General features: G+C 43.9%; 1 protein-coding gene across 2 annotated transcripts; it reads left to right on the top strand.

Moving 5' to 3' along the window:
- The first annotated feature begins 19,272 nt into the window (after positions 1 to 19,272).
- CAMSAP2 (calmodulin regulated spectrin associated protein family member 2) lies at positions 19,273 to 97,039 on the top strand. 2 transcript variants are annotated; one of them, XM_069967491.1, is made up of 18 exons: positions 19,273 to 19,669; positions 20,525 to 20,800; positions 34,522 to 34,781; positions 57,049 to 57,210; positions 58,532 to 58,615; positions 64,206 to 64,347; positions 67,137 to 67,276; positions 68,921 to 69,011; positions 69,643 to 69,712; positions 70,874 to 70,908; positions 71,238 to 71,307; positions 76,307 to 78,452; positions 86,829 to 86,965; positions 89,406 to 89,629; positions 92,196 to 92,268; positions 93,979 to 94,103; positions 95,133 to 95,251; positions 96,575 to 97,039. In XM_069967491.1, exons 2-18 carry the CDS (start codon positions 20,659 to 20,661, stop codon positions 96,878 to 96,880), a joined length of 4,326 nt encoding a protein of 1,441 aa, XP_069823592.1. In that variant the 5' UTR covers positions 19,273 to 19,669; positions 20,525 to 20,658; the 3' UTR covers positions 96,881 to 97,039. The 2 variants fall into 2 exon arrangements, with proteins under 2 accessions (XP_069823592.1, XP_069823591.1); XM_069967490.1 differs by having other exon boundaries at positions 20,521 to 20,800.
- The last annotated feature ends 6,156 nt before the right edge of the window (positions 97,040 to 103,195 follow it).

The following is a 103,195-nucleotide window of genomic DNA, read 5'->3' as shown; positions in this document are numbered from 1 at the left end:
ATGGTGATGTCACTTCCTGGATAACATGGTGATGTCACTTCCTGGATAACATGGTGATGTCACTTCCTGGATAACATGGTGATGTCACTTCCTGGATAACATAGTGATGTCACTTCCTGGATAACATGGTGATGTCACTTCCTGGATAGCATGGTGATGTCACTTCCTGGATAACATGGTGATGTCACTTCCTAGATAAAATGGTGATGTTACTTCCTGGATAAAATGGTGATGTCACGACCCGACTCCCAGAGCTGTGTGGGCTGTGGCTGCTGGAGAGGATGATGGCAGGGGGACACTAAGGGACACAGGGCACTGGAGGGACGCTGAGCATCCCTCTGCCATCATCCTCTCCAGCAGCCACAGCCCACACAGCTCTGGGAGTCGGGTCGTGACATCACCATTTTATCCAGGAAGTGACATCACCATGTTATCCAGGAAGTGACATCACCATTTTATCTAGGAAGTGACATCACCATTTTATCCAGGAAGTGACATCACCATGTTATCCAGGAAGTGACATCACCATGTTATCCAGGAAGTGACATCACCGTGTTATCCAGGAAGTGACATCACCCTGTTATCCAGGAAGTGACATCACCATGTTATCCAGGAAGTGAAGCCATGATGCACTAGTAAGTGCAGAGAAAAAAGCACTTTATAAGCATTTCCCGAAATAAGTGTATATTGGTGATTTGTATAACTTTTGGGGGGCAATACAATACTTTAATAGAAATTTTCGCCTGACTTTTCCTTTAAGTTCAATTCACTTCAATGGAACTGAATTGCAAAACCCCACCCAAACTGGAGATTAGAGTAATGCTGTCTCTGGAGCAAACTGGCCATGTTTTTGTAGCGCTGGATAACCCCTTTAATTTCTAGTCCGTACTACCCTTCAAAAGTTCTTGGAAAAACATGTCTACCTTGAACTGTCCTCCAACTTCTCATTCAACTTTCTTTTAGAGCACCTACATTCTGGTTTCTGCCCCCACCAAGTGGCCAGCGATCTGCTGCTCGCCTTCTAGAGTCTCTTTCATCCCTTAGTGTCACAAACCTGGCCCTCCACTGGATCCCACACCACCTCCTCACTGTTGGCATCCATCAAGGCTCCATCCTAGCACTGCCTTGGTGACAGGTTCCCTTTAAGGTGTGAAACAGAGATTTTCTTCATTTCTGGCCTGTGCTCTATGCTGAATATGTGATGTCTCTCTATATTTCTAGACTGTTCTTTACAGGGATCAGTGGCAGATTATATCCACCATAGGTCCTGGCTGTTTTAGGGTCCCCACCAGCACCTTTCTAGCCTGTGCCTATAGTGAGGATTACCTTTCTGTGCTATCACTGACAATGAAGTGCTACCGTTCCTCTAGTAAAACCATTGCTGACAGTATCCGTCTGTGCCGGTATTCTATCCTCTGACAAAGCCTTGGTCACACACAGTTGTTACTTCTTGACTACACTGAGACCTTTGTGAAAGTATTTACTAAGCCAGACATGTCAGGAGAGGCGACAAATCCTCTATAAATCCAATGACTCACAGGTGTCATCCTCCCTCATTGTAGATGGCCTCTTTTCTTCTCTTCTCCATCCGTCCCAGACTTTCATCATGACTTATTAAAACTTCAGAGTCGGCTGCTCAGGTATCGCTGACCATTTGTTTTTGCAGCCACCCATAGCTTGTATAGCAGACCAAAGAAATAGCGACCCCAGACCAAACCTCAGAATAGATACAGACAGACCCAATAATAAACCCCCATAAACAAATAGAGACCACCCATAAATAAACCTCCTAAACAAATACAGACCCTCAGAAATAACCTCCTAAACATATACAGCCCCCAGAAATAACCTCCTTCATAAATACAGCCCCCCAGAAATAACCTCCTAAATAAATACAGACCCCCCAGAAATAACCTCCTAAATACAGACCCCCAGAAATACCCTCCTAAATAAATACAGACCCCAGAAATAACCTCCTAAACATATACAGCCCCCAGAAATAAGCTCCTAAATACAGACCCCCAGAAATAAGCTCCTAAATACAGACCCCCAGAAATAAGCTCCTAAATACAGACCCCCAGAAATAAGCTCCTAAATACAGCCCCCCAGAAATAACCACCTAAATAAATACAGACCCCCAGAAATAACCTCCTAAATAAATACAGACCCCCAGAAATAACCTCCTAAATAAATACAGACCCCCAGAAATAACCTCCTAAATATATACAGCCCCCAGAAATAACCTCCTAAATACAGACCCCCAGAAATAACCTCCTAAATATATACAGCCCCCAGAAATAACCTCCTAAATACAGACCCCCAGAAATAACCTCCTAAATAAATACAGACCCCCAGAAATAACCTCCTAAATAAATACAGACCCCCAGAAATAACCTCCTAAATAAATACAGACCCCCAGAAATAACCTCCTAAATATATACAGCCCCCAGAAATAACCTCCTAAATACAGACCCCCAGAAATAACCTCCTAAATAAATACAGACCCCAGAAATAACCTCCTAAACAATTACAGACCCCCAGATATAACCTCCTAAATACAGACCCCCCCCCCTGGAATAACATCCTAAACAAATATGCCCAAAAACTTCCTAGACACACAGACCCATAACTACAGCTCCACACTTGATTTCCTAAATAAATATGAACCCCTGAGCAGATCCCCTACAAAAATGAGTCCCTTAGACCACAGGTGTTAAACCTTCGGCCCTCCAGCTGTTGCAAAACTACAAATCCCATCATGCCTGGACAGCCAAAGTGTAGTGGGAATTGTTGTGCTGCAACAGCTGAAGGGTCACAGGTGTTACATAATAATCTTCCACCGACATCCGCTATCTTCTTCTAAAGGATGTCGCCTGGTGTTATAAGTGCTCAGGCTGAGCTAAAAAAAAATAAAAAATCTTACTCATTTACCTTGATGCCGCACCACTGGTGGCCGGCTTCACTCCTCACCACTTCGTGGTGACATCTCCATTAACCCTTTGAGGACCAGGCCCAAAATGACCCAGTGGACCGAACAAATTTTGATCTTTGCGCTTTCGTTTTTCCCTCCTCCCCTTCTAAGAGCTCTAGCACTTTCAGTTTTCTATCTACAAGGCCATGTAAGTGCTTATTTGTTACAGGAATAGTTGTACTGTGTAATGGCGTCTTTCATTTTACCATAACATGTATGATGGAATCCCAAAAATATTATTTATGAAGATATAAATAGGTGAAAAGCGACATGATACTATTACTCTATAGGTCAGTCCGAACACAACCATATGCAGATTACACAGATTCTCTAATGTTATATATCCTTTTTTTAATGAAATCCTTTTTTTGGCAATTAATTATTAATAAAATGGGCCTATTGTGACACTTATAACAGTTTTATTTTTCCACCTATGAGGCTGTATGGGGTGTCATTTTTTCCGCCATGATCTCTAGTTTTTATTAATACCATATTTGTGAAGATCGAACGTTTTGATCACTTTTTATTATTTTTTTTTTATATATAATGTAACATAAAATCGATAATCCGCTTACTTTTTCCCCTCTTTTTGTCTACGCCGTTCACCGTTCACAATGACACTTGTTATATTTTAATAGATCGGACAATTACGCACGCTACGGTATATAATATGTTTATTTATTTATTTTTATATGTTTTATTTATATAATGGGATGGGGGGTGATTTAAACTTTTATTGGGGGAGGGGTTTTGGGGTAGTGTGTTAGTGATTTTAACTTTTTTTTTATACATTGTAAGTCCCTTTGGGGGACTTGTACATACATGAGATTCATTTTATACACTGATCATTGCTATAGCATTGATCAGTGTTATTGGCGCTCTGCTCATTGAGCCTGTCTGTGCAGGCTTAGTGAGCAGAGCGCCGATCAGACCGCACGGAGGCAGGTGAGAGACCTCCAGCGGTCCGTTTTAACGATCGGGACACCCGCAGTCACACTGCGGGGGTCCCGATCGGTAAGTGACAGGGGACTCCCCCTGTCACTTACACTTAAACACGCTGCAGCGTGTCATTAACGGTGAGGTGCCGGCTGCTGATTGCAGCCGGCCCCCACCTGCTATGAAGCGCGCTCCAAATAACTTTTTTTAAAATTGCAGAAAACCCCTTTAAGAGACCTTACCAATTATAAAAAAAAACAAAAAACGACCTTATTAGAAATGTGCTGGTGGCAGATTTACTTGCCATTTTTTCCATAGGGAACAATTGTTTTGTTAGGATTCGGGCCTTTCAGTGGTTTTACTCTGCTTCAGAGACATATTTAGGGAGATTTATCAAACATGGTGTAAAGTGAAACTGGCTCAGTCGCCCCTAGCAACCAATCAGATTCCAGTTTTCATCTTTCACAGACTCTTTGGAAAATGAAAGGTGGAATCTGATTGGTTGCTAGGGGCAACTGGGCCAGTAGTTTCACTTTACACCATGTTTGATAAATCTCCCCTATTGTCTACCACCACAGCCTCACGTTGTATTGTAGCATGCCAGCTGCAGTCTATATAACTGTATTGTGTAGAATGGACATGCAAATTTAATGAGATTTTCATACAACTGTCATGCAACACAATATCATGGGAATAGAAAGACGAAAAGCCGCTCACGTATCATATGAAAGCGGCATGCAAGAATTATTGGAGCTAAAGCGTAATAACTGCACAACTGGAAACGTCTGGCATAGCCGCAGCCCGTCTTCTCTTTTCATCTTCTATATGTAATAAACATGTGAATAAACATTGTACAATGACATAAAAAACCTCCATATGAAACTAATATATGAGGTCTTAAAGGGGTTATCTAAGCTTAGAAAAACATGGCCTCTTCTTTTCTAGAAACAGCACTACTCTTGTCCTCAGTTTGGATGTAATTAAAGTAAATGGAGCTGAGTTGTAACACCACACACTACCTGAAGACATGGGTGGTGCTGTTTTTGAAAGAAAGTAGCCATGCTTTTTTCTAATCTTGGATAACCCCTTGAAGGTTGCTTTTAATAGCTGCTAGCCAAACACTTACCTTTCTGACAGATATGCATGCACACTGGGCTCGGATGAGCGTGCATGTGTTTTCAGTGGACAGTAAGCTGCTGACAAACACCTCTGGCAATTGTTTGTATCTAGCGCGATCATGCATTAAAACTCATCAAGCCACATCCATCTTTCCCCTAATTATCTATCAGGGGAGAGAGGAGAGGCCTCTATTCACATTAGTCAGTCTGCTAGCCTTACTGAAATAATGTAATAATCAGGTTCAGGTGCTTTTTTTTCTAATGTAAATGAAGGCTTATTCCAAATCATTAGTGATGAGCGAATAGTGAAATATTATGCTGCGTTTACATGTAACGATTATCGTGCGAATTTGCGCGATAACGATTGAATTCGAACGATAATCGTACGTGTAAACGCAGCGAACGATCAAACGACGTTCGCCCAAAAATTCGCCAATCGTTCCGTGTAAACAGTCGGCGCGCGATAGTCTGGCCGCCCACAGCCCCACCCGCCGCCCGGCCCCCCGTTCGCAGCCTGGCCCCCCGCTCATCCGCAGCCCCCTGCGCCGGCTCGATTGCCACCCCTGCCGCCGCTCTGATTGCCACCCCGCCGCTCCGATAACCCCCCCGCCGCCGCCGCTCTGATCGCCCCAGCCGCCGCTCCAATTGCCCCTGCCGCGACCATACGTTACCTGCTCCGCGTAGCAGGTCTTCGACATCCCCGGCTCCCCTCTTCACTGCACTGATTGGCTGAAGAGGTGAGCCAGGAATTTCAAACGGCTCCTCTTCAGCCAATCAGTGCTCCTCTTCAGCCGTTTGAAATTCCCGGCTCCCTTCTTCAGCCAATCAATGCAAGGCAGCACTGATTGGCTGAAGAGGAGCCGTTTGAAATTCCCGGCTCCCCTCTTTAGCCAATCAGTGCTGCCTTTCATTGATTGGCTGAAGAAGGGAGCCGGGAATTTCAAACGGCTCCTCTTCAGCCAATCAGTGCTGAAGAGGAGCACTGATTGGCTGAAGAGGAGCCGGGGGGTTGTCGATCAGAGCGGCGGGGGGGGGTGTCGATCAGAGCGGCGGCGGGGGGGGGGGGTGGCGATCGGGGGGGTGGCGATCAGAGCTGCGGCAGTGGTGGGGTGGCGATCGGAGCAGCGGGGGGGTGGCGATCGGAGCGGGGTGGCGGCGGCGGGGGCTGCGGATGAGCGGGGGGCCGGGCTGCGGGCGCGCGATCGCAAAACCATTTTTCCGTACGGTATATCATACCGTCTAAACACTGATCGTTATGAAAAAAAAAACGTCACTCCGACATCGTTAATCGTACGATCGGGCCAATTAGAATATTCAATATTCGTACGAATATCTCCCTGATATTCGACTATTCGATCTAATATTCGATCCCATTAAAGTCTATGGGAACAAGTATTTGATTATTGAAAAACATCTATTCGACCACTTGGAGGTTCACCAAGTCCACAATGACACCTCAGGGAAAGGGAAAGAGAATTTGAACGCCTATCGAATATTTATTGAATATTCGGCATACTATTCGATAATATTCGATACTATCGAATACCTTACTATTTGATCGAACAGTATTCGCTCATCACTACAAATCATATCAACTGGTGTCAAAAAGTTATACAGATTTGTAAATTATTATTATTATTTTTTTTTTTTATGTAAGTCTTCTTGTACTTATCAGCTGCTGTATGTCCTAGAGGAAATGGTGTATTCTCTGCAGTCTGACACAGTGCTCTCTGCTGCCACCTGTGTCCATGTCAGGAACTGTCCAGATCAGGAGCAAATCTCCATAGAAAACCTCTCCTGCTCTGGACAGTTCCTGACATGGACAGAGGTGGCAGCAGAGAGCACTGTGTCAGACTGGAGAGAGTACACCACTTCCTGCAGGACATACAGCAGCTGATCAGTACTGGAAGACCTGAGATTCTTTTTAAAGAAGTAAATTACAAATCTCTGGCGCCATCTGATTTTACAGAAAAAGATTTTTGGATTCTGAACAACACATTGCATCCAGTGTCACATGGCGACATTGTAGGGCAAAGTGCATGTGAACATGCTGTAAAAAAATATATAAATACAGTGGTACCTTGGTTTAAGAGTAACTTGGTTTAAGAGTAACTTGGTTTAAGAGCTCACAGTTTTTCAAAATTGTGACTTGGTTTAGGAGCATTGCTTTGGTTTAAGAGCTTCCTGTACTCGGTGGGAGGGGGAATGGGGGAGGGGAATGGCCTGCATAGCGGGGTCTACAGCCCTGTACTCTGACCCAGGAAGTCTCGCTCACCTTCCAAATCATCGCAGATCCACTTCAGGCTGGGGCTTACATCAGGGGACAGGACTGTGGAGGTAATCTCTCCATAGCTGTAACCCCTCTCTCCCCGGACAGAGAGCGCTCCTATACTGTGCCCACATCTGTCCTGCTCATTCCTTCATGCTCCCTGCAGTCTCTGTCAGCCCTTGTGCTTCCCATCCATTAATGTACAGTAACTTATAATATCACATATTCAGCTGTTTCTAAATGTTTCATCTGTTTTACATGTTATTCAGAATAATAAATCATTATTTTGGGGGTATGGAACCAATTGTCTGCATTTCTATGATTTCTTATGGGAAAACTTGCTTTGGTTTAAGAGTGGATTTGGATTACAAGCGCGGTCCCGGATCAAATTATGCTCATAATCCAAGGCACTACTGTGTGTATATAAATATATATATATATCAATCACAAGTACACGCAGTATACTATCAATGCATCAGTAAAGTGCATAGCACCCGTAATTTCATACTCCATAAAGTTCATATACCAAAGTGCACAATGCTAATTATATGAATATAGAGTGTACATGTAGATTATAAAAGCATCCGGAGGCAACAAATAAGCGTTTACTGAAAGAGGGTACAGGGAACAACCTTCCTGCAGGACATACAGCAGCTGAAAAGTACTACTAGACTGGAGATTTCTTTTATTAGAAGCCGTTTACAAATCTATGACTTTCTGGCACCACTTGATTTAAGAAAAAAAAAAGTGTTGTTTAGGGTACCCCTTTAAAACAAAAAAACAGCTGTTTTCTTCTAAAGTCAACACCACCCCTGTCCTCAGGTTGTATGTGGTATTGCAGCTCTACTTCTATCACTCCAATAACACTGAGCTGCAATACCACACACAAGCTGAGGACAAGAGTGGTGCTGTTTGTGGAAGAAAGCAGCTATGTTTCTCTAATCCTGGATAACCCTTCTAAGCTGGGGTACACACATGCAAAGGAAATTGAAGCCCATGGGAATATCTGGACTACATGGGGTCGCACATACATGCAGGTTGTACTAGATTTTCCTGAGATTGTTGTGTGACCGATATAACCCCTTCTCTGCCTCTGTATTGTGCTGCCCCTGGCAGGTGTCTGCTTTCAGCATTGTCTATAAGACCCCGGACACAAAGCACTGTATGAGCAGCTGGACTTTTACCTTTCACCTGCAATAAATAAAGTGCAATCTATTGTCTTCCCCCCATTGTCACGGCGGTGATCCTCAAATACTGTACTGATAATGTAGAAGCATCCGAGTGTTTACCTGTTTACAGCTACTATTGTATTCTCTATACTAATTCTAGTATTTGTCAATATTTATTATACACGACTAGAAAATGTGATTGTGCCCAGTGAGGCTATGTTCACACTATGTAAGTACTGTAGTAATCACGCCCATTGTTGCCGATTTGCAACAACGGCCGTGATTACTACGGTACCTACGTAGTGCTGCACCTGAGGGAATCCCGGCCGGAGTGTATACAACTAGGAGGGGATTTATCAAACATGGAGTATAGCGAAACTGGCTCAGTTTCCCCTAGCAACCAATCAGATTCCACTTTTGATTCCTCACAGACTCTGTGGAAAATGTAAGATGTTATCTGATTGGTTGCTAGGGGCAACTGAGCCGGTTTCACTTTACACCATGTTTGATAAATCTCCCCCTAGTATACACTTCGGCCGGGATCCATAGCGACACCGTAGAAAACTGACATGTCAGGTTTCTGCGGCAACTATTCAGTGAATAGCGGCCGCAGAGAACCTGTCAGTTCACACAATGGAGCGTGCGGCTCCGGCCGCACACTTAATTGTGCGCAGTGGGGAATAAGGATGCAGGCGCACACCGGTGCGCCCGCATCCCAATTCAGCAGCATGGAGTCATGGAGCGGCCTGATGACCTTACTATGTGGGAACATGGCCTGATGGTGTAAAGAGACAAAGCACGGAGTACTCCAGGGAGGACTGTGCTTCTGGATGTATGCAGCCACTGACCTCACAGTCTACAGAGTCGTCCCATATGGAGGTCACATCATAAAGGGATTGTATCACTTTTTTTTTTTTTTTATTAATTAGAATCAGACAATAAAACTTTTACTGTATTCTGTTTATATTTTTTAACTGTCATTTTTTAAAATTATTTTACTCTCTGTACATTGTTATGGGGGCTGCTATCTTGCCTGGGCTGTTTTTAACAGCATTTGGTGACATGCTTTTATAGCAAGACTCATAGACATAGACGCCAACAGACAGACTCTGTCTCCTTGAAACGAATGTGAAACATTAGCGTGCGTTCACACTGCAGAATCTACTCTGAGACTTAATGGGGCCTCTGCTTCAAATTCTGCCACTTCCATAGACTCAATGATATTTGCCGTCGTATTCCACCGACCGCCGATGAAATTGGCATGTCAACCCATTAATTCTCCATGGCTGCAGAAGAGACACCCCAGTGAATCCTGGAAAACACTTAGGTGTTTCATATCAGCTGTATCTATCCTATACAACCATGAACTTTACATTTTACCCATTCACTGAGAACACTCTCATAGAAATACATTGAAGTCACTGAGTACCGGCCTCTGTAGATGCAGGACAGCCAGAGAAGAGGTCACATAGGCGTCAGGGCAACAGAATAAACAGAAAGAAAGCGATAATTTCTGGTGGGTATATAAACAAGCTAGGGAGCAGTGGCGTAGCTACCATAGAGGCAGGGTAGGCAGTTGCTATGGGGCCCGTGCAGGAGGGGGGCCCGGGGGAGAAGGTAAGAGCATGTGTCCTTCTGCTTAACCCCTTATGTACTGCAGTGTGTAAGTGACCCAATGTTTACTTACATGCTGCAACACAAAAAAAGGGTTAGCAAGCTGAAGACAGAGATCTCTGCTTTACTGCACTGGTAACCTCTGACCTTTGTTCTTCAGCTGGCAATCAAGTAGGAAAGGAAAATGTGCAGAGCTCCGTGCAGAGGTCAGGGGTTTTCAGTGCCCCAGCAGTAAAGCAGATATATATATACATATGTACAGTGCTTTGTGTTTTGCGTAGGGGAGGGGGGCCCCGTGAATCCTAGCTACGCCCCTGCTGGGGAGCTAATAAAAAAGAGGGAGTGCTTCTTTAAAGAGACACTTATGAAAACATTATTTTTTTTTTTTTTTAAGAAATCAAGATGGGTTGTTACCACAAGCAATTATGCAATATATATATATATTTTTTACATTCTTTAACATTATACATTATGGCCACTAGGTGTCTCTCTTCACTGTGCATGTGTACAAGTAGGAGAGAATTCTGGGGGTGCTCGCATTGTATGGTCGGCTCTCCTGTCACACAACACCAAAACCTTTATAGCCACACAGTGACGCTATACTGACTAAATTGTATAACAAAGGGCATTGTCTCCTGGTAAGCTGCAGAGCTGATAATATATTTAGAAAATTAATAATATAATTAGCCCTCAGTTGATATACAACCTGCCTGATGAACAAGTGTCTTTCCTTGAGTAAGTGCACAGAGGACTGGGACTTCCTGTGTTTGGTCTCTTTTTTAGAACAGAGAAAAGACCAAATATCAGGACGGAACATGAAGCACAGTTTGGCCATATGTAGAATATGTCATAAGAAAATGACTTGTTTAAATAGTTTTTTATGTTAACCATATTTTTTAAGAATTTTTTGTGACATTTTTTTCATTTTTCTATCTATATTATAAAATAATCCTGAGATCTTGCAGTTTTCATTCTCACCACTGGGACTAAAACTAATCTGAGACTTCCTGGTGTGTCTGTGGTGATAAGAGGAGGCTGCTGTAAAGTGATCTGTTCAACATTACAGCATCATGTGACACCAGTGGGTAGATAGTATCTATACAAGACAATAGCAGATCCCTGTGGAATGACCTTTTCAAAGGTCACAGAGTGCGCTCAATGATGTTTTACATTCATCTCAAGGGGACAGAGTCCGTCTATTGTCGTCGATGTCCATGAGTCTTGCTGTAAAGCATGTCACTAAATGCTGTTAAAAACAGTCCATACGATATGGCCGCCCCCATAACAATGTACAAATAGTGAAATAAATAAAAAAAAAAGTAAAAAAAAAATAGAAACAAATTATAATCAAAGAACCAGTTTTTGTATCTGACTCTAATCAGTAAAAGAAAATTTAGGTGAAACATTTCCTTTAAATATAGAAAACCTAATCAAAATAAAGCAAGTATATTGCAAATTGATTGCCACCACAACCCTTAGTAATTTCTTATTTTAAAAACAAAAATCGCAACAAGAATTCTGACGTATCAGAGAGATATCAGAGGGTTGTTGTTAATGGTGTATATTCTGAGCAGAGACTGGTTACAAGTGGTGTGCCACAAGGGTCTGTTCTGGGTCCTATTCTTTTTAATATGTTTGTAAGTGACATAGGAGAAGGGTTGATAGGTAAAGTTTGTCTGTTTGCTGACGACACAAAAGTGTGCAATAGGGTGGATATTCCTGGAGGTGTCAGTAATATGGAAAATGATTTAGCTTTGCTAGATAAGTGGTCCAAACAGTGGAAATTGAAGTTCAACGTTTCCAAATGTAAAATAATGCACTTGGGGAGGAGGAATCCTCTATCCGAGTATCACATCGGCAGTACTGTGTTGGAAAAGACTTCAGAAGAGAAGGATTTAGGGGTAATGATTTCTGAAAGCCTTAAAATGAGTCACCAGTGCAACCAGGCGGTGGGGAAAGCAAATCGTATGCTGGGGTGTATAGCTAGAGGTATAACCAGTAGGAAGAGGGAGATTGTGATCCCGCTGTATAGAGCTCTGGTGAGGCCACATCTGGAATACTGTGTCCAGTTCTGGAGACCTCACCTAAAAAAGGACATTGATAAAATAGAACGGGTCCAAAGACGAGCTACAAAAATGGTGGAGGGTGTGAGGCATAAACCATATCAGGAAAGACTTAAGGATTTGAATCTGTATAGTCTGGAGGAAAGACGGGAAAGGGGGGACATGATTGAAACCTTTAAGTATGTTAAGGGACTAAATAAGGTTCAAGAGGGGAGTGTTTTTAGTAAAAAACTGAGCTCAAGAACAAGAGGACACAGTGAGAGGTTAGTTGGGGGAAAGATCAGAAGCAATGTAAGAAAATATTATTTTACTGAAAGAGTGGTAGATACCTGGAACAAACTTCCAGCAGAGGTGGTTGGTAAATCTACAATAACAGAATTTAAACACGCCTGGGATAGACATATATCTATCCTAAGATAATAAGGAAGAAAATACTAAAAGGGCGGACTAGATGGACCCAGTGGTCTTTTTCTGCCGACAATCTTCTATGTTTCTATGTTTCTATGTATCAAACAAGTAATGATAACCATATACAGTATCAAATTTTTTATTAAAATAAATAGACAGATAATAGATAGATAGATAGATAGATAGATAGATAGATAGATAGATAGATAGATAGATAATATAAAGATAGATAGATAGATACAGTGGTACCTTGGTTTAAAAGTAACTTGGATTGAGAGCGTTTTGCAAGCAGAGCTCACAGTTTTCCAAAATTGTAACTTGGTTTAAGAGCATTGCTTTGATTTAAGAATTTCCTGTACTGAGGGGGAGTGGGGAAGTGACTACATAGCGGGGTCTACAGCCCTGTACTCTGACCCAGGAAGTCTCCCTCACCTTCCAAATCATAGCAGATCCACTTCAGGCTGGGGCTTGCATCAGGGGACAGGACTGTGGAGGTAATCTCTCCATAACCCTGTTAACCCCTCTCTCCCCAGAAAGAGAGTGCTGCTATACTGTGCCCACATCTGCCCTGCTCATTCCTTCATGCTCCCTGCAGTCTCTGTCAGTCCTTGTGTTTCCCATCCTCTCCATTCCTGCTATAATGTGCCTATTCTTACACTCAGCTATACACACTGCTTCTTTAATGTGCCTGCACTCACACCCAACTATACACATTGCTGCTATAATGTGCCTGCACTCACACCCAGCTATACACACTGCTGCTATAATGTGCCTGCACTCACACTCCTGTATAGAGAAGTTTCTGTCACTGTCCTCCTGCACAGCTCTGTGATTCTCACTTCCTGATTGGTCCATGCTGAACACACACCCCCTTTCCCATTGCTGTCATATGACCACACAGATCTCTGACAGCAGCCCTGCTTCTCTCTTTTAGCCTGTTGTACTACGCTGCTGCATTATGGGGATCTGCAGCTCCATCCTGTATCTACAAACTGCTGCTGTGTTATCAGGGTTATGCACTTACTATACATTATACACCACATGCTGATTGCTATACTGTACAGTAACTTATAATATCACATATTCAGCTGTTTATAAATGTTTGTTTAATCTGTTCTACATGTTATTCAGAATAATAAATCATTATTTTTGGGGTGTGGAACCAATTGTCTGCATTTCTATGATTTCTTATGGGAAAATTTGCTCTGGTTTAAGAGTGGATTTGGATTACAAGCACAGTCCCAGAACGAATTATGCTCGTAATTTAAGGCACCACTGTATATATATGTGTATATATATATATATATATATATATATATATATATATATACTCTATTCCACCATGTTTTTGTTATTTTTACCAGAATTGTACTACTTGTCTCAACCCGGAGAACATGAACAAAGAGTGGTCTGGTGATCTGTAGGCTGCTTCACCCTAACCCCGGCATAACCTGGAGAAAGAGGATATGAGCACAGGAAAAGGCTCAGAGATACAATCCTTATCCCAGAGCTCATTAGCCGTCTGTTCTGACCAAAAAAGTACAATCCTCCTCCGTAGTCCGTAGATATACTGCAGGCGGTGGCTCTACCAGAGGATACAGGGATATCTATGTACAGGCATGTGAGTGAGCTGTAATAACCTCCTCCTGGATTATTAGCGCTGCTGTAATTATTATACAGTCATTTATGGTCTCATTAAACTTGGAACATAACATTACATCTTCATTAGGTTTTACCCGTCCGTCATCAGATATCATTACAGGGAGTATACAGCAAACATTTTCTGTACGTCAGAAACTACCACACAAGGATGGGGCTTCAACCCTACGTGGTCTACAGCCCTGTACTCTGACCCAGGAAGTCTCCCTCACCTTTAAAATTATAGCAGATCCACTTCAGGCTGGGGCTTACATCAGGGGACAGGACTGTGGAGGTAATCTCTCCATAGCTGTAACCCCTCTCTCCCCAGACATAGAGTGCTGCATGTATGTGCCCACATATGTCCTGCTCATTCTTTACTATCCCCTGCAGTCTCTGTCAGCCCTTGTGTTTCCCATCCTTTCCATTCCTGCTATAATGTGCCTGCACTTACACTCAGCTATACACACTGCTGCTATAATGTGCCTGCACTCACACTCAGCTATACACACTGCTGCTATAATGTGCCTGCACTTTCACTCAGCTATACACACTGCTGCTATAATGTGCCTGCACTTACACTCAGCTATACACACTGCGGTTATACTGTGCCTGCACTCACTCTCAGCTATACATTTTGCTGCTACAATGTGCCTACACTTACATTCAGCCACTTACACTCACACATACAGGGAGTATATAGCAAACATTTTCTGTACGGCAGAAACTACCACACAAGGATAAGGCTTTAACCATTTTGTATTACAGCAACCTTACCAGAAAAAAGATGGCGACTGGAGCAGGGGCTCAAAGGGGTATTCCACTCACTTTTGTGAAGACACAAAAATCTCTGTGTGAGCTTCTCTCTATGTCTTCCCCTCCCTTTCTGAGACAGCTGATGTAAACAAGTCCCAGGCAGGCTGTATCTGCAACATTGTAGCTTCTTTGTAATGCTGGAAGGATTAATCACAGTGAGTTCATCAGCAAGTTGACCTCATATTAATCCTCCCAGCATTACAAAGAAGCTACAATGTTGCAGATAAAGCCTGCCAGGGATTTGTTTACATCAACCATCTCAGAAGAGAGGGGGGAGGAGGGGGAGACAGAGAGAAAGGCTCACATGCAGATTTTTGTGTCTTCAGCAGAAAGCAGAAAGAGAACTGGGGGAAGGAGACTGAATAGATAATAACAAGTATGGAAGGAATTGTTAGTGTCTCCATGGGCAGCGCCCTGCAGTATGACAAGCAGCTGTATGTAATATCCCGTTACAGTGGCTGATAGCAGAAGACTGCAAAAAATACATGTCACAAATATTTAGTCTTGTTATCCCCTTTTCTTTGAAATCAACTTCTTTTGGAAATTTATATAAATTTGTAATTTACTTGTATTTAAAAATCTCTAATCTTCCAGTACTTATCAGCTGTTGTATGTCCTGCAGGAAGTGGTGTATTTTCTCCAGTCTGACACAGTGCTCTCTGCTGCCACCTCTGTCCATGTCAGGAACTGTCCAGAGCAGCAGCAAATCCCCATAGAAAACCTCTCCTGCTCTGGACAGTTCCTGACATGGACAGAGGTGGCAGCAAAGAGCACTGTGTCAGATTGGAGAAAATACACCACTTCCTGCATGACATACAGAAGCTGATAAGTACTGGGAGACTGGAGATTTTTTAAAATAGAAATCTACATAACTTTCTGACACCTGTCGATTTGAAAGATTCTTTTTTTTTTTTCGATAGATACCCCTTTAACTTGTAATGGACATTGGATGGGGGGAAGAAGATGTCTGATCTGTGAGGACCAAACAGGAGTCCCAAAACCTTTCCTTTCTTCTCTGTATGTGACTGGTGAGATCAATGGAGTGTCAGTCAGATATGCCCTGTGCCACTTATGGGACTGCTGGAGACAGACGAGTACTATATATATATAGCACTGCTATTTCCATCTCTCTACAGACTTTAAACAGAATGGATGGTTTTTGCCTTTAAAGGGGTACTCCGGGCGGGGGTTATTTTTAGGGTATGGACGGGGAAGGAGTGGAAATAGAGCCTGACCGTCACTTACCTCCCCGGTTCCAGCGTCGGGTCCCGGATCACGCCGCCCCGTTCTTCCGTCCCGTCGTCGCTTCCTGGTCTGAGCTGCGGCTTGAGATGTGACTTCTCAAGGCAGCTCAGCTATTCAGCGGCCGAGGCGGGACCCCGCTCCAACCACCGAATGGCTGAGCTGCCTTGAGACCAGGAAGCGACGGCCGGATGGGAGAACGGGACAGGACCCGGTGATGGAACCGGGGAGGTAAGTGACCGGCTGTCTCTATTTCTACCCCTTCCTCAGCCATACCCTTAAAATAACCGCCGCCCGGAGTACCCCTTTAAATAGAATTCTTATTCCGGGCACAGCGTTATATTCCGGGCACAGTGTCTTGGCCTTGCCCGCAGCTGCCCCACCTCTGATGTCTTTATTACCTGGCACTGTGGCTTCCTCCTGGGGATCTCGGCCAGGGCCGTCTTGCTCATTCATTGGAATCGGTGCAGGAAACAGGACCAGGAACATTTTCATTGCGCTGAGTCTATGAAAAACACCAATGTTGTGGCCTCTCTGACATATGGAGGCTGTTTTTGCATATGGTTTCAGTACAGCGGATTTCCCTGTAAACTTAAAGGGGTATTCCTCTCAAACATAACTTTTGATATGTTGCTGCCCATGGTGAGACTAACAATTCCTTCCATACTTGTTATTATCTATTCAGTCTCCTTCCCCCAGTTCTGAGCTGTTGCTTTCTGCTGAAGACACAGAAATCTGTGTGTAAGCTTTTCTCTCCGTCTCCCCCTCCTCCCTCCCCTCCCTTCTGAGACAGCTGATGTAAAAAGTCCCTGGCAGGCTTTATCTGCAACATTATAGTTTATTTGTAAACCTGGGAAGGTTAATCACAGCGAGTTCATCAGCAACTTGATCTCAGATTAACCCTCCAGCATTACAAAGAAGTTACAATGTTGCAGATACAGCCTGCCGGGGACTTGTTTACATCAGCTGTCTCAGAGGGGGAGATGAAGAGAAAAACACACACAGATTTTTGTGTCTTCAGCAGAAAGCAGCAGCTCAGAGCTTTGGGAAGAGACTGAATAGATAATAACAAGTATGGAAGGAATTGTTAGTCTGACAATGAGCAGCAACATATCAAAACTTATGTGTAAGTGGAATACCCCTTTAATGCCAAAACTATTTTGAGCTCTGATAAATGCATCCAACAGGGAATGCTGTGATCTACAACCATATAATAGCTATCTATCTATCTATCTATCTATCTATCTATCTATCTATCTATCTATCTCCTATCTATCTATCTATCTATCTCCTATCTATCTATCTCCTATCTATCTATCTATCTATCTATCTATCTATCTATCTCCTATCTATCTATCTATCTATCTATCTCCTATCTATCTCCTATCTATCTCCTATCTAACTATCTATCTATCTATCTATCATCTATCTATCTATCTATCTATCTATCTATCTATCTATCTATCTATCTATCTATCTATCTATCTCCTATCTATCTATTATCTATCTATCTCCTATCTATCTATCTATCTATCTATCTATCTCCTATCTATCTATCTATCTATCTATCTCCTATCTATCTATCTATCTATCTATCTATCTATCTATCTATCTCCTATCTATCTATCTATCTATCTATCTATCTATCTATCTATCTATCTATCTATCTCCTATCTATCTCCTATCTATCTTCTATCTATCTATCTCTCTCTCTCTCTCTCTCTCTCTCTCTATATATACAGTAGAGTGGAGACAGATAGACTAATAGATATATGATGCATATGAGATCGCTATGACAGACAGAGATAGATAGTAGATACGAGAGAGAGAACGACAGATAGTCATCCACAAACAAAACATCTCCTTTTCAGAAGAATATTGGGGTGGGTGATAGCAGATAATGGACCCCCCATAGATATGTACAGATCCCATATCCATAGAAAGACCACAAGACATTGCTCTAAGATTAGTTCACAAGGGGTAGTTCACAAGAAATAAAAATGTAAATTTATAATTTACAAAAATTTATAATTTATAATTAAAATTTATAAATGTATTAAAATTTATTAAAATTTATAAAATGTAAATTTATAATTTACTTCTATTTAAATATCTCCAGTCTTCCAGTACTTATCAGCTGCTGTATGTTCTGCAGGAAGTGGTGTATTCTTTCCAGTCTGACACAGTGCTCTCTGCTGCCACCTCTGTCCATGTCAGGAACTGTCCAGAGCAGGAGAGGTTTTCTATGGGGATTTGCTACTGATTTGCACAGTTCCTGACACGGACAGAGGTGTCAGAAGTGCACAAAGTAAACTATCAGTGCATCAGTAAGGGTATGTTCACACTACGGAATACACAAGGAAATTCAGACTCTGCTTGAAGTTCCACCTGTCCCATTGACTCAATTGATTTCTCAAAATAAATCTGCCATCCGCCCAAAGAATTGACGTGTCGGCGGATTGGGCTTGAGAAACTCATTGAGTCAAGAGGACAAGCGAAACGTCAAGCGGAGTCTGAAATTTCCTTGCGTATTCCGTAGTGTGAACATACCCTAAAGTGCATACCACTCATAATTTCATACTCCATAAAGTTCATATACAAAAAGTGCACAATCCTAATAAAGTACATATAGAGTGTAGGTGTAGATTAAAAAAAAAACTTAAACATAAAAGAGTTTACTGAAAGAGTAGTTGGTACAGGGAACAACCATCCGGCAGATGTGGTAGGTGAATTCACAGTGAGTGAATGCAAACCATAACCCTATATCTATCCGTACATCTACCAGCCCTGTGAGTCTATAAATCACATCACATCTGCCTGTCACACAGCACCGGCTACTAGAACGCTCCGCGCATGCGTCCTATCGGCCAACTCGCCTCTGTGGCTGCGCCTGCGTACATCCCGCCTCCCTCAAGCCGCCGCGCATGCGCTCTCCCGACAACTCTGTCTCCCATCCAGTGCGGCAGGAAAACCCGCATCGGCGGCGGGCGGGGAGCAGAGGAAACGGGGGAGGGAGACAGGGATAGGGTGGAGGGGGCGAGACACGGCGACTGCCTTACCCGGACAGGAGGGGAGGGCTGGGAAAATACCGTAAAGCACTATTTATTTTTTTTATATTTTTTTTACCGCTGGCCGGGCCTGGATCTATCCCGTTATAGGAGCCGCAGCGGCGGCGGGGGAATAACGGAGCCGGTTATCATGGCAGCTGTCACTGATTGCAACGTATGAATCAGAGGGTGCACCTGGACGATCGCGGGGATCTACTGGATCACATGACCTGAGGATCTGACTACGGGATCGGGCGGATCGGCAATGAGCTGTGACATCTCTTACTGATGGTGACAACCTGGGAGAAGTGACCCACTAGATCCATCTCCGATCCCACCTCCGGGAATACAGTAGATCACTAGGGAGCCAGCCTGCAGGTAGTCTGAACGGGAACTAAACGGTTAATACATTGTATCAGACTATAGTGTATTCATATTACAGGGTTGCCCATAGAGATACATTGTATCAGACTATAGTGTATTCATATTACAGGGCTGCCCATAGAGATACATTGTATCAGACTATAGTGTATTCATATTACAGGGCTGCCCATAGAGATACATTGTATCAGACTATAGTGTATTCATATTACAGGGCTGCCCATAGAGATACATTGTATCAGACTATAGTGTATTCATATTACAGGGCTGCCCATAGAGATACATTGTATCCATATTACAGGGCTGCCCATAGAGATACATTGTATCCATATTACAGGGCTGCCCATAGATATACATTGTATCCATATTACAGGGCTGCCCATAGAGATACATTGTATCCATATATATCCCAGGACTGCCCATAGAGATACATTGTATCAGATTGGGTACACCACAGGGCTGGGCTGCCCATAGAGATACATTGTGTTAGATTGTAGAGACTATAGGGATGATACATAGTATCCCCATCCCAGTACTGTGCTGCCCATAGAGATCTATAGTATCAGTATTTTCCCCCACAGAGATCCATAGTATCAGTATTTCCCCCCACAGAGATCCATAGTATCAGAATTTCCCCCATAGAGATCCATAGTATCAGTATTTCCCCCATAGACATCCATAGTATCAGTATTTCCCCCATAGACATCCATAGTATCAGTATTTCCCCCATAGACATCCATAGTATCAGTATTTCCCCCATAGACATCCATAGTATCAGTATTTCCCCCATAGACATCCATAGTATCAGTTTCTCATTTGCTGACATAAAATAATCCAATTTATTGGAGGAAGAAGAAGGAGATCAGGTCTCTACCTAGTGATGGTGCCGGATTTATCACACTCGAATCCTTGCGGCGTGCCATACCTTCATCCGACCGGATTTACACTTCGAACCATGTAAGAGGTGGAATTATCAGACGTCAACCATGGTGGATATAGCGGAAAGTGGATCGGAGGGGAAGAAGACGTTCATTGTGCCGGCCATCAAACCCTTTGATCATTATGACTTTAACAGGGCCAAGGTGGCCAGTAACCTGGCCTGGTTGGTGGCCAAAGCCTTTGGTGCAGGTAAGCGGTGTGCAGATGGGTTATGGGTAAAGATGAGGGAATCTATAGCATTATTGCCACAAACCTGGATTTAAAGGGGTTGTCCAGTGAAAATCTTTTTCTTTCAAATCAACTGATATCAGAAAGTTATATAGATTTGTAATTTACTTCTATTAAAAAATCTCAAGTCTTCCCATACTTACAGCTGCTGTATGTCCTGCAGGAAATGTTGTTTTATTTTCAGTCTGACACAGTGCTCTCTGCTGACATCTCTGGCCAAGACAGGAACTCTGTCTTGGTTTTCTATGAATCCCCATAAAAAAACCTCTCCTGCTCTGAACAGTTCCTTTCTCATCAAGAGGTGGCAGCAGAGAACACTGTGTCAGACTGAAAATAAAACAACATTTCCTGCAGAACATACAGCAGCTGATAAGTATGGGAACACTTGAGATTTTTTCAATAGAAGTAAATTACAAATCTATATAACTTTCTGATATCAGTTGATTTGAAAGAAAAAGATTTTCGCTGACAACCCCTTTAAGACGTAATACGGATACATTTCTGCATCTATATGGCTAAATTCACACTGTGTTGTACGTTCCGTTCAGAAATCTATATATTATTAACATTTAAAGAAATTCACTGGTAATAGTGCTGCAGCAAAGCTGCACCAGTATAGCAACACGTGATCTGGGGTTCCTTTGCAGAGTTTGGATGGAACCGATATTTCTCGTCTTTGTGCGTTTACCTTAAAGGGGATTACCAGGTTTAGAAAAAAACAGGTGCTTTTTTTTTTTTTCTTCTAAAAACAGGACCACCCCTGTCCTCAGGTTGTGTGTGGTATTACAATTTGGCTCAATTCGCATCAATGAAACTGAGCTTCAAAACCACAGTCAACCTGAGGACAGAAGAAAGCTGGGTTTGTGGAAGAAGAAATTTTTTTTTTTTTTCTAGTCCTGGATAATCCCTTTAAGAGTATGTTCACACAACAGGGCTAAATGCTCCAGATTTTGACTTCCCTATTAAATTGCAATGGAAAAGAACGAATCTGATGGATTTATGTAAACCTACCCTAAGGGTACTATTACACAGAACGATAATCGTCCGTATCTGCCCGATGCAGCCGATTATCACTCCGTGTAATAAATACAACGATCAGCTGATGACCAAGATCAACAACTGAACGTTGATAGAGGTTTGAACCTATAATAGTCGGGCGCCGACCACGCATCACTACGTGCAATAGCGGTGCGTGGCTGGCGGCTGATGATTTACATTACCTATCCATGCTACAGGGCTCCTCTTGCGGTCTTCTTCTCACCGGGTCCCGTGCGCTCCAGCTTCAGAGCGGCCTGTCTCAGCTGACAGGCCAATCAGCCAATCACTGGCCGGGACTGCTGTGGCCAGTGATTGGCTGAGCGGCCTGTCAGCTGAGACAGGCCACTCTGAAGCTGGAGCGCGCCGGACTCGGTGAGAAGCAGAGCGCAGGAGGAGCCCTGTAGCATGGATAGGTAATGTATAAAGTAAAAGTAAGGGCTACAAGGACATCGGTAACGATGTCCCTGCAGCCCTTGTTAAATGATAATCGAGCCGTGTAATAGGCCCAATAAACAAGCGACGATCTAGCAGATAGGCGCTCGTTTGTGGTTATTATCGGGCCTTCATTGGCCAGTGTAATACTGCCCTAAGGGTCCATTTACACAGCAAGATTATCTGCCAAAGATTTTAAGTCAAAGCCAGAAACAGACTATTAACAGAGATAAAGGAAAGACTGAGATGTCTCCTCTTTTCAGATCCATTCCTGGCTTTGGCTTCAAATCTTTGGCAGATAATCGTTCTGTGTAAATGGATCCTTAGGGGGGCATCCACATGTGGCCTGATTTACTGCAGCTTTTACCTGTGCAGCTGTGGACAGGACTGCGGAGACCCCATGCATGTGCTGCGATTCATCCGCATAGTGATCATTCAGTTTTGCAGCGGATTTCACTACATTCAGTGTTGCAGGGGTTAAATCGACCACAAATCCTTAGCGAAATCTCCATGTAACACCTAATAGGGGCCCAATAAGTGCATGGGTACAGGGACCCATAGGATTGATGATCTCTGTACAATGCTTTGGTATATGTTGGTGCTATATAAATTTTCAATAGAGCTTTGAAGGTTAAATCCCAATATATGACTGGGGTTCTGACCAATCAGACAGGTGCATGGGGTCAGGGCATAGATGGAGGCATTTATACTCCTGCTTCCCAGCCATGTCTGGGCACTTGGTGAACCCATAGCTTCTGTGATGTTTCTATGATGTCAGATGGGAGTTGACCCTATAGATCTTATTCCCTGTACATACCATACTGCACGTGTTGAGGTGTCTTGCTTGTCTTCAGCTCGGATGGTTTCGCGCGCCTCCGTAACGCTGTAAACTATCACAGGAATGCTGGTGTAATCCAACCCTGCTCAGCCCGGGGTGATGTATATAGAGGATGACGGGCTACACCCGGACCTTACAAGATGTGACGGATAGAGGATGGCAGTCCTGCCGCTCTTCTTCTTTGTGACCCGGGACTGATCGGCCTTCGCTCTTCAAGAACTTTTTGTTTTTACATAGAGCCACAAGTTGCATTTACAAGAATTAATAGGATTATAGATTCCCAGCTCATAAATCCGGTCTGGGTGTCTGCGGAGGATGCAGGGTAATGTCTGGGAATAAATCTCATTCTAAGAATTCTGATTCCTATGAATGTTGAGGCTCAATGCTAAAATATAGATGGTTAACCCCTTAGTGACAATCTGTTTTGGGCCTTAAAGCGTTAATCCTAAAATACGAAGCTGTCGGCTGTCAGTTAATTTAGTCTTGTTCTGATGAGAATCTTATGCTACGTTTACACGGAACGATAATTCGCCCGATCGTACGATTAACGATGTCTGAGTAATGGTGTTTTTTTCACGTAATGATTTATCGATCGAATTCGAACGATAATCGTACGTGTAAACGCAGCGAACGATCAAGCAACGAGCGAGAAATCATTCATTTTGATCTTTCAACATGTTCTCAAATCGTCGTTGATCGTTCGCAAAAAAATCGCAGATCGTTCCGTGTAAACAGTCTTTCAACGATTTCACCTATGTGTGAGATAGGCTTAAGCGATCGCATAACGATTTTTCCGTACAATGTGTCGCTCCGTCTAAACGCTGATCGTTATAAAAAACACATTGTTCATTCAAAATCGTTAATCGTGCGATCGGGCGAATTATCACTTCGTGTAAAACCACCATATTGTTTTTTTGTTCATAACGATCAGCGTTTAGACGGTACAATATATCGTACGGAAATTCGTTATGTGATCGTTTTAAGCCTATCTCACACATTGGTTAAATCGGCAAACGACTGTTCACACAGAACGATCTGCAAATTTTTTGCGAACGATCAACAACGATTTGAGAAGTTGTTGAAAGATCAAAATGAACGATCTCTCGCTCGTCGTTTGATCGTTCGCTGCGTTTACACGCACTATTATCGTTCAAATTCGATCGTTATCGTGCGAATTTGCGCGATAATTGTTCCGATCAACGCAGCATTATTGAAGACTAAACAAATTCATGGCAGATTCATTAGTTTTGGGTTCAGCGCGACAGTGGGCTACAACCTGTGGCTTTCCAACTGTTGCAAAACTACAACTGTCAGAATGCCGGGCATGGTGGGGGTTGTAGTTTTGCAACAGCTGGAGAGTCACTGGTTGGAGAGTCACTGGTTGGAGAGTCACTGGTTGGAGAGTCACTGGTTGGAGACAACTTCTGTACAGTATAGAGTAATGCTGCGTTTATCGTTCGAATTTGCACGATAACGATCACATTTGAGAGATAATCGTTCCGTGGAAATGTAGCGAATAGAGATGAGCGAACCTGGAGCATGCTCGAGTCCATCCGAACCCGAACTTTCGGCATTTGATTAGCCGTGGCTGCTGAAGTTGGATAAAGCCCTAAGGCTATGTGGAAAACATGGATATAGTCATTGGCTGTATCCATGTTTTCCAGACAACCTTATGTTTGAACATTCTCAAATCGTTGTTGGTCGTTCGCCAAAAATTCGCAGATCGTTTCGTGTAAACAGTCTTTCACCGATTTAACCTGTGTGAGACAGGCTTAAGCGATCGCAAAACGATGGCAATACGATTTTTCCATACAATATATTGTTCTGTCTAAACGATGATCGTTATCAAAAACAAATCGTTATTTCGAAATCGTTAATCGTACGATCGGGCGAATTATCGCTCCGTGTAAACGCAGCATAACTCATCTCCAGATATGGGTCAGAAACTTATGTGCCATTTCGGTGACAGTATCATCCACGTGGATTAGGTCAGGATAGGCTAGAAGGATCTGATCCACTCCTTAGGCCTCCACCGATCATGAGAACAGGGGTCAAAGTGATGTGCGCTTCTTTAGTGACTTATTTTAGGCCTTAATGGTGCGTTCACACCTACAGGATCTGCAGCAGATTTGATGCTGTGTTCAGTTATTTAAATGAAATCTGCTGCAGATCCTGTTGGTGTGAACGCACCATAAAGGTGAAAGCCTAAAATTAAAACTCATCAGCTACCTTCTGGATAGGTGATTGAACCTATCATCACAATAATGGGGGTCTCTTGTCACCTTAAATGAATGGGGAGCAGCTGTGTGCATGCTTGCTCACCAGTCCATTCGGTTACTATGGGACCACTGAAAATAGCAGAGCACTGCCAATGATTGGAGTAGTGGTCCATCATTTGCAAGACACGAGCCGCCTGTTATTGTCATAAGTGGGGTCTCGATGACTGGACCCCTATTGACCATATGCTTATCACTTATTCTGCAGATAGGTGACAGGTTATAAAGGTTGTAGAGGTTATAACCATCCTGAGCCACCAGCCGCCAATAGCCACGTGTTGTTGTCAATAATCGCGGCAACACTTTGTGGCTATTGGTGAAGAAATGGAGGCGTGATTTTGGCTGCATGTGGGAACGTGGCCTGAGTATAAGGGTCCTAAAGCTGTTGTCAATTCGAGTCATTGGATCTATGGTCGGCCCGGAATTTGCATCCATGTAATGGACTGAAAAATGCATCCATATTATGCTAGAGTATAAACGGCGTAAGGCCAGGTTCACCGTGCGTTTGTTTGCATTCTTATTGTGTCATAAATGTTAAACTCATTACAGGAATAAATAAAAACTGTCTGTCACCCATAGCAACCCATCATAGCGCAGCTTTCATTTCCTATAGACCATTGAAAGTTGACCTGTGATTAGTTGCTATGGGGGAGCGAGGCGATACTTATTCCTCACGTCGCGTTTTTACCACAGATTCTCAGTTTTAGGATAAAAACACACACACCGTATACGCAGCGTATTTACTGCTGCGATACGCAGCAAATACGCAGCAGATTAGATCTAAATAATTGAACACAGCATCAAATCTGCACCATCAAATCTGCTGCGTATCTGCTGCATATACGGTGTGTGTGTTCGTACCCTTAAAGGTAAAAAAGGTGAATCCTTTCAACGTTGTTTCACCCATTTATTTTCTTTTTATTTCGGGTGGAGAGGCCTGTTTTTACTTAAACTTTATTGAACCTTATTTTAATTTTTGATTATTTTTGGTCCCTCAGGGGACTGGCAGCGGCGTTCCTTTGATGCTCGGTGTTACACTGACAGGCAATCTATGAGGCTGCCCCTCTGGCAGAAGCACATGGCAGACCCAGGGGCCATTGTATGTACCCAGCTACCATGGCAACCCATTTGGCCCCCGCAGTCGTGTTATGGACAATTTAGAGTTTGACGTGTTTATAAAGATGCTTGGTAAATGGGATAGAGGTAATGTGGGGGGCACTTACTTATGGGTAGGGGTTTTGGCTAAAAATACTGAATAAATACTCGGTGGGCACAGTGTGCAGCTAAACCTAGGAACAGTAAATAGTAATGGGAGGTATCCTTAGGGTGGGTGCACGTGTGGTGGTCTGCTGAGGAATATAAAAAAAAATAAAAAAAAAAATAAAAAAAAATGGGTGCTGTAAAATTTTATATATATATTCTCTCCATGTCGCGCATATATATATGTACATACACACTTCCCTCGCCGCTGGATGTCAGTACCAGTAATAACCCACACTGTTACAGCGGTAGCGACACAGGAGGTATATATGTTTTTCGTTTTTGTTTTACAGGACCCAATTCCTGCATCTTTTATAATATATATATATATATTCCTTCAGAATACCACTTTAATATGGTCTTACTAATTAGATTAATGTTACTGAAATGGCCGACCATCTGATGTATGTGGGGTCCTTCTGACAACCCCCCCCCCCCCCCCTTCATTGACCTCACCTTACCTTATGGAGAATGTATGCACATTTGGCTGCTTCATGCATACAGAGGGGTCGGAGTTGTCGGCAGAATGAGTTGTTGGTGTATGACCAGTCGTGGTTTTCATTGTAAGGGGAAAAGAGAGAAGAATTCTTAGGCTGTTGGGTGGTAGTGTGCCACGTGGTCATCAACAGCTCGGCATAACCGCTTGCAGGTTAGGGTATGTTCACACTGCGGAATACGGATGGAAACGCCAAGTGGATTCCGTCATGCAAATATCATTGAGTCTATGGGATGGGCGGAACTTCAAGCAGGAATCCGCTTAGAATCTCTGCGTGTATTCCGCAGTGTAAATGTACCCAAAATGTGAGTTTCTGCATTTGCGGGTACCTGCCATAGTGCATCATACTACTACCCGCAGACTCATTTTAATATTGCAATGGAAAAATTAGGAAAACTTTTCTATGGGAAATCCTGAAGACGTGACCCCCAATCCTAAAGCCATATCCACACGGATGGACGATGTACTCGCAGAGCGCCCAGCTGTAGTATGGAGGAGAAACGTTTACATGCAGATTACATTCTACATGGCTCCTACCAGCTGGAACCATTGTGCGGAATCACTATAGGGATAATATAATGGGAAATTAGAGATGAAAGAATCTATTCATTCCGTACTGAGGCTCTGGGAAACAATGTCGTAGCACAGCAATGGCGGTAATGTTGAGTTATTTACTTGCGTCAGTCAGCCATAACATTACAACCACTGACAGGGGAGGCAGATGACTTGGATTAGATGTGACAGTGGCGCCTCTTAGTGGTGGGGTAGATCTGGAAGCAAGTGACCGGATGTTGGAAGTAGGAAAGGATCAGAACGACTGTGACAAAGGTCAAATAGTGATGGACAAATGATAGATCATCTCCAGAATGGCCAGTTTTGGGGTGTTTATTGTATATAGTGGTTAGTACTGACCAAATGGGCTCTAATTAAGCCCATGGAAAGAGGCATCACTTACCTGGGGAAGAGATGGCACCAGGACGCACTATGGGAAAAAGACAAGATGGCGGGGGCAGTGTGATGGGCAATGTTCTGCTGGAGACCTTGTGTCCTGGCATCATGTGGATGTTACTGGGATACCGACCACCTACCTAACCATTGTACACACCAGGGCCCCCCCCCTTCATGGCAGCGGGACCCCCTAATGTATGTAATGGATAATGCCCTGGGGGCCGCACTGCTGACATTGTGCAGGACAAAGAGATCAAGGTGGTGACTCGTCCTCCAGATTCCCTAGATCCCAATCCAATCCATCATCTTTGGGATGAGCTGGAGGAACAAGTCCCATCCATGCAGGCCGCACCTCATACTGCAAAGGTGTATGGAGTGCTTCAGGGTATCTATGGGACTTCAGTGGTCAGAGCTGTTTTGGTGGTAATAAATAGTGGATCTTCATGATTTAAATGGTTGGCATCTGGTATCCTGCGTCCTATATAATGTTAGGAGCGGGGGATCAATGAGTCTTAGTATTTGGGAATTTTGGAGGTTTATGAGGAATTTCATGGACTGGAGTCCCATTAGATGGACAGAGACGTTTCGATAGAAGTCTCAGTTAGCAGAATCCTCGGTGACATTGCCCGAGTATGTAGCGGATTTCTCCTTAGGTTTTGCTGGTGGGGTCTATGAGAAAACCACCCAGAGACTCAGCGGAATGGAATTGATGAGTCGCCATTTCTCCGCCTCACTCATTGCCCTTCAGAAATGTTCTGTTTGTATAGTCATTTAGTGAAGAGATGGAAAGAACATATTACAGTCCAGCCGTTGCTGTCTCGTGATTTACATGGTCAGCAGCTGGAGCTGGAAGCTATTCTGGCTTACAATCTATACGCTTTATATGTATGGTTGATGTATGTCATCATCTGTCGCTTCTTCATTCTTATTTACAGCTTTCTGTTCAGATAACCAAAGATGATATCAGTGGGAAAATAAAAAATCACAATGAAATGTATCGTTCCAGATTTTTAAACCATTGAGTGTTTCCTTTTTTATAATCTGCAGGAAAATCTGCATCACATGTTTTGGTGCATTATTATTATTTTTTTATTTTTTTTGCAGATTGTGGATTTCCTGCAAAAAGTTTCTGCAACAAATCCATAAGAATTGTTGGCGGAAACAGCATCTATCCGGCCCCCATACATGCATGCATGCTCAGCTTGTTTAAGTGTGCATGCATTCTCAGTAGGGAGTGGAGAAATAAAGAACTGAATAGTTTAAGTTCCATAGGAATGAATAGAGCCGCGGGTCACGTGCCGTACCAGCGTCTCTATTCATAAAAAAGAAGCCGGAGGTCCAATATGGAGATCGGCGGGGAGTACAGAGGTTGGGCTTTCCCTGTAATTTTACTTTTCCACTGTCCTGTAGATAGGGGAAAAGTTTTTTATTTATTTATTTATTTTTTTTTTATTTCTTCTCGAATACCCCTTCACATCGGTGGGGGTCCCACCAGTTGGACCTTCACCAATCAGGTAGTTATCCTGCTGATTCAGCAGAACATATAATCAGAATGATGAGAATAAGTTGCTACCTTACTGCTATCAGCCACTTATCCTCGCTGAGAAAAAAAGAATTATTTCCATCTTTTCTCCCTTTTCCCCTCAAGATTTATGATCAGGGGAAAGTCAGGGAACCCCCATACACATAGATGGTCGGCCATTGTCCCATCTGAGATCTCACCTCCAAAAAACATATTGATATGTTTATCATATTTCTAACTAAATATGAGCGAATCGCTCATCTATACAAAGCGAGGCGCTTCCGTTTGATCAGCGCTCCACTCATTGAGCTGACTGCCTTTCAGCGATTTTTTTTTTTTTTTTCCGCTCCCCACTGCCCTACCCCGGGTCCCTGGAAAAAGCTGGATCCAATCCTTGGAAACTGGAAGAAGCATGTTTCAGATGTAATAGATTCTAAGTGGTCACTGTTGCTTCACCCAACTTCCCGCCATGTAAAAGTCAACATGATTCGGGATATATATGTAAATCACTTTATTTACCAAAAAATTTTTCTGAGCCAAATAAAAAATCCATAAAATCTTGGCCACAAGGACTGCAAATTGTTAGGAAAAATTCAACCTTTGGCAGCAGAGAGACCAGGACAGCACACAGGGATTAGGGGGTGGGGCTTAGCTAGTGCTATGTGCAAGATAGAGAGAAAGAGTCTGCAATCTGTGAGCCTGTGTGCCTCCTCCAAAGGGTCCACACTATAACTAAAAGGTAAATCAAGGCTTTTGTCTAATCTCTAACCACCCATGTGGCAAGTTCTTGGTGGCAGGGCAGCACTGATACACATTTTTTTTGCTTTTTTTTTTTTATTTTTATTTTTTATTTTTGAGAGGGTTCCAGATCTGAGGGACAGGATCGATTTGAGACGTTAATTGATTAAGGGTGCGTTCGCACGTACAGGATCTGCAGCAGATTTAATGGCGCAGATTTGAATCTGCAGCAGATCCGCACCAGATTTGATGGCCCAGAGTTACTTTGCATTGAATCTGCAACTTCAAATCTGCGCCATCAAATCTGCTGCAGATCCTGTACGTGTGAACGCACCCTAAGGGTGCGTTGACACGTACAGGATCTGCAGCAGATTTGATGGCGCAGGGTTGAAGCTGCAGATTCAAAGCAAATCAATTCTATGCCATCAAATCTGCTGCAGATCCTGTACGTGTAAACGCCCCCTAATGGTGCGTTCACACCAACAGGATCTTCAGCTGATTTTCTGCAGCAGATTTCATTTAAATAACTGAACACAGCATCAAATCTGCACCATCAAATCTGCTGCTGATCCTGTAGGTGTTAACGCACCCTTAGGCTGGGTTCACACTATGTATATTACAGGCAGTATTTGGTCCTCTTGTCAGGTCCTCATAGCAACCAAAACCAGGAGTGGATTGAAAACACAGAAAGGATCTGTCCACACAATGTTGAAATTGAGTGGATGGCCGCCATATAACGGTAAATAACTGCCATTATTTCAATATAACAGCCGTTGTTTTAAAATAACAGCAAATATTTGCCATTAAATGACGGCCATCCACTCAATTACAACATTATGTAAACAGAGCCTTTCTGTGTTTTCAATCCACTCCTGGTTTTGGTTGCTATACAGCCTCAAACATACAGCCTCAAATATACGTAGTGTGAACCCAGCCTTAGGGTGCGTTCACACGTACAGGATCTGCAGCATATTTGATGGCGCAGAGTTGAAGCTGTAGATTCAAAGCAAATCAATTCTGGGCCATCAAATTTGCTGCAGATCTGGTGCGGATCTGCTGCAGATTCAAATCTGTGCCATCAAATCTGCTGCAGATCTGGTGCGGATCTGCTGCAGTTTCAACTCTGCTGCAGATCCTGTACGTGTGAACGCATCCTAAAGCTGGGTTCACACTACGTATATTTGAGGCTGTATGTTTGAGGCTGTATAGCAACCAAAACAAGGAGTGGATTGAAAACACAGAAAGGCTATGTTCACATAATGTTGTAATTGAGTGGATGGCCGTCATTTAATGGCAAATATTTGCTGTTATTTTAAAACAACGGCTGTTATATTGAAATAATGGAAGTTATTTACCGTTATATGGCGGCCATCCACTCAATTTCAACATTGTGTGAACAGATCCTTTCTGGGTTTTCAATCCACTCCTGGTTTTGGTTGCTATGAGGACCTGACATGAGGACCAAATACAGCCTGAAATATACATAGTGTGAACCCAGCCTAAGGGTGCGTTCACACATACAGAATCTGCAGCAGATTTGATGGCGAAGAGTTGAAGCTGCAGATTCAAAGCAAATCAATTCTAGGCCATCAAATCTGCTGCAGATTTAAATCTGCGCCATCAAATTTGCTGCAGATCCTGTACGTGTGAACACACCCTTAGAGTCAATTATTCTTTATCTCTCAGCTCAGCTCCTGTTTGGTTGTTGGAATTTTAATGTTGTTTTTGCACCTAAAATGTGAGTCCCGAAGCGCAGGTAAGGAGCTCGTGTATGGACGTGTCCTCAGTCACTTTAGCTCATGAACCGGGAAGATGAAGCGGAGAGGGAAATATGTGCTGAATTCTTCTGCAGTGAATGAGTCAGAGGAGTCGGAGGAGCCGCTAATCCGCACTGACAGATACGTGTAATTACCGTGAAAGCCTTGGTGCAAATCACACTTATTCTTCCTCCAGGATTTCATTACATTATCCAGAAAACACAGTTCTTATAGATCCATTTCGTTACCACTTATCAGTTTATGACCGGTCACAGAGATTAGGCATGAAGGGTAAGAGGACATGGGATGGGTGTGTCACTTCTCTACCATGATCGGTCCTACCTGTCTTAAGTAATGGCTACTAGTACAATGACATGAGGCTCATTGTTTACCCGTAGTACACGCACATGGCTCCCTTTCCCTTACTCCTCTGGCCAATCACAACACAGGACATGCACCTTACTGCAATGCCATGACGTAAGTGCTGGTGAAAATGCACCAAACAGGCTGCACTGTCGGAGGGGATGCATTATATAGCACTGAACAGGATTGCATTGTTTTAGGGAATGATTCACACAGTACAGTGGTATGGTGGGGGTAGAAGGGGTTACAAATACACTGGCTTTGCAAGGTGTTGTGTGAGCAGAAAGGAAAAAAGCAGCATTACCTCAGGGAAAAAGGGGGCTTACACTAGGTACTGCTGCTGATGGCCAGATGAGAGGGAAGCCTTGATTTACCTTAAAGTGTCACTGTCAAGGCGATTTTAAGAAACTTTGTAATTGGGTTTATTAGGCAAATATGCCATTATCTGCATTCAAAAGACTTTTCCCAGGCCCCCCCCTCCCTCCTCTCTCTCATCCACTGCTCATTATCAGGAAATCTTGACTGGTTTACATCAGTCGGGCTCTGTCTGTTCTATGGAGGAGGGAGATTAGTCAGCAGCAGAGAGTAGAGAACAAAGGATAAAACTGTGTGAAAGCAGATATTCAGAGGTCAGTGCTGACCTCAGAGGAGAGAGCCTGCTGATATAGCTGTAAATTAACTCTTTGTTGCCCTGTTTTGGTGCCTCATCTCCCTCCACCCCTCCCCTCTCCACAAAGAACAATGAAAACAGGGGGGAGAGCTTCAAACTGCTTTTTCAGGATAAAAAATGCATTTTACGGCTAATAAACCCCAACTACAAAGTTTCTTAAAATTGCCTGTACTATTGATTTCTGCAAAAAAAAAAAATTAAACGACAAAAAAAAAACACATGGCTGCTTTCTTCCAGAAACAGAACCTCTTCTGTCCCCAGAAGTGGTACATGCACTTCTGTCTTTGGCCAGCGGGAAGCTGGGTGACAACCCTACCATGAGCTGGCAGTCTTATTGGTTGGCATTCAGTGTTCCCTGAAGCAGATATGACCAATATAGAGCTTAAAGAGTACCCATGGTTTCTGGTGACTTTTAAGGATAAGCCTTCTGTGTGTATATGAGGAGCATCACTATATCAGGCTATTATTATAGTATATTGTATTCTTCAGCAGATTTACCTGTCTCTTTCTTCACCTCTCCTCACATCTTTCTCCCCCTCCATAGACTTATAACTAGCTCAGGGATCAGATTACAAGTCGTATCCATCTAACAATACTAAGCCGAATTTTCAGAGTGAGTGGATGACAGTTTAGCAGCATGGAGGTAGAGAGATAGAAGATGCTTTTTTTTTTGTCTGATAAGATACATTACAACATTTATTCTGTTGAACTATTGATATATGCAGTGTTTTCTGAATCAGGGCCTATGGGATAGAATGTAAGTTTGGTTAAAGATCTTAAAGCAATAATCTATATTTCATAATATATGGGGTCCTGGAGACCCTCCTTGGCTTGGTTGTTCCTTCCCAGTATAAGATCTGGCCAGTTGACTGATGTTGAGAAACGTGTGATGGCGTCTCCGACCGCAGCATTTTTGTATATTTGTCTTCCCAGGAGCAATGTTGCTAGATACACTAACATTGAGAAACACGTGATGGTGTCTCTGCAGTGTTTTGGTTGATCTACCTGAGGTCAACCATCGTTCTTTTGAATCCTTTGTCAATGGCAGGTACTATCCAGAGCAGCAGCAAATCCCCAAAGAAAACCTTTCCTGCTCTGGACAGTTCCTGACATGGACAGAGAGGGCAGCAGAGAGCACTGTGCCAGAATGGAAAGAATACACTACTTCCTGCTGGACATACAGCAGATGATAAGTAATGGAAGACTGGAGAATTTAAATAGAAGTAATTTACAAATCTGTATAACTTTCTGACACCAGCTGATTTGCAGGAGTACCCCTTTAAGTCTGACATTGTTTTCCTGAGGCTAAACCTCTTCACTTTTTCTTTTTTTGGTCTCTTTCAGAAAATATCCCCGAGGAGCTGCAGGAGCCTTTCTATACGGATCAGTATGACCAGGAGCATATGAAGCCGCCCGTGGTGAACCTTCTCCTCTCCGCAGACTTGTACTGTCGGGCAGGGAGTCTTATTCTTAAGAGCGATACAGCCAAACCCCTCCTGGGGCACGATGCCGTCATCCAAGCCTTGGCACAGCGCGGACTCTATGTAACGGACCATGAAAAGCTGGTGACCGAGAGAGACCTGAGGAAGAAGCCTATTCAGATGGTAAGGGGCTCGGGGGGGTTCTATTATCTGTGCTTTATCCTAACACTCACATACTTTGTATTGTACTTTGTTGCACTTTTTTTTATGCTCAATCCTCTCTTTATGGACTCAGATCTGATGATAAAAATTTATTAGTAACGTAAATGGGTATCTGCATCTCTCTATTATCCTACCCTGATAACGTCCATTGTGTTCCTGAGGACCAGGCAGTATATAATGGCCGGTTTATTAGCCTATTGTCTGGTATATACTTCTCCTATTCTGGACTCCTATAAAGGAGCTGATTATTTAGAGCCGCTAGTGTAGACGCTGCAAGAATCGCATCTTTGTCTTCTGCCGGTTGAATCATTGTCGTCTTTATGATGTGTTATGAGAAGACGCTGTCGTTTTTATATGAGTTTATATGTAAAGCTCTGTCTACATCTTAGCTGGGTTTCCATCAAAAGAAGAATAGTGAAACTGTTATAGCTCAGCATTTGAATACCGGTGGCTGAAGAAGTTGGATGCGACCCTAGGAAGTCTGGTAAGCATTGATACAGCCTATGGCCTATGAATGTATCAATATTTTCCTGGACTCCCTAGGGCTGCATCCGACTTCTTCAGCCACTGGTATTCAAATGACGAACAGTCGTATTTGGGCGTGCTGAACTCGCACCGATCTCTAATACAGTGATATACTCGCTAGAAAGTCGGTAAACCAAGTGATATAACTGCTCGGCCCATACAAGACCTTTTCTGAGCCTTGACTGTGCCCCCTCCATCACCGTAAGTAGCAGATAGAATAGACATCTGCCCATCACATATAAATTTAGTGCCTGTATCTCACCAGGCCCAGGGAGCTGTAATGCTATCTGTTGAGTTGAGCAATGGGCCATTGACAGCTTCAGGATTCATGGAGATCTTGGCGATGTTGTGGTTTTGTAGCTGCTTCACTGTGGGGTCTCGTCTTCATATGAAGTGGTGTGATGGCTGACTGCATCCCACTCTCTCACCCTCGCCAGTGTATTGGCTCTGCAAAGGCTCAGTATTCTGCATTGTGGTCAGGGGTGATTCTAGCCTCTCTGCTGCCCGAGGCGAACTATAGAATGACGCCCCCCCCCCCCCCCCCCCCCCCGTCAATCCGCCCACATTATAATCCACTACTGCCCCCCCCCCCCCACTGCTGTCCCCAATAAACATAATGTTTGGTCCCTTTCTGCACAGAGGATGTCAGGAGAGGAGGGGGCTAATCCTATAGGAGAGGTCCCAGCAGCACAGAGGATGTCAGGAGAGGAGGGGGCTAATCCTATAGGAGAGGTCCCAGCAGCACAGAGGATGTCAGGAGATGAGGGTGCTAATCCTATAGGAGAGGTCCCAGCAGCACAGAGGATGTCAGGAGAGGAGGGTGCTAATCCTATAGGAGAAGTCCCAGCAGCACAGAGGATGTCAGGAGAGGAGGGTGCTGATCTTTTAGGAGATGGTCCCCCTCCTCCCCCCTTATAGATGGTCCCCCTCTTCCCCCCCTTATAGATGGTCCCCCCCCCCTTATAGATGGTCCCCCTCTCCCCCCCCTTATAGATAGTCCCCCTCTCCCCCCTCCCTTATAGATGGTCCCCCTCTCCCCCCTCCCTTATAGATGGTCCCCCTCTCCCCCCTCCCTTATAAATGGTCCCCCTCTTTCCCCTCCCTTATAGATGGTCCCCCTCCCCCCTCTTTCCCCCTTATAGATGGTCCCCCTCTCCCCTCTTTCCCCCTTATAGATGGTCCCCCTCTTTCCCCTCCCTTATAGATGGTCCCCCTCTTCCCCCCCCCCCTTATAGATGGTCCCCCTCTTCCCTCTCTCCCCCCCCTTATAGATGGTCCCCCTCTCCCCCCCCTTATAGATGGTCCCCCTCTTCCCTCTCTCCCCCCCTTATAGATGGTCCCCCTCTCCCCCCCCCCTTATAGATGGTCCCCCTCTTCCCCCCCCTTATAGATGGTCCCCTCTCCCTTATAGATGGTCCCCCTCTCCCCCTCCCTTATAGATGGTCCCCTCTCCCTTAAAGATGGTCCCCCTCCCCCCCTTATAGATGGTCCCCCTCTCCCCCCTCCCTTATAGATGCCCCCTTATAGATGGTCCCCCTCTTCCCCCCCCCTTATAGATGGTCCCCCTCTTCCCCCCCCCTTATAGACAGTCCCCCTCCCGCCCCTCCCTTATAGATGGTCCCCCCCTTATAGATGGTCCCCCTCTTTCCCCCCTCCCTTATAGATGGCCCCCCCTTATAGATGGTCCCCCTCTTTCCCCCCTCCCTTATAGATGGTCCCCTTCCCCCCCCCTATAGATGGTCCCCCTCTCCCCCCCCCCCTTATAGACAGTCCCCCTCCCGCCCCTCCCTTATAGATGGCCCCCCTCTTTCCCCCCCCTTATAGATGGTCCCCCCCTTATAGATGGTCCCCCTCTTTCCCCCCTCCCTTATAGATGGTCCCCTTCCCCCCCCTATAGATGGTCCCCCTCTTCCCTCTCCCCCTCCCTTATAGATGGTCCCCCCTTATAGATCGTCCCCCTCTTCCCCCCCTACCTTATAGATGGTCCCCCTCTTTCCCCCCTACCTTATAGATGGTCCCCCTCTTTCCCCCCTCCCTTATAGATGGTCCCCCTCTTCCCCCCCTACCTTATAGATGGTCCCCCTCTTCCCCCCCTACCTTATATATGGTCCCCCTCTCCCCCCCCCCCCCCCCCCCCTGCACAGCAGATAAAACAAAAAACAGCACACAACTCACCTGCCCTCCGTTCCCCCGTCGAGCCTCTCTGGTCTGGTCCCGGCTGATGTGCGGCTGCCCGGGGTGTCCCGTCCTGTCCCCGGCAGCGCGCGCATCAGAGAGCTCTCCGTGTGCCTGTGGCTGTGACTTCCGGCGCACGGGGATCTCTCTGATGCGTGCGCTGCCGGGGACAGGATGGGACACCTCCGGCAGCCGCACATCAGCCGGGGGACTAAGGCTGCATTCCCACGTTCCGTGATCCTGACGGATCACGGACGTGGAATGCATTTACCGGAGTCCCCCCGCGCCCGGACAGCATCGGAGACTGTATTCATAAGCGCCGCGCTGTAGTAACAGCGCGGCGCTTATGAATACAGTCTCCCCCGCTCACAGCATCTCATTACAGATGCTGTCCGGGCGCAGGGGGACTCCGGTACATGGTACAATCAGTGGCGGATTATAATGTGGGCGGCCGCCCGAACCGCTCATATTATAGTCTGCCACTGAATGCTGCAGGGCCGTTTTAATACATTGGTGGGCCCAGTGCACAGCCCTCAAGAGTGGGCCCCCCCTTCCCTTTCGGCACATTGTATAATGTACTGAATTTGCCCCCACACTGTATCAAGAGCCCCAATACATACAGTAGTTACCTCATAACACTATTTCCACCATACAGTGATTATATATTACATAAAAACTGCACTAAACAAAACAGAAAGATATCACCAATGATACCATTACATAATACCGCCAATAACACTACAACCCTATAACAGAGTGCAGTTACATCCAGTGACTCACCGGAGGCGTCTTCTCCGATCAGAGTCTGTCACCTTTTCTTTTTCTCTCCATCCAGCCTGGGCCACCTTGAAGTCTTCTCCTGGCTGTGAATCTTCTCTCCAGAATCTGCCAGACAAATATTTTAGGCTCCAACACATACAGTAGTTAGGTCCCTTGTACCTCTATACAGTAGTTACACCCCTCTGTACTCCTACATAGTTACACCCCTCTGTGCCTCCATAGTTTTAAGGTGTCCCTGTAGTATATAGCCCCTCATGTGCTCCTCCAGTTATATACAGCCCTCCTGTGCGCTCCCCCATTAGTATATAGCCCCCCTGTGCACTCTCCCCAGTAGTATATAGCCCCCCCTGTGCTCTCCCACAATAGTATATAGCTCCCCTGTGCTCCCCCATAGTATATAGCCCCCTGTGCTCCCCCATAGTATATAGCCCCCTGTGCTCCCCCATAGTATATAGCCCCCTGTGCTCCCCCATAGTATATAGCCCCCTGTGCTCCCCCATAGTATATAGCTCCCCTGTGCTCCCCAGTAGTATATAGCCCCCTGTGCTCCCCAGTAGTATATAGCTCCCCTGTGCTCCCCAGTAATATATAGCTCCCCTGTGCTCCCCCATAGTATATAGCTTCCCTGTGTTCCCCATAGTATATAGACCCCTGTGCTCCCCAGTAGTATATAGTCCCCTGTGCTCCCCCATAGTATATAGCTCCCCTGTGCTCCCCCATAGTATATAGCCCCCTGTGCTCCCCCATAGTATATAGCCCCCTGTGCTCCCCAGTAGTATATAGCCCCCTGTGCTCCCCAGTAGTATATAGCTCCCCTGTGCTCCCCAGTAATATATAGCTCCCCTGTGCTCCCCCATAGTATATAGCTTCCCTGTGTTCCCCATAGTATATAGACCCCTGTGCTCCCCAGTAGTATATAGTCCCCTGTGCTCCCCCATAGTATATAGCTCCCCTGTGCTCCCCCATAGTATATAGCCCCCTGTGCTCCCCCATAGTATATAGCCCCCTGTGCTCCCCAGTAGTATATAGCCCCCTGTGCTCCCCAGTAGTATATAGCTCCCCTGTGCTCCCCAGTAGTATATAGCTCCCCTGTGCTCCCCCATAGTATATAGCTTCCCTGTGCTCCCCATAGTATATAGACCCCTGTGCTCCCCAGTAGTATATAGTCCCCTGTGCTCCCAAGTAGTATATAGCTCCCCTGTGCTCCCCCATAGTATATAGCTCCCCTGTGCTCCCCATAGTATATAGACCCCCTGTGCTCCCCATAGTATATAGACCCCTGTGCTCCCCAGTAGTATATAGTCCCCTGTGCTCCCCCATAGTATATAGCTCCCCTGTGCTCCCCAATAGTATATAGCCCCCTGTCCTCCCCCATAGTATATAGCCCCCTGTGCTCCCCCATAGTATATAGCTCCCCTGTGCTCCCCCATAGTATATAGCCCCCTGTCCTCCCCCATAGTATATAGCCCCCTGTGCTCCCCCATAGTATATAGCTCCCCTGTGCTCCCCCATAGTATATAGCCCCCTGTCCTCCCCCATAGTATATAGCCCCCTGTCCTCCCCCATAGTATATAGCTCCCTGTGCTCCCCCATAGTATATAGCCCCCTGTTCTCCCCCATAGTATATAGCCCCCTGTGCTCCCCCATAGTATATAGCTTCCCTGTGCTCCCCATAGTATATAGACCCCTGTGCTCCCCAGTAGTATATAGCCCCCTGTGCTCCCCAGTAGTATATAGCTCCCCTGTGCTCCCCAGTAGTATATAGCTCCCCTGTGCTCCCCCATAGTATATAGCTTCCCTGTGCTCCCCAGTAGTATATAGCCCCCTGTGCTCCCCAGTACTATATAGCCCCCTGTGCTCCCCCATAGTATATAGCTTCCCTGTGCTCCCCATAGTATATAGACCCCTGTGCTCCCCAGTAGTATATAGTCCCCTATGCTCCCCCATAGTATATAGCCCCCTGTGCTCCCCAATAGTATATAGCCCCCGTTCTCCCCCATAGTATATAGCCCCCGTTCTCCCCCATAGTATATAGCCCCCTCTGCCCCCCATAGTATATAGCCCCCTGTGCTCCCCAATAGTATATAGCCCCCGTTCTCCCCCATAGTATATAGCCCCCGTTCTCCCCCATAGTATATAGCCCCCTCTGCCCCCCATAGTATATAGCCCCCTGTGCTCCCCAATAGTATATAGCTCCTCCTCCCATATAACATTGAAAAAAACAAACACTGTTACTCACCTAGGTCCACGCGTTCCTCTTCTCTTCCCTCTTGTGGCCGCACTTCCTGCGGTCACAAGAGGCTGCACTCCCCTCACCCTCGCGCCGACGCTCTAGTGACGTCGGCCGCTAGAGGGAGAGTGTGGCCTCTTGTGACCGCAGGAAGTGCGGCCACAAGAGTGACTGACAGGGAGGGAGCCAATGGCTCTCTCTCTGTCAGTGTCGCTGCTGCTGCAGCGCTGACGCGCCGCAGCAGCAGCGGGCGGGCGGGGGCAGCGGCGGACGGGGGGGCCCTGCAGGGGGCGCCATGGAGGGGTAAGTAGATTACCCATCCATGGCGCTCCCCCCTGACAGGCTGGTGGCCGGAGCCCTGTGCGACCGCATTGGTCGCACATAGCAACGGCCGGCCTGCTCGGGGGGGCCCCTTTAACCAGTGGGCCCGGTGCACGTGCACCATGTGCCCTCTGGTTAAAGCGGCCCTGGAATGCCGCCCCCATGAAGACAGCTGGTGGCGCCGCCTGAGGCAGACGACTCAGGTCGCCTCATGATTGCGGCGCCCCTGATTGTGGTCCATGCACAGTATCAGGCCTGCTCCCAAGTATGTTGCGGCCCCTCCGACTTATATCCGTCCCTTCTCAGAATGCACGTGGGCAGCTCTTTATAGCGGGTTGGAGCACACCTGACTTGGGGATATGGTGGTCACTGGATGGGCAGGACAGCAGAGTATCCTCTCAAAGCTCAACCAGGGACGTAGCAAACTGTCCTAGTGCTGTCCTCCAGACATCAGGTGCTACCTTGCATTATAGGGAGAGTACATATGAATGACAGCAGGGAGACCCTAGACTATGCGGCCCCATCACAACTGCAACCTCTGTGAACCCCTATAGCTGCATCTTTGAAAGAACCTCCATTATAATTCATAGCCAGAAATCATAAAACAAATGTGGAAAGCCCATGAGTGGGGCCATTGGAAAAATTTCATCAGGGGCAAGGGAAAACTTAATTAACAATAATTACTTACCTCTCCCTGTGCCCGTGTGAACAGGTTCACAGGCTGCAGGACCCCGCCAGAAGGCATTTTTACAAGTTCTGAGGGGGAAAATACCTGTCCCGGCTGATGGATTGTGCGCTCAGCCAATCGGTGACTGCAGTGGTGTCCCGCCCTAGTCACTGACTGACTGAGCGGGCAGTCCACCAACCAGGTCGTGATGTCGGCTGTGCAGGAGATCCTGTTGCCCGGCGTGGGTTCCTGAAGTGGCGATCCTGTACAGCTGCGGCACGGAGAGAGGTGAGAAAAAAAAACAACATAAAAATCAGCTTGTGAATCTATCCATAATGATCTGATTTCATGTCGCAGGTTTAATTCCTCATATACATGATGTTATAGTGTGGCCTGCTGATGTCTGTGGGTCCTGGGGTATTGGTTTCTGTATAAGAGACATATGTTCCATCCACGTGTGCAGCGGAATAATACAATATTACATGTGATAGGTTAGCTCAGTGTGTAGGAGGCGCGCTCTATGCAGAGTGTGAATATTGTCAGATTACGGATTCGGTCACTTTACATCTTGAAGCTATTATCAGTATTTGCGCTTACAAGTGTCTGGTTACCATGGAAACTCTTGTACGGACTGAGTGAGCCGATCTCCTGCTTCTCCGGGCATCCTGACATTTCTTGTCTGTTACGTATTGGATGTAAACCCAGGGCTGTAGTCATGTCTTATACAGGGGTGTACAACCTGCAACAAAACTACTACTCCCATCAGGCCCAAACACCCTTTTAGCTATCCAGGCATGATGGGATTTGTAGTTTTGCCACAGCTGGAGGGCGGCAGATTGGGGTTTATACCATTCACTGGTAATGGGGCAGCGATCCTAAATTCTCAATATGTGCAAAAAGACCCAGAACAGCCCGAGATTACAAGGAGAATGCTGCTGGGCCCCATAGAGACAGAGGCAGGACATGGCATACATGCATTGGGGGTGGGCTGAAAAGGCTGCAGGTTTTTCCATTGCAAATCTGAGCAAACTTGTTTCTCTGGAAACACAGCGAATGTCCCTTGTGCTACATGAATGGGTTAAATACAGGGGTCAATTTCCGTGCACTGCGGATTTCACCTGTTTGCAGTATTTCCAGCACATGTGAATTAGCGCTGCAGTTTTTTTTTTTTTTTTCTCCGTGTAGATTTTTCAGTCTGCATCATATCCTCTTCTTGCAGATGTGAAGTGAATATTCTAGCGACTAAGTTTAATGGGGGGTATAAATCTGCAGTATAATGTATTTATGCAAAAAAGGGTCAGTGGAGCCTCAGTTGGGAGTCTCAAAACACGGCAATAGTCAGATATCACTAGCCTATGGCCACGGGGTGCCTGGGGAGAGCACCACACCACCCCGATACGTAACCCCTTGCGAGTATTGGAACATAAAAAGGGAAACACCATGGTGGCCCCTTTTGTGTCAAAGTCTAACTCTGTTGCGAGTATTGCGACATGACAAAGGTTTACCAAGGCAGGCATCCATCCATAGACAGCTGTTTTGGGGTATTTGCCCCTCGTCAGTGTGGAGCAGGATTCTGGCTAACAGGGGCAATGAAAAATCAACCAACAAATCACATGTTCCAATACTCACTACCGAGTGGGCCTCAGGGGGCTATGTATGAGGGTGGTTTGGTGCCCTCCCGATCTGGAGGCACCCCTTGGCAACAGGCTAGGGATATCTGGCTATTTCTGTGTTTTGAAACTCGCCACCGAGGCTCCACAAACTCCTTTTTTGCATATTTAAATTTGCAGGGGGCATCAATGGAGACATTTGAGTCAGTACTTTATAGAATTTTTTCACTGATCTCCCTGAGCTCAGTGATTGCTGTGACTTGTCAGTATAATGTATTGCTGCAGATGACCCACCGATCATCGGGGGTAGCAAACCTTGGCTCTCCAACTGTTGAAAAACTACAACTCCCATCATGCTTTAGCTTTGTCTGTCCAGGCATGATGGGAGTTGAAGTTTTGCAACAGCTGGAGAGCCAAGGTTCCCTATCCCCATCCTGTCAGATGGATATAGAGATCAGTGCAGACATCAATGTGGTCTCTGCCTTCAGCGGTTTTTGTTGTTATCCCCATAGGCCGTACGCTGCATTATACATTACCTAGTCCAGCCCTCCTCCATCTTTCTTGTATTGTTTTCATCATTTACAGCAATGTTTTCCAATCTGTAGCTCTCCATCTGTTGCAAAACTACAACTCCCAGCATGCCTAAGGTTGTCTGGGCATCCTGGGTGTTGTAGTTTAGCAACAGCTGGAAAGCCACAGGTTCTAAAAAAAACACACTGATTTTACAGCATACAGTAAAGGAATCCTAAATCCCTTTATATGCTAAATGTTTGGTCCAGATGCGGATTATCCGTCCATAGAACTTTTTCTTTTTTCAGCATTATGATGAATAGACTTTATGGATCCTCGGCGTGAAGCTGCTTAGCGTCTCCGTCGTGACCCCGTGCGGACTCATTTTATGCAATCCTCTTCCTTCCAGATTAGAGATGTAATGCTTTGCCCCCCCCCCCCCTGTTATCCATGGTTGCCATAGTAACCGTGTGTGAAGTTATGGTCCTCTGGGTGACAGCACTGAAGCCATCTGGAGTCATGGCGGTGTGCACACAGCTTGTCCCTGCCGCCCACTGCGGCACCATACAATGACGGCGAGCGCCCCTGAGCTCCTGCCCCCCCCCCCCAGTCCTCTGCATTCTACTTCTATATATCAAGTGAATGGTGGTCAGCGTGCACCGCAGTCACAGGTTATGTGCATGCTAGACCCTGAGCTCTCCCTATAGGGACAGATATATATATATCACTGCTATGTATCATATATACATATAGGTATGGGTAAGTGAATGTCATGAACTGCACAGACCAGGGTGCGATGTCCAAGGGATCCTGGGGTTCATCCTTAACCATTGCAAGGAGGTGCAGGCTTTGCTGCAAGAGGGTAGTGGTGGTGGTGATAGTAGTAGTGTAGCCAGGGATCAACACCAGGATAGCAGTCAGGATGTGACAGGGCCAGGAACATAACCAGGGGCCAGACGACACAATAGGATTGTTGCAGTGTAGCTGACGGATCTGGTTATGACACAAGGCGTGAGAAAACTTTGGTCCTCCAGCTGTTGCAAAACTACAATTCCCATCATGCATACACAGCTAAAGCTTTTTTCATGACGGGAATTGTAGTTTTGAAGCCATAGGTCAGCCTTATGCACTTTTGGTCATCCACTATTCCCCCCCAAATTTAAATAGGTCCATGCATGATCAGCTCAACTGAGCATGCATGTCTCCTGAATGAATGAAAGGATCAAACCCACTACCAGAAACCTCTGGTGTCACCTTTTTATCCCTGAGAACAAAAGGATAAGGCATGGTATATTGGCAACACCCTGTCCTTGTCTTCCACACACCCCCATACACATTAGAGGTCTGTCTGGTCTTGTGCTCTGACATCAGTGGGTTTGTAAACCAGCTGCTTGGTTAAGAAGAGGCGTCTTGTCCTCCCATCACTATATGGCCACATAGATGCAAGGGTTTTGGCTTTTCCTTCCTTTCTTTGTTCATCTGGTGAAGGTGTCAGAAGAAGCTTTCTCCCCTCCTTACACTGCTGTCAGCATACAGAGGATATCCTGTGATATGGCGTCATAAGAACAGGGACATCCAAAGCCAGAAGCTCTGTACTAACCTAGAAGTGACAGTGGGGCAGTGTCTACTGTAATCAATGGTATAACATATAGCAAAGCTGTGACTGGGGCCCCACGCCATATATATATAGTCACAGTACAGGGAGAATACACAGTGATGTCACAGTACAGGGAGAATACACACAGTGATGTCACAGTACGGGGATAATACACACAGCGATGTCACAGCACAGGGATAATACACACAGTGATGTCACAGTACTTGAATGATGCGCATGCCTGACTGCTGTGTGTAAATGGGCCCCTTAGATGTTGGGCCCTATACCAGCCGCTACCTTGGTAGTTACATGTATAACTATTAAGGTGAATATTTTAAGGTTACATGGACACTATAGCTTCACACATCTTCACATTTGTTTTATGTGTTTGGCCTCACCTCACCCCATCCCATGTATGTCCTGACTAGAGGCCCCCTTTATGTATTCATCAGCGGTATAAAGCAGTTTGCCTTATGACTTTAATGGATTTTGTTTAAACATGACTTTTAATAGTTTTATAGATTTTAATGACCCCTCCGTCCACCGTTACAAATGACAAGCTGGTGACTGATCTGTATACTGCTAGGCCTTCATGTAAATGGAGGGACTTGCCCTTTAATTCTGACCAGAAGTCCATTCACTGTGTGGCTGGAAAATGTGAGCCGGGCCGCAGATACAAAGGCAGCTTTGAGGGTTGTGAGTAAGAGCTGGCACCCCGCCCTGTAACTCTTTACTAGGAATCCTCGGACTATGGCCGCCGCTGGCACGGTGATGGCAGGCTTCTGGGAAGTGAATGGCGTCTTGTCTTCTCCCTGTCTTACATAGCCGCACATGGATACAGGTGGACGCACACGTTCCTGTTATGTAATATGGAGGATATGTGCATTCCCTATATACGTTCTTACACCCAGTATCACCATTTATATGTACGTATCATCGTGTCCGTCACGCCAGCCGATCTCAGGATTCCCTTGTCTACTCTGTTTCCATGGAAACCGGACTCTTGGTTCTGCTTTTTAGTCCCCCCCCCCCCCCCCCGATGTGGAGGGGGTGGATTGTGGGGGAGTCACTGTGACTCACTGGAGACTTTCTGCAAGTTTCGTCTTTTTTTTTTTTTTGTGTTCCTTGTTTTAGATTTGTCCGGAGATCAGATGGCAGAATCCATCATGACCAGGGTATTGACAAGGCCATTCCGCCCTATCAATACCCTTACTGCCCTGCCCCCTCCCCGTACCTATGGTCGCTTTCCCAATGAACACAGACAACCTTTGTTGGAAACTAATGGCCACAGCAGCCGTTTATTATACAACAGTATAAAATTATATAAAACACCAACATATCAAATTGCCGTCACACCATATATAACATATAACACATCCAGGTATACTTGATGGGGCGGTCCTCGGAGCCCAAAACCCCCCAGGCGGCTTTTATGTCCTTATGCCACCCGCACACAGGATTTGCCTCTAGCCGATGGGCAACATGACCCAGAGGCACCAGACTAAGCACCTGCATGCATACCACTGGACCTCCTTTATGGCGGTTGTACCCCCACCCTAGTCAGTGGCTAACTACTGCTGCCTGGCCCAAATAGTGTCTATATTTCAAGGGAGTCCGGAACCACTCCGAGGTCCCCTCCCACCACATCCAAGTCCACTCCAGTCAACTCCAACCCTGAGGACCCCCACCGCCCACACAGCTGCCATGACAAGCGAACAACGAACGAACCAAACCCCAACAGCTGCTGGACACCCCCAAAGACACCATACCATCCCTAGTAGGCAAGGGAAGTGACAAACTAAAAAAACAATGGGAGGGTTAGTGGAAGATTGCTAAAGAACTGGATTGATAAAGAACTGGAAGAACTGCTAAACCTAAAATGGCTGTTGTGATTCCCAACCTGAGGTTCTCTATCATGATGCTGGGAGTTGTAGTTTAGCATCAACTAAAGAGGAACCGGTTGGGGAAGCCCTGCCTTAAAGGGGTAGTTCACAAAAAAAAAAATTCCTTCACATCACCTGGTCCAAGAAAGTGCCAGAAATGTGTAATTTACTTCTATTAGAAATAAATCTCAATTCTTCCCATACTTATCAGCTGCTGTATGTCCTGCGGGAAGTGGTGTATTCTTTTCACTATGACAGTGCTCTCTGCTGCCACCTCTGTCCATGTCACGAACTGTCCAGGGCAAAAGAGTTTTTTTTATGGGGATTTGTTACTGCTCTGGACAGTTCCTGACAAGGACAGAGATGGCAGCAGGGAGCACTGTGTCATACTGGGAAGCATACATCACTTCCTGCAGGACATACAGCAGCGGATAAGTACTGGAAGGCTTGAGATTTTTTAATAGATGTAATTTACAAATCTGAATAACTTTCTGATGCCAGTTGATTTTAAATATAGATGGATAGATATATATCTATGTGTGTGTGTGTGTATATATATATATATATATATATATATATATATATATATATATATATATATATATAATTTAGAGAGAGAGAGATGTGTGATATATATATATATATATATATATATATATATATATATTACAGTGGTACCTTGGTTTAAGAGTAACTTGGTTTAAGAGCTCACAGTTTTAAAAAATTATGACTTGGTTTAAGAGCATTGCTTTGGTTTAAGAACTCTCTATACTGGGTGGGAGGGCGAGTGGAGGAGGGGCTTGGTCTGCATGGTGGGGTCTTCAGCCCTGTACTCTGACCCAGGAAGTCTCCCTCACCTTCCAAATCATAGCAGATCCACCTCAGGCTGGGGCTTCCTTTAGGGGACAGGACTGTGGAGATAATCTCTCCATAGCTGTAACCCTTCTCTCCCCGGACAGAGAGTGCTGCATGTATGTGCCCACATATGTCCTGTTCATTCCTTTATGCTCCCTGCAGTCTCTGTCCGCCTTTGTGTTTCCTATCTTCTTCATTCCTGCTATAATACTCCTGCACTTACACTCAGCTATACACACTGCTGCTGTGTTATCAGGGTTAGGCACTTACTATACATTATACACCACATGCTGATTGCTATACTGTACAGTAACTTATAATATCACATTTCTGCTGTTTCTGAATGTTTGTTTCATCAGTTTTACATGTTATTCAGAATAATAAATCATTATATTTGGTGTGTGGAACCAATTGTCTGCATTTCTATGATTTCTTATGGGAAACTTTGCTTTGGTTTAAGAGTGAATTTGGTTTACATGTGCGGTCCCGGAACAAATTATGCTTGTAATCCAAAGCACCAATGTATATATAATTTTAATTAATTTTATTTTTTTTTGCCAGAGGACCGATTTTAAGTCCCTGTTGTTTTTGACACAGACGCCAGTACCCACACCATCTCCAACAACAATCCATCATCCACGAACAGCGTTTTTACAGACCTCTATTCATGCAGTGGAAAAATCCAGCATGGAAACCAAATTGCACGTCACTTATTTTGGGTTGAAAAACCTCCAAGCGTTAACCCCCTGAATGCCAGTGCAGCAGAAATAAATGTACTTTATGAATAATTAAAGAACTGTACAATGCAGTGTGAGCCTGATTGTGATTACCCCCCTCCCCCCATTCGTCAGTCCTGGCAGTCACTTTCCCCTCTGTGGCGACGAGTTATTTTTATTCCGCTGTGTGTGGAAATTGGTTCCATCGGTCTGAGTACTTATTGGAACGTCTCTAAAGCTTTTTCGCTGACTGCGTCATTGTGAAGCGTCGAAGCAATTAGAACAATTCAGACTTTATGTTCTAATTTTTTTTATTTTTTTTTTTATTTTTGGAAAATTTGATTTGTACCAAAATATTTTTGCTTAAAAAAAAAAAAAAAAAAATTTCTTTTCCTGATTTGTATCTCTAAGCTGTCATCTATCTGTGTTGATTCCTATAGCCCGTTACACTGCAGGATTGTGGCTGTGCGGATGATCTGGCCCCGGCCGTGGATTTCCTGCCTGATGTGTAGACGGCCGAACATACTGGGATGGAAATGCTGAGCTGTCACATAGAGGGAATGTGAGATAACAGCTTGTGTGTATGTGCCCCCGGGGAGCGCAGACTGCAGCAAGCGTATACAGGATCCCAGGACATGAAGGCACAGGACCGCCGCATAGGATTTCATTGATATCTATACAGAAGAAATATGTTTTCTATCCTGTAACACTCCAGCTGCTGCAAAACTACAACTCCCAGCATGCCCTGACAGCCGAAGGCTGTCAGGGCATGCTGGGAGTTGTAGTTTTGCAACAGCTGGAGAGCCACAGGTTGGAGAACATTGATTTAGAGAGTGAATTTGTTGCATCACTACGAGGGATACGCAAGTACGTTTCCTGAGTCAGGAGCTTCTTAAAGCGAATGCGGAACAGGGGGGCCTTGAAGGGGTTAATGGAGGAGCAGCCAGAGGGGCTCGAGCAGGCGCAGTGGTATGTTTGGAATGGTCGGTGACACCCATCTCTCTGGTGGTTTACATGGATGGGAACAAGACGCTTCTGTTTGTGCTCCTCGAATACAAGACCTCGATTAACCCTTCCTGAGTCTTATTTTTCATGTTTGTTATTTTTCACGTCATGGTAACTTTATAGCGTCGGTCTGGACGTGGTTGTGTAAGGGATGACTACTTGAAGTTAGGTCCAGCCCCGGCCCAGCATCACCATCTATCACCGGGCATTTAAGGACGGCTGCAGAGTCTACACATTTAGCTTTTCAGGAGATCCACTTTATACGGTTGTTATGATGAATGCGCCAAATTGTAGACGTATTGATCACAGGCTGGTATTGGGGAACTCATTCTTATACAGCGGGAAGAGTAATACATCCCTATGATACTGTCAGCTTGGGCAGTGATATGGGCGCAAACATTTGGTCATAATACACTTGTATGTAGGCCTGATATATAATAGACTGCTGGTCCTGGATTATGTATGTGCTAGCCCTGGACTATGTTTGTCAGTGCTGGTGGTCCTGGAATTATGTACATGAGCTCTGGTGGTCCTGGATAATGTATGTGTTGCTGGTCATGGATTATGTATGTGATCGCTGGTGGGCCTGGATTATGTATATGAGCGCTGCTGGTCCTGGATTATGTATATGAGTGCTGCTGGCCCTGGATTATGTATATGAGTGCTGCTGGCCCTGGATTATGTATATGAGCGCTGCTGGTCCTGGATTAGGTATATGAGCGCTGCTGGTCCTGGATTAGGTATATGAGTGTTGCTGGTTTTGGATTAGGTATATGAGTGCTGCTGGTCCTGGATTAGGTATATGAGCGCTGCTGGTCCTGGATTATGTATATGAGCGCTGCTGGCCCTGGATTATGTATGTGAGTGATCAGTGTTCCTGCCCCGTATGTCACTGTACAGATTTATACAGTGTCTACAGCAATTGTATTCTCCCCTAGGAGTAATGCTTTAGGAGAAATAACTCCATAATATAACATGTGATGGGACACGCCATCACTTTTCTGTATGTATCAGTGTGAAACCTTTGTGTGCCTTGAGGCAAGGTGGGAGCCATACACCGGTGGGTAGTGTGAGCCCATAGGATTCCTTGGGTGCCATATTTAGGATGATACAGATTCCTTCTACTCATGTCCTGGAGGCCTCACTTATCCACTGAAACGACATCTCATCTGTAAATAATCCAGAGCCTCATTGACGGGGCCTGCAGCAGTTTGTATTCCCGTGTATTTTGTTAGTGTGGCACTGTATGGCAGGCTATAAGTGCCATGTTACTGACAGCATGCCTGATCACTTGGCTGTCCCGTGCATAGTGCTGTGTGTCCTGGATATGTGTGAATGCGACCGGTGTGTCCAAAATTGTTATCCCATAGGAAGCAGTGCAGTTTTATAGCTGTCTGTTAGTTGAATCATGTCTGTAATGGGATGGTGTAGGGAAGGCAGTAAGTAGTAGGGACAGCTGTCTATAATGTATTATGCAGACGGACTGGACTATCTCCATACACAGGCTATTCCGTCATTGGGTCTGTGTATGATTCACTGCTTCAGGGTCATATTCAATGGACGCGGAAAACATGTAGCTGATTGCATTATCTCATATACAGTATATAGTGCTGCCTTCCCTCACAATAACGCTATATACACATGGTCATATAACTACTCTTTTTGTACAGGTTCTGATCCACATTTGAAAGGGTTTATATAGACAACAGAGACCTGGACACCAAAGCTGGGATTATCCGCAACACAAGGGGGTGTTGTTTTAGACGTCTTTGCTTATGCATATGGTGACTGAGCCTAACAAAAGTGATCAACCTAACAATCATGTTCCTGCAGTCATTCATTGCATAAAAGGATCCCATTAATATGTTCCAAACAACTTGTACATAATAGATCGCTGCTGGTATTGTCATCTGCCCCATATGTGGACAATTCCTCTTAAGGGGCATGTTCAGACTATGGAATTCTCGCGGATAAATTCTGCCGAATTCCGTTGCCCGTACACGCTCATGGCCGCACGCCTCTCCGCCCGTGCCATAGACACCATTCTATGCACGGGTGGATTCCGCATTCCGCCAAAAGAATTGACATGTCAATTCTTTCGGCGGATAGCGGAATCAGCCGGGCCATAGAATAGTGTCTATGGAGCCGGCAGAAAGGCGTACGGCCGTGAGCGCCTTCTAGCGATGGAATTCGGCGGAATTTATCAGCGAGAATTCTGTAGTCTGAACCCGCCCTTATTCTGCATTTTTTTTGCAGCAGACAGGGAGGTTGTTAGAGATGCACACAGTAGGGTGGAGATCGGAGTTCCACTTTGCAGACACGCAGGTCAGTTTCAGAACATACATTTTTTCATACAGAAAGAAAACACTTAGACGGCAGTCAGATAACATTGGAATTCATCACATCTAAGGGTCCTATTAGACAAAATGATTTTTAACTGTAAACAATCACAAACGAGAGTTTATCGTTAACCTGAAATCGTTCACTATATTACACAGAACGATGGTCGTTAGTTACTATGATCGTTTACTCCATCTGATCCAAGTTAATAAAGGAACGATATGGAATTACACTGAACGATTAGCGAACAAATGCGGAAATACAGCAAACGATTAACAACGATTTTGGTGTCAGCACCAAATGAACAATTTCTCATTGGTCGCTATCATTGCCTGCATTTACACAAAATGATTATTGTTAGAATACCAACAATGTAACGATAATTCACATGATAATTGGTCCGTGTAATAGAGCCCTAAGGGTCCGGCCGTCCGTGGATTCCACCAGCAAAATCAGTTTGCAAGTGGTGTCAGAAGTGGGCTGCTTTCTTAAAAGGGATTGTGTCATCATTTAGCCCCTTTGTAAAGGACCTGTTGCCTCTCCTGTCCTGTCTGTTTCAGTAAATACTTGTATTATTTATGATTAGAGGTGAGCAGGAATGGAGCATGCTGGAGTCGCATCACTTGGCAATAATTACCGGTGGCTGGCAAGCTTGAATGCAGCCCTAGAGAGTCCTGGAAAACATTAATATATCCTAAGGCTGTATTCATGTATTCCAGGACTCCCTAGGGCTGCATCCAACTTCTTTAGCCACCAGTAATCAAAGTTCATCTCTGCTTATCTAGAGAACATTTTCTCCTAGTTGTGCATTGCTCCATGCATCTCCTATTCTTAGGGATTTTAGGGATAAATTGACAACTGGGTGATACCAGTTTGGGGGGGGGGGGGGGGGGCTGTACAGTCTGATACTGTCCAATTAGTGCAAGGCAATGGGAAATGGTAACACCCAGTTGATAATTCATTCAGAATATTTTATAAGGAGTAACAGGTGAATGGCACAATACACAACTAGGAGAAAATGCTACAGAAGAAGCCAATGAAGTTCAGATGCTCATGAGAGGACGAAGTACCATGGTGGCCAAGGGCCTCGGAGTGGCATCATGTACAAAAAACAAACCTCTGGTTTCCAATTCCTCATATTGGATATGGCCACCTAGTCAGTGACTAACTTAGGTGGATCACTACTATGGCCAATGAATAGCACCAGAATGTGGAGATGAACGATGGATCCTAATTTCCTTTTAATAGATGTACCCATTACTTAAGAAAACTTGTGCATTTGCCAAAACCTATTATTTCGTGGTAAAAATAATTTGGATGAGGCGAGACACAGATGAAAGTTCTGCCTGTGGTTATTTTCTCTAGCTGGGGGTAATCTCACCTCGCTCGTAATTCCCTCGCTGTCTATCCGAAACCATTAGCAGTTCAGACAGCGCACATATAATTATAGTTATTACCGCTACTAAGAGACCCGCTGCCCGAATATTATCATCTCCACAGTCAGGAAACAAGGATATTATCATGTCTGGGGGAGGCGTGTAGTATTATAAATGACTTTGTCTGGTCCTCAGAGCCATTTCTCCGATATTCGGGGGTGCATGGGAAGAAACACGCACCGATCAGCCATAACATTACAACACCGGTCACAGTGACAGCAAGTGACACAGGGGGACGTGTATCACCAGGGGAAAAGATGGCACCAGGATGCAATGTGGGAAGAAGACAAGATGGCGGGGGCAGGGTGATGGGCAATGTTTTGCTGGAGACCTTGTCTCCTGGCATCATGTAGATGTTACTGTGACACCGACCACCTACCTAACCATTGCACACATTAAGTCCCCCCTTCATGGCAGTGGGACCCCCTAATGTATGTAATGGATAATGCACTGGAGGCCGCACTGCAGATATTATACAGGACAAAGATATCAAGGTGGTGACTCGTCCTCCAGATAACCCAGATCTCATCCCATCCATCATCTGTGGGATGTGCTGGAGGAACAAGTCCCATTAATGGAGGCGGGGCATGCTGGGAGTTGTAGTTTCCCAACAGCTATAGAGGTGTGCAGTGAAGGAGAGGGGTAGGGGGGTAGGTTGTCCTATCTTATCTGTATGGAATGCAAAGTAACTCCAGCTGCCAGGAATGCCCGCCGCTGCCAGCTCACATTAGCCGGACTATGTGCAATGGAAGAAAGCAGCACATCTGTCTCTCCTCGAATTATTTTCTACCATTCTGGAGGAATCCAGACCCTCACTATCTATCTATCTATCTATCTATCTATCTATCTATCTATCTATCTATCTATCTGGGTGAGCACTTAATACCTCTATCACAGGGGTAAGAAACTTTGCCTCTCCAGCTGTTGCAAAACTACAACTCTCATCATGTCTGTCCAGGCATGATGGGAGTTGTAGTTTTGCAACAGCTGGCGAGCCATGGTTCCCTACCCCTGATCTATAAGGTGAGAAGTCTGATGCTAAACTTAAAATTAGCTACTTCTGGAAATCATGGAGACTGTGGATACTGAACCAGGGGACAGATCCATTACTTCTGTTTAAATCTATATTGCTATCTTCCCAGTACTGTGGTCAGTTATGTGTCGAGGTGGTTGTAGCACTGAGAGCATATTCATGAATCAGGAAGATCAGGATGTAAATTCCTCGAAAATCCATCTGCTTGTTATACTAGTGGCGTCCTATGGCAGCCACTCAGCTGGCACAGGGGCCACAGCAGCTGGTATGGCCGCTCTGTACTAAGCTGATGGCACATCTGCCCTGGTTACTAACATATAAGGGAAGAAGATAAATCTTATATTATTCTTTATTTAAATGTAGAGACAATTGTGCTGATAGAAAAGCACAATCTGTGGCTGCTGCAGGATATATATATATATATATAAACACCTATATATATATATATATATATATATATCACACACACACACCTATATATAGTGTAAGATTGCAGCAGGGCCCGGACACTGCGGAAAGGAGATTACATCAAGGTGACAGGCAGATCGCTGCTCTTGCTGCATATGACACCTAAATAAACCCTAACAACAGTGTTAGATAGATTAGATTATAATCTCCTTGTCTGTTATGTGAGCAGCCATCCCCTACAGCAAGGCCCAGCGCTTGCCACACACCGGGATCATGCCTTTAAGGGGATGTTTTGACACTGTTAAATACGGTGGTGCGTTGGATTAAGAGCATAATTTGTTCCGGGACTGCGCTTGTAATCTAAATTCTCTTACACCAAAGCAAATTTTTCCATAAGAAATCATAGAAATGCTGACAATTGGTTCCACATCCCAAAAAATAATGATTTTTTTTTTATTCTGAATAACATGTAGAACAGATGAAACAAACAATGATAAGCAGCTGAATATGTGATATTATAAGTTACTGTACAGTATAGCAATCAGCATGTGGTGTATAATGTATACTAAGTGCATAAACCTGAAAAAAACTGCAGCAGTTTGTAGATACAGGATGGAAATGCAGATCCCCATAATGCAGGAGCGTAGTACAACAGGCTAGAATAGAGAAGCAGGGCTGCTGTCAGAGGTCCGTGTGGTCACATGACAGCAATGGGGGAAGGGGGTGTGTTCAGCATGGACCAATCAGGCAGTGAGAATCACACAGCTGTGCAGGAGGACAGAGTCAGAAACTTTATATATAGCAGTTTGAATGACTTGAGTGTCAGTGCAGGCACATTATAGCAGTGGTGTGTATATCTGAGTGTGAGTGCAGGCACATTATAGCAGCAGTGTTTATAGCTGAGTGTAAGTGTAGGCACATTATAGCAGGAATGGAGAGGATGGGAAACACAAGGGCTGACAGATCTGCCTTTAGTTGGAAGGTGAGGGAGACCTCCTGGGTCAAAGTACAGTGCTGTAGACCACCTCATGTAGGCCATGCCCCCTCCCACCCAGTACAGGGAGCTCTTAGACTAAAGCAATGCTCTTAAACAAAGTTACAATTTTGAAAAACTGTGAGCTCTTCTTGCAAAACGCTCTTAATCCAAGTTACTCTTAAACCAAGGTACCACTGTATACTATAAAGAATTATTTTTTTCTAATTTTGCAATCTGTATTTTAAAATCTCAAAACACTGCAGTTTCCATTGTCGCCACTAGGCCTAAAAGTAAGCTGAGACTTCCTGTTTTGTATAGATCATTTCCCAACATTGTCCAGACAGGATTATGGTGACCAGTGACACCAGTGTGTGTGTATGTGTGTGTATATATATATATATATATATATATATTTATTTATTTATAGAGAGAGAGATAACAGACAGGAGTACAGTGATAGGTGACACCAGTATATAGATAAAACATAAAGGAGTACAGTGATAGGAGACACCAGTATATACACCGACTGGAGTACAGATATGTGACACTAGTATATAGATAACGCAGAGAGGAATACAGTGATTTGAGACACCAGTATACAGATAACACAGACAGTAAATGTTATTGGATATTTCAGCTTTTACACTACTCGCTAATAAATATCAACAAATTGCTTCTGATTTTGTTTTTGATTTTTGTTTTTGCCTTTCTAAGAAAGGGATTTCTAAGGCTTTGTTCACATTATGTGTCATAACCTGACACACCACGGTCTTCCATGAACATCAGTGTGCTTTAGGGCCAGTTCACACAGAGTAAAACTGGCGGAATTCCACGGCAGAGAATCCCACCGGCCTCTATGTCATACAGGCAATTTATCGGAGGACTTGCGTGCCTCCTCTCTCCACGTTTCTCCGCTCCGAACAATTAACAATTCTTCCGAGCAGAGAGGAGGCGCACGAGCCCTCCCATAGACTGCCTGTATGACACACAGGCCGGTGGGATTCTTTGCCACGGAATTCCGCCAGTTTTACTCCGTGTGAACTGGCCCTTACTATATATATGCTTAGGTTGTCTATGCATTATATCATTAATATTCACATATATTTATACTCCTGTTTATTCTTCGTATATGTGCTTATAATGATCTGTGTTGTGATGCAGAGCGCTCATCTTGCCATGATTGACACGCTGATGATGGCGTACACAGTGGAGATGGTCAGCATAGAAAAAGTCATTGCCTGCGTCCACAAGTACTCGCCATTCTTCCAGACTGCCGACCTTCCTTATGACATCGAAGATGCCGTCATGTACTGGATAAATAAGGTAAGGGAGCGCTAGAGCACCTGGTCTAACACAATCCCTACTCTCCCATACTCTTAGTTCTATCAGATTCCCATGTTAAGTCTTTCCTGATCACAAGACAGGATCTGATCTTTCTTATATGGCTCCTCTTTCTTATCACACGCCTTTGTGCAAAGAACCTGATGTAGATGTGCGAGCTGTATCTCTTTCGCACTCTGCAGTTAATTTGCAAAAAAGTCAGTGGAGGCTCAGTTACGAGACTCAAAACACGGGAGTAGTCAGATATCCCTCCGGGAAGGGCCCGGCCAAGGAATGGCTCCTGTATGGAGACCATTAAAACCACCATATTAAGTGGCCTCAGCCAATATCAGCCAATATCCAGATTAATTATAAGTCTGATAATATGACCAGGGAAGTTCCAAGGCCAGGTATGCATCCACAGACAGCTGTTTCGGGGTGTTGCCCCTCATCAGTGTGAAGCAGGATTCTGGCTAACTCTGCAGTTAAAGGGGTAGTGCAGCGCTCAGCAATTATTCACAGAATAACACACATTACAAAGTTATACAACTTTGTAATGTATGTTATGTCTGTGAATTGCCCCCTTCCCGTGTCCCCCCACCCCCACACATGCACCTGGAAGTGTGGTGCGCTATACATACCTGATCCGTGTCGACCGACCCCGTCTGCCATCTTCTTCAAAGACATCATCTTTAGGAGGCCGGCCGACCCGCTCCTGCCGGCCCCCCTCTGCTGCGTCATAACAGTTATGCTCAGCCAATCGCGGCTGAGCAGCTGATGACGCTGCAGGGGGGGGACGGCTGCAGCTAGTTGGCCGGCCTCTCGAAGATTGCATCGACACTTGTACACTTCCGGGTACACGTGCGGGGGTGGGGGGACACGGGAAGGGTGCGATTCACAGACATAACATACATTACAAAGTTGTATAACTTTGCAATGTGTGTTATTCTGTGAATAATTGCTGAGCGCCGCACTACCCCTTAAAGTAGATCATATAAAAGTTGTTCTTCTGTTCTACTGGTTGCAGGATCTGAGCATATCAGGCTTCTTCCCCCTCTGATTTATCAAAGGCTGCCTGATTAATCAGGCTTTGTAAACGACCGCCGATCACAGGGATCTGGAGAACCATCCTGTATCTTGTCCGTCACAGAATACAGGGCCCTTATACATATACTGGTATCTTCTATAGTAACTTCTTGACAAGACTTTGCACAGAGAAGCTTGGTTAAGGCAGATAGTCTTATCTTATGTGCATGTCGGTATTGTGTGTCTGTATTTCTGTTCAGTACTTTCTTGTTCTTTACCGTATGTCTAAATATTTCAGGTAAATGGACACTTGAAGGGAATTCTTGAACAAGAGCAACGAGTGAAGGAACAGCAGACCATGGACCCCAACACTACACAGAAGGTACGTTGTACTGGTGAACTTCTCACATGGATAAACTCACTAATACACTTATGACAGCTGCGCCCTCCCCCAACTTTGTACTTATAACTAATCTGATTAACGGATACTTCTAATCAGTTACTTCTAAGAATTCTATTGATCTGACAGTACTACTTTGTATATTAAGTGTGTTACCTAATGGGGGTGCTGTCGTTCAATCACTCATGTCTTCTTGCTGGAGCCCTAACAGGGATTGGTGCTAAGGGTCCTTTTACACAGCCCGATAAGGGGCCGTGCAAGGCCGCAAGCAAGTGATGATCAGCGAGATCGGCGCTCGTTTTTACTGCGTTTAGATGGCACAAGTAATTGCGTGCCCTGGTCGCATGAATGAACACTGTATCGTTCGTGCGGCCGTTTAAATGTATTGCTATTGCCCAAGCACCCCGATTCACCATTTTTTTTTTTCTTTTAAATCAACTGTTGCCAGAGATATGAAATTTTATTCTATAAAAAAAAAATCGCAAGTCTTCCATTACTTATCAGCTGCTGTATGTTTTGCAGGAAGTGGTGTATTCTCTCCAGTCTGACACGGTGCTCTCTGCTGCCACCTCTGTCCATGTCAGGAACTGTCCAGAGCAGTAGCAAATCCCCATAGAAAACCTCTCCTGCTCTACTGACTGCAAAGAATACACCACTTCCTGCAGGACATACAGCAGCTGCTAAGTACTGGAAGACTTGAGATTTTTTAATAGAAGTAAGTTACAAATGGCTGGCACTTTCTGGCACCAGTGGATTTGAAAGAATTTTCTTTTTTGTGAACAACCCCTCTAGCCATACCCTTACCAATATCAATAATTATTCCACCATTATGACAATGTATCTGCTCTCTTCTGATTTGTTTGTGCTCACCAATGACGCTACACCGCCTTTGTAAAAATAAATAAGAGCTCTATAGCTGTACAATTTGAAGGGACTATCTGAAAGAATCAGCAGACAGCTGTGTCAGGGTTTTTGTCCATTGTCAGCACAGTGCGGGTTATGGCCGCCAGGATGAGATGCCGCTTAGGCAGCTCTGGGTTACTGGTTCTTGAGAAGATCAAGCAAAAAGCATAATGTCTTGCAAGCAGTGCATCATGGGAAAAAATATGCAAATTGCCATCCAGAAAGCAGAAAATTCTCTCTAGAGCCACCTATAGGTAACTGGAGGTTTTATAATGTTAGTAATATGATTATTAGGCTGGAGCTACAGTAGCTGATGGAGGCCAGATCAATAATGTAAACGAGCGCCGATCTGCTAGACCAGCGCTCGTTTACTGGGCCTATTCCATAGCCCGATAATCGTTTAGCGAGGGCTGCAGGGACATCAATACCGATGTCCTTGCAGCCCTTGTTTAAACACTATACATTACCTCCACATGTTGCAGGGCTTCTCCTGCGCTCCTTCTTCCTCCCAGTCCCGCGCACAGCAGCAACTTTGGAGTGGCTTGTCTGAGCTGACAGACGGCTCAGCCAATCTCTGGCCGCGGCGGTCCTGGCCAGTGATTGGCTGAGTGGTCTGTCAGCTAAGACCGGCCGCACCGAAGCTGCTGCTGTGCACAGGACCGGGAGGAGGAAGGAGCGCAGGAGAAGCCCTGCAACATGTGGAGGTAATGTATGGTGCTTTTAAAATCATCGGGCACTGACCGTGCATGGCTATTCCACGCAGCGATGCGCGGTCTGTGCCCCAAAGATTTTAGGTTTGAACCTAATTAAACGATCAGCCGATTCCACGATCCGATTGTCTCTATTCCACGGAGCGATAATCGGCGGAATAGGGCCGATTCGGCTGATTATCGCTCCGTGGAATAGTCCCCTGAGGGTGGGTTCACACTACGGATTCCGCATGGATAAGTTCTGGCAGATTTAGTCACTCGTACCCGCTGACACCATTCTTTGGGCGGGCAAAGTCCGCTGTCCGCCAAAAGAATTAACATGTCAGTTCTTTCGGCAGGAGGCGGAATCCGGAGTGTGAACCTACCCTAACAATCTCCATCTTCATTGATAGAACCCCAGCCTTACAATTTTTCTCGTTCCTACTCATACCTTAGTTGGAGGTAGCAGCATTAAGGACTGCTCAGATCTCTCATACCTGTTAGTAAATGAGACATGCCGCCATTCGGTTTTCATTTGCCGCTGTCGCTGAGCCTTCAGTATCGTTTACTTTGCTGCTCATGAAGCTGAATATAATTCATTCTCTCTGTTTGCTTCCTTCCTTCCCTTTGCTTTCTCTGTATTTCCCGTTGTTTCCTATGAAGTCTTCTTCCAAATGGTTTTGGAAACTGGTCCCTGTAAGTTCTGCTCAGCTTGTGATCTGTGCTGTGTTCGTCCATAGTGGCCTGTGCTCCATGTCACGCTCTCTTCTCGCCTCCTCTCCATGTATAACCCCGGACGCCACATTCATCCTATTGTGTAACACTATAAACCTTCACTTAGCACCGCCACATATCACGCTTCACCCGTGGGCCCAGAATAAGAGACTAGCTTTATACGGATAATCAGGAGGCAGGGCACAAGCCAAGGTTTGGTCAGGTTGTTTTACTTACAAATAGATTTTTTAGTTTATCGCTTGTAAAAGAAAAATATAATTTTTTTTTGTTTTTTTTCTCAATTCGACTTAAGGCCCTATTACACCAAGCGATTATTAGCCGTATTTGGCAGATTACCGCCTATTATGACCGATAATCGCTTGGTGTAATAGGTAGTGTTAAAAGGCAACAATCAGCTGACATGCACGATGTCTGTTGTGACAATCTGCGTGTAATTAGAGAGGTGGCAGCAGACCGCCGCTATCTTCTATGGGACACCCTGACGATCTAAAGATCCTCCCCGCTCGCTGTCTGTACGTGTAATAGCGCCGGCAGCGAGCGGGGAACGAGAAGCAAGTGATCGCTGACCTGACAAGCCCATAGTCTGTAGCGGCGGTCTGCTGCCACTGCTCCAATTACACGGAGTGATGGCCGGCAGATCATTGCTATACTAATCGTTTGTTTTTCAGCCTGTTGAAAGACTCTGATTAGCCGATCAGCTTGCTTTCTCTCTCCCCCTCTCTAGCTTTCTCTCTCTCTCTCCCCCTCTCTAGCTTGCTTTCTCTCTCCCCCTCTCTAGCTTGCTTTCTCTCTCCCCCTCTCTAGCTTGCTTTCTCTCTCTGTCCCTCTCTGGCTTGCTTTCTCTCTCTCTTCCTCTCTAGCTTGTTTTCTCTCTCCCTCTCTAGCTTGCTTTTTCTCTCTCTCCCTCTCTAGCTTGCTTTCTCTCTCCCTCTCTCTAGCTTGCTTTTTCTCTCTCTCCCTCTCTGTAGCTTGCTCTCTCTCTCTCTCTGTAGCTTGCTCTCTCTCTCTCTCTCTCTCTAGCTTGCTTTCTCTCCCTCTCTAGCTTGCTTTCTCTCTCTCTCTCTCTCCCTCTCTCTAGCTTGCTTTCTCTCTCTCTCTCTCCCTCTCTCTAGCTTGCTTTCTCTCTCCCTCTCTCTAGCTTGCTTTCTCTCTCTCTCTCTCCCTCTCTTTAGCTTTCTCTCTCTCCCTCACTTTAGCTTGCTTCCTCTCTCTCCCTCTCTCTTTCTCTCCCTCTCTCTCTCGCTTGCTTTCTCTCTCTATCTCTCGCTTGCTTTCTCTCTCTATCTCTCGCTTGCTTTCTCTCTCTATCTCTCGCTTGCTTTCTCTCTCTCTCGCTTTCTCTCTCTCTCGCTTTCTCTCTCTCTCTCTCGCTTTCTCTCTCTCTCTCTCGCTTTCTCTCTCTCTCTCTCGCTTTCTCTCTCTCTCTCTCGCTTTCTCTCTCTCTCTCTCGCTTTCTCTCTCTCTCTCTCGCTTTCTCTCTCTCTCTCTCGCTTTCTCTCTCTCTCTCTCGCTTTCTCTCTCTCTCTCTCGCTTTCTCTCTCTCTCTCTCGCTTTCTCTCTCTCTCTCTCGCTTTCTCTCTCCCTCTCCCTCTCGCTTGCTTGCTTTCTCTCTCGCTTGCTTGCTTTCTCTCTCGCTTGCTTGCTTTCTCTCGCTTGCTTGCTTGCTTTCTCTCTCTCGCTTGCTTTCTCTCTCTCTTGCTTGCTTTCTCTCTCTCTCTCTCTCTCTCTCTTCCTCTTTCTCTCTCTTGCTTGCTTTCTCTCTCCCTTTCAAGCTTTCTCTCTCTTCCTCTCTCTCTCTTGCTTGCTTTCTCTCCCCCTCTCTCTAGCTTGCTTTCTCTCTCCCTTTCAAGCTTTCTCTCTCTCTCTATCTCTTCCTCTTTCTCTCTCTTGCTTGCTTTCTCTCTCCCTTTCAAGCTTCCTCTCTCTCTTGCTTGCTTTCTCTCCCCCTCTCTCTTGCTTGCTTTCTCTCCCCCTCTCTTGCTTGCTTTCTCTCTCCCTTTCAAGCTTTCTCTCTCTCTCTCTCTCTCTCTCTCTCTTCCTCTTTCTCTCTCTTGCTTGCTTTCTCTCTCCCTTTCAAGCTTTCTCTCTCTCTCTTCCTCTCTCTCTCTCTCTCTCTTGCTTGCTTTCTCTCTCCCTTTCAAGCTTTCTCTCTCTCTCTCTTCCTCTTTCTCTCTTGCTTGCTTTCTCTCTCCCTTTCAAGCTTTCTCTCTCTCTCTCTCTCTTCCTCTCTCTCTCTCTCTTGCTTGCTTTCTCTCCCCCTCTCTCTAGCTTGCTTTCTCTTTCTACCTTGTCCTCTTTATAGTTTGTTCTCTCTCTCTGTTTTGCTCCGTTCTTGCTGATAATTGTTAGGTGTAATAGCTCGTGCTAAAAGGCAGCGATCAGCCAAGGTGCATGATGTCAGCTGATCATTGTTTTATAGCAGGTTTATAAAAAAAACAAAAATGAAAAAAAAAAAAAAAAAAAAAAACACTATCATTTCTATGGGCTCCAGGATGATGTCAAGATTGTCTGGGCAGCCCCTCCCGCTGCTCCTCCTCCTGCTCACTGTCGCTATGTGTAATAGCCCAAACAGCAGGCGAGGAACGAGGAGCAAGTGAGCAATGACCTGACAGGTCGGCGCTCACTTGCTCCTAAATACCGGCCCTGTAATACTGCTATAAGTACCCTCTCTAGCTTGCTCTCTTTTTAGTTCGTTCTCTCTCTAGCATTCTCCCTTTCAAGTTCATTCTCTCTAGCTTGCTCTCTATCTTGCTCTTTTGAGTTCAGCCATGTTTTTTTGTATGCTAAAAAAGGATGCATTTTGATCCTTTTTTTTTTTTTTTTATAATGGATGTCAATGGAAAACAAATACTTCCTTTTTTTTGTTATCTGTTCTTTCCATTAAACTGATCCGTTAAATGGACAGCAGAAATGCGGTGCGAACCTAGCCTGAGAAACATACGTTCAGAAGAAGGCTAGTTTTATTAGTAGTTCTAATATTTAAGTTGTCCCCATGTTGGTTATATATGGTACACGGTATGGTGCAGACAGTGATATTCAGCAGTAGCTTGTTATATAGGTTTTTCCCCCCGCTGTGGTGTTGTGTAACTGTCTCATTCACATCTTTGAGTTTCTGGCACTGTGGTTCATATGTAGCCATCACATGTAGCTAGAACATATAGTATAGATGTCATTCACATCCACTCTGTCTCTGGGGGACACTGACACAGGCCTTGCTGACTGTCTCCGCTTCCATCCCTATACAGGCCAGATACAGGAAGGAACAGAATCTGTACAAGCAGCTGCCATGTATACCCCTAATGGAGAATATCCTGAAAGATGGCACCGATGGGTGTGCCCTGGCTGCCCTCATCCACTTCTACTGCCCAGATGTGGTCAGATTGGAAGGTAAGTTTATACGGTGATCTATAGAGTTAAGAGAGTTGAATATAAAATTGTTCTCCTTTCCAGGCATGATGGGAATTGTAGTTTTGCAACAGCTGGAGGGGGAAGATCCTTATCCCTGACTTAGAGGAGATCCCTAACTGCAGCCTTCTTGAGGGAATTACTATAGGGCAGTGACGGGGAACCTTCAACCCTCCAGCTGTTGCAAAACTACAATTCCCATCATGCCTGGACAGCCAAAGCAAAGCTTTGGCTGTCCAGGCATGATGGGAATTGTAGTTTTGCAACAGCTGGAGGGTTGAAGGTTCCCTATCCCTGCTATAGGGAATAGACACAGTTGTAGTATAGAGGTCTGATGTATGAAGATCATGACAGTATGTCTATGGACAGCAATGAAGATAAAGTATATACTGTATCATCCACCATTAGAGTTCTGTCTCATACCAGGTATTCGGCCAGGTATAGAGGGGTTAACTTTCCTTACAGCAGCAGTATCTCTTGGTCATTATTTATTACACCGCTACCTCTTGCGTGATCGCACTCGGATGCGAGAATTTTCCAATTTATTATTTATCAGTCCAATTTTGCACAGTTCATAGGAGGCAGAGAAGGATTTAGGAACATTGGGGGAGATTTATCAAACATGGTGTGAAGTGAAACTGGCTCAGTCGCCCCTAGCAACCAATCAGATTCCACCTTTCATTCCTCACAGACTCTTTGGAAAATGAAAGGTGGAATCTGATTGGTTGCTAGGGGCAACTGAGCCAGTTTCACTTTACACCATGTTTGATAAATCTCCCCCATTGTCCTTAGCTGCAGGGACCTTTATTTTCCATGGCTGTATATGATCTGGCATCATTTATTCATTTATGCTATGAAATTGCAGACTTAGACAAACGGCGCAGGTTGGGCTATGTTTTTTGTTTGTTTTTTAAAGGGGTTGTTCACCCCAAAAATTTTTTCTTTCAAATCAACTGGTATCAGAAAATCATGACATAACTGTCCAGAGCAGTAGCAAATCCCAATAGAAAACATCTACTGCTCTCTAGACTGAAAAGAGTACACGACTTCCTGCAGGACATAAATCAGCTGATAAGTACTGGGATACGTGAATTTTTTTAATAGAAGTAAATTACAAATATCTTGCTTTTTCTGGTACCATTTGATTTTAAAGAATTGTTTTTTGTGACCTACCCCTTTAAGTTCCTCGAACTTAAGGATTTATTGCGTCATCTATGTAGCGTGTGCTGATTTTGCAGGGTGACACAGATAAATGGTATATATGATGGGCAGACAGCACTGGATGTGTAAAAATCCACATTATGTCCTGTTAGTATGTTTTTATGTGGGGTATAAGATGCAAGTGTAGACAACATAAGTAAGGAAAAAAGATGAGACTTTTCGTGTATGTCCAAGGTAGTGGTGAGACTAAAGGGGACCTGTCAGCTTCTATGTCATGTGCAGAGCTGCTGATAGGGAGATGAAACACATGATAGCTGTCTCAGCTGTTTACACAGTTTTAAAATCATGTTTGTCTTCCATACTCAAGTATCATAGATGCCGGGCTGAGGAGAAGCATGCACACCCTCCTCCCTGTTTGGTTTCCAGCACTGAACACTCTACATCAAGCATGAAGGGGTTAGGAAGAGAGGAGGCATGCATGCTGCAGCTCAGTCTGGCATCTATGACACTTGAACTTAGAAGGAAAACATGATTTTCCAACTTTTTGAGACAAGTACCATTAGTTTTATCTGCTCTGAGCATCCTATGGACCTGACAAATGCTACCAGCCCTGGTGGTCTAGACACTAGGGTATGGACTATCTGCTTATGTGGTCGAGTACAGTGGAACAATTCATTCCCTTTGGGTTATCTAGGGTAGAAGAGGGGTTAAGTTTTACGACTTAGGGCCCTATTCCACTGGACGATTATCGTTCGAATAATCGTTAACGATAAACGATCCAAACGACCACTATTGCGAAAGACCTGAAATCGTTCACCCACTTACATGAAACGATAATCGTTACTTATGATCGTTCTTGCGGTCGTCTTGTCGTCGCTATTGCTTTTGTCACTACTGTGAACGACCGAACGACTTCTTATTCAATGAGAACGATTTGCGAACGAGCAACGATAAAAATAGGTCCAGGTCTTATTAATGTTCAACGATTTCTTGTTCGGCCGTTAATCATTAACTGCTATTCAACCGAACGATTATCGTTTAGATTTGAAAGATTTCACGATAATCTGAACGATAATCGTCCCGTGGAATAGGGCTCTTACTTAATTGTTCAATTGACGTGGTCGGCCATCCTATGGGCATAATCACCACAGAGCAGGACAGCCCGGCCTGGAGGAGGGGAGTCTGGTTTTAGCTCTATGGGGTACACAGGGAGCTGCTGTCAGTAAGTGCAGTAAGTATACTTTATAATTCTGTACACTATCCTTTTCACTAAAAAAGTAGACAACCCCTTTAAGACTGCTCTGGAGAGTAGTTTTTTTTTGTGTACCTTACTTTGATAGTAATCACTGCTTGTTCTGCAGAGGCCACACACAACGGTACTGACAGCACAGCTCCATACATTGGGTAGTGGTTGTAGCAGGTATTGTAGTTAGTCCCATTCACTGATTTGATAAGCTATAATCCCAGGAGCAGCCACTATGGAATGCATCCATCTTGATCTTTTTTATAGATTATTATTATTATTATTATTATTATTATTATTATTATTATTATTATTATTATTATTATTATTATTATTATTATTATTTCTTCTCTTTTTTTTTTTGTAGATATCTGCTTCAAAGAGTCCATGTCCCTGGCCGACAGCCTGTATAACCTTCAGCTAATTCAGGAATTCTGCCAAGAGTATCTGAATGGATGCTGCCACTTTAACTTGGAAGATATGCTATATGCATCATCCTCCATCAAGGTCTGTGCGCAGGTCATTTTATTGGAAAAATTAAAATTAAGAGTCCTGTGTGACACTGCACAAAAATAGCTTTCTGTCACTGATCAGACCGCCCACTGAATAGTTGCACTTTATGGACCGAGTAAAGTGGATCCTGCTAGAAGGGGTGTTACGATGCTTCTGAAAAATTCATATGTTGCTGGGGAAAAATAGTATAAAAACCTATACTTACCTAGCCCCGGTCACCTGCAGCTTCTGCTTGGTTCTGTCTGGTCCCCACAATTTTTTTTTTTTGCCTCCTTCCTGTTTTGTAGATGAGTTCTTAGATCAACCCCTGCCCCCTCAGCCAATCTCTGGCCACTGTGGTGTCAAATCTTGACCAATTATTGGCTGAGAGGGGAGCCTTTCTTGGAAGTAGGAAGAAAGCAGAAGATCGAGGGTCCAGACAGAGCTGAACGTGAGCTGCAGCGGTCCAGAGCTAGGTAGAAGTATAGGTTTTTATTCTATTTTTGCACAGCCCCAGCAGCATAAACGTTTTTCAGAATTGCCGGAATACTTCTTTAATAAACCAAAATTGTGTAAAATAAATGGCTACTTTTAAAGTATACCCCCAGAATTCGGCTTCCGCCTCCCCACTGTGTGGTCCATCTGCCAAGGCAGCCGTATGACACCCAGCGAGTTCCATGCACAAGCCCGTTTCCAGTTAGGGTATATTCACACGGGCGGGCTCGCAGCGAGATTCTCGCTGCGAGCCTGGCAGGTCCTGTCAGTTCCCATAAACTACATACTTGCTGCAGTCTAAACGACCGCAGCGAGTATGTAATTATACCGCGCTTAACCCCTTCTACTCCCGCCGGCTCCCCCGCTGTAGGCAGCATACATTACCTGTCCTTGCTGCACGGGTCCGGCGTCCTGCTCTCCTGTCCGGCCAATTAGTGTGTTGCCCAGCCGCAGCCACTGATTGGCCGGGCGGGAGAGCAGGACGCCGCACCCGTGCAGCAAGGACAGGTAATGTATGCTTACAGCGGGGGAGCCGGCGGGAGTAGAAGGGGTTAAGCGCGGTATAATTACATACTCGCTGCGGTCGTTTAGACCGCAGCAAGTATGTAGTTTATGGGAACTGACAGGACCTGCCGGGCTCGCAGCGAGATTCTCGCTGCGAGCCCGTTCGTGTGAATATACCCTTAATAGGACTCTTGCACAGAACTCACTAGGTGTCGGAGGGTTCCCAGCAGGGTCTAGTGTCTGCACACCTGTTGTGAAGGTCAGACAGGAGCTGAACCTTGCAGGTATTATTTAACCTTTTATAGACTGCGGTAAATAAATCAGTTTAAGGGGTTTTCTGATTTTCACAGGATAGGGGACAAGTATGAGATTGAGGGGGGGTTCGACCTCTGTGCCCTCCAGAGATCTTTAGATCAGAGCCCGGCTCCTTTGTTTTGAATGGTACGGCACTCTGCTCTTTCCGGCGGCTCCATAGACAATGAACGGAGCTGACCTGTGGCTCCATTCAAAACATAGGAGCTGGGGCGCCAATCTAGCGATCCCGGGGGGCACGAAGGTCAGACCCCTGCAGTCTCATCCTGTAGATAAGAGACAAGTAAGGTTAAATTGAAAAACAGCATTTAGCAGACATGTTCTCTATTCTCTTCTTTGTCTCGTCAGGCCAATTATTTGGTGTTCATGGCTGAACTTTTTTGGTGGTTTGAAGTAGTGAAGCCGTCTTTTGTACAGCCAAGAGTCGTCGATACGCAAGGTAAGCCTCAGTGCTGGTGCTAAACTGAGCGTGCATGCATATGGGGAGGACTAGCTGCCAGCTGAGTGTTGGCCTGACAGTTATCGAAGAGGTATGGGCAGTTTTTTTTTTTTAGCTATGCTGTATCCTTTCTCCTATTACTATATGCCTCTTTGAGTATGTGTTCTATGTTGAATTACGCTATTTGATCTCTCTTTTTGTGAAGCCTAATAACATTGTATTTGCTTTTGTACCTGATGTCTGACTTGAATTATTTAAGAGGGTATTTAGGGGATTTTTTTGCAAAAAGTATAGACCTAAGTTGCTGGTGATCATGAAAAAAATAACACTTACCTTCTCCGCTTCCCTGCTGCCACTTACGTCACAGAGCTCCAATCCTGGTACGCAGCACTTCCTGTTCTTGAGTTAGCACTTGCAGTTGCCTGGAGGGGAGAGACCGCTGCTGGTTGGCTGAGCAGTCAAGTGCACATGTCCGTTTCAAACACAGGAAGTGCTGCACATCTGAAACAGAGCTCCATGACCAGGATGACGGCAGGGGAGCAGAGAAGGTAAGTATTGTTTTTTGTTTGTTGGTTTGTATTTGTTAGACCTAATCCTATAATACAGTTCAACTTGTGCATTTTGCTTTTAGGACTCATGAAGGCGACCTCAAAATCACGTTTTAATAGGAGGCATACATTAGGAGGCTCTTCAAATGCAAGGTACACATATCCTACTCACCACCTTGAGGTATTCTTATCATTAGGTAACTCTCCTATAGTTCAATGTCTGACCGATAAAAGAAACTTGAAACAAGTTTAGGGATATTACCCAAAACAAATACTCATCTGTAGCGATGAGATTGATGTTGGGCATTACTGGTTCTCATTGCAGAGATCTAGCTGACTGTTAGCAGCAATGCTCCATGGGAAAAATCTATGCAAATTAGTTTTCCTCCAGGAGGGAAAAATCGCAGTTAGAGATGAGCGAACCGGGTTCGAGTCCATCCGAACCCGATCGTTCGGCATTTGATTAGCGGGTGCTGCTGAACTTGGATAAAGCTTTAAGGTTGTCTGGAAAACATGGATACAGCCAATGACTATATCCATGTTTTCCACATAGCCTTAGGGCTTTATCCAAGTTCAGCAGCCACCGCTAATCAAATGCCGAACGTTCGGGTTCGGATGGATTCGAACCCGAACCCGGTTCGCTCATCTCTAATCGCAGTCCTTTTTTTGAACAGCACCTATTCCGCCCTGCCCCCAGTAGGAGGAAAACCCCGCCCCTCTATGATCTGGCGCCAGTCTATCCATGTAAATATCAGAGTAAATGAACGGTGGTATTTTTGTGAATATGATCATTTAGCAAACGTGTCTTCTTCACCTGGTATGCCGCTCTTTCCTTCCCATTGTTGACAGCTCATTGTCTAGATTATCGACAACTGCTCTGCTCTAAAAGCAGTATGCTGCAATATGTAGTTTTGGCTGTAGTCAAACCTGCCTTGTAAAGTCTGTCATCTGTAGGTGCAAAAACCCCTGAATTCTAGCTGTGACTGATCTGTCGCTTGACGGACCCTAGTGGCTCCTAATAGACCCAATGGACTTATAATGAAGACCCCTCTGGCTCCGTCATGGTGTCTATTGTTTTGACAGGATGGTGCTCTCCCTATCAAATGTGATAGAATCAGCAATGGAGGCTCCAAACACAGACATAATCAGAGCCTGATGGGCTCTATGGAGCGTGTCACTGCTATAGAAGTAATAGAGAAGGACTCAGAGACCTCCCACCTTGGGTTGCCAGAACTTTTTGATGCTTTCAAATTTGTTTTAAACTTTTTAACAGAAGAAATTTTTAATTAAATTTTGTTAACATTTACTTTGTAGAATCCCACAAGAAGCCTCATCACCACCGGGTCCAGGTAAGAGTTCTCTTCCTGTCCATTAGAATGATGATAATATACAGTACATCACTTATTCTATGTTTTATAGTAGGTTTGCAAGATTGTTTAGTCTAAAAAAAAAAAAACTTTCTTTGAGAAGTTACTACTTGGAAGTTTTAGTGCTTGGCCAGGATCATAGCATTATTGGAGAGGGGTGAAGAAGAGTCCCCTTTTTGTTCATCCACCCAACCATCCCCCCTGGAAGAACTTCACAGTTTCCAAGTAGCATCATCTCAAAGCACAGGTGTGAGTTGTAGACGGATGCACATATATCGGTGTCACTAATACTAACTCTGTTATCATTGCAGCTGTTATTCGTAGATCATCTTCAATGTCATACGTGGATGGACAAGTTGGGACGTGGCCCAAAGAAAAGCGGTTAGTAAATGTGACATTTAGTGTTGAGCGAATCTAGTGAAAGATATCTGAACCCGAACGTCAGCATTTGCGGAGAATCAAGCGCTGATGTTCGGATAACTTAGCCAAACATTAATATTTTGACAGATTCACTGAACACTAGGGACAATTGTTACACCTGTATGGATATTAAGAATGGGGGCATTCAACTAGTTATAGTAAAGGTTCAGTTGCCTGGGCCTGGGAAAGTGAAGATTTCATCTTGATAACATTTGGAAAACTGCTGATATCCAGGTTTAGTATTTGTTAATGGGAAAAAAATAGACCAGACCCCTGATATAATTGCAGACCCCAAACAAGATGACTTACTGTCATTTACTTTTTTTTTTTTTTTAGTACAGGCGATTTTTAAGAAACTTTGTAATTGGATTTATTAGCTGAAAAATGCATTTTTATCATTAAAAAGCAGTTTGAAGCTCTCCCCCCCGTCTTCATGGTTCTCTTATGGAGAGGGGAGAGTTTGAGGGAGATGAGACACCAAAACAGGACAACAAAGAGTCAATTTACAGCTACATCACCGGGCTATCTCCTCTGAAGTCAGCACTGACCTCTCTGATCTCTGAATTCCGGCTTTCACACAGATCCCACTGTGTAATCCTCTGCTCTCTGCTGGCGACTAATCTCCCTCCTCCCCTCTCCATAGGTTACACAGGGCTCCACTGATGTAAAAGAGTCGAGATTTCCTGATAATGAGCAGTGAATGAGAGAGGAGGGAAGGGGGGGGGACCTGGGGAAAGTCTTTTTGAATGAAGATAATGGCATATTTGCCTAATAAACCCAATTACAAAGTTTCTTTAAATCACCTGTACTATTGATTTCTGCAAAAAAAAAAGACCGTGACACTTAAAAATGAATTAATTTCACAGATCTTGGGTCTGAATTCTAACACTATACTTGACTTATGAAAAGTATTCAGAATCCAGGCAAGAAAGATTAAATAAACTCATCCCCCTAAACTCTTTCGGGACTCCCAACCAAATCCTTAACACATAATTCAGACCCCAGAGCAGACCCCTAAAATGAATACAAACCATAGACTAAACAGTAATTTAGACACCAGACCCTGTGCAAGACCAAAGTAGACCCAGAAAAGAGCGTTGAAATAAAAATTTTTTTAAATAAATAGTTTATTTATAAGAAATTTTTCCATACAAACATAGAATATAGTTTAACCACTTATTGGTCAGTAAAGTAGTAAATAATAACAATAACAAGTATAGGCACACCCATATGCTACCGGAGGTCAGTATGTTGAAACCCGGGCATGGAAGGCATATAAAAAGATGTTGGGCAACAAAGATTATAACATATGACACCATCCAGGTATGAATCTAGGTTCCCAAAATAGGGAGTCAAAATTCTAGATTGTGTAACATAAAGTCCCAAGAAGTGGGAGTAGAACCAACCACATATAACACTGGACAACACAGACCTACAATAACAAGACAGGAACATTAGGAAGGGGATTGGGCAACAGGCACAGGAGCGGTTGCTGCGCGGAACGGAACAGCTCGTAGTAGGTGTCCCACCGGGACCATACTTTGTTGAAAGACCCTACACGATCTTCATTGGAAGCAGATAAGTACTCACACCTCCTGACCTCCTGCACCCTGGCGTTGAAATTAATTTAAACCTCAGACCAAACTCTAGACCCCTGAAATTGATTCAGACCCAAATCCAGACCTTTAAAATGAATTCACACACCAGACTGCAAAATATTTCAGATGTCAGACAAGCCACATAAAATTATTTTAAAGGGATATTCTCATCTAAACTAATATAGTCAGACTTGTAGTACTCATAAAGTTAAATATTTTTTCAAAAACAATCATTTAGTAAACATGTCTCCTTTTCCTGATATGCTGCTCTTACCCTCCTGTTGATGACAGCTCATTGTCTAGGTTGCCGACCACCACGCCGCTCTAAAAGTAGTGGTCTGGCTGGTGATATCGGGGAAGATTTGTCAGACATGGTGTAAAGTGAAACTGCCTCAGTTGCCCCTAGCAACCAATCAGATTCCACCTTTCAAGGTGGAATCTGATTGGTTGCTAGGGGCAACTGAGTTAGTTTCACTTTACACCTTGTTTGATAAATCTCCCCCATTGTGTATATATTGCATAATTAATAATATAAATATATATATATATATATAATATGTGTGTGTGTGTGTGTAAACTATATCTACGGTATAAAAGCAAGACCACTGCTTTTAGAGTAGAGTGGTGGTCGGTAACCTAGACAACGAGCTGTCAACAATGGGAGGGAAAGAGCAGCATATCAGAAGATGGAGACAAGTTTGTTGAATGATTGTATTTGCAAAAATATTTAACCTGACAAGCCCTACAAGTACAACTATATAAGCTGAGATGGAAATACACCTGTGAATCCCGGGAATTAATTTAGGGTCCTATTACACTGAGCGATTTTTTTAACGACTAACGATAAACGATCGCAAACGAGATTGTTTATCGTTAACCTGAAATCATTCACCATATTACACAGAACGATAATCGTTAGTTACGATCGTTACTGTGACCGTTATTGCTAGCGTTACTATGATTGTTAATTCCTACTGATCCCAGAAAAACAATGGACAATGTGCAATTACACTGAACGATTAGTGAAAAAATGCGGAACTACAGCGAACGATTAGCAATAATTTTAGGTTTCAGATCTATTTCAACGATCAACCACATACGAACGATTTTTCGATCGTTGCCTGCAATTACACGAAACGATTATTGTTTAAATTTGAACGATTTATAGATTTTTCGCAGGATAAACGTCCCGTATAATAGACTCTACACCAGACTCTTAAAATAAATTCAAGCCCAGACCAAACAATAAAAAGATATACTTATTTGGTACAGTAATATACAGTAAGCTCCTGGGTCCTTTTCACTTCCAGACAGCGCAGTATACCAGAGCGATGACCTTGTATGCAGCACCAAGTACTAGAAACACCAGGGATGAGCGGCATGTTACAATGCACATTCTAGAAAGAAGACATAAATTATGTTAATTTCCAATCTGCAGATGAAACCTTCTCCTCTAATTGACATCCCTGGCGTCTACTTATCTGCAGGGAGAGAGGATGTAAAGCATAGATGCCATTCTTGCCCTCTGCAGCGCCCATGTCATGCCATGTCTGAAAAGGTTTTTTTGACAAAAAAATAAATGTGATTCGTATTTATGCCGGTTAACGTGTCAGGATAACAGGATATGTCGGCTCAGCGTTTGCTCGGATGCGGACAGATATTTCTGTTTATCACGGCTGGAGAGAAGCCAGTTCAAGATGTTTTTGACCTTTTTATATGCAAAGTCACCTAATTCCTTGTACAAAATGTTTGTTGGCCACATTTCTACCACACCTGATAGCTTAGTAAGCGAATGTATGTTATATTTGTTCGGTTAATGGAAATAAAGCATCCTGATATCAAAAAAATAAGCCGCCTCCTTGAAGGGTATTCCAGAATACAAAACATGGGACAAAGTAAAGTACAATTCACACAATCAGTATGGACAAGTGCATCCCTCCCCATCCGCACTTGCACTGACCCTTTTATTGAGATGGTTGTGTCCGTACCACAAATACTAGCCGTATATTGGCTTCCCAGTATTTTTTTTTTTTTTTTTTTTTTACACAAACCACGGCTCTCTTACGGATCCTTTACAACTAGAGTGTGTAAAGGGTCCATTTAAATCAATTGGTACTATTCTGTCCTCAGGGATACATAATTGCGGACAAGTATAACTGTGTGAAAGGGGCATAAAAATTATAAACGTATGATAAGTAAAAGGGTATTCAAACATAACTTTTGATATGTTGCTGCCTATGGTGAGACTAACAATTCCTTCCATACTTGTTGTTATCTATTCCGTCTCCTTCCTTCAGTTCTGAGCTGCTGCTTTCTGCTGAAGACACAGAAATCTGTGTGTGAGCTTTTCTCTCTGTGCCCCCCCTCCTCCCCCCTCCCTTCTGAGATGGCTGATGTAAACAGCCCTGTCCCTGACTGGCTTTATCTGTAACTTTGTAGCAAATTTGTAATGCCGGGAGGATTAATTACAGTGAGTTCATCAGCAGCATTACAAAGAAGGTACAATGTGGCAGATACAGCCAGTCAGGGACTTGTTTACATCAGCCGTCTCAGAAGGGAAGGGGAGGAGGGGGTGACGGAGAGAAAAGATCACGCACAGGTTTTTGTGTCTTCAACAGAAGCAGCAGCTCAGAACTGGGGGAAGGAGACTGTATAGATAATAACAAGTATGGAATGAGTTGTTAGTCTCACCATGCGCAGAAACACAATCAAAAGTTATGTTAAAATGGAATACCCCTTTAAATCTTGTGAGTAGTTTCTTACATAAAGCAGTCACCACTTCCTGGCCCCAAAAGTGACATTTTATAGTTTATTTCCTAGGGTTACGACCTATAGTTCAGCTTGCTCAGTTGCAGCACTGGGAGCTATACAGGGGTTAAGCTTTTCTTCTATGAAGCATCAAAGAAGGAGAACTTTGGGGTTAATGTGAGAGGCTCGGCAGGGGGGGGCACAGTATGAAGTGCGCAGGAGGGGGGAGAGTCACTGTTTAGCATCTAGGAGTTTGCAAAGCAAGGAGTACAATGTAGAGTACATGTTAGCAATTCATAACGGGAAATGGGAACTGTAGTCTGGTACCCACATGAGCTGCTGCTGAAGCCATGCCTATTCTTGCTTCACTGAAAAGGAGTACATAGGGAGAAGGGTGTGACGGAAAAGGTAATTTTATAGGATTAGTGATAGATTGTTTCTCTATGTGTAATGGTCCAGCGGCCATCTTTTCAGTTTCTCATGAGAGTGCCAGAATACTCCTTTAAGGGATTAAAGGTGACATGCCTTCATGTCCCTTGTCTGTGTAGATTTATATGTCAATACATTTATTCTGCCAATTGTTAATCAGATATTTTCCTCTTTTTCCAACTTAGATCCTCAATGCATGGTGTGTCATTTGACATTTCCTTTGATAAAGAAGATGGGATCAGAGTAACAACCCCGAGCAGGCCCATCCGGAGATCTATCAGCAACGAAGGCTTCTCTCTGAACCTGGCCCGGGTTCCAAAACACATACGGAAAAACCTTTCCTTCCAACCCATCAATGGACAAGGACAGTCGGATAGCATTCATGAAGAATGGGGTCAGGTGGCACCCAGCTACGATGACTTGTCGCCTACCAGCAACCAGTGGGACTCAGATGAAGGTGATCAGAATAGACAGCCCAATGGGCCGCATGAGAGTAGGACATCTGGAGATGAACTGGAGGCTCAGGTAGAAGCACCAAGTATTGAAGAAGCCCTTGAAATCATTCACAACCCGGAGAAGACTACTCCTGTCATTACGGATCAAGTAAACAATGGATTTTTCCTTCATAACACTGACATGAATGTGGGCTTGCCTTTATCTCCCCTGGCTCTTACAGAGACCAACTTTGACAGTATGGACAAAAAAGGATCCCAGAGCCCCATGACCGATAATACGGAGGTGGACACTGGTATTCACATACAATCGGATGACATTCCAGAAACTATGGATGAAGATTCATCTTTGAAAGATTACACGGTTAGTTTAGATTCCGACTTAGATGACCATCTGAAGTTACAACACGATTATGGGATAAATAATGCTCGGGAATCAGTCAGTCCTTGTCCCAGCTCTGTAAGTGGCAAATCCCAAGCAGGTAGTACGGCTTCTTCCAGTTCTGGCATCAAAATGACCAGCTTTGCCGAACAAAAATTCAGGAAACTCAATTATGGAGACAGTAGGAGCAGTGGGAGCAGCTCCCAGAAGACAACTCCCGATGGTTCGGAACTAAATATTCCTCAAGTGGTCGCCCTTGGCCAGATCCAAGAGGTGAACTCTCTCCCGCAAAGTAAAGACACAACACAACTCTTAGCCTCTGAGGTGGTACAGCTGAGAATGAAATTGGAGGAAAAAAGAAGAGCCATTGAGGCACAGAAGAAGAAGGTAGAGGCAGCGTTTACACGACAACGGCAGAAAATGGGAAGAACTGCGTTTCTGACGGTTGTCAAAAAAAAGGGAGACTGTATCTCTCCCCTACAAGAAGAAGCTGGGTCTTTAGAATCCGATAAAGCCCAGGAAGATATCTCTGAAGAAAAGGGCATGCAACCTTCCCTTATTGGCCGTTCTTCCCTAAAAGTGAATAGCGACCAAACTCCTCGATGGCTGAAGTCTCCCGCGACACCTGTAGATACTGACAAATCTTGGAGTCTACCAAGTCCGAGTGAAGAAAACATGACGGAAGTGGATGTCGGAGAGTACACCAAGTCCATTGAAAAGCTAAATACATCTCTGAATTTTCTCCAGCAGGAAATGCAAAGACTGGCTTTACAGCAGGACATGTTAATGCAGATGAGAGAGAAGCAAGCATGGGTTATCTCTCCACCTCAGCCCTCACCGCAAAAGGTGCCCCAGAAGGAGTCGAAACCAGCAACAAAGCCCTCGGTAACGTGGTCTCCAATTCCTTGCTTTACCATGGAGTCGCCTCGGCAAACTCACAGATCTCCTCAAACTACACTCAAAAAGACTGTATCTTTTCCTGCGAAACCCCAGAGGACGCCTCGCCCCAATGAGCTTAAAATAACACCCTTGAATCGCACTTTGACTCCACCACAATCCGTAGATAGCCTTCCGCGCCTACGAAGGTTCTCTCCAAGCCAGACACAAACAAGATCATTTGTTTACTTTGGAGATGATCGAAAACCTGAAACTGAAGATCTGGAGGTTAAGGAGGCATCTAACAAAGATGAATGTTCTAATAGTGAGACCCCAAGATCGGAATCATATCGGTTATCTCATCAAGTGGAGAAAAAACCCATTAAGTCAACTGTATCGGAAGTGTTGTCACAGCCCATCATAGAGACTGTGTGCGTTACGCCAAACGACGAGGTCTTCAGTCAGAGGAGCTTTTCCACTGCCGCCAAAAATGGCAGTCTTATTGAAGTCCCTCTCTCGAAGTTACAACCCCCAGAGGAGATTTCAGAAAAAAGCGAAGTGGAGCCGGAGAAAGAACTAATATCTGAGGACCAGAAAGTCTGTTGTGGCTTTTTCTTCAAGGTGAGAATGCTTAGTTACTTTATTTCAGTAATATTTGTATTGTTCTTTTTGCCATAATATAATATGCAGCGAAACAATGGAGCTTATTGTATTGGGTGATAGGCTATGGTAAATAGTGACGAGCCACCAGTTTCAGAACCTGCTCCCGGGGTGTCTGTGCTTGTGGTGTAGACATTTCAGAGTAGCCATATACATTACATTAATATCAGATGAACCAGGTTTCAATGGGGCCAGACAACTATCTTCAGCTGTCAGGGCATGCTCGGAGTTGGAGGCCACAGATTGAGGAACACTGATCTAATATATATGTATATATATGAATCTCCCAACTTTCCCACAAGAAAAAGATCTTGAGGAAAAATAGGATCTACCTGTTGACTTTCAAAATACCCAATTCTTTTGCTGTCAAGGTAAGCCCCCTCCTAGACCCAATTGGTTCCCATTGTCTGCACACCTGAAGGCCATTGCTGACAATGGGAACCAACCAATGGGAAGACTTGAAGGATCCAAACAGCCATGGCAATCCATTGCAGCCCCTAGTCTGTATTATAGAGGAAAGGTGGCTCTTCTCAGCACCCCTGCATCATGACCACAACATTGTAAATTTTAACGTGTTCAAATGTTTAATGTGTTAAAGGACTAAATAAGAATGGAAAGTGTTTTTAATTAAAAAAAAAAACCCTCAAGAACAAGGGCATCTGAGGTTAGTTGGCTGAAAGATTAGATGCAACACGATAGAATATTAATGGAATGAAACAGTAGTAGATACTTGGAAAAACTTTCTAGTAGATGTGGTATGTAAATCTACAATAAGTGAATGTAAACTTGCCTGGTATATACATATCTCTATCCTAAGGTAAGAGGAAGAGAAATACTAATAGGGCAGACTAGATGGACCAAGTGGCCTTTTTCTGCCGACAGTCTTCTATGTTTCTGCTGACAACAGTGTCTGAGGGTTGAATGGCTGGAATTAGAGTTAACATAGATCCCGGGCTGCACGTTGTGGGTGGGAAGAGAGGCACTGCTGCCCTCAAACAGTGATACATCTGACCTGAGCACAGCTCGGCATAATCTAGTGGTTAAAGATATGGATCCAGTATCTCAATGGTAAAAGTAGCTCATAGTCTCTGGGACACTGTGATGAACATTGCCGAAATTTATCCAACTAACACTTTGTATAGTTGACAGTGTGAAAAATATTAAATCAGATTATATGTTCGGGGTAACTAATAGAAGATGATCATTTTAAGGACACCAAGGGCGCAGGTACCATGGGGCGCCAAGGAGGATGGTATTTCTGTTGCCTTCCTCCTCTTTGCTGCTCCCGGCCTGGAGCACCCTTAGCAGCACTGCCCCGTTGCTAGAGCAGGCCCGCCCACTCCATTCATTATTATTAGGAGTGGGCCGGCTCGTGTGATGGGGGCGGGGAAGTGCTTCTAATGGTGCTCTGGGCTGTGGATTACACAGCTAACAGCACAGGAATGGTGCCAAGGAGGAAGGTAAGAGACATATTTCCATACCGCTATTAGATAGATAGATAGATAGATAGATATATATATATATATATATATATATATATATATATATATATATATATATCTAACTTTATAGTACAGCATATACACATCTTAAAAGGTCATACAAACAATGAAAGTACATTGGAAATTAAGAACAAACAAATGGTTCCCTCAGATGGTAGATCGGGAACCAAGAGAGCAGAAACAGTGCAGGTAACTCCAATCATTATAACAAGAGGAAATAACAAACAGAACAATTGGTACCAACAGGTGTACATTCTGGTATGTGGGGGGTGGGGACCTATGGGTGGAAATATTTCCTATGCTTCCAAGGGAACCATATTTTCTTACACAATATAAAACTATTAATGTTCTGACACCTCTGGGATGTTTTGTGACTTCCAATAACATGTAAGAACTAGTTTAGCAATTATCAGTATTTTTCACAGATGTATGTGTGGAATATCTTGGATACCCAGAAGCAATAATGCAAACTGTGGACTTAAAGGGAATGTGTCCCCTTCATTTTCTTTTACCGATTAGAGTCAGATACAAAAACTTGTTCTTTTATTGTAATCTGTTTCTATTTTCTGACTAATTTTTATGGGGTCTGGGCTGATTTTTAACAATGTTGAGTGACATGCTTTACAGCAAGCCTCATGGTCATAGACGACAATAGGCAATAGAGTCTGTCCCCTTGGGATGAGTGTGAAGCATTACTCAGGGTACTCTCAGACCTTTGTAGAGGTCATTCCACAGGGAGCTGCTATTGTCTCCTCTATCTGCTGGTGTCACATAACGCTGCAAAGCTGCACAGACCACTTTACAGCAGTCCTCTCTTATCACCACATACACAACAGGAAGTCTTAGCTTAGTTTTAGCCCCGATGGTGAGAATGAAAACTTCAAGATCTCTGGATTATTTTATAATATTGATAGAAAATAGAATCTAACCTACTGATATGTCCCTATTGCACAGGAGACGCTGAAGAGGAAGGTATGTCTCTTACCTTTGTCCTCTGCGTCATTCCAGTGTAATTAGTTATTTGCTCCACAGTACAGTTAGGAGCCCTGCCCTGCTCCCATAGTGCTGATCTGCTCCCAGCTGGCCCACACTCCAGGCCAGATCAGCGCTATGGAGGCGGACAGTGCGCCTAACTGTCTTACCGGACCATGGAGCAAACACCTAACTGCATCGTAAGAGACATATCGTCCTCCTCAGCGTCTCCTGTGCAGTAGGGACATGTCAGCAGGATAGTTTCGCCCAACCTGCAGAGAGTTCCCCTTTAAAAGACAACTGAAAGGCTAGGACAATAGAAGAAGAAAAGCATCTGAATGAACCTTTTTTGCAGTTTGTGTCTTTTTATTTTTCCTGCATAGGCATAGAGTGGTCCATGCGGGTGGCGTGGACGCCAACACCCACCACTGATGATGACAGTTGTTTCACGCCTTAATATAGCACTTACTCAGATACCGCCCCTTTGGTAACGTCACTTTAAGTACCTTTGGTCTGTGACATATCCGAACAGTGGATGTTAGGGCCAAATTAAACAGGACGATTATCGTTCGAAAAATCGTTCGATAATCTTTTTATTTTTCTTGCATAGGCATTTAGTGGTCCGTGCGGGTGGCATGGACACCAACACCCACCACTGATGATGACAGTTGTTTCACACCTTTAATTAAGCGCTTTCTCAGATACCGCCGCTTCAGTAACATCACTTCAAGTACCTTTGGTCTGTGACGTATCCGAACAGTGGGTGTTAGGGCTGTATTACACAGGATGATTATCGTTCGAAAAATCGTTCGATAATCGATTCATGTAATAGCAAACAACGATTAAACAATCAACAAGAAATCGTTGGTCGTTTGATAGAATTCTGAACTATTTTTATCGTTTGTCGTTGGCATATCGTTCGCACATCATTCAGTGTAATAAGTCATAGCTTAAACGTACGATCATCGTTCTGTGTAATTCACCAAAGGATTTAGAGTCTTTTGAGATCGTTTATGGTTAATCGTTAGTCGTCAAAAAATCGCTTGGTATAATAGTACCCTTACATAACTTTAATTATTCGAAACTCTTATCCAAAAGGAACAGATATTCTATGGAGGTTCCCTACAACCCTGATCACAGACGAAAATTTTACCACTCACCTACGCCAATGGTGGTTACAATTTCTTACTGATAACGACCAACATGCGAATGACCCCATTCTATTATGGGAAACTGCCAAGGCTGTCCTTAGGGGACAGATCATTTCTTATATATCACATCATAAGAAAAAAGCTAGATGCTTATATAATACCCTCACCTCTAATCTCCGTATTGCTTACTCTAATTTTCTTTCTAACCCCTCTCCAGATAACAAAACCAAGTGGTGTATAACCAAGAAAGAGTTTGAAATGGCCCAAGAAAAACTGAATACATTGTACAGGGACCACTATTTTGCCAAACTTTATAAATTTGGTAATAAGTCTGGCAGACTACTAGCTAATCTTGCGAAAGGTAAACGCCCAATAAGTCATATCAAAGCCTTGAAAGACCATTCAGGTTTGATACAGTCCAATCCAAGAGCTATATCTTCCATTTTACATAAATACTACATGTCTTTGTACTCCCCTGACCCTATAGACATAGATGAAGGAAGAAAATTTATAGAATCCCTCAATCTTCCTAAACTGGATGATGACGCTCTTAAAAACCTTAATGCTCCCATTTCATTAGATGATATTTCTCGCACTATTTCCTCCTTACATGCCAACAAAGCCCCAGGCCCCGACGGATATGGAGCGGAATTCTATAAATGCCTAAAGGATAATATTATTCCCACCCTTCAATCTGTTTATCACCACATGATTCAGGATAAATGTATGCTCCCTTCAGGTGACATGGCATATGTCACTATTATTCACAAACAAGGCAAAGATCCTATTTCTCCTAATTCATATCGTCCAATTTCTTTAATTAATCAAGACTTAAAAATCCTAACGAAAATCATGGCAGACCGCTTAGCCCTTCTTCTTCCCAGACTAATAGGTAACCATCAAACGGGTTTTATACGAGGTAGAGCTGCTGTTACTAACATTCGAACAATTTTAACAATCCAAGACTCTGTCTGTAAGAGGAAAAATCCTGTCCATTCCCCAGGTCTACTAACTATCGATGCCGAGAAGGCGTTTGACAATTTAAGCTGGGACTGGTTGGATATTGCCCTCTCAAACTATGGTATAATAGGACCTTTTAGAGACCTTCTTTCTATCATTTATAATCACCCTAAAGCCCGTATTCACACCCCAGGCTTTCTTTCAGATATATTCTATATCCATAAAGGAACGAGACAAGGATGCCCCATTTCACCTCTCCTCTTCAATTTAGCATTAGAACCCCTAATTAGACATTTATTGATCTCACCAGATTTTGAAGGTATAAAAATTAAAGATACTGAGATACGTGTACTTTGTTTTGCCGATGATACTTTGATATTCCTGGAAAACCCAAATGTACATATGACTAAGATTCTAGACCTCTTCCATTATTATAACTCTTTTACAGGCTTCAAAATCAATGATTCTAAATGTGAATTATTACCACTGATCCCTCATTTAACTCCATCGACTTCTCCTACAGGAATATCTATCGTTAAATCTCATATTACTTACTTAGGTATTAAAATTGGTCCCTCTCCTTCCTCTCTGTATACTCTAAACTATAATCCGCTTTTCAAAAAAATTGAACAAGAGCTAATAAGATGGAAAGATTTACCTCTATCCATTTTGGGAAGAATACATCTTATAAAAATGATATCATTTCCTCGATTATTATACCCCATACAAATGATTCCCATTCTCCTTAAACATAAAGATATATCTAAACTTAGAGCTACATTCACTGCTTTTATATGGAGATCAAAAAAATCCCGAATATCGTATGATACTTTATGCACAACCAAAAACAGAGGAGGAGCTCAGCTACCTGATATCAGGTTATACAATCTGGCATCTATATACAGACATATTAGAGACTGGCTCAATCACACCTCTTACTTTTCTAACTTCTCACTAGAATCCTCCCTTACCCATCCATGGCCTTTATCCGCACTCCTTCATAATACCATCTCTGAATTACCTACTTATTTGAAGCAAAATGTCATTCTTAGAGACACAATAGCGACTTGGAAAGCTGTCAGGAAACTATACAATTTACCCTTCAAACTTTCTAAATATCTTCCCTTGTAGAATTCACCATTATTCCGACCTGGAATTAGAAACCCTGATCATACAATATGGAAAGAAAGGAATATCACTACTTTAGGTCACTTACTTGATTCTGAAGTGGGAATATTTCTTTCCTGGGATCGACTGAGAGAACAATATGACTTGCCCCAAGAACAAGAAGTACAGTATTATAAACTTCTCAAATTAGCAAGCAATAGAGTTCAATCAATAGCCATTGCAGAAAAATCGGGACCGTTTGACCTTCTTTGCTCCAGAACCACCTTACGACTTTCCCTGTCACAAATATACCACATGCTTTCCTCCATTTCTTTTGACCGTGCCCCCCCGACATTTGTGAAAAAATGGTATGACGACTTACAATGTAATGTATTAGAACAACGATTATTAAATGGAATTAAATTCGTTCACACCGCTACTCCTAACACAAAACTGAGAGAGCTCCACTTCCGACTGTTAAACAAAGCAATATATGCTTTTAATCTCTCTTATACTCAACACATAGAAGGTTATTTACAACACTGTCCTAAATGTGCTAAATCTAAAGCTGATCTCTATCACTGTGTATGGCTATGTCCCCATGTTCACTTATTTTGGAAATTGATAGAATCTTTTCTAACAAACACTTGGGGCACGTCTTTGCCTTTTGATCCAATCTGTTATTTGTTCCACGACGTGACGGAAGGAGGTGAGGCTCTCTCAGCCACAAGGACTCTTCCTCCCGGAGTTCACCTTACTCTATTGTTAGCTCTTAAATGCCTATTAAATCATTGGCTCAAGTCTACATCCCCTACAATACCAGAGTTGGTTGATAATCTCAAAGAAACACTTCATTGGGAAATGATTGATACCCTACGTAGTAATGAAAAGTTTACGATTTCTTTCATGAAAAAATGGAAACTTTTTATAGTGAATGTTCTGTCTACAGAAGAAAGAAATTCTGTTATGCAACAATTTTCCAATACAACTTGGTATCACAAAGCAATAGTTGCAGGTACCCTGGGAGTACTTACCTATACTTGATATAAAGCATAGTATGATACAATGTTACTTCAATTGTATGTTAGAGCAATAATTGGTTGCTTTGTCTGTTTTAATGATTTGTTATTTTTATTTATATAATTTTATATAAGTCTACTGACTTATCATAGTTTATCTATTTTATGATTGTTCTTATCACTTTGTATTTATGTATAACTTCAATAAAACATTGTAAATAATATAGTACCCTTACAGTGCTCTCAAAAACAGTAGTTAAAAAACCATGATTAACCTTTATTAATCATTAAAGAGGATGTACCACCAGGTACATCCTCTTTAATCTGACACAGGCATAGAACGGCGCCGGTGCTGCAGTCTGTTTTTTTTTTTTTATCCGTGGCCCGGTTCCCGTGTATGGCGCCGCTCTATACACGGGTCCCGGGCCGGTGCTCAATGGAAGCATTGGCTCTAACGGAGCCGCGTCATGGGGAGGCAATTTCATCCCACTGGGGGCGGGCCGGCCCACCTCCAGTGCTTGAGTACCGGCCCGGGACCCGTGCATAGAACCGGGCCACGGATCAAAAAACGGACCGCGGCAGCGGCTTGCCCTTGACGGCGCCGTTCTATGCCTGTGTCAGATTAAAGAGGATGTACCTGGTGGTACATCCTCTTTAACAAAGGGTAATCATGTTTTTTGAATAATTTTAACTATTGTTTTTTAAGAGCACTGTCATGCCCACTGTTCGGATACGTCACAGATAGAGATAAGCGAACCGGGTTCGAGTCTATCCGAACCCGAAAGTTCGGTATTTGATTAGCTGGGGCTGCTGAACTTGGATAAAGCTCTAAGGTTGTCTGGAAAACATGGATATAGCCAATGACTATATCCATGATTTCCACATAGCCTTAGGGCTTTATCCAAGTTCAGCAGCCACCGCTAATCAAATGCCGAAAGTTCGGGTTCGGATCGACTCGAGCATGCTCCAGTTCGCTCATCTCTAGTCACAAACCAAAGGCAATTGCAGTAACGTTACCGAAGGGGTGGTATCTGAGGAAGCGCTATATTAATGCGTGAAACAGCTGTCATTAGTGGAGGGTGTTGGCCTCCATGACGCCCACACGGATTACTAAATGCCTATGCAAGAAAATGATGAGTGCACTCGGATGCTTTTCTTCTTCTATTGTCATTGGATTTTTTTCTGCGTTTCTGCATCTGAATGTTTGCACCGCCAATGCAGAGATATTTACTGTATTCTAGAGCACTCCTTTCTTCCCGAGGCTAGCATGGTTACAGTAGGGCTAACCCCTATATCTCACTTTTCTGTGACCATTGAAAGCCTGTTTGCCATTCTTTTTCTGAGGGCGTTATACACAAGTTCAATACATTTTTAGTCCCTTATGATGTTTTATGAACAGTCGTATGAGTTCTAAATGTGGTATCCAACTGAGTCAGCACATATTGCCTGATCCGCAGATACTTATGAAAGTCATGTTTAGGTAGATCCTGATATGTATGATATATGATATGTATGAGTTATATTTTTCAGTGAATGAATTTATGTGCTCCAGTGCTCCTTTTAAAAAACAATTCTACTTGTTGTTGTACCAGATAGAGTCCTGTAACTCTTCTTACTCTGCTGCAGGATGATCGCAAGGAGGAAAACGATATGGCCGCAAAACGTGCCGCCCTCTTGGAGAAGAGACTGAGGAGAGAACGTGAGAATCAGCAGAAGAAGATGGAACAAGAGAATGAGCTAGAGCTCAAGAAAGAGGAAGCCAGGTAAGAGAGAGAGAACAAAACCAGCTGAACACCATAGAATCACGTGCATGATATGCTACAGTGATAGACGGCATATGACTGCAGGGTTCTTATTATCACAGCTTATTTACTGGGTTATAATTACAGATCTCATGTTCAGGAGAGTAGAGATAACTGTGAGTGGGGTCTCAGGCTTCATAAAGCTGTATACAAGATTTATTATTTGTTAAAGTGTACCTGTCTTTATAACTTTCAAAATCTAAATAAACAGTAGATGTGATATAAAGTTTGTAATTTAAATTTATTATTATAATTTTTTTTTCATGCTGTAAAACAAAGCTATACTTACTTGTATCCAGGTCCAGTCTCCTGAAGCTTTTTAGTCTGGTGTTGGTTAAAAAAAAAAGAGAAAAAACTAATGAAGTCCCATCCAGTACAGAGTGTTACAGCTCAATGCTACCATCCATCACATGACTTCCTTCTCTGCCAGTGCAGAGGACCTGGGAAACACTAAACTTCCTGTTTTTAGACTCTTTGAAAACAAAAAAGTCAGAACGCAGGAAGTGCCGTGTTTTCCATGATAACAAAAAAAATTATAATAATGTAAATTGCAAACTTTCTTTATATCACATCTACTGTTGATTTAGATTGTGAAAGTTATAACGACCGTGACATTTTAAGGGGAAAATCACGCCAGACCCCTAAACCAGAGCATACCCCTAAAATGAATTCCGAGACAAAGAGATTTCCACTTTTAATTTTTTAAAGAGTCTGTGAGGAATGAAAGGTGGAATCTGATTGGCTCAGTTGCCCCTAGCGACCAGTTTCACTTTACACCAGTTTGATAAATCTCCCTCAAAATCTCAAAAAATTAGTTAATGTAAACCTCTAACTATATAATTGGTGTGTGTATATAAATATAGATAGATAGATATAGATTTTATTACATTGTTTCAACGAGAGGCAAGGAGGGTCCCTGAATCATTTGCATAGTCCATTGCTACAGTCGGTTCTCCCCTATTACACAGGAGGATGTGCAGCTGATAAGTTTTTGGCAGTTTAAAGGGGAACGAATCTAAGCTGCTGATGAACACGTCCCTACTGTGCATGGTGCACTGAGGATGAAGGTATTTCTCTTACCTTCATCCTTGGCACCATCCCCGTGTAGTTTTAATGTAGTGCTTTGTATAATAAGGCTGTTAGGAGCACTGCCCCGCCCCCAGAGCGCTGATCCGCCCTGGCCAGCCCCCCCCCCCCCCCCCCCCCCCACTAATGATTATCAATGGTGCAGGCCGGCTGGATCAGCGCTCTGAGGGCGGGGCAGTGCTCCTAATGGCCTTATCATACGAAGCACTACATTAACACTGCACAGGAATGGCACAGAGGATGGAGGTAAGAGGCAAACCTTTCTCCTCTGTACCCTGTGTGCAATAGGGACATATCAGCAGGTTAGAGTTGTCTAACCTGCTGATAGTTCCTCTTTAAAATTACCTGAACAGCCAATGAACATGTGTTTACTCTTATGTTGGCTCATCGCTGGCCATGTTACACAGGGGGATATCCGCTTCTTTAGCAATCACTAGCAATCACCCTGTGTAATATGGCCCCAATTGAGACCCTAAAAATATATAGATTGCTAAATTTAAAGGGTTAGTTCAGCAAAAAAACATTCTTTCAAATCAACTGCCATTGGAGTCAGGAAGAAATTTTCTCCCTGTGATGGGGCAATTGTCATCTGCCTCATAGGGGTTTTTTCCTTCCTCTGGATCAACACAGTATGGTTTCTCGAGGTTGAAGCGGATGGACTCTTGTCGTCTTTCAACCTTAACTATGTTACTACATACTCACCTTCCTCCCTCAAGGATCCTCCTATGACATATTGCGACCTTCTTCTTGTTGCTACTACTTCTGATATGGACCTATGTCAGCAATGACGGTTCACTCTTGTAGTAGTGGCCCCCTTATTCTGTGATTGGCAGAGAAGGCTATTATAGCCAAGATGGGTCTGTCTCAGAAAGAGAGCCGGAAGATTTCACAGGGGGATCCTGGAGGGAGCAAAGTAGGTGAGTATGTGTGTTTTTTTTCTTCCATAGTGCCCCAGTACAATATCAAGAATGCCCCTTTAATTGTTTCTAATGAGGCTATTAAAGGGGTTATCCAGCGCTACAAAAACATGGCCACTTTTCCCCCTCTCTTGTCTCCACTTCAGGTGCGGTTTGCAATTAAGCTCCATTTACTTCAATGGAACTGAGTTTAAAACCACATCCAATCTGAAGACAAGAGAGGGGGAAAAGTTGCCATGTTTTTGTAGCGCTGGATAACCCATTTAAGGGAATAGTTCAAGCGTCATCATTTTGTAAGAGTAGCAGCACAGTAAATGATCACCTGATGTTCTTCATTGGGGCTGTCACATTTTGGGGCTGTCCCAATATTTCACTGATATACAGCAATTCTTATGCAGGCGAAAGTCAGAAGAGGAACGTAATAAGAAAGAAGACGAGAAGGCGAGGCGAGAGTTCATCAAACAAGAATACCTGCGGAGGAAACAGCTGAAGCTAATGGAGGATATGGATTCTGTTATCAAACCTCGGTCGAACCTCAACAGATCAAAAAAGGCCAGGCCTAAATCCATCCACAGAGACCATCATGTGGAACTGCCTAGAACACCGACGGGCGCCCCTCCAGGTAGGTTGACCCCACTGGGGCCTTTTTTATAGCAGTTCTTTTTTTGCTGCAGGCCCACACAATACCTGTAAACGAGCGCCGATCTGCTAGATCGTCGCTCGTTTACTGGGCCTATTACACAGCCCAATAAACGTTTAACAAGAGCTGCAAGGACATTGTTACTGATGTCCATGCAGCCCTTGCTAAACTGGAATACATTACCTATCCACGTTCCAGGGCTGCTTCTGCTGTCCGCTTCTCCCCGGGTCTATCACACGCTCTAGCTTCTCAGCTGATAGGCCGCTCAGCCAATCACAGGCCGGGACCGCCGCGGCCTGTGATTGGCTGAGCGGGCTATCAGCTGACAGGCCGCTGTGAAGCTGGAGCGCGCGCGGGACCCCGGGAGAAGCGGACGGCAGGAGCAGCCCTGGAACGTGGATGGGTAATGTATATCGTTAGTCGCCGCCTGTGCACCGCTATTACACACAGCGGTGCGCGGTCGGCGCCCGACAAAATAGGTTCTAACCTATATCAATGATCAGCAGATTATCGTTGTCATCGGCTAATCATTGCATTTATTACACGGAGCGATAATCGGCCGAATCGGGCCAATTCGGCCGATTATCGTTCCGTGTAATAGTACCCTTAGGGTCATATTAGATGCACCAATCTGCTAGATCGGCTCTCGTTTACTAAGCCTATTATACAGCTGGATCGTTTAGCAAGGGCTGCACAGACATCGTTAGCGATGTCTGTGCAGCTCTTGCTCTAAATTGTTATACTATACCTCTGCAGGATCCCAGTCTTCTCCTGTCCTCTGCTTTTACTCCTGGAAGCGCGGCCAGTGATTGGTTGAGCGGCCTGTCAGCTCAGACAGACCACCTTGAAGCTTGAGGGTGTATGGCCAGCTTAGAGTGTAACTGTACTTTCACAAAACTCATCAGTCAGGGTCTGTGTGCTGAGACCCCACCACTTATGACCAGAATGCTTCTGCACTGTCATTGTACCAATCTCTGGGGATTAGTGGCAGTCCAATGCTGAGCGTTTTGGGTTTGGAGAATATTGCCGAACCAGAACAGGTCAGTAAGTTCACTCAACACTACTGGTATACTGGGGGTCTCAGCACCGGGACCTCCACCAATTCAGACTTTTTTCATGCCATAATGATGTGTCAAAAGTTTTGTTAAAGTGCTATTACTATGCTATGAACTTGCCATATTGCACACTGGAACACTGGTTATTAAAGGGGTCTCCATTGCAAGATATTTGCAGCCCTGGAATAATTTTACTCTAATCTAGAGAGAGAACCAATATCTTAACCCCTTACCGGCGGATGATGTACATATACCCCATCTCGTAGCTTGGGGAGCTCAGAGGCCATGATCCAGACTGCTATCTGCACCCCAGGATCATGGCTATTAGCGGGTGCGGCCGATCACCGCTCTCGCTAATTAAGACCGTTAAATGCAGCTGTCAAACATGACAGCTGCATTAAAAAATGTTCTGTGCGACCTTCCCTGGTGTCTAGTGGGGGATCTCCCTTTCGCGATGCGATCGTGGAGGGGAGATCCCTTCATCTTATCTCCCCGGTACTCAGCGTTGCAATGACGCTGATCCCGGCTCGGTATTCTATTGATCTGGTCTGCAACAGGCCAGACCAATAGAACACCAATCTAATTGATTGGTGCTGTATAATGCATACTACACTGATCGCTATGAGGGATCAGCGTAGCTATATTAGAAGTCCCCCAGGGGACTTTTAATTACTGTATAAGTTTTTTTTTTTGTTTTTTTTAAAGTGTTTCTATTAATAAAAAAAACCCTCCCCTAATAAAAGGCTGAATCACCTTTTCCCATTTTATAAATTAAAAATAAATAAACTTGTTTGGTATCGTTGCGTGCGTAATCGCTTGAACTATTAAATTATCTTATTCTGCACGGTAAATGGCGTAAGTGCAAAAACCCGCTATAGTTCAAAATTGCGCATTTTTGGTCGCATCAAATCCAGAAAAATTGTAATAAAAAGCGATCATAAAGTTGCATATAGGTAATCAAGGTACCGATAGAAAGAACACATCATGGCACATGGTCATAGAGCAATTTTAAGGCATGTTTATTTTAAGTTGCATTTTTTTAATGGTACCGACTTGAGGAACATATATAACATGTCGCTTTTACCATAGGACAAACAGCGTAAAAATGAAGCCCCCCCAAATAAAAAGAATTGCGTTTTTTTTCTTTTTCAACTCCACCGCGCATGTAATTTTTTTTTTGTTTCGCAGCATATTTTATGCAAAAATTAAGTCTGCCATTGCAAAGTAAAATTAGTGGTGCAAAAAATAAGGGCTTATATGGGTCTGTAGGGGAAAAAAATACAAGTGCTATGGCTTTTTAAGAGGAGGAAAAAATGAAACCTCAAAAACTGAAATTGGCTCCGTCATTAAGGGGTTAAAGCGGGGTCGCACGCCATGGAACATCTATCCTTGATTGTTGTGACTTATAAGTAATGGTTATAGAACGCTACGCTGAAATGAGACTGCTTTTTAGATTTCTTTAATGCGTATGGATATTTATTCTTTTTCCTCAGCTTCAAGCTTTTCCCTGGCCTCACTGAACACGGGAGACAATGAAAGTGTGAATTCTGGGAAAAGAACGCCAAGGTATTAACTGTTCTCAAAGGAAGAACACAAGGCAAACACAAAGCTAACTTAGGGGAAAAAATCCTTTGAATGTGCTCAGAAAGATAGTAAACATAAAAAAAAGCTATACTTACCTTCCTCCCTCCCCCACTGCCTCTGCTGTCCCATTGCACAAAACTTACAGGATCGGTGGTTAGCAGGAGAAATCCCTAGCTTAGGAAAACTGTGCAGCATGTTCCATTTTGTTCTGCAGGCAGCCTTAGGGCCGTATTACACAGCCTGATAACTTGGTGTAAGCGAGCACCTTTCTTACTGAGCCTATTACACGGCCCGATAATCACGCAGCGCTTGTAAATAAATAAACTATACATGCCTCTCTGCGCTCCCTGCAGTCCTTCCAGCTTCGCCCTGCTCCCCGAAGTGTCTGAGGCTACAGGCTGCTCAGCCAATCACTGGCCTCGGCACTGACCCGTTGATTGGCCTGTCACTTCAGACACTGCCGGTAGCAGGAAGCTTGCAGGACAACAGGGAGCGCAGAGAGGTATGTATAGTTTATTTAATTTTTTACACAGTCATCAGCCATTGGACACGCACCACTATTGCGTGTAGCTATTACACGTATTGATGCGCACCCAGTGGACGAATATTTTAGGTCAGGACGCTTGCAGCAAACCAGGAGAGCTGTCAGTAAGAGGGCAGAGCAGGAATGTCATTGGAGTGTCTCTTAAAGGGACTCTGTCAGCTCCAATACACCCCCTTAACTTAACTGTAGAGTATACAGCGCTGATTCTGTATCTGCAGTTTTTATCTTTCTATGTTCTTGCCACATATGAAGGAGTCTAAGTAGTCCTCTCCATTATATTCTTGAGCTATCTTCTCTGTCTTCTCTATCCATCCACATGCCCAGTCTGTAGGAGTACAGCAAAGTAGAAAGCTACAAATTACAGATTTGGAATCAGCATCCTTTATTCTACTTACTGTCACTGTCGTTTAATTTATTTATTTATTTATTTTTTTTTGCAGAAATCAATAGTACAGGCGATTTTAAGAAACTTTGTAATTGGGTTTATTAGCCGAAAAAATGCATTTTTATAATGAAAAAACAGTTTGAATCTCTCCCCCCTGTCTTCATGGTTCTCTATGGAGAGGGGAGGGGTGGAGGGAGATGAGGCACCAAAACAGGACAATAAAGAGTCAATTTACAGCTATGTCACCGGGCTATCCCCTCTGAAGTCAGCTCTGACCTCTGAACACCGGCTTTCACACAGCTCCCAATGTGTAATCGTTTGTTGTCTGCTGGCGACTAATCTCCCTCCTCCCCCTCCCCTCTCCATAGGTTACACAGGGCCCGACTGATGTAAAAGAGTCGAGATTTCCTGATAATGAGCAGTGAATGAGAGAGAGGAGGGAGGGGGGGGGCTGGGGAAAGGCTTTTTGAATGCAGATAATGGCAGATTAGCCTAATAAACCCAATTACAAATACTATTGTTTTGTGGAAAAAAAAGACAGTGACACTAAGTTTAGGCTTTTGAGGAGGGTGTGCTGAAGGTGAGTCCCTTTAAGAACATTATGTAGGTATACTCATTCATTATCACCTCTTTTATTTATCCCCTCTCTCTCTCCCATTAGGGTATATATGAATCTTAGCCAGCCAGTAAATTCTATTTATCTGTAATATTATATATATATAATATAATATATATAATATTGCTGTCTTTTTGCTTGTTCCAGTCCTTTTAGGTCGGAATCTGTAGAAGGATTTCTGTCACCCGGCCGTTCTGGCAGTCGCAATGGGGAAAAAGACTGGGAAAATGCTTCCACTACTTCCTCAGTGACATCAGCTACAGAGTACACAGGTGGGTGGTGTGTGCCTGTTATGGGGTAAGAAGCATGCTGCAGAGTATGGAGTAGGGGGGTGCTCTGCTATATAGAGGGGGTTTTGGACTGAGGACCCCCATTCTGTGACTTATCATATCACTTATCATCATGCCACTGGACTGCTGAAGGTAGCAGAGCAGAGATAGAAAACCTTCAGCCATCCAGCTGTTGTAAAAACTACAATTCCCATCATGCCCGGGCAGCCGAAGGGGTTATCCAGTGCTACAAAAACATGGCCACTTTCACCACTACATGTTTTGTAACTTAGTTCTATTGATGTGAATTAAGCCTAAAGGGGTAGTGCGGTTCTAAGCAATTATTCTCAAAATAACACGCATTACAAAGTTATTCAACTTTGTAATGTATGTTATGTATGTGAATGGCCCCCTTCCCCGTGTTCCCCCCCATCCACGCTAAACCCGTAAGTGTGGTGCATTATACTCACCTGAACCGATGCAGCTGTCCCTCATGTTGGCCCCCCTCTGCCGTGTCATCAGCTGCTCAGCCATGATTGGCTGAGCATAACTAAGCTCAGCCAACCGCGGCTGAGCAGCTGATGACGCGGCACAGAGGGGGCTGGCATGAGGGACGCGTCATCAGCGGCTCAGCCGCGATTGGCTGAGCTTAGTCATGCTCAGCCAATTGCGGCTGAGCAGCTGATGACGCGGCAGAGGGGGGCCAGCATGAAGGAGGGCTTGTGCGGTCCGGCTGGCCTCCCGAAGACAACGTCATTGTCCCCAAGATGGTGGCCGGGATCGACATGAATCAGGTTCACTAACATAACATACATTACAAAGTTGTATAACTTTGTAATGTGTGTTATTTAGTAAATAATTTTCTAATGCCGCACTACCCCTTAAATTGCAAACCGCACCTGACCTGGAGGCAAGAGCAGTTCATGTCTCTGGAAGAAAGTGGCCATGTTTTTGTAGTGTTGGATAACCCCTTTAATTTTATTACATTGATTTGCATATTTACATTTTAGTATTGCTTCTTCTTTCTTACAGGGCCGAAGCTGTACAAGGAACCCAGTGCTAAATCTAACAAGTACATCATCCAGAATGCGATATCCCATTGTTGCCTGGCTGGGAAAGTGAATGAAGGGCAGAAGAACAAGATTCTGGAGGTCGGTACTAATAACTTAGTAATTGCTGCTCTAAAGGTGGCTATTAGAGAGGAGTGCGGCTTGTGCATGCTGGAGTCCTGGACATTTGAATACTGGTGGCCTAATCCATGTTTTCCAGGACTCCCTAGGGCTGCATCCAACTTCTTCAGCCACCAGTAATCAAATGTCATACAGTCAAGTTGGGATGAACCAATAGGCACTCCCAAATGTTTGTTTGTTTTTTCTTACTTGCCATTATGCAGCTAGTCACCTGAGATAAAGGGGGAGAGTTAGGGATCGGGAAGCTGCGGAGCACACCGGGAGTGGGAGAAGACCGGGAGTGGGGAGAGGTAAGCTGTCAGGTGTTTGGGCAAGGGCTGCCAGGACCTCACTAACGATGTTCATGCAGCCCTTACTGGCCGATTATTGGGCCATTTAAAAGGTCCAATCTAGCAGATAGAGAGAGAGAGGTATTAAATGGCTATTTCTGCCAGTATTACCTCATTTAGGGTACTATCACACGGAACGATAGTCGGCAGAATCGGCCCTATCCGGCCGATTATCGTTCCTTGTAATAAACACAACAATCAGCCGATCGTTGACATAGGTTTGGACCTATAATTGTCGGCCCTCGACCGCACACCGCTATGTGTAATAGCTTTGCACGGCTGACAATTTGCAAAGTAAATATATTAACTATCCATAGTCCAGGGCTCCTCCTGCGCTCTGCCTCTTCCCGGGTCCTGTGGCCTGTCTTAGCTGACAGGCCGCTCAGCCAATCACTTGCCGGGACCGCCGCAGCCAGTGATTAGATGAGCGGCCTGTCAGTTAAGACAGGCCGCTCTGAAGCGTTAGCACACGGGACCCGGGGAGAAGCGGACCGCAAGAGGAGCCCTGGACCATGGATAAAATGTATGCCATTTTAGCAAGGGCTGCAAGGACATTGGTAACGATGTCCATGCAGCCCTTGTTAAACGATTACCGGGCCCAGTAAACGAGCGCCCATCTAGCAGATTGGCGCTCGTTTACAGTTATTATCGGCCCCCATCAGCCCGTGTAATTAACACACTTAATTCTTTTTGTCTTAAAATTCATGGAATTCTTTCATTCAGTTGGGTCATGCTTGCAAATTACATGTGTATCTTTGCTCTCAATGTGGGCACCATCTCAGCCAGCAGAACCTCCTGTATGACGAAGCTGCGTGATGTTTTCCACACAAGCTGTACTCAAGAGGAGATAGAAACTCCCATTAGAGAGACTAGCAATAATTATACAGCTCCTGTCACACAGTTATAATGGAATTGATGAGAATTCTGATTCTGCTTCTCTACCCTACTTTCACAGGAAATGGAGAAATCGAACGCCAACAACTTCCTCATCTTGTTCCGCGACTCAGGATGCCAATTTCGTTCTGTATATACTTACTATCCCGAAATGGAGGAGATAACCAAGCTGGTGGGCATCGGACCCCGATCCATATCTCGCAAAATGATCGACGGTCTCTACAAATACAACTCCGATCGCAAACAGTTCAGCCACATCCCAGCCAAAACCATGTCCGCCAGCGTCGACGCTGTGACCATCCACAGCCACCTATGGCAAGCGAAGAGACCGGTCACCCCCAAAAAACTACTTTCTTCCAAAGCATAGCGGCGGCTGGCAAAAAAAAATAAAACAAAAATTGTAACCTCCTGAAGTTTTCTGGAGATAGCAATGACTTGTTGCCAATGAGACCTGTATCGCGTGAACACAGACGCTTCTTCCTGCTGTCTTTACAACACAACTGGAATGTAGGACAGTATTGATCGGGGTGGGCTAGGGTGGGCATGGCAATTGGATGTGTCAGGGAGGGGGGTTATTTATCACAAAAATGTTTTTGACTCACTTTACCTGGGATGGGAAGCTGTATGCTATCCGAGTTCATGGGGCATGTGCGGTATGACACTGAAGCACTGACATTTGTCCATGTTAGGTGAGTGGTATTACTCAACATCTCTTGCCTTATATATTATTATTTTTTTTTATTTTATTTTTTTTTTGCGTGCGTGCAAGACGATGTTGAGTTACAAAGGACAAATCGAGATTTTGGTTTATTTTGTATATTTTTTTTGTCTATTTGGAAAAGGGCGTAAAATGTGTTGTTGAGCAAATGCATTGGTATGGCTGCCGATAAGGGTCAGCATGTACTCTACTGAGTCATTCCCAGCTCCCCCGGCAGTGAGAGGAGGATCGTGGGATAAGCCAGCTTACCTCAAAAAAAAAAATGCAAGCCAGTAAGCATGTATTTGGATGACCGCATCACTCCCTTTCTATTTATGTCTGCAAGTTTTTAAGAGAAAATGGCGTATTTAAGTACTCTCTCCAGTCCTACATTCCTAGAGTGCAACGTGCGTACGACGCCTGTAGTCAGCCTTTATGCTCTGTTCATTTCTAATGACTGTTTCTATCACCTCATGGAGAGCGACTGTATCTGTGCTTATTTTATTTTTTTTACTCTCGTCGTTTTGTATTTTTAGTTAGCATTATCTGAAAATTTAGAGATCGATTGTTACAGGGTTAGTGCTAGATCCTTTATATATAGGCAAACACTAGTCTTAACAGTTTGCTGCTATCGATCTAAGGTCTCCTGTTACAAGATTTTGCTCGGTTTTAGCCTTTTTTAGTACACTATGGTTAAGATATTTATTGAGGCCATCTGTTTACGGACATCATGTGAGCGGGTATGGCTGAATGTAAAGATGTCTGGCTCCTCGGGGGACGTCCTAACAGATGACATCATCAGAGACAGTGTGACAAGCTTTGCCTTTTAGGTTTTAGCCTTTTAATTCACTATCGGTAAGATATTTATTGAGGCCAGCTTTTTAGTGACTTCATCTGAGTGAGTATGGCTGGATGTTAAAAGTTGTGGCTCCTCGGGGGACATCCTAACAGATGACATAATCAGAGATAGGCCCTGCCTTTAGGTTTTAGCCTTTTGAATACAGTATCTGTAAGATATTTATTGAGGCCATCTGTTTACTGACATCATCTGAGTGAGTATGGCTGAATGTAAAGATGTTTGGCTCCTCAGGGGACGTCCTAACAGATGACATCATCAGAGACAGTGCAACAAGCCCTGTCTTTTTGGTTTTAACCTTTTAATTCACTATCGATAAGATATTTATTGAGGCCATCTGTTGAATGACGTCATCTGAGTGAGGATGTAAAGAGGTCTCGCTCCTCTGGGAACGTCCTAATAGATGACATCATCAGAAATAGGCCCTGCCTTTTTATTACATAAGAATTTTTACACTAGAGAAAATAAAAAGTTTCCCTCACTTGACGCATCACAAAGTGAACCAGCGAGGTGGATAAGAGTGCCAATGTAGAGAGCTCGAAGCAGTGTTACGCGAGGGAGGGTTAGACACTAATGCTGCAGGACAGGGCCATGCATCTTGTCTGGTTAGTTGCATGCACTTTCCGGGATGAAAGGTTAAGCGTGTTTGTGGGTGTTTTTTTACTTTTATTCTCCATTTCAAGGATAAGTACGGTTGTTTTTATGAGACGTGTTGTAAAGTATTTCATATCATGTGAGAATTAACCTTTTTTTAAGCTAAATGCAAAGAGAAATCATATGGTCATGACATTTTGAATAGTGTTTTTCACTTTGATATCTATTTTGTTATATATTTGTAGGCATGTCAGGAGGATGGATTGTACATTAACTTAACTTTTTTTTTTCTTCTATAACTGAACAGAGATGGTCAAGGACCTGCAGAATGTAATTTATTTGTTACCAAAAAAAAGAGAATATCGACATGTATAAGCAGGCCGATGTATGGCAGACGGGGTATGGTGAATCATGGCGTCGTATGATGATGTAATACTTTCCAGGTTTGCTGCAGGGAAGGGCGATATCATTACCTGCCCCCGAACTCCAGGCCTTTTGTGTCAAAGCTGAAGAAATTTCCATGACTTATTGTGTTGCGGTAAAGACGCGTATTGTTGGGGGGGAGGGGTAGTCGTCTTCATACTTTAATGAAAAATTAAGCTTGCCCTTTCCGTGTCTGTAGAACTTTATACTAAAACCAGAAACAGATATCTAAGATGTCACCTCAAGCCCCTTAGTGATGGTTGGCATTATAGAACTAGGTCACAAAATGGCTAATGTTGTTTATTTGATTGGGACAATATGTAAGGTTGTTGTCATTATAAGCAGAATGATTTTAGTAAAGATCTACTTACCTGGGTCTGCGGTCAGGTGAAGATCAGAGCTGGACACTAACAGTAATGTAACTTAAAGGGCTTCTCTCCCCGCTGGGCCATAGGGCATGTCAATAGTTCTTTTTAAAGCTCAATTACCTTTTAAATATTTTGTAGGATTATTTGCTGATATTAAAGCGAGACCAGACGCTTACATTTATTCATGCATCAAATTGGATTCTTAAACTCATTCAGATCCTGAATCAAACTCCTAAAGGGCCTTTACACTGGCAGGTTAGCATGCAAAAAAAAAAAAAAAAAAAAAAAAAAACGTTAAATCGTTAAATTTTAAGCGATAATCTGGTGTAAAAAACGGCCACGATCAAAAATCTAATGAAAATTCGCATTAACGTCTTTTCATAGCGATTAATCTCGTCTATTGCCTATTTGAAAAAAAAATCATTGCTTATCGTTTGCTAAACGAGCACTTAAGTGATTTATCTGTACGTGTAAAAGGACTCCAAGATTGTAAGTACCAGGCAATCCTATATATTCAGACTCTAGACCAGACCCCAAACCAGACTGTTAATAAAATTAATCTTCAGACCAGTCTCCTAAAATTAATTCAGACCCCAGAGTAAATGCCTAAAATGAATCTAGACCCCAGACTAGATGCCTAAAATGAATCTAGACCCCAGACTAGATGCCTAAAATGAATCTAGACCCCAGACTAGATGCCTAAAATGAATCTAGACCCCAGACTAGATGCCTAAAATGAATCTAGACCAGACCCTTAAAATTAATTAAAACTTAGAAGTTAATTCAGACCTCAGACCTGACCCTTAAAATTCAGACCCCAGATCATATCCTGAATGTTAGTTCAGGCCCCAGACAAACAATATATTCTTAAATTAATTTAATATATCAAAGAAATCAAGAACAGATAATGATGTTGTAAGTCGCACTGTGCCAAAGTGTTGTACATCGGCAATTTCCGGACTGTTACGTAAAGTTTTTAAACTTTTAAATTGATATTTTATTCTTCACGTTGAGCCTTCACAGTGATGTTACTCACAGTACACACACACACACACCTTCACGCTAGTCTGCTTACCAGGGGGAACTATAATATAGATTTGGGCCTTTTGTGGTTTATTTCGGGACTATGGGAGGCAGTTGTAGTCCTTTTTTAGGTGTCCCACGTAAACATAGGGAGAACATAACATAACAAGGCAGATATTAACCCTTCCCTAGCGCAGTATTGGGTCATTGACGCCCCTTTACAACCCTGCAAAGCTTCTGTGTTTCTGGCACCGCACCTTTCCCGTGTAATAGAATGATAGAATTGTAACCGATCCCTTTTCTTCACCCTGTCCTGAAACATTTCACCAGTATTCTCTGTATACCCTGTTCATTCCCTGTATATTCGCCTCCCAGTTACAATGGAAAGTTAATGGAATGTCCTAACCATATCCAGCACATACACAGAGCAGTGTTACTGAGCATATCCACCATCAAGTATTAGTTCATTATCTGTTTTCTATTCAGTATCTATTATAACATAGAACATGACTGTGTAATCATGGGTAAAATCCTGTGCATTATACCAGATCCCTGCTGGAAAACCTACTGCCACTACAGGCTTTATTATAGACTGAGTGGTTGGAGTATACCATCATGCACAATAGCCCTGGCCTATCTAAGGGGTTGGGTTCATCCATGTTAGGGCAGAGGTTCGTGCCCATGGCGGTGCAATATTGCAGAGGGAAAGCTAGTGCCCATGGCTGTGCAATATTTTAGAGGGAAGGCTAGAAAAATATTCATACTGTATTATATCTATACAGGTTCATAAGGTTTTATACTGATTTGGTAAAAAAAAAAAGTTTCTGACTTTTACAGTATATTCTAGTTTGTTGCCTAAGGTGACATTTTGGAGGCCATGGAGGTGTTGTGTTACTTTGGGCTCGTTCACACTAGCTTTATTGGTGTCTACCAGTGTTTGTGCCTGGCCTCTATGTGTTGGAAGGCAAGAATAGTATGGTCTTCATCGCCATGCTTGCTGTCAAAAATATTATTACCATGATGGACAGTATAAATGTAATTCATCAGGATTTGCAGCAGCTGTTCAATGAGTTCCGTGTCTCCATGTGCTATGGCACTAGTGTGAACAAAGCCTTAAGGTATACCTGTCATGTCAAGTTTTGATTAATGGGACTGAGTGGTAAACCCATTGACCAACTTCTTGAATGAAAAGGGAGAAGCATCAGGCTGAGCGCCTCTCCCCCCACTCTCTTTGCATATGACATGAGACAGTCCCATAGACTTACATTGGGAGTCTGGCTCAGTCATGTGCATGGAGCTGGGAAGAAGTATATGGAGAGGAATAGCGCTTGGCCAAACATCTGAAGGTGTATGGCCACCTTGACACTTATAACTCTACTAGAGATGAGCGAACTTACATTTAATTGGGGGTATATGAATCCCACTGGCTGGAAAGATGGATGCAGCCCTAGGTACTGTAAGTTCGCTCATCTCTAATCTCTTCAGTACAATTTACAGATGAGCTGTGTACATTGAATTTATGGCACGCATCACGTCCATCAATTTTGTATGGAGTTATATGCCAATAACCACAGCGCCCCCATGCGACAACCGTCAAAACTCCGGGCATTGAACTGATGCCACAAGCAAAAGAAACAGCCCAGAACCTGGTCCTTATATGTTACATTCCCTTTTAAAGTGGATTTATTTATACTGCCCTAAAATTATTGTATATTCTAAGTATTAAATTTTTTTTTTTTTTTTTTTTATGTATTAAAACTCTAAGTTGTCTTTTTATTTTTTTACGCTTTCTTGTTTTATTAGTATCATTGTTATTGCTCTTTGTATTTTCACTGTCAGAGCTATTTATGCAGTATTATCATATTTTTTTCCCTTATTTTTTTTTTACTTTCCGCAGTGATTCAGGATCATTGGTTTGTATGTCGTCCGTGTTCTCCTAAACTGCAACTCTCCAGCTGTTGCAAAACTACAACTCCCATCATGCTCTGACAGAGCATGATGGGAGTTGTAGTTTTGCAACAGCAGGAGGATGTCTGGTAGTTTTGCAAGAGGTTGGGGAACACTACTTATACATATACAGTATTGGGTATCCAGTTTAACCCTCAGTTTGCCATAGTGCTCCAATGAGTAGACACACGCACATTTCCTTGAATAGAGCACCGCGCTCCTTCGTCTCTTTTTCATAGAGTAACACAAAATTATACGACCAACGTTTCGGCATCTTCAAAAAGGCATAAAAAAAAAAACTTTACATGTCGGACGTTTTGTATGAATGTTCACAAGGACGTGTCTCATTACTATGAATCTGTCTCCTATTGTTTGCATGTAAATGAGATCTAAACAATTGTGTAGATACTATGTATATTGGTGTGTATGTACATATATGTGATAGGTAAAAGGAAACCTGCACATCTTAGCTTGCATCGTCATCACTGCAAGCGTCGGAAAATAAAAGATCTCTTCACTGCATCGTGTTCTTATGTTCTGGTCATTTTGCACAGAAGGGACGCGGGCGGTAGCAGTGCGGCTGCTGCTCATCTCGATATCATGAAATAAAACTTTGAATGGTTTTGGTTTTGTCTGTATATTGAACAGATCATTTGATCTTCTGAATCCTTTTAGCTATCGCATTGGGGGGGTTCCAACCTTTAGACAATGCTAGGGCAAAGGGATTTTTTTTTTTTTTTACAAAATACAGGCAAGTGCAGCTCTGCTCTCGCC

The sequence above is a fragment of the Dendropsophus ebraccatus genome, chromosome 4 (genome assembly GCF_027789765.1).
Source record: "Dendropsophus ebraccatus isolate aDenEbr1 chromosome 4, aDenEbr1.pat, whole genome shotgun sequence".
NCBI lineage: Eukaryota > Metazoa > Chordata > Amphibia > Anura > Hylidae > Dendropsophus > Dendropsophus ebraccatus.
This window is presented reverse-complemented; position numbering and strand designations above follow the sequence as displayed.

Excerpts from the sequence above, each read along its gene's own strand:
- CAMSAP2 (XM_069967491.1), top strand. The coding sequence starts at position 20,659 with ATGGTGGATATAGCGGAAAGTGGATCGGAGGGGAAGAAGACGTTCATT. Across the intron at positions 69,713-70,873 it reads GGAGGCTCTTCAAATGCAAG|AATCCCACAAGAAGCCTCAT; the intron begins GTACACATATCC and ends TTTACTTTGTAG. Across the intron at positions 94,104-95,132 it reads ATCAGCTACAGAGTACACAG|GGCCGAAGCTGTACAAGGAA; the intron begins GTGGGTGGTGTG and ends TCTTTCTTACAG.